Source organism: Malaclemys terrapin, chromosome 21 (assembly GCF_027887155.1).
Source record: "Malaclemys terrapin pileata isolate rMalTer1 chromosome 21, rMalTer1.hap1, whole genome shotgun sequence".
NCBI lineage: Eukaryota > Metazoa > Chordata > Testudines > Emydidae > Malaclemys > Malaclemys terrapin.
The window spans coordinates 7,904,407-8,043,869 of record NC_071525.1 but is presented as its reverse complement, the minus strand read 5'-3'; the positions used below and the strand labels follow the sequence as shown (position 1 = coordinate 8,043,869).

The window sequence follows — 139,463 nt, the reverse complement described above, 5'->3', positions numbered from 1 at the left end:
GTACTGTTTGCCTGATTCTGCGCTAGGCTGCCAGAGGAAGGATGGACTAGTGGATAAGATGTTGGACTGGGATTCAGGAGACTGGGGATCAATTCTTCCCCCTGCCACAGACTTCCTGGGTGATCTTGGGCAAATCACTTGATCTGACAGCTGTAAAGCGGAGATTGTCATCCTTCCCTTGGCAGACTGTAGACTTGGTGGGGTGGGGGAATGTCTCTCCCTGTACACGCACGGCCCCTGATCTCAGCGCTGGCCTCCAGGGGTTATTGTAACATTAATAATAATAATCCTGACTGCAAAAGGATTGGGCTGGCTGGCCCTTTAAGCAGGGCACTGCCTGGCAGTTACCCCTCAGCCTTGCCCAGGATCTAGCCACCGAAGGGCAAGGAGTAGTCCCGGCTAGGTGCAATGGAGTTAGAGTGACTGACCCCAGTTGTGGAGGACTCAGTCTAAGGGAAGAGACTACAGAGAAGGCAGGGGGAGTCTCCTATAGGAAGGAGAACCCCCAGGGAGCATGGTAGGGCCCTGAGATGGGAGCTCCCTGGTCTTTGGGGGCCCTGACGGGAAGCTGGCAGTGAGGGAATCCTGCTGCGGAAGAAGAAAGTTACGAGATGCTCCCCAAGGCCAGGAAGCAGATGACTTCAGTGACACCTGAGAGGGCAGAAAAACTATTAGTTTGAGCATTTGATTTGGCCTTTCAGTTGCACTTTTTGTTACCAAAGAAGGGGACTCAACTTTATGTGATTCGGCCAGAGGGCCAAGCCATGGGAAACCAGGTGACAGGCAGTCAGCCAGCAGGACCCCTTGCAGCATCGCACCCTACCACGAGGGCGCTACGGGGGCACAACAGGCCCTTAGCTAAGACAGGACCCAGATCAAGTCAGAGTCTTGTGTGTTGAGACTAGACTTGATTTATGATTTTCTTAATGCACTGAACATATTTTTCACTTTTCCCTGAACATGTTTCCATTGAATCGCATCAATAAAAAAAAAAAAAAAAAAAAAGGGGCCAACTCGTCTGCTTGGAGCCCATGGACTTTGCTGGGGATCTGGCCCTAATAACGACCTTGAGAGAGCTTTTTGAAAAGGACTTTTCCCTGCAAACATCCCGTGGGGAATTGTATTTATTACTCTCATGAATCACTCTAGCTAATTAGCTATATAATGCATTGTGGTAGCGTCTAGGAGCCCCAGGCACTGACCAGCAAGCCATGGCGCTAGGCGCTGTACAAACCCAGGGCTTGTAAGCCAGCCCCTACCCCCAAAGAGCTGCGACTCCAGATATTTTTGTCAAGGAATAATAAATTGCAGGCATGTGCCCGAGCCAAAGGATTCCAAAGAAAACACAGAATAAAATAACAATGGGATTACTGTCCATGTAAACGCCCCTCTGCAGATTCAAAGCACGCTATAAATTACTGACCCAAGGGTAAATATCAGCACCTGGATTTTCCAGGTGTGGAAACGGAAGCATAATGAGGTGTGATATTGTTTGCTATTATTTGTATTACAGCATTGCCTAGCGATCAGGTGCCTGTTATGCTGGTCCCTTCGCAGACACAGAGTGGCCGAGATCAAGGGCCCCCTTGGGCCAGGCGCTGCACAGACACAGAGCGAGACAGTCCCTGCCCCCGAGAACTCACAGTCTTAACAGGCAAGTGGTGTGACTGTCCTTCTTGTACAGCGGAGGAACAGAGGTACCGACAAATCAAGTGCTATTTACCCTTTCCTGCAATCCAAGAACCAGGGCTCACCCAATGACGTTAATAGGCAGCAGGTTTAATGCAAACAAGAGGAAGTACTTTTGCACACAACGCACAGTTAACCTGCGGAACTCATTGCCAGGGGAGGTTGTGATGGCCAAAGATATAACTGCATTCAAAAAAGAACTAGATAACTTCCTGGAGGATCAGTCCATTAATGGCCATGAGGCAAGATGGTCAGGGAGGTAACCCCATCCTCTGGGGTGACCCGAAACTGCCAGAAGCTAGGAGGGGGAAGACGGGGTGGCTCACTCCATTAGTGCCCCCTGTTCTGTTCACTCTTTTTGGTACTGGCCACAGTCAGAGACAGGACACTGGGCCAGATGGACCATTGTGCTGACCCCGTAGGGCAGCTCTTACGTACTTAAATGACAGGGAGTCAATGCAGAGCCAGGGAGTGAACCCAGATCCCCCGAGTCCCAGCCCAGAGCATTAGCCATAGGACCATCTTTTGTCCTTCTCCAGCCAAGGCTGCACATGGATAACGATCCTGTCCCGATATTGATAAACTTAGCCAACATTTTCAGGCACTTAAAGGTAGCCCCCTGCTATCCTGCCCGGAGCCGCACTCCAGTACCTCAGTAAGGGGCCCGGTCCAGCTATTCCTGTTAACTTCCAGGGGAGCACGTGAGGCTGAAAATCAGGCCATGAACCCGGGGGTCTAAACACGGCCTGGCTTTTGGCACCGAGCTTGAAAATATTGGCTTGAGATCCCAAAGCATTTTCCAGACGGCGCCTGCAAGCGCCAGGAGCAGGCTAGAGAGAAGGGGAGTCCTTTCCATCCCTCTCACACACACAAATATATCCACGTGGGTTCCTTCTTTCTCCACTGACATTAGCTACCCCGGTAACACTGAACAGCCACCCAAGGCCAGGACAAAGCGTCCCGGAGTTTCGCCTCTGCTCTGTCTCACTGATAAGTCACTTTAGCACCAGCTGGCTACCTGCACCGAAACCCCACGTCTCCCAAGATGGATCGGCTGCTGCTATTTCTGGAGGTTGGCAAAGCCAGCGGGGGAAGTGGTGGAAGCCACGTTGCTCGAGTCATTTCCAGGCAGCCCGGACAGAGCCCTGGAGACTTGACAATCCCACGCTGACCCTACTGGGGCTTTCCAGGCTCCTGGGCTTGAACGAAACCCATCGGGGTTTCCCCACGGATTTGGCCCAGTCGGCTCGGCCTCGGCTCTCCAGCCCCACAAAATTAAAACCAGCCACTCTGAGGGCCCTTCCCCAGGCCTGGCGTTTGCAGCAAACCCTGGGATGCTGAAAGGGATGTCAAATTCCCTGCCAGCTGGAAGCCAGGGAGGTCACACCCCTGAGTTTGGATCGCCGAGTTATGGAGATCCGGGGTCCCGGCACAGTCTCAGTGCAGGACGTTGGCTCCCAATTTCTCCTCCACCCCCTATTTCAGTAGGTGTATTAATGCAATGCTGGGGCACCAATGGAGATCAAGGCCCCACTGTGCCAGGCTCTGCACCCACACAGACGGTCCCTGCCCCAGAGAGCCCCCTGTCTGAATAGGCAAGCCAGGCAAAGCAGGGGCTGTTACCCAGATGGGGAACTGAGGCCCAGACAGGGACAAAGACTCATCCAAGGGCACCCAGCAAGTCCTGGCGTTGTGTCCTAGCCCCGGGGCCATCCTCCCAGGCCCCATGGCATCACTAGCTTTGGTAACCCCCAGTCCCTGCTCCTCACCCAGGCTTGGGGGTCCCCTCGCTGCCACCTTCCGTGTTCTCAAACACAAGCCCCACTCAAAAGTGGTTCCTGAGCCCTAGGCTTGTGGGGAGCCCCTAGGGACCCCACTCTCTGGGAATGAGGTTTAGTATCACGTGATGACCCACCCACAGCCCTCCAGAGCTGCAGGCAGGTGCTGCTGCAACCAGAGCTGAAGTCTCAAGGCTGCAACGTTCCTCTGCAGGCGGGGGCACAGAGAGGGACCAGGAACATCACCCCCCCAGGCCATGAATGCACCAAGTGGGGTGCAAGGCCAGGCTCAGGGCAGACACTAACTGAACCCATCTAGTGTTTCAGGTGGGAGCTGGGTACCCCAAGATGCCTGAGCAACCAGGGATTTTCCAAAGCGCCCCGGCACATTTCCAGGGAGCCTCCAGCCAGAAGGGAAACATACACTCGGCGCATAGTATCCTATGCAAATGATCATGTTGCATATGCTAATGAGGTCTAGCTACTCTAGGGCCCTTTGCAGATGCCTGTGGAGAGTGGCCATGCTGGGGACGGGAGCGGGTGTCGGGGAAACCCAGCTAACTAGAAGACGCGACCCCACGCTATGGGGAGCTGGCAGTGGTGTCAGAGCCTCTCCCTTGCCTGACACTGGTGATTCAGCCCCGTCTTGGCATCTCTGACACCCAGGTGCCCTCTGTGTTTGTAGGGTGTCTCCTTGGGGACCTTCCCCCTGCAGGGGTGGGGACTCCCCCATCCTGAGGGGAAGGCGGCTGATCCCAAGGGTGGCCCTGCCAGGCTCACTGACCCCTCCCTGGGTGTCAGAGTGCCACCTCCCTCAGTCTAATCCTATCAATGCTCCCCACCCCCTCTCACAGAGGTGTGGAAGAGGGGCTCACTCCAGGGACCGTCTCTTTAATGGGGCACTCCCTCAGCAGCGGCCCCTCGGCCTAGCATCATTGGAGCTCCCAGGGCTGACGCTGTTTGGGCACCCATCCCCCAGATCGCGGTCTGCCCTCTGGGCGCTTAGACAGCGTGGATACAACATAGCAACCGGTTCTGGAAATCTGCAGGGCATCCAAACAGCTGCTTATGCCAGCCCAAGCCTTCAGAAACATTGGCCTCCGTGACTTGCCCCCAGCTCAGCCGGCAGAGGTGGGAACAGAACTCAGGAGTCCTGACTCTCAGTCCCCTGCTCTAACCACTAGCCCCCAACAGCGAGTTGACAACAGAACCCAGGAATCCTGAGTCCCAGGCCTCTTCTCTAACCAGCAGGCCACACTCCCACCCACAGCCAAGAAGAGAACCCAGGAGTCCTGATCCCCAGTCCTTCCTGTTCCAACAGTGAGTGGGCACAGGGCTGGGGGTGGGAAGTTTCATTAAGAGGATTTAGCCCGTTTATTTTCTCAAAGTTCATCTCGCCTCAGCGCACTCTGCATTATTAACAAAACTATCAGTAAAATGTCACCACGTCCTGTGCTCAGAACTTCCTTCCCCAAACCGTGCGAAATCCATTTGCCCGTCCTGGCGCTCTGTCCAGAATACAAACGAGGTTCTCCGCCCATTACCTCGGAAATTAAATTCACTGGGTGTTATTCTGCCCCGTGCGCCTTTGGGTGTCTCGCTCTTTGATGGATGGAAACTGAACACAGAACTGTGTCTCCCAAAAACGAATGCCAAATCGAATCCCTAGGGAGTAAATCTCCCCACCCTTCCGCTGCAAGAAACACAAACGTCTCGCCTTAACCTTGCAAGCCGGCAAGCTTTATCCAGACAGAGAGCCCACTGGGGGAAGGGACTGGCTCTCGTTATGTGTCTGTGCAGTGCCTGGCACAATGGGGCCCTGAGCTGAGCCGAGCCTCTGGGTGCTACCGTCACACACCTCCCAATGCATCCTACCCCTCCATCCCAGCAACCATCCTAGAATTCTCTCGCAGACCAGCATAACCTGCAGCAGCTGCTCGAGGACGTTCGCAAATGAGCAATACTCGGTTAGTCCTTTGAGTCGTGCCAATGGCATCGGTGCACTTGTCTTTCAACACCTTGCTTGCCGCTCCTCGCCATCTGCATTAAAACGCCTCCATTTCCCCCAAAGTTGCTGTTCTTATGGTTTTCCTCAGCCCCGGTTTTGTAAAGGGATTGCTCCATGCACAAGACACATGCTGCTTTATTCAGCTACCGGGGGTGGGTGGCAGACACAAGGGAGGGGTGGGGCATGGCTCCAGCCCATAATACTCCGAGTAACCCAGGTAACCCATCGATGACTACTTTACTACACTGGCCCTCCTAGAAACTGCCCTATAGTAGTGTGACCCACGGAGCATGTGGGTAAGGGCTAGAGAGGGGCCAGCTGGAATTACAGAGCTGCAGCAAGGGAGGGGCGGTGCGAAAACTCTCAATTCTTTGTTAGCCCCGCCCCCGGCCCCGCCCACTTATCAGTTTCATCGGGGAGCTGTGGCTTGCCCATGTCGATTGGACGCTCTTTGGGGCAGGGGCTGGGTCTCGCTATGCTTTTGTACAGGATGGGCCTGTGGCCAAGGCCTTGGTTTTAAAGTGCCACCAGGCCTGGGTGAGAGGTTTTGTGTGTGGACGGGACGGGGTTAGGGACAGCACCTGTGTGAACTTTGCAGTGAAGACAGACCTCTAAGACTGTGAGCTCTCGGGGGCAGGGACAGTTTCTTACTCTGTGTCTGGGCAGCACCCGGCACAGTGGGGCCCTGATCTCGGGCAGTGCCTGCAGATACAACCATAATACACAGAAGAAATAAGGCCCCCAGCTGGCTGAAGTTAACACAATACACACGGTAAATAACAACGGCAGCTCTAATGCACCAGGTTTAAGATTCCCCTGGAAGCAGCTGACAATAAAGCAGGAGATGGGGGAGTTACTAGCCCGATATTCTTTCATTACCTTTGAACTGAATTAGCCCTGGGGAAAGGCGCTGGACTGAGAGCAGGGGCGAGTCAAGTCCTCTTGATTCGCAGGTTGGGGGCCAGGCAATGTTCCGCTCCCCCCGCCCCACACCATGCGCAGCAGCCATGCTCCCCCTGGTGGAGGAAATGTACAGTACCATGCCGAGGGCACATGGGGGGCAGGATACCCAGGTGGGGTGAAATTTTGGGTGAAATCCCCATTCTGCACAGCCCACTGGGGAACACACGTCCCCTTCTGAGCTGGTCCACAGAGGACAGGAGATCTCCAGCTGTAGCCACCCCCGGTGTGTCACGCTGTTATGCCCCCCAAGGCCCGGGCACCGCCCTGTGCCCAGTGTGCGTTTCACTCTGAGCATTAACTTAAGCCTGGCTGTTGGATCCGGCGCATTGCTGCCCTTCCAGCGTGTTGTGCGGCTGATGCAGCGTGTGAGGATCTTTGGACCCAGTGGCAGCATCCGAGCAAGTGTCTGCAGTGCCCCCATGACTGTCCTGCCTCAGAACAGATATGTGCATTTCGGGCTGGGGGGCGGGGGTATGATATATCACTCTACTCGCCCGGACTGGGCACTCAAAGCACTTTGCAATCATTCATTCCACTTCCCCAGCTCCTCGGAGAGGCAGGGAAGGATTAGCTCCATTTTTCAAAGGAGGGAAACCGAGGCAAAGAGTGGGGCAGGGACTTGGCTCCAAAGTAAGTCAGTAATGGACTGCAGGAGTCCTGGCTCCCAGTCCAGTGGTCTCACCACTAACCCACACTTCCTTCCTAGAGCTGGGAAAGCCACTGAGGAGTACTGAATCTCATCCCTGCGGCTCTAGCCGCCAGAGTATAATCCCTCAAAGAACTGGGAACAGAACCCAGGAGTCCTGACTCCCAATCCCCAGCTCTAGCCACTAGATGACACCCCAGTGCCCAATGCTGCCCGTTTGTGGCCCTCTCGCCACCGGCCATGATTCTTCCCACGCGGGGGTCCCTGGCACCAAGGAGAGGCCTGCGCCCCATTGGTGATGGAGCTGACAAGCTCACCCCGAGCAGGGCCTGCTGGCTGCACAGAGCGACTTGCTGCAGAGCTGGCATGTGCTCCCAGAGAGAAGGGCTGAGAAAAGTGGGTCAGAAAGTGCCTGATGGTCTAAAAGAGGAAACAGCTGCTGTAGCCAGGAGTGGCTTAGAACGGGAGTGGGGTCAGTGGCGGGGCAGTGCTCAGCTGGGACTAGGGCCACAGGAGTTACCAGCCAGGGGCTGCAGCTCCCACTGCTGTCCGGAGAGCAGGATGCACCTGAGCCCCTCAGAGAAAGGGTCCTCCCAGAGCTGGGGGTAGAACCCAGGTGTCCTGCCTCCCATCCCCCACCCCACTCTACCCCTAGACCTCACTCCCCTCCCACAGCTGGGGGTAGAACCCAGGTGTCCTGCCTCCCATCCTCCACCCCACTCTACCCCTAGACCTCACTCCCCTCCCACAGCTGGGGGTAGAACCCAGGTGTCCTGCCTCCCATCCCCCACCCCACTCTACCCCTAGACCTCACACCCCTCCCAGAGCTGGGGGTAGAACCCAGGTGTCCTGCCTGCCTCCCATCCTCCACCCCACTCTACCCCTAGACCTCACTCCCCTCCCAGAGCTAGGGGTAGAACCCAGGTGTTCTGCCTCCCATCCCCCACCCCACTCTACCCCTAGACCTCACTCCCCTCCCACAGCTGGGGGTAGAACCCAGGTGTCCTGCCTCCCATCCCCTACCCCACTTTACCCCTAGACCTCACTCCCCTCCTACAGCTGGGGACAGAACTCAGGTGTCCTGCCTCCCATCCCCCACCCCACTCTACCCCTAGACCTCACTCCCCTCCTACAGCTGGGGACAGAACCCAGGTGTCCTGCCTCCCATCCCCCACCCCACTCTACCCCTAGACCTCACTCCCCTCCCACAGCTGGGGACAGAACCCAGGTGTCCTGCCTCCCATCCCTTATGTCCAGATGGATTTGGCCCCTGACTCCAATGCCATTAGCCTGACACGAGAACTCCTACACCAGGCCGGGTTCGGTGCAGTGCACTGTTACCTGAGGCACCCTGGGATTGGGCCGAGCTGGCAGTTGTGCCAGGCTTCGTGCGATATTAGGGGAGCTGGCAAAGAGCTCAGCAAAACCGTGGTGGCCGGGGGTGGGGTGTCTCTCCTGCATTCCCGGGGTGATGGAGAGAGAGAGCAAGTGGGCTGGTTACCCAGGGCTCATGGAGGGAGGGAAGAAGAAAGAAAGAAAAAACGGTGATGATAAACAGAGAAAGAAAAAAGCACAGGGAAAGATAGAAGGAACTAGAGAAAGAGAAACAGCTCAAAGGAGAGAAAGACAAGCCGAGAACTACAGAAAGCCAAGGCGATGGCGAGAGAAACAGCGACAAGGAAAGATTATAATAAGCAGTGGAGCTGGGCAAACATTTTCCATCAAAAACCATTTGTGGGGGGTGGAAAGTGGCTTTTTGACAAAAAGAAAAATTTCCCCCAAACGCTTTTGCTCAGCGAAAATTTTCCGGCTTTCGTCAAACATGCCGAATATTTTGAAACGGAAGCGACTGGAAAATGTCAGGTGCTGAAAACTGGGGAACAATAGTGGAGGTTTTTCCCTGCCCCCAACAAAATACCCCTCCCCCCAAATTTAGACAGAAAAGGAAGGATTTTCATTGCTGTTGAAATTTTCCAGGTAGTGGGGGAAGCATTTCCTGCCCCACTCGAAGAACAAGAGAGAGAGAGAGAGAGAGAAAGGAGAAAACAGGGGAAGGGAGGGATACAAAAGGGGTGAAGAACTCGGAAGACAAAGGACGTTGTCTGTTTCATCCTTTCTCCCCAGATTTGGGACCCCGCGAACAGCCCTGGCAAACATTACAGATTGTGCTTAGAGCCCCTCTGGTTCTGAGGGGGGCACATTATCCCCATGGGGAGACACTTTTGAACAAAGGGGGAGCGGCATCCACCCCCCCCAAAGCTCTCTAGCTGCCGCCTTAATTGGTGAGGATTTTAAATTGCAAACTCCTGGGCATTCATTCCACACCTTGGAGGGCTCCGGAGTCCCTTGGGGTCACCATCTGTCTGCTTCAGCCGGGATGGAGAGGACGGGCTGCTCAGTGGGGGGGCTCTCCTTTTATCCCAGCTCCGGGCCTGCTCCCGGCAGGGGGATGGGGGAAGGGAACCCAAAGCGCCCTGCTCTGCCAAGACAGCTGGCCAGCATCCCACTCACCCCTTCACCAAGGGACGGAGAAGGGCCACAGGGCACAGAAACCAGCTGGCGTGTGGTGAAGTTGGGGGCACGTGGGCAGCTGACAGATTGACCCTGGCATGAGAATATTATAATCAATGCAGCTGCATGTGGGGGTAGCAAGGAGAGGGCCCGCCTACCCAGCCCCACTTGGAGGGTAAAGGGGAATCTCTGTTAGCTATTGGGAGTAGAGGGCCTATAACCCACGGGTGACCAGTTCCGATCCCACGCAGTAGACATCCCTTAGACGGAAGTTGCTATATGCTCGGTAGTAGTGGGATAGCAGGCAAAGGCTGTGAATGGCTGAAGACAGAAAGGACCACTGGGCTGGGGGAGAAGGGTAAGAGCAGATCCTACACTGCTGGGGTCATCACCGAAAGGGGAACAGCGGCTCAGACATGACCATAAGAGGAGCTATATAAAAACCAGATAGATGGAGCAAGGGGTGGGAATGGGGCTAGACAGAGGGGTGTACATGGGAATGGATGGCTAGAGGGGCGTGCATGGGAATGGATGGATACAGGGGTTTGAACGGGGTTAGACAGAGGGGTGCATAGGGGGATGGATGGATGGATAGATAGATAGCTGCCCTTTTCTTGTGTTGTGGGTGGCTCTGTCTTCCCTCTCCATATCCCCAGTGCAGTTCGGTGCCCTGGCTGGGAAGGCGCTGGGGAGTTATGCTGGATTCCGTCTTCTCTATGGTGGGGAATGAGCACCCATATCTCCCCTGCACCCCGCATTACCACACGTGGTTTGTGGCAGGGTAAACTGCAACCCTTCCACCCCAGAGGTAGCTGCATTTTAGTGCTGGGTGAGCCATTCCCTGTGTAAACCATGTATAGAACGCTGCCACTGGAAAATGCAAACCGGCCTCCTACGGTGTCGTTTGGGTACATTCCTCTTCTGCACGTCAGCTTAAAATTTATCCGGGCTACAGTGCCTGGCACAACAGGACGCTGCTCTGTGACCAGGGCTCAACAATGCTACTGCACCACAGACAGTAAATAATAATAATAAAGCCTGAAGCGCGAGTGCTCAGAGCGCCTCGGGACGCCGCGGTGGCTCAACTGAGCTGGAGTCTCGAATCCAAATGACTAGGTGAAGAAATTCTTTTCCCTGCCGTTTGCTCCGTGCCGGAGTCTCTTCTCTCCCGCCCTCCCTCGTTAGTTCTTTGCTAATTAAAACCTACCCAGCTGCTTGCTTAAAGATCTGGATCTAAAAACAGCTGACTGAAATCAGTACCTCTCTTCGGTTCTCACCAGGCGCCCTTCACTAATACCAGAGCACTTCACAACCTCGAATGGTGTTAGCCTCGTACACTCTTGTGCGGCAGGGCAGCACTATGAGCCCCACGACAAATGGGGAAACTGAGGCACAGAGTGATTACATTTTCAGAAGCTACTCAGGATACAACACCCCCGCAGCAGCGAGGCTCAGCCCAGGTCAACTCACTCGGGCTCACAGAGCCTGAAAATAGTGATGTAGCTGTTTGGCCTCGGGCTGGAGCCTGGGCTTTGAGACTCTCCCCCTTGCCAGGTCTCGGAGCCCAGGCTCCAGCTTGAGTGTCTGCATGGCTATTTTTAACCCCGAGTCAATTGACCTGCGCTCTGAGACTCACAGCCGTGGGACTTTTCTGTGGTGTAGATGTGCCCTAAGTGTCTTAGGAGTCAACTGTTTACTCTGCACACTAGGCCCGGGTCTGTGGGACCTGGGGGTTGAGGCCTTGGTGTTTCACAGACCTTTTGATTCAGGTCTGCGGCTCCAGCTGCAAAATGACAGGGCTCGGACCCGACTCGCAGCGGGACTTGGGCTCTGACCCCACCCCAGCAGGGGCCTAGGACCCGGGCCCCACAAGCACTTGCGGATGGAAACTGTGCCTGGACTGAGCACAGTCTGCCAATACAGCCCCGCTCGCCAGCCTGGATATGGGGTGGGTTTGTCCACCCTATTAGGGATGCAGTCATGCCACTGGCCGAGGCGCTGGTGAGACCTCGTCTGGAATCCTGGCTCCAGCTCTGGGTGCCCGGGTCCTTTCCGGGGCAGGTGCAGGGAAGGGCTACGGGGATGATCAGAGAACGAAGGGCCGCTCTCGCGCGAGCTTGGCTGAGTGAGGAGCTGATGGCCGGCTAAACGCACATAAACAGGGAATCCCCAGGACAGGAGAGGAGCCGTTGAAGTTAAAGGACAGTGTCGGCCCAAGAACAAATGGGGATAAACCGGCCAACAGCCAACTGAGGCTGGAAATTAAAAGCAGGTTTCTAACCTTGTGAGGAGGCAGGGTCCAGACCAGCCTCCCAGAAGCAGTGGGGGGCACACAGTCTAGTTTGAAGATGGAGCTCGATCAGTTTGTGGACAGAAGCCTATGATGGGGTTGCCGGCAGTAGCAGGGACAGGACCCGATGACCCAGGCCTATGTTCCTAATAACCATGGGGCTTCTCCCTGCCCCAGCAACTGCTCCCGGGTCACTAACTCACTTCTCCCCACCCTCTGAGACTGCTCAGCGGGCACAACCGCGGGAGGCAGTTGAGGGAAGCGTCTCTGCCCGGGCAGACAGCAGAAGGGTCCGGAGCAAAGCCGTGAAACCCGCAGACGCGGAGCGGCCCCTTTGCCCGTTTGGTGCCACCGCCTGCCGATGCAGTCTCCATGCATGGCGAGTGGGTACAATGCCGCCTCCTGCTGGAGGGAATTGGTGTTTGTGAGCTGGTTTGGCAGGCTCAAGATATGCGCAGGGATCGGGCTGTTTGGTGTCTGTTACGCTGCCTGCTCTGGGCTTGATCCACAGAGACCGGGAGCTTGCAACAGCTCTTGGCTGGGGGGGGCGCTGGCTGGCGAGGGTCATGCACTCCGCACTGGCATGCCAGCGTCCAGTCCCTGCTGCTGGCCAAGAGGCCCACCCACTATATGCAGGAATGAGTCACGTGCAGGCCAGGAGGGACCCAGCAGGGTGACGGTGAGAGCAAAGCCCGAGTGGGGGCTGGCGCCCAGTCACGCAGGATAGGAGCTAGCTCAGAGCATGAGGTGTTGGGCTAGATCCCGCAGTGGCCAGGGCATTAGACGTGCCGAAAAAGGGAGAGTTACTAGCGGCTTTCTGCAAAGAATTCCTACCTCCGCCTCGCCTGGGTCTTGGACGCTTCAGAGGAGAAAAGACCTGGTTTTCATGGGCCGCGTTTACTTCTTTTTAAATGGGCTGTTACGTTTCAAGCCAGCGCGGAGCAGCGGCAGGAGTGTGACATCACCAGCAACCCAGTCACTCATCACAGAGCTGATGGGTAGGAGGGAATAAGGTTTAATGGTTAGAGTGGGGGAGGGGGAGCCAGGACTCCTGGGTTCTATTTCTTGCTGTGGGAGGGAGTGTGGTCTCGGGGTTATAGAAGATGGGTCTAATCAGAAAAGGGGGGGGGAAACTGAGGCACGGGGAAGGGAAGTGACTTGCCCTGATTCCCAGGCCCGCCCTTAGCTACTGGACCACACTGCCTCTCTGGTGAAGCAATGCCAGTCCAGGGATTGTCTCACTAAGCCCAGGAGAGCAGCTAGGGTGACCAGATAGCAAATGTGAAAAATCGGGACAAGGGGTGGGGGGTAATTGGTGCCTATGTAAGAAAAAGCCCCAAATATCAGGACTGTCCCTATAAAATCAGGACATCTGGTCACCCTAAGAGCAGCTCCCGAGCAAGTCTGTAGGATCCTCTGTCCCCGTTCCCTGACCTCAGGTGCCCTCAGCAGCTGCTGCTCCACGCTCCTGGCTGCTGATCCCCAGTGAGGGCGGGTGCAGCTGGGAGCCCCCTGCAGTCCGTGCCGACAGCACGGCATTGTCCCTGCACAGTGATCTGTGCCCCGCTCTTCCTCCCCCCGCCCCCACTCGAGAGCCGGAGCAGGGGGGGGTGAAATGCCACCAGGCGAGAGGGGGGCAAGTGTCCCGTACGAAGAACCCCAGAGCTCTTTGTCCTCCCTGGGCTGGCAGATCGAGTCCCAGGCAGCCCAGCCACATGGCCGGAGCACAGGACTCAGCCCATGAGATCACAGAGCCCCATGGGCCTTGTGAGGGGCATCACCCTTAGTTGCTAGCAGACCCCCTGGCCTTGGGGCTACTGCCCAGCAGGGCATGACGCTGGGATTTCCATCTGTCCCTTGCTCTCCGCAGCTCTCTGTTCCCTTCCACAGCCTCCTCCCCAGCCCTCTGGATGCCCCCTCGAGGGCAGGACCCATTGGGCTCTTGCTGGAGACAGAGCACGAGCTGGCATCCTCGGATCACCAAGGCCGGACCCCGCTCCCAGCAAATGGAAGATCCTGGCATAGTGGGGGAGGAAGGTGCCCAGGGGGAGCAGAGGACGGGAAGGGGAGCAGGGAAGGAATATGGAAATGCGAAGAGGATGAGAAAAGCCCGTCCAAGCCCGTGCACCGGTCGCGTGACTCCGGATCCAGAGCAGCTCACCAGACACTCAGGTACTCGACGAGCGCCTCCCTCAGTCGGATACCCTGACGCAGCGCCGGCAGGTCCCAGAGGAGCTCTGTTTCGACTCTGCTTTAATTGTTCTAATGAAGCTGAAATATAAAGAAACCAAGAGAATGGAAGTTGTCCGCTCCCCCTCCCCTGCCAGGATGCTCCCGCACCGGGCAGCAAAAACTGCATCCCAAGAGCCAAAAAACACAGAGCGGGTCGGCATCTCCCCCAGGCCGGCAGCAGAGATCTCAGGACCAGCCCTTGGCCCCCACAGCACAGCAGGCTGCACCCTGGGGTCTTTTGGAGTGCTGGGGGCTCCCTGATTGACAGCCCTAGAGATGGGGCTCACGTCTGGGCTGGGGCAAAAACAGGTGCCGTGTCAGCAGGGGGCCCTCTCGCCAGAGCAGGCCAGGAAAGGGGGGGGGCAAAACCAGTCAGAGCAGGAGGGAGTTGTCCGCTCCCCCCCCTTCTCTTACCCGCAAGTGGTGTCAGTTCCCCCCAGTTGGAGGCAAGAGGGCTCCAGTCTCTGGGGCCCAGGGATCTTCAGCTAGGCCTGGCAAAAAGGCAGCTGTCTGGGAGGAGCTGAGAGCCATTCACCTCATTGCCTCTAGGCCACTGAGCCTCACTAGGGACTGCGACCTGCAGGGGAGAGGCTCTTCCCTTTCCCGCTCCCCAGGGGCTGGGTCTGTGGCACTCCCATGAAGTTTGGCTCCCTCTGGGGTGGGGCATGGATCTGGGGAGGGCACGGCCCATGGCAGAGCAATATGCACCCAGATCAATCTAGCTAGGTATGGGCATGGCCCTGACCCCCCAGCACCTCCTACACCCCACTGGGGTTTGCCCTTTCCCACCCGGGCAGGACGATCCCCCGACCGAGGCAGAGGGCGGATGAAGTGACCTGCCCAAGGTCACACAGGAAGGCTGTGGCAGAGCTGGGTGTTGACCCTAAGCCGCCCACGTCCCAGACTGCAGGGGAAAGCAGGAGCGGCCCCAAGGAAACCAGGGGCATTACGCTGCTGAGTGGCGGGAGGCATGGGCTCGTAGGGCCAGATTTTCAAGAGCGCTCGGCGCTCAGCAGGCGGAGAGCTCCTGCAAGCCCAGACCACGTCACCCTGCCCTGCTTTGTGATCACACTGGGGCCACAGCCTCCCTCTCCATACTCCACCCTGGGAAGGCAGAGAGCCTTCTCTCCCCACAGCTTTTGCTCTCGGTCTCAGACAGGCCTGGGCGGGGATTCATTGGCAGGGCTAGTGGCCTAGTGGCTAGAGCACTGCACTGGGACTCAGGAGACCTTGGGCAAGTCCCTGCCCCGTGCCTCAGTTTCCCCATCTACTTTGTAAAATGATTCGAGCTCGATGGATAAAAAGCACTAGATAGGATGAACCTTAAGGAAACTGGTTTTTTTTAGGGGGGGGGCTGTAACTCAGGGATGCCTTGATGAAATGACCCCAAATTTGGCACATGGGGGCCCCCTGGCACATGGGGGCCCTACCCCAGCGCAGAGCCATCTCCACCCGCTGCACTGCCACCACCGGAGCCCCTGCCACAGGGGGTGTGCTGGGATGGGCGGGTGGGGGCATGGCTGGGGCAGATCTGGTCTACGTTCCTGCAAAGCTCTATTGGGGGTCAGAGCAACAGGGGTGCATCTTAGGGTTTTGGGAGGGGGCACATGGGCTCCTGCAGTTGTTTAAAAGGAGCCCCAGACAGCCAGCCTCCGTCCAGCCACAACACCAGACTGATTCTCTCATTGACCTTAGCAGAGCCCGTGCAGATTTCCATCGACTACAACCATGACCCAGAGCTGGGCTGCGGGTGCACCATTGTCCCTCATTTCTCTAGCAGTTTCTTTTTGAAAAATGGGGGGGAGGGGGAGGGAATTGCTCCCCAGCTGTTCATACGTCCCCTCTGCTATTGTCTCCGGGCGGCTGAAGGTCGTCGTCACACAAGATCTCAGCCGGCATGTAATCTTGGTAAAAGTATTGACTAGCTGAGCACCTGACCTTTCCAGGGAGCTATTTTGGGCATTCTTGTTTTACATCTTTCTTTCTTTTAATTAGAACCTCGTCAGACAGACCTTGGGAGAGAGAAAAAAATAGTTTTCACTTTAAAGAAAAACTCCCTTTAGGTGGCATTGGTGGAATGAGCAAAACCGTCTAAAACAGCAGCAAAACTCACTCCCGGGTTGGGTCTAGCCCACTCCCAGGTTGGGTCTTTCTACTCACAGTTCTGGGAGTTTTCCTTGAAAGACCCGAGGGCTTTATTCATTGCCGACAGCATCTTCAACTGATGCAGCACCATCTCCCAATGAGGCAGCATCTTCCATCCCCACAGATGCCAACGGGCTGTACCAATGTGATCTTTTTGCACACAAGTACCTCAAGAGGAATTTTTCCCTCAGTAGGGAAGGGCACCCACTTCTGGGGGGCAAAAGGAAACAGTTGTCACAACCAGGACATGGGCAGTCTGACCTAGCAGGTAGGTCCAGGAGTCAGAGCAGGGATAAGGCATAGTGGTTGGTACAGGAGCTGGAGCCAGGGGCAAAGCCAGAGTCAGAGACCAAGAGTCTGGAATCAGGAGTCAAGCCAGGGGTCAGAGCAGGGTTTGTTGCAGCAACAGCTTCCTAGAGCTTCTTCCATGCTTAAATAGTGGGCCTGGACCAATCAGAGGTCCCAGGGAGTGTGCTGCCAATCAGGTGTTTGTGGGCGGCTCTTCCTGTGGTGCTTAGTCCCCCAGGATTTACCATGCATGGATCACCGCTCCATCCCTGCACAGCTGGGTTCTGGGCCTCCGGATTCTTACACCAGCTGTTTAACAATGCATTTGACACTGTCAGCGCTGAGATAGTGCTGTCTTCTCTGAGAGAGATGGCAGGGGGGCCAGGGTTATGAGCTAAAATGTTCTGAGTCCTTCCTGGAGGGACACACCCAGAGAATAGTGATGGGATGCTGCACCTCCACCACTAGTTCCCTCTCCTGTAGAGCTCCACAAGGACCAGTTCTCTCTCCAGTCCTATTCTAAACACCGCCACTGGGTGAACTGGTCAGACGACATGGACCCCTGTGCCAGCAATATGAAGATGACACATAGCCCTACCTAGCCTTCTCCGCGTGCTACCACAAAGAACATCTGGCTGATGCTGAATGTGAGTAAGACAGAGGTGATGCTGGTGGAAGTATTTTGAAAGGTTCGCACCATGGCACAGTCTCCTTTGGTTGAAGGTTCATGCCCAATGGGTCAACTCACTCTAGGAATTCCTTGGATTCCTTGCTGAGCTCTCACATAGCACTTTCCAGGCCCTTCCTACCATCTATGGTCCATGAGGAGACTCCATCCCAAGTTATTCAGGCCTACATCACCTTTCGGCTGGACCACAACAATGCAATAGATCTGGGGATGAAGGCTTCTGCGCTCAGGGAACTCCAGCTAGTTCCAAACATGACAGTGGGTCTCCTCGGCACCACAGCAGCACTCTCTACGCTGGCTTCCCACAAAATAGCGAATCCAGTTCAAGGTCTCGGGCCTTATCTTCAAAGTGCTCCATGGCTGAGGCCCAGCGTATCTCAGAGTCTAAAGCTCTGGGGCGAAGACCGTGGTTGATGACTTCCCCTGACATAGTGGAGCTCTGTACACAAGGATAAAGCTCATGTTTGGGAGTGGGGACTCCTGGGTTCTAACCCCTGCTCTAGGAGGAGAGTGGTTAGAGCGGGAGAGAGGGATCAAGTGTGGAACTCCCACTTTCACCGGAGCCAAGCAGGGGGTCAGGAAATAGACAAGCACATTTTGTTACCAAGTTAAAAACATCCTTTTACAATTAAAAAAAAAGAAGCATCTGCCACCTCAGAAGGTGCCTAGGTTTTGCTAGCCCACATCCCAGATTGTAGCGCCAGAGCACTCAGTTCTGCCAGCTCCCACGGTCCAGTGGAAAGGGGAAACAGTCTTTACCCGGCAATGCAAATAGGAAGGAAGTCTCTTGGGAGGTGAAGGGCTGTCTTGCAGATGGGCGCCCACTGCTGGTCGCTCCATGGATCCAAAAGCAACGGCCGCCTGGGAGAAGCCAGGAAAACAGCTGTTGAGCCCTTGGATCTAATGCAGCAGTATTGGGATGCAGCCAGCACAAGATGTTCGAAAAACTTTCTCAGAAGCACGTGCTCTTTTGTGCACCACTGCCCTCTACTGGATGGAATCAGAACTACGCAACTGAGTGTCATAGGGCCTCTACTGCTAACAGCTAATAGAGACTCTCCCTTAAGTCAAGGGGCTTTTGGAGAAGGAAGATTTGAGTTCTGTCCTTGCCGTTGAGCCATGCTGTGCAGCACAGCAATACCTGTGATGCTCCTGAGTAGTCATGAATTTGTTACATTGCAATCAGAGGGCAGGGGCCTGCAGATTTGGGGCAATTTAGCTGGATGATAAAACTTATGGTCTGGATCAGGTCCTCAACTTAATACCACAGCATGTGAATAGTCCTTTTTGTTCCTGGATCTTAAAGTATCATTAACCCCATTTTATAGACGGGGACACTGAGGCACAAACACATGTGACTTGACTGCAGTCACATAGCACATCAGTGGCAGAGACAGAAAAAGAACTCAGGAATCCTGACCCTCTGTAATTCTGCGGTAACTACTGGATCACACTCCTTCTCACTGCCCAGAATCAAATCCCCCATGTCGTCTCTCACAGTTAACTGCTCTTACCACTTGACCACACTCCCCACACCAGTGCCAAGAGTAGAACCCACTTCCCCTGCACTAGCCCATGCTCCTTTCTAGAGCCCAGAAGAGGACCCAGGAGTCCTGACTCCCAGCCCTATGCTAAACCCACAACACCACAGCTGCTCCCATGCCACATTCAGGATGACCCCCTACTCTTTGTGCAATTCCCCCCTCCCCTTTATAGAACCATACAATCATAGAAGATCAGGGTTGGAAGGGACCTCAGGAGGTCATCTAGTCCAACCCCCTGCTCAAAGCAGGACCAATTCCCAACTAAATCATCCCAGCCAGGGCTTTGTCAAGCCTGACCTTAAAAACCTCTAAGGAAGGAGATTCCACCACCTCCCTAGGTAACCCATTCCAGTGCTTCACCACCCTCCTAGTGAAAAAGTTTTTCCTAATATCCAACCTAAACCTCCCCCACTGCAACTTGAGACCATTACTCCTTGTTCTGTCATCTGCCACCACTGAGAACAGCCGAGCTCCATCCTCTTTGGAACCCCCTTTCAGGTAGTTGAAAGCAGCTATCAAATCCCCCCTCATTCTTCTCATTCTTATAAACGCAGGCCTGTCAGCTGTTCACCCAACAGTCCCTTGCAGACAGGCAGCTGGATCTCACGGAGAACTCCACGTTTTCCCCGTGAAATGCTCGAGTCTTAACCTTTCCATGTCCCTGATTTTGCCTGAAGTACCTTTTGTCATTCTCCCCACTCTGACATTTTGAAGAGACACGTGGTGCAGAAAGCTATTTATAAAATGGGCCGGCTGAGCAGTGGGATCTGATTGGACCAGGAGGGCTGAGAGCCATGGAGGGACCCAGCTGTCAGCTCATGGGTCAGGGACTCTCTAACCAGATTTTCCTCATTTGATATGAAAACAACCCCCCCAAGTGCTCCCCCCCTCGAATCTCTGCTATAGGCACCAGTGCAGTGCAAGTACAGACTGCTCCTCAAACAGTTTAGGATCAACCGATTTTCACCCTTGTTACACTTCATATAGTAACGAGGAGTTTTGTTCTGGGGTTAGAGCAGGGACTGGGCATGAGGACTCCCGGGGTCTAGTCCCAGCTCCAGAGGGGAGTGTGGTTTAGTGGTTAGCGCCAGGCAGTAGAAAGCAGGACTCCTGCGGTCTAATTCCACCCGTAGAAGGGAGTGTGATTAAAGCAAATCTAGACTCCTGGGTTCTAGTTCCACCTGTGGACGGGAGTGTGGTTTAGTGGTTAAAGCAGCCCTGATTTTCACAAGTCTGTCCAGGGCATGATGACATTGCATCAGGCTGTGACATCATCACAATGACACCAGCTGGGATCAGAGGGATGGCAGATCCCAGTGCAGGGGGCGAGCTCAGCTGCTCACCTCCCCGGTGCATAGACCGGGGTAGCCTGGGATAGGGCTTTCTCTCTCAGCTGACGAATCTATCTAAAGTCCTTATCTGACCCCCGTTACTGGCGTATCTGATCCCAGGTCTTGGCCAGTGTTCTAACCACTGGTCCATCTGTCCCCTCTACCCATACACGTAAGGGGCAGTGGACTATACAGACCGCTTGGTTTCTTCATTTAGAGATGTACAGATCTTTCGTAACAGAACTGGGAAACCCCGGCAAGCCTCGCCTAGGTTTGTCCTTTGCTACAGACCCCCAAACCTGGACCAGGTTTGCAGAGCTGAGCCAGCCTGGGGGAGAAACCAAATCAAGTTCCTTTTCTCCTGCTTTTGATCTGAGCCAAACCCTTCCGTCCCAGCTTCCCTGTGTTAGCAGTCCAACCAGATCTCTCTCTTTTGCAATGGCCCTGTAGTGGGCTGAACCAAAAACCCGGCTCCACCCATATCCAAGTACTCAGCAGAGAAGACACTGCTACTGGAAATCTGAATGCAAATCTTGCACCTTGATTCCACACGTGTCATCCTGACACTCATCCAAACTCTATGATGTCTCGCTCTAAATGTGGGGGTCTGAAGCAACTCAGAGCAAGTCTCCAACCCCCAGCATGAAACTAAACCCAAAGCAAAGTTCATCCTGGGATCTTCTGGTTGGCCTCAGCTCTGGCAGCTCATAAGTTCCAATGTAAACCTGTCCCTTTGTCCTAATGGTGTCAGACCAGTCCTAACTTCCCTGACAGCCCATAAAATATTTCCTCTCCCAACAAGTTGCCCCCAGTAAATTATGAGCCCTGACATGCAATTACATTTTAATTTATCTATCTATATAAAAATCCCTTTATGGGGATCTTTAATACTCAGATGTGCACATTAAATCTTTAAGCAAAACAGTTTGAGCTGAACAACAGGCTTTTCAAAATCCCGTCCCAGCAGCGGGGTCTGAGCCTGAAGTCGGTCAAAGATGGGCAGAGTCAGCACAAACTGTCCCGTGTCGATCAGTTTGCCAACAGGGCGGCCAGTGGCTGTAATCTCGGTTTAGCCTTAGCTGCTTTAGCTCCTTACGGACAGACGCAGAGCAAAGTGCCTGGCTTTGGGGCTGGGTGGACGTGGGCCAAGGAGATATCGGCGCCATTTACTCCAGTGCAGAGTGTCCATGTCGCACGCAGCTTGAATGGTGTAAGAAACACAAATGCGACGATGGATCGGGCCCTTGCTGGCTGGGTTGGCGCCTTACCCATTTTACACTGGTGCAACTACATTCATCCTCCGTCACGCCACACCTGCTTTTCTTACCCTCTTCTCCCCTGCCCTGGCCCTGCACTCTCTTCCCTTTTCAGCCCAGGGAACTGATCCCCTCTGAACTAAACCCACCCAGACTAGAAAGATCATGGCACTAACACACCATCTGCTGCCCGTGCACTGGTCGCTCGGCTGGTGTGTTCCATCCCTCCCCCCACCCCATGCTGGCTGGTCTAGTTAGGTTGTAACTGGGGGCCGGGACTATGTACTGCTCTGTCTGTACAGCACCTTCCACACTGGGGTCCCATGCTCGTTTGGCCCTTTGGCACCACCCTAATAAATGTGATTGATAATAATACATTGGCCTCAATGGAGCTACTCCTGATTTACCCCAGCGGGAGCTGAGAATCAGAGCCTAGTGGGATGTATCCACAAGACACAAGCTGGGCAAAGTCCCCACCCGACCCGTCTACCTTAGCCCTAAAGGTGGAAGGGGAGTCTCCCCACTCTATTACTCCCCTGCTCAGACGTCTACCAAGGCTCCAATGAATGATGGGGACATTTGTCATTGGGAACTTTACCATGACCCCACAAACTCATCACTATTAGAACCCGCAGCCCTTCCTTCCCCTCATCCTTGAGAGCAGACATAGGCCCAGCAATAGATAGAGATCTATTTCTTTTTCCTTCCTGCCATGGCATGGGAACACCTTGCCAAGAAAAGCAGCAGGCTTTGGGAGCAGATGCCTCCTCTTTTCTCTTAGCTCTTTGCAGCATAATCCACAGGAAGGCAGGAATCGGTAAGTGTCGGGGGCAGAAACAGACTGCTGGTTGCCTGGTTTTTTAAATATAATCAGCAGCGCCCATGGTTCTGGAGTTCACGATGCTACACAGTTCCACAGAGGGCCTTGTGGTAGGGCAGATGCTCATTCGGTCATAGGGCAGATACATGGCTGGCTTATTGTTTGAGACAGAGTCCGTTTTTATGCTTATGTAACTGCATCCTTTTCAAGTGGAAATGATAACTGGAAATGGAGTCTAGTGGTTAAAGCAGGGGACTGGGATTCGGGACTCCTGGGCTTTTTTCCTGACTCTGCCACTGAGTCACTGCATGACCTTGGGCAAGTCACTTAATTGTTGTTCTTTGTATTACGGTAGCACTAGAGGCCCTAATCAGGGATCAGCACCCCATTGTTCAAGGCACTGTACACACCATTGAGAAGGTGGCCCTTGCCCCACTTGTCTTTGTGTAAGACAAGAGACAGCAGATAGAACTAGATGAGGGTGCACAAGCTCTCTCTGCCTCAGTTTCCTCATCTGTAGACTGAGAGTATTAACACTCCAAGTATTAATTAATGTTTGCAAAGTGCTTTAAGATTCTGAAATATAAGCTAGATGTTCCAAAGGCTATTATTATAATTAGAAGTGCTAAGTAAGAATGGTACCTTCCTTTTGTTCGTCAGAGTACCATATGGCTCTTCAAGTTAAGTCTCCCAGCTTTACAACTCATCAAAATGGTCAATTCTACATCCTAACTGCAGGATCTTCATCAGTGCCTGTGATGCAAGAGGCAAAAGGACCCCAAAGGTTTTCTGGAGCCAATGGAGGGACCATCTGTGGGGTCTCCACAAGTTAAGAAGGCAAAATCTATGTGGAATTTACCCAGATGATTAAAGCAGAACACTCACATATGGTTTCTTGCAGAACTGCTTTGCCGATTATAACCAGTCTTTAAAGGAATCCAACCTCATTTGCTTTAAAGCTTCAGGGATGTTCTGTGCTGGAGACGCAGCCCAGGGGGAAAACAGACAAGCCCGGCTTTATACCACCTTAGTGCTGACTGTATTCCAAGCCGTCGCTGCCATAAACTGGAGCTTTCTCGGGGCTGCTCTAGATTTACAAAGGCCTCTTCAGAGCTGCCTATTGGCTGGGCTACCGCCTAGCCTCTCCATAGGCACACCAAGGGCTACAGCTACCATACTGCCAAACCCATGTGTCTAAAAATCACGTCTGGCCCCTAAAAACCATGAGATTGGCTTCAAAATCACGAGATCCTCAAAATAATATATTTAGATTCTTTTTCTTTGTTTTCTGAGCCTTCGGGGTCATATTTTCAAGCTTTTCTCTGCACCCACCCTACTTTGGCGGGGAGGGGAGCAGAGACTCTCATTTAATCACATGGCATCTTTATCACCAAATATCACAAGACTAGCAGTAAAATCACGAGAGCTGGCAATGCGAACTCCTTCTTCCTCCTCCCAATCCCTATCCATACCCCCCACATCCCCTACGCTGGGGTTTGGGGACAGTATACGGGTGCATATCCAGCTTTTCCCTGATGCTTTGAAGTTTATTTATGCTCCTATATGCCCCCGGAGTATCACAGGAGAGCCCATCAGAACTGGCCCTAACATTTTTCAACCTCCGTGTGTGTAAATTAACATCTAGAAGATTAAGAAGTTACATGCAGTCCGTTCTGTGTCTGCTTATTTAGATCACGTGGGACGGCAGTGCTTTCCCCTCCCATTCCTTTCACAAGGAATAATGAGATAGAGCAGAGCCAAATTAGACAAAAATCCTTCACCTGGAGATAAGCTTGGCTTAGCCATCTCTGATTTAGGCTTAGTTTTCACTCCGCCTACCATCTGTGCTTAGAGAAAACAGACACGCAGCGTTTAAAAAGGCAGCCTTACTTCATTAAAGCACTAATTTGTGGCTCTCCTGCTTGCTGAGAAAAGCTTGAAAACGTGACCCGTGCACTGAAAAATATAAATCAGAACGAAAAAGAAAAGCGCCCTCCCCAAATTTTATTTTTTCCAATCTCACAATTATTGGTGTCCCTGGGGTTGTTCATACTGGAAAGGCCTGAGTCAGCCCCCAATTTGGGTTTTGTAATCCAAGCCAATCTTGGCGCCAATCAAAAAGTTTCCATGGTTAGAATGATTTGTTTTCAAGTTCTGATGGAAATTGATATTTGAAAAATAAAACCCACACAAATAAATATAGCTTGGTGGCCTGATGAATCCAAAAATCATGATCGCGCCTTAAAAAAAACAATAGATTTTCTTTAAAATCTCATGATTTTTAAGACACAGACGAGTTGTGGGTTCTGTTTATTTGCCTCCTGGTTTCTGAGACTTTAGGGAGCATTTGGGTCACGTTTTTTACTTTTTCTCTGCAACCTCATGGGTGAAAAATATACTTTTCCCTCTTTAAGCAGAAGGAGAGATTCTTGGGCATTCCCATGACTCCAAGAGCTGGGGTTTTCAAAACACAACAAGACCCACACTAAATATCATGAGAGTTGGCCCCGGCGATATCCCCACAATGGTTTGTAGCCTGGGGCTAGCGCATGAGAACCAGAGGGCGTAATTGGCCCGTGACTGCGCATAGACAGGCAGGCTAATTTCATGGGCCAAGTGCCATTTTCAGTCCCGTCATCACTGGGGTGGGTGGCATCCGTGCTGGGTTGGGGGGGTTCTGCCCTCCATCTGGGCATGATTTTGGGGAGGGGGGTTTGCCCCCAGTTCTGAGGTGAGGCCGGAGTAAATTCCTCCCCTGCTGCTGGGGAAGGGGAGGCCCCGGCCTGCGGCCCCACTCCAGGGCTGGAGGGAGGATCAGGATTCAGAACAAGGCTGGGCCTGCTGGAGCCTGGAGCGGTCCCCATAGCAACCCCAGCAGCTTGCCTGAGCAAACGAAATGGCTGATGTGGCCTCCGGCTTGGAGGGCCTGGATCTGGGGGCCCTGAGCCCAGAGCAGCAGGCACAGCTCATGGAGTTCAAGGTGTGTGTATGGGGGAGCTGGGGCACCCCCTTAAAGTGAGGGGAGGGGGCTGGGTCCAAGAGAAACACCTCCCCCCAAATAATGGGGCAATCCCACCCTAAAACAGGAGGGGGTGGAGAAAGGTTCCCCTCTCCCCCGTCCCTCTCCCAAAAGGAGGGCTGCTCCCCCCAAAACTTTTCAGTCTGGGAGGCATTCCTCCTCCTCCTCTTCTTCCCTCCCAAAAAATTAGGGTGCAGGCCTGAGGCAGCTCCAGGACCCCTTAACTGAGGATGTTAAGGGTTAGTTCTACAACCCTATGTCGCCCCTCCAGTAAGGGGGGAGCGGTGCTGCTGGTCACCGCTAGGGGAAGATTGGATTTCTTACCCGATCATTTTGTTTAAGCTGATTTATGGGCTGTCTTGACCGTATTAGGGCTATTGGCAAGACATCGGTGGCATGAGCGAGGCATGGGGAGGGGGGCACAGAGTTTGATCGAGTCCTTGATGTCCAGTCCCAGAATCTGTGTTTCCTAAGAAACTTGTTTTTTGTCAAAAATGCAGATTCAGCCACCCTGCAATGTGTTATGAATTGGTGTCGGGTTTGCGGAATTGTTTTAGTCGAAAAACCTTGGAAAAAAAGTCCAAAAATAATCAAAATGGTTTGATTTTTTTTTTTTTTTTTAGTTCAAAACAACTGTTTGTTTCCAAGTTTCCTTTCATGCTATTAACAATCAAAAGTGTTTAAAAATGCTCAGAATCAAATCAAAATGTTTCATTTCGACTTGAAAGAAACGTTTCATTGGACTCAAAATATTTTTTTCTTTGCTATGCCGAAAAAGTTTTGAAAAAAAGCTCATTTTCACTTTGACTCAAAATAAATGTTTTCTGATTTTTTGGAGTCGCCAGCCAAGTGAAAAACCCCATTATCTGCACAGCTCTAGTTACGTTGAGCTGGAATGGTCTCAAGGATAGATCACAGATTCCTGGATTTAAAGCTATGAGCCGGAGGGCTGGCAATCCAATTTACTGATAAACAACCAGAAAACCCTGTTGAAGTGCTTTTGACCCTACCCAGCCAGCGCACATTTTGCATTTGCACATAAACTGTAGCTGCTCCGTTTTGCCATCTGCAGCGTCAACGTATTTAGGATTTCAAAAGATGTTTGATCAGTCGTTAGCGCGTTTCAGTCTTTCCTCCAATTTAGGGAGAATATTCTCATCAAGGTGATAATTACTTACTCAGCTTCCCCAGGGCCTGATTTAGATTAAACCTTAGATCTAGAAGGATGTCAGTGAATAAAATCTAATACGTTTATTAGAGCATACACTGCAAAGTCAGGAAAGCTGGGTTTTATGCCCAGTTCTGCTACCTTTCTGGGCCTCTCTGTCACCCTCAGAATTTGTCTGTCAGGATTCCTGGGTTCTATTCCTGGCTCTACCACTGGTGCCTAGTGAAAGAGGTGACCTTTCTGTGCCTCAGTTTCTCCATCAATGTAATGGGCATACATAATATTGATTTACAGGATCATCCCTTACAGGGGGAATGGTGAGGATTACCTAGCATCTGCATAGCACTTTGAAGATGCAGAAGGCCACGTAAATGCTATGTATCACTGCTGCTTCAGCAAAGCACCTTTGGCCTAATGAAACCGGGTTACTGCCAGTTCAGAGCTGTATCCTTTAAACATATCTTTGCTGTTGTGTTTCTGCTCAAGCTCTTCAGGGCCGGGACTGTTTCTAGTATATACAACACCTAGCACAGCACGACACCGATCTCAGCTAGGGACTCTAAGCACAAAAATAAGAAGCAGATATTAACTAGAAAATAATTGTTATGAAGCACAGCAAGTGCTCTGAAAAGCTGTGGTGCTGTATAGATCGGCAAAATTAACTTTTATCTTAGACCACTAGAGAAAACCTTTTCATGCAAAAAAACAGTGATCCTTGTTCAGTCTGACAGTTTGCCAAAGGGGACCCCAGTGAGAAACCTGTCCGTTTGTTTAGTCCTTGCAGGGATGAGAGATTTGTTGCAAGGATTATTTATGAAACGGGACTGTCTTAGAGTCCATTGCAAAATGCTTTCCTTACACCCCACTTTGTAAGCCCAAATGTAGCACACGCCGTTCGTTTTCTGGGAGGGCAGTAGGCCTGGTTCTTTGATTAACACTGACCCAAATCAGGTGTAACTCCGCTGAAGTCATGTCATGAAGTCATGAAGTCATCAGGTGTAATGCTGAGAGAAGAATCAGGCCTGGGTCTAGTGATTAGAGCTGGATCAAGCAAGAATGTACTGTCAGCAAGAGCAGCGTAAATCTGAACTAAGTCACTTTGGATTTACACCACTGTAACCAACTGCCCAATTCTCAGTCACACTGGTCTACTTCCACCGCAGAGCAGAGAGTACAGTCTTGTATCTGACTCTGGGTGTCAGGATTCCTGGGTTCTATTCCTGGCTCTGCCACTGGTGCCTAGTAGAAGAGATGACCTTTCTGTGCCTCAGTTTCTCCATCAATGTAATGGGCATAAATAATATTGATTTACAGGATCATCCCTTACAGGGGGAATTTGGAGGATTACCTAACATGTGCATAGCACTTCGGAGACGCAGAGGGCTACGTAAATGCTATGTATCATTACTGCTTCAGCAAGGCACCGTAGGACTAATGAACCGGGGTTACTTCCAGTTCAGAGCTGCATCCCTTAAACATACCTTTGCTGTTGTGTTTCTGCTCCCAGATTAACACTCGCATTGCCAATGAGAAGTACCTGAGGTCTCACAAAGAAGTTGAGCTGCTGCTATCAGGATTTCTGAGGTAATTTCATCTTCCCAACAACACAGACACTTGCTACTACAGTAATTGGAGTCTTGAAAATTTACCTCCAACACCAGATATGCAGCTATTGGCTCAGTTGCCTCACCGGGCTTCAGTTTCCCCTCCTCAGGAGATGGTCTTCCCCAGTCTGATTTAGTCCTCTGGCCAAGTCAAAAGTCTTCCCCTTCCAGGACAAACAGAAAGCAGCCCTCTCCCCGGCTCACAGGCTCTCGGTTCCCTTTGCCCTCCCTGGGCTCAGGGCCTCTGCTTGGGTCACAGAGGTTTTCACAGTCCCTTTGCCCTGGATGAATCTTTCCCCTCTTGCTCAGAGGAGGAACACAGTCCATATGGTCACCCTCTGCCATCCCTGGGCTTAGCACCCTCAGCATAGGGCTTTCTACACCACCCAGGGGCCCATGCTCCCCCGCTGCTGCAGGATTTAGCCCCAACCACTCAAGCAGTCTGCCCTCAACTCAGCATTGTCCTGCTGACTCAGTGGCTTGGCAGCTGAGACCCAGCCCAGCCCTGGAGGACTCCCCGCTCCCAGCTGTGGCTCTCTTCAGAGCTCTCTCCCTTGATATGCTGTTTCCACCTTCCCAGCATGCCTCACTCACACTCAGTCACATGCTCCCTGGACTACAAGTCCCATGGTCTGGGAGGGAGTGAAACACGGGTGTAAGCTGGGCCTGAGCTCCCTTTAAAAGACCAGACCCTGACGTGACCAATTAGCCAGAGATGAGATGATCCAGTGAATAGCTCCCCCCACTTCCCAGCATGGAACAGCTTGTAGTGAGCAAGTGCACTGTAACCCCCAGGCATCTATTCTGACCCCCATTCCATGCAGCTGACCCAGCGGGATTTTATCAGGGAGAATCAGAGCTATTTGTGGAAGCTGTCAACAGCTTTAAACTCATCCATTCCCAGCAGGAATTTGCAATTGCTAGCACAGGCCCCCTTCTCCCATGCTGGATGGATTTTCCGGGGGTTCTACTGGCATGCAAGAGGTGCAGTGGAGGAGGGCTAGCTCAGTGGTTTGAGCATTGGCCTGCTAAATCTAGGGTTGTGAGCTCAATCCTTGAGGGGCCCACTTAGGAATCTGGGGCAAAAATCAGTACTTGGTCCTGCTAGTGAAGGCAGGGGGCTGGACTTGATGACCTTTCAGGGTCCCTTCCAGCTCTATGAGAAAGGTACAGTGTGCTGTCTGGGGGAGGAGGAAACCGATTAACCAGAAGCTAGCCCTTAGTGTGTATATGTGGAGGGCAGTTCGTAAGAGGAAATATCACTGCAAGGGAGAAGGAAAAGGAGAGTTGAGAATGACATTGTAAGGCTGGGGGCCACCAGATGGCACCGCTGCACCTAGTCTTACAAGTTCTTTGTCTGTGCTGGCGAGCAATGTTCAGTTTCTGAAGAAATGCTGCGTTGTTAGTTTTATAATGTTCCACTCTTTGGGGGTGCTCTTGCAAGCAGCTGGGGCATTTGCTTTCTGCCTTAATCCCAGTTCTTGGGGCAGAGTTCCTCCCTGGGAACCAGGCCTTGGTATCGTGGCTGAAATTTCCTGACAGGAGGTATTGCCTGCATGCTCTTGGCGACCCTCTCTGTTCCAGGCCTGGTGTATAAAGTGTAAATAAACCAGATTGTACTAAGATTATACCCCACTCTGTATCACTGATTTCTTCTCCTATGGAAAAGCAATACTGCAGGACCCCACTATCTGCTACTTCTTGGCAGGGGTGTGAACGTAGGCCAGGATAGAACCCCACGGTCTCACCTGGACTAAAGGGAAGGAGGGTTATTAGGGAGATAGCTCGCAAAGGCACTGAGCACTTGCAGTTCACGTTGATTTCAGCGGCAGTTGGGGGTGCTCAGCTGTCCTGAAAATTGGGTCTGAAAGCTTCTACCCAGACACTAGAGATGGAAAAATCTTGGTAGGGCCCATCTACTTCCTGTTGATGCTTGATTATTTCCTCTAGGCTAGGACATTTTCTTTTCAGGATGTATCTTCTCCAGTTTAATTTCAAATATCCCAAGTGATGGGGCGTCTAATACCCCGGCCTTGGCAGACTATTCCATAGCTTAATACACTTCACCGAAGGGTTTTTGCCCCTCTTTTCTTAATTTCATCCTGTTTCTCTGTTATACCCCTATGGTCCTAAATAATTCCCTCTTGCTGCTTCGTGCACGTATGATTAAAGATTCTTGTAGCTCTCTGGTCTTAGCAGGGAAATCCCAAGTAGCATAAGGGAGTGTGGACACCCCAAGAACCAAATGGCATGGAGATGGGTGTTCCTAAGTGGGAAGGGGAGAGGCTCCTTTTTTCCCCACTCCAGTCATGGGCCAGATCCTTAGCTGGTTTAAACTGGCATCGCTCCACTGCCCTCACTGCAGCTATGTTGATTTACCCTGATGTATTATGGATACTGTGTGCCTGGTTGTCTTCGCACGTTGTGACGAACTGGGACTGTTCTTGCTGGGGTGTGGGAATGCTGACAGGGGAGTGTGACTAGGATGGTCTGCATCGGAGGATGGGAGTCGGCCCGAGGGAACATACCTGAGCTTGTAACATGAGAACCCAGGAGGGGATTGGAGGTCAGGTGACTCCGGGGCCCGGGAAACTGAACAAAGGCTGGGGGAGGGGTGGCTGAAAGGAGAGTGCTGGAGGCAGGCTGGAGAGATGGCTGGGAGGCAGAGATGGCTCTGACCCCCCAAAGGGGGGTGGGCTGGCATGCCCTGGGACCCCAAGCTGGACCTAACTGAGGGGGGCCCTGTTGTCTGTGCCTGCAAGACCTGTCTTGGACTGTATTCCTGTCATCCAAATAAACCTTCTGCTTTACTGGCTGGCTGAGAGTCATGGTGAATCGCAGGAAGCCGGGGGTGCAGGGCCCTGAGTCCCCCAATACTCCGTGACACACGTACCCTACTGTAGCTCAGGAGTAACTCCATCAAAGCCAACAGAAATACTCCAGCGTGAGGCCAAAACTGGGCCTTTCCCTGCAGAGGTACCCAACCGAATGGCAGGAGCATAGGTGAATGCAGATCGCAGTCCATCATACCAATATCTAATTGCTTTCAATAGGATTTCAGGTTACAAAATGCTTGGGACATTATCCCGGGATAGTATTTAACCACGATGAAATGTTTGCAGTTTTATTTCAGGTGAAATGTATGTTTTCTCCCCCATTTGTTACTAATTATCTTATCGATTCCCAATGCAGGGCTGTGTAATTCAGTGAGGAAGCTTTAATTGTGATAAATATTCCTTAGCTTTGTGCCAGTCTAAATTGTTGTTGGGTTTTATAAATATAAAATTCCCTAAAATTGAAGGCAAACATACATTAAATGTTTCTCCTCAGTAACTAATTGGCTTATTGATTCCCAATATAAAAGTGTAATTTACCAATTCGTCTTCTGCATCTTCAGACAGGACTAACATAATAAGCCACCACAAGAGCAATCAGTAAAACTCGGTTTAAAGTCTATTTCTCCCCCTTTTTCCCCAGAGAAATTATGCTGAGAAGACCAGAGAATATCCCTGAGTTTGCAGCAGGTAAAACCATTATTTTAATCCTGTTAGACATGAAAAGCAAGACCTGTTAGTATTATTATCATCTTCAGAAGTATTGAGGCAACAGTCTAGAGAAAGTGAGCCAGATTCTGTCTAGCTTACCCCAGTGTAAATCCAGTACAACCCCACTGAAGCAAGGGTTGAATTGGAAGGGGGAAAAAAGGAGGGTGGAGCTATTCCAAGCTCCACCCACAAAATAAGCTCCGCCTCTGTGAGTTGCCAAAGTGGGACACGGCTTACGGTAGGTAGTGTGTGCATTCAAAATATGATCATTTTGCAGCTTGGCACTCCTGGGGATCCCACAGACTCTGCTCCTTCTTGACTGGCAGGGAAAATATAATGGGTGGCATCCCATGGGTTGGGGCCGGAGGGGCCAATATGTAAGGGCTCAATAAACGGGACCCCATGAGGGGAATGTGTTTTCGTTACCTGTGGACTGTGAGTTATTAAGGGGCGCTGAAGAGGGGAGAAACTGGGAGCAGGGCACTGCAGAGTTACCTCTGGTCAAGAGGGGGCGCTTGGTCAGTGGCCACCCCACTACAGCCTTGCTATTTCTACTGCACGGGTTTCCAGGTGCGGCCTGCGGCCATTGCAGATGTTTGGAATGAGCCCGTTCATGGACCACTGGGGCCTCCAATGATTTACTGTTCTCCAAAAGTTCTGGATCTGTTGCGCTGGGACGGGGGTCTAGATGCCAGGGGCTGGCATATGCTGGCACCCCCGCTGAGGTTTCCCTCAAGCCGCTAAGGAAGAGTTTGGTTAGAAACTGGATCTTGGGCTGGTTAGAGTCACTAAAGGAAGGTTTAGACTCTAAGAGGAAGATTGGTGGCAAAGTGCACACCAGTCTCACTCCACAACCTTAACTCTGCCCCCTCCTCCCCCCCCCCGGAGCTGGCAAGAGCCCCTGGAGATGAACTGTCAGTATGACTCAGCCACGGCCGCTCTATAATAAACAGTCATGAGCAATGAGTAAGTAAAGATGCCATTTACACTGGTACTTGCATTTAGGCACTGTGGCCTACTGACTAGGGCACTGGACTGGGGCTCACCAGACCTGTGTTCTATTCCCATCTGCCGCTGGCCAGCTGGGTGACCTTGGGCAAGTCACTTCCTCTCTCTGGGCCTCAGTTTCCCCTTTTTACAGATGGGGATAATGATACGGCCCTCCTTGGCAAAGCACTTTGAGAGCTGCAGCTGAAAACTGCTGGAGAAGAGCTCGGGCTGATGACGATGTAGTTGACGTGGCGTGGTGTGTCGCTCAGCTCTGTGTTCTGTCATTCGTCTGCATACACAACTGCCTTCGCCGTGTTACGGGGACGGATTCACTGATTGATTCCAATGGGCGCTAGGCACCTAAACTACCTTTGTGAATCTGGGCCCTGAGTGTATTTCCTGGCTTTCGTGGTGCATTTGATGTTCTGGGAGGCTACAAGGCATTGGAGGTCAACCTGAAATGGTGTTAATAATATTTTGGGCAGCAAATTTACCATATAGACCTGTCTATCGAGCACGGACATGTGAGGAATAAGATGGAGATGTGCCTTATCGGTCTATCACCATCCATCCCCAGCCGTCTATCATCTGTCCAGCCACCTTTCGGGTTTATCTATCACCATTGCATGGAGGCACCGAATGAAACAAAAGATGCCTTAGACCAATATTTCTTTTCACCTTTCTCTGTCATTTCAGAACATTTTACGGATCCGGAGCTTCCAATGAAGACGCAGAAAAAACTAGCGGAAAAAGCAAACCAGGTGAATTGAGAGAGACGTGACCCACTCTTTCCTTGCTGAAGCAGGATAGAAATTTAGGAGATTTTTTTTTTGGACGATTTTTAGATTTATCCTCCAGCTTCTCTGGAATGTGTTTATTTTTATTTTGAAAGCTTTGCAATATGGCTAATAATTCTCAGTTGTATAGTGTCCTCTGGAGGCAGAGAGAGAGATTGCACCACCTTTGTTGCTGGTGCTGTTTCATGCTTTACAGCTGTATGTTCTGACGGCATCATTAAAATAGATCTGCTGGGCAACCCTGTTCTATTCATGGACGATTTCCTTTCCCTACTCTGGCTTCTCTCCTTGGCAAAGGAAATGTACAAAGACAGGAGGCAGATCTCATGGCAGGAGGGTTGCTGTTTATTGGGCAGATTTTCCCGCACTATTTGCAGTGGTCATAGTGATGGGAATGAGGTACCAGCTAGCTTCTCACACGGGTCTCCATCAGTCACTCTCGCACCTGCCCTTCATCCTCCACCCTTTTTCTGTCTTTGCCAGAAAATACATTCCTTTGGGCTTGATCCTGTGAGGTCTGAGGCTCTCTCTCAGGGAGCAGCTGAGCACCAGAGGTAGTGTTGAGAGGGTAGGACTCTGGGAGTCAGGAGATCTGAGTTCTAATCCTGGCTGTTGCTCTGTCACCGATTTGCTGGATGACCTTTGGTAAGTCACTTCCTTTCCCTGTGCTTCTGTTTCCTCTCTTACCTTTTGTCTATCTTGTCTATTTAGACTGTAAGATCATCGGAGAAGCAACTATCTTTTACTCTGCCTCTGTGCAGCACCCGGCCCAACAGGGCCCTGATCTCGGTCACTCTGCGTCCGTGCGGCGTCTGGCCCGATGGGGTCCCAAGCTCGGTCACTCTGCGTCCGTGTGGCGTCCAGCCCGATGGGGCCCCGAGCTCGGTCGCTCTGATCCATGCGGCATCTGACATGACAGGCTCCTCGATCTTGGTTGGGAGCTCTGTGTGCTACAGTAACTTCCAGGGGAGTTGAGGGCACTTTGCTAGATCAGGCCCTCTTCTTGGCACTGCTAACGTAGCTCTGAGATAGCCAGAGTCATTGCCTCTGAATGGTGCTCTTCTGCCTTATAATTTAAGGTTTGTTCTCCCCATTGCAAACTTCTCATTCTGTTTCTATGTCAAATCAGCAGCCCAAAGTCCCGGTACCTGGAGCCCAGTGAAACCCTGGCTCCCAGAAACTCAGGAAGTAGAAGAGACCGTAGGTCAGTGAAGCATGCAGATGGGTATAATCCACTGACCATGAGCCTCCTTCCCTCTTGTCCTTACTTCCCTTTGCGTCATAGTCCTGGTTTGGACGTGCATGGAGAGGAGAACTGTTCTGAGCAGATCAGAGGAGCCTGGTGTACAACTGGAGCAAAAGGAAAACCAGGCCCCCACCTTCTCTTCTCAATGAGGTCAGATGCACGAAGTAGCCCCTGGCTGCTAGTCCCTTTAAGGCCAGTTCCAAACCTGTTGGGGTGTTTCCATTGGACCAGCCCTGGCTGCCTGTGAAACCGTACCATGTGGCATGTGGCTTTTGCAGCACTTAAGGGAAAAATAATTGACCACATACAGAAACTCTGCTGCAGCCTTTACAATGGAGTTTCCAAGCAAAGCTGTCCCTTCGCCAGCCAGGACCCACCTCTCTCGTTATGCTGGGAGTAACCTTGACGCCACCCGGATGCCAACCTTGTGATAATTGATGGAACGTCTCCCGCAAAGGAAGAGCATGCTCGTGAATATTCAGGCCGTCCTCCTCTAAAATCCCATTGGAAAAGGGACTTAATGACTTTTTTGGCACCTCTTCCAGCTTTTCTCTTCAAGTCAACCGCTCCCATTAGCCTCCTTGTGCACTGTGCGTGTTCCCCTCTGTTACGTGCCAGGGCTTCCTGTTCTTTTAGGAGGCCGGCTGATTGTTCCGGCCCCAGAAAAGGAAACCTGCTAATTGCAATGACAAGAAAAATCGTTTCGAGCTGGGAGGTGGGGGTGGTGTGGTGTTGGGAGGTGGAGAAACCCGGGCCGGAGTGATCCCATCAGAGCACTTGGCTAGGTGGGTTGGCTCAGACAGCCGCGGTAACGCCCAAGACAAAGAATGTTACCTGCCAGGATGTGACATTAGGAGGATGAAATGGAAACAGCTCTTCCAATAGTGCCAACCTCTGGCATTCAAAGATGAAGAGTCAGGCCCTCCCTAGCCTGGGCACAGCTCTGCAGGTGGTGTCGCCCGTCTGCCAGCGTCGCTTGCTTCACTTGGGGGTGGGGTGGAATGAACTATACCGGTGAAGTGCTCCTAGCCTGGCAAGGTGTCCCTCAGCAATGTCTGTCTGTCCCTGTGCCTCACCCCGCACCTGCTTCTACCTTCCATCAAGAGGGGCTGAGGCAAATGTAATAGAGAAGGAAGCGTTGTTCCTGGGGGGAGACAGCAAAGGGGTAGAAGTAAAGTGGGGGGGAACAGAGGAGGGGCAAGAATAGGAGTGAAGGGCAGGCAGGGAAAGGGGAGAGGGACTCTCTCAAATATGGGGGGTTTCTGGACTCAGGGCGAGGGCCCATCTCTCGGCAGGGGGGTAATTAAACGAGGCCTGCTTGGCAGGAATTAGGGGGGTTGTCTCAGGGTGGAATCCTGGCCTATGTCCCGAGCACAGAGAGCAGCAGACAAACCCAGGGTGCTGTGTGCACAGGCTGGGGACAGAAAGTCCTGCGGAGCCAAGCTGTTCACTGAACAGTCAGATCATGGTTCCTGGGGATTTCAGGGCTCGTAGAATCATAGAATCATAGAATATCAGAGTTGGAAGGGACCTCAAGAGGTCATCTAGTCCAACCCCCTGCTCAAAGCAGGACCAATTCCCAGCTAAATCATCCCAGCCAGGGCTTTGTCAAGCCGGGCCTTAAAAACCTCCAAGGAAGGAGACTCCACCACCTCCCTAGGTAACGCATTCCAGTGTTTCACCACCCTCCTAGTGAAATAGTTTTTCCTGATATCCAACCTGGACCTCCCCCACTGCAGCTTGAGACCATTGCTCCTTGTTCTGTCATCTGCCACCACTGAGAACAGCCGAGCTCCATCCTCTTTGGAACCCCCCTTCAGGTAGTTGAAGGCTGCTATCAAATCCCCCCTCATTCTTCTCTTCTGGAGACTAAACAATCCCAGTTCTCTCAGCCTCTCCTCATAAGTCATGTGCTCCAGACCCCTAATCATTTTTGTTGCCCTCCGCTGGACTCTTTCCAATTTTTCCACATCCTTCTTGTAGTGTGGGGACCAAAACTGGACACAGTATTCCAGATGAGGCCTCACCAATGTCGAATAAAGGGGAACGATCACGTTCCTCGATCTGCTGGCAATGCCCCTACTTATACAGCCCAAAATGCCATTAGCCTTCTTGGCAACAAGAGCACACTGTTGACTCATATCCAGCTTCTCGTCCACTGTGACCCCTAGGTCCTTTTCAGCAGAACTGCTACCTAGCCATTCGGTCCCTAGTCTGTAGCAGTGCATGGGATTCTTCCGTCCTAAGTGCAGGACTCTGCACTTGTCCTTGTTGAACCTCATCAGGTTTTTTTCTGCCCAATCCTCTAATTTGTCTAGGTCCCTCTGTATCCGATCCCTACCCTCTAGTGTATCTACCACGCCTCCTAGTTTAGTGTCATCTGCAAACTTGCTGAGAGTGCAGTCCACACCATCCTCCAGATCATTAATAAAGATATTAAACAAAACCGGCCCCAGGACCGACCCTTGGGGCACTCCACTTGAAACCGGCTGCCAACTAGACATGGAGCCATTGATCACTACCCGTTGAGCCCGACGATCTAGCCAGCTTTCTATCCACCTTACAGTCCATTCATCCAGCCCATACTTCTTTAACTTGGTGGCAAGAATACTGTGGGAGACAGTATCAAAAGCTTTGCTAAAGTCAAGAAATAACACATCCACTGCTTTCCCCTCATCCACAGAGCCAGTTATCTCATCATAGAAGGCAATTAGGTTAGTCAGGCACGACTTCCCCTTCGTGAATCCATGCTGACTGTTCCTGATCACTTTCCTCTCCTCTAAATGTTTCATAATTGATTCCTTGAGGACCTGCTCCATGATTTTTCCAGGGACTGAGGTGAGGCTGACTGGCCTGTAGTTCCCCGGATCCTCCTCCTTCCCTTTTTTAAAGATGGGCACTACATTCGCCTTTTTCCAGTCATCTGGGACCTCCCCCGATCGCCATGAGTTTTCAAAAATAATGGCTAATGGCTCTGCAATCTCACCCGCCAACTCCTTTAGCACCCTCGGATGCAGCGCATCCGGCCCCATGGACTTGTGCACGTCCAGTTTTTCTAAATAGTCCCGAACCACTTCATTCTCCACAGAGGGTTGGCCACCTTCTCCCCATGCTGTACTGCCCAGTGCAGCAATCTGGGAGCTGACCTTGTGCGTGAAGACAGAGGCAAAAAAATCATTGAGTACATTAGCTTTTTCCACATCCTTGGTCACTAGGTTGCCTCCCTCATTCAGTAAGGGGCCCACACTTTCCTTGATTTTCTTCTTGTTGCTAACATACCTGAAGAAACCCTTCTTGTTACTCTTAACATCTCTTGCTAACTGCAACTCCAAGTGTGATTTGGCCTTCCTGATTTCACTCCTGCACGCCTGAGCAATATTTTTATACTCCTCCCTGGTCATTTGTCCAATCTTCCACTCCTTATAAGCCTCTTTTTTGCGTTTAAGATCAGCAAGGATTACACTGTTTAGCCAAGCTGGTCGCCTGCCATATTTACTATTCTTTCTACACATCGGGATGGTTTGTTCCTGCAACCTCAATAAGGATTCTTTAAAATACAGCCAGCTCTCCTGGACCCCTTTGCCCTTCATGTTATTCTCCCAGGGGATCCTGCCCATCTGTTCCCTGAGGGAGTCAAAGTCTGCTTTTCTGAAGTCCAGGGTCCGTATTCTGCTGCTCTCCTTTCTTCCTTGTGTCAGGATCCTGAACTCGACCATCTCATGGTCACTGCCTCCCAGGTTCCCATCCACTTTTGCTTCCCCTACTAGTTCTTCCCTGTTTGTGAGCAGCAGGTCAAGAAAAGCTTTGCCCCTAGTTGGTTCCTCCAGCACTTGCACCAGGAAATTGTCCCCTACACTTTCCAAAAATTTCCTGGATTGCCTGTGCACCGCTGTATTGCTCTCCCAGCAGATATCAGGGTGATTAAAGTCTCCCATGAGAACCAGGGCCTGTGATCTAGCAACTTCTGCTAGTTGCCAGAAGAAAGCCTCGTCCACCTCGTCCCCCTGGTCTGGTGGTCTATAGCAGACTCCAACCACGACATCACCCTTGTTGCTCACACTTCTCAACTTTATCCAGAGACTCTCAGGTTTTTCTGCAGTATCATACCGGAGCTCTGAGCAGTCATACTCCTCTCTTACATACAACGCAACTCCCCCACCTTTTCTGCCCTGCCTGTCCTTCCTGAACAGTTTATATCCATCCATGACAGTACTCCAGTCATGTGAGTTATCCCACCAAGTCTCTGTTATTCCAATCACATCATAGTTCCCTGACTGTGCCAGGACTTCCAGTTCTCCCTGCTTGTTTCCCAGGCTTCTTGCATTTGTGTATAGGCACTTAAGATAACTCAACTATCGTCCCTCTTTCTCAGCATGAGACAGGAGTCCTCCCCTGTTGCGCTCTCCTGCTTGTGCTTCCTCCCAGGATCCCATTTCCCCACTTACCTCAGGGCTTTGGTCTCCTTCCCCCGGTGAACCTAGTTTAAAGCCCTCCTCACTAGGTTAGCCAGCCTGCTGGCGAAGATGCTCTTCCCTCTCTTCGTTAGGTGGAGCCCGTCTCTGCCTAGCACTCCTTCTTCTTGGAAGACCATCCCATGGTCGAAGAATCCAAAGCCTTCTCTCCGACACCACCTGCGTAGCCATTCGTTGACTTCCACGATTTGACGGTCTCTACCCCGGCCTTTTCCTTGCACAGGGAGGATGGACGAGAACACCACTTGCGCCTCAAACTCCTTTATCCTTCTTCCCAGAGCCACGTAGTCTGCAGTGATCCGCTCAAGGTCATTCTTGGCAGTATCATTGGTGCCCACGTGGAGAAGCAGGAAGGGGTAGCGATCCGAGGGCTTGATGAGTCTCGGCAGTCTCTCCGTCACATCGTGTATCCTAGCTCCTGGCAAGCAGCAGACCTCTCGGTTTTCCCGGTCAGGGCGGCAGATAGATGACTCAGTCCCCCTGAGGAGGGAGTACCCCCTGGACAGTGATTCGTGGTTGAGGAAGAAGCTTGAGAACCCGGCCCCCTCAAGGATCAAAATCCAGATGGCAAATTGGAAGAACCCCAGTTTAAAAGAGAGAGAGAGAGAGAGAGAGAGAGCGAAATCCCCATAATTTTTAAGGCACTCTCATGATTTCAGGGGGGTGGGGTGGGGGGATTTGTGAATTCTTTCACCTCTCGGGTTTAACAGCACTGCATGCAGGGCTGGGACAGTCTCTCACTCGGTGTCTGTGCCACACCCAGCGTGATGGGGCCCTGAACTTGGCTGCATCCTCTATACAGATAGAAATAAATTATAGTCACGCGTAAGAGGAGGCCTCGAAAACACAGACTCTCCTTTGTAAACCTCTTTATTATTATGGTATTATGGTAGGGCTTCGGAGCCCTAGTATAGACCAGGACCCCACTGTGCTGGGTGTTGTACATTAGGTGGATTACGGTAGTATCTAGGAGCCCGAGCCATGGACCAGGACCCCATGGTGTTAGGTGCTGTATGTTCTCTATTAGGTGTATTATGTAGCGCCCAGGCGCCCCGGTGACGGACCGGGCCGTACACAGTCCCTGCCCGCTAAGCTCTGCGAGCTGTGGATGAAACGCACAACGCGAGAGCCAAGCTTTCATTATTAATGACTATTTACTAATGACTGACGGTTCGCTCATCAGCTCCTTGCGAAATTCAGCCAATTGCCACTTCGAGGATTTGAAAGCAGGCCAGTGGGGGTGTACGTGCATGCATGTGTGTGTGTGTGAGGGGGGAATCAAAGCAAACTCTGTGGCTAGACTCTCTGCTATTACATTGATCAAACCCTGACATCTCCTGCCCATTAAAAGCAGCTCCCTTTGCCGGCAGAAAGCACGGGGGCAGCTGCACGGCCCGATAAAAGAAAAGCCCATTCGTTTCGGGCTGCTCAGCAGCGGGGATTCGATCGCACCCCCCGTTGGGCCATTTGTTAAGGAAAGATCCAGCAAACGCAGGTCCGGGGACTCCAGTTTATGCCCTGCCACAGCTGCGCTGCGCAGCCCCTTTGGATTTCCACTTTCAAGTCCCTCAGACACACCAGGGAGCTGAGAAACAACCTTGGCCAAGCAGGAGTTGGCTGCTCCGCTCCATCCCGTCCCCAGGGTGATATACACCTGCTTGGACTCACGCCTGCGTCCTGCTCTGGAAGGCACCTGCTCTCCCTCCTGTGATCAGTGACAAACGGCAGGGAGCGACGAGCAGGGGGCTGGAGGGGACCGTTTCCAAGAGGGGTTGAACCTTTTGGGCTTGAAAGAGCAGTGACGGGGAGCGGGAGGAGTCTATGGCTATTTGAGGGTATAAGCATCAAGCAGAGAGAACAATAAAGAGGCTGGAACTAGGAGGAATGGGATGAAGTTAACAAGCCACTGGCAAATCTGTGGCATCTCCCAGCGCCTGCCCTTCCAACCCAACTGCCTTTTGCCACTGACTCACCTTTCCGCAGCGTTCCCTCTGCTCTGCGCCGCCCCGAGCCTGCAAGCTGCTCCACCCAGGCCTGGACAGGGTCCCGTTGGCCTCAGCAGGGCTCAGCACAGGCACACGATCTTGGCCTCTCTGCTGAGAAGTGGATTGTCGGGCAGATTGCTGTGGTGGGGACACTTATTTGCTAGAGGAACTAGGCTGAGACCCACCAAAACTCATCTCAGAGGCCAGCGAAGGGACCAGTCCCATCACTGAGGTAACACAACATGCCTGTGCAACAGGCACAATACTGTGTCTGTGCTCTCAGGGACAACACCCCCCCGAAGCTTTGCCTAGGATTTGACACACACAGACAAGTCAATCTCAGAGACACACTCAGACGTCTGATTCACCCACAGAGACACAACACACAACACGCACAGACAACACAGAAACCCGCCTATAGAGACACAACTCATACACATCCCGCTCTTGCATTTCCATAATCACTTTGACTTCAGCTTTGCCATTCCTGGCTAGTTTTGCATTTGCTTTATGACTCTTCATTCGCATGTGACTCGGTTCCATTTCGTCTCGACGCCGCCAGCCCAGTTGCCGACTCATAAAAAACGTTGCGTTCCAGCCACATCACCCGAGGCTGGCTATTTCAAACAATTTATTGGGCCCCATATAAAATTTAAAGAGCCCATATATTGTGCAGATTGCCGACAAAATGTAATTTAATCTTATGCCACACGCTGGTAGCATCCAGCCCAATCCATTTCTTTCCCGACACGGGACCGTATATAACTTGTGAGTTTCAATAATATTCAGGATGGATTCTGAAGGGGAAAGTTAACAGGACTCATCTGCCTATGCACCTCCCCTGATTCAGATGCAGTCGTACAGCGCCTAGGGTCCTGGCCTGGCTGGCCTCCAGTCACCACCGCCATAGACATGCTCAGTAACAATGACCTCTTGGATGGAATATCCTGGGAGACTGAATCAGCCACCTCGGGATTTACAAACAGGATTGGCTACTGTGTAAAAAGGATTGCAATAGGCCACTAGTGGATTCATCAGCCTCTCAGCTAAATCAGCCCCTAGACCAGGGGTCGGCAACCTACGGCACGCGTGCCAAAGGTGGCATGCGAGCCGATTTTTGATGGCATGCGGCGGCGCTCAGCCCGCCACCGCTCTGGGGTTTCCGCCGCTGGCTCCTGCCAGCCAGGGTCCCACCGCCGGTCTCACTCAGCGCCCACTGCTGGCCTGGGTGAAGGAACCCCGGGCTGGCAGTGGGCTGAGACCCCGGCTGGCAGGAGCTGGCGGCCAAAACCCCAGAGTGGCGGCAGGGTGAGCCGCTCAGCACGCCGTTCCCGCTGCTGGCCCCTTACCAGCTGGGGTCCCGCCGCCGGCCCCACTTAGCGCCTGCTGCTGGCCTGGGTGAAGGAACCCCAGGCTGGCAGCGGCCTGAGACCCCGGCTCGCATTTTTCCTCCCTTGGTATCCTGCTGTCAATTGAATTGTCTCGTTAGACTGACTTCACACTTGGTAAGGCAATTCACATCTTTTCATGTATTTATACCTGCTCCTGTATTTTCCACTCCATGCATCCGATGAAGTGGGTTCTAGCCCACGAAAGCTTTTGCCCAAATAAATTTGTTAGTCTCTAAGGTGCCACAAGGACTCCTCTGAGGGGCATGGATCAGTGCTGGGTGTTAGCCAACGCTCACTTGCTATGGTAGCTTTAGGAATGTATCTCTAAGGCACGTAAGACAGAGGGATGCCAGGGCTGGACATCTCCATTTATATACCATTCATTGTGTTCTCATTTCAGCTAACCTCTCCCTGATTTCTGCACCCACATGCCCAAGTCCTCCTCCATTCTCTCCCCAAAGAGATTCTCTAATCCCTCATCTAACAGATTCCCTATTAGCCCCTCCCCAATTGCCAGGAGATCCTTCAAAGGACCCTATCACCGGGGGTGATCCCTAATCCCCAGATCCTTGCCCTCTCCCACAGTAAATCCCTGGTCCCCCTCCCTCAATGGCTCCTCACCACTTGATCCAGTAGATCTCCAGCACGTCCTGGCTAAATTCCAACATGGGTGAGGACATTCTGCCCCCCTTACATTCCACCTGCGCTTTCCCTGGGCTACAGCGGCCTACGTTTTCACCAAGCCCTAGTGATTTTAGGGGATACCTTGAAGGAGTCGGATTTTCAGAAAGGGCCAAGCGCCCACCCTCAGAAAACAAGACCCCTTTGAGATGACTTGAGGTGAGCAGCCCCCCAAAAAAGAAGCCTCCCAAATCTCATCTCACTTTTGAAAATACAAGCCACGGGTATTTCACTTCCTGTCCTCAAAACATGTGGTTATGGGCTGTGAAACTGCTGTGTGCTCCCCAAAAGTGGCTGCATTTTGATGACTGGCCAAACAATCCTGTTTGTACAGCAGTTTGTTAAGTGCTTTGGGATCCTTCCGGCAAAATGCGCTAGAGAGCTCTTAGAGCTCTTACGTGGAGAGGGTGATCCTACCTGTTCTCCAGCCTCCATCTCTAGGTTATCCCTTTCTTTGCGCCTCCTTTTAAAGACAGTCTGCTGGAGCAGGCTGCTACGGCAGCAGCAGAGGGAAGTGTCTTCTTTCACTTTTCCGCCTTGCAGTGAACTATTTAAAGGAGGAGCCGGGCTTTTCTGATTGGTTGCTGGCCTGCGTTGCAAAGCATCATGGAAGCGGGTGGGTTATAATCGCCTGGCGGTGGCTAGGGAAGAAGCTCTGGATGGCAGTGCCAGGTACTAGACAGCTACAAAGGGAGAGGTGGATTGAAGTCAAGGGGCCCAACCCAGGCAGAGCGTGGGGCTTCTCACCACCCGGCCGGCGGAGTCTGACCCCCAAAGCTGGCGACATGCAGGGGCTCAATGTTATTCCGTGTTACTTGCGAGAGACGTGAAACGCAGAGGGGAAGCGGGTTGCTGAAGTGGGACGAGAACCCCAGCGTGCTCCTACTGGCACTCTCTAGCCAGAGGCCTCCATGCTGTTTAAGGGTGGGTGCATGAGGCTAGCATGGCCTTGGTTTGCCAGGCTGAAAGCAGCTGCCTGGGCAATGCCAGAGAACAGGGGCTGGTGTTTCTGCAAATCAAGCTCTCTGGGCACCCTGAGCTGCAGGACACAGCGATCACCTCCCTGTGGCTGTTCGCAGAGATGATGGCGCACTTGGTAGATCTCAACAGGCCCCAGCCTGCACTGGGAGGTCAGAAGGGTCTTTCCCAATGCCGGGCTCCCCCTTAGCTGCAGAAGGGGCAGCACATTGTACAGTGAGTGGCTCTTTGGGCCAGTATTTCAGAGGGGAGAGAAGGCCTGAGCCCTGCTTGGGACACTGCATCCTCCCAGCGCCCCGGAGCATGGCTCCCGGGGAAGGGCCCAGGCTGACTGTCCATCCCGAGGACTTTGCACACGCTATTGGGTCTTTTAAACTCGGGCTTCACGGGATTTTGACCAGCACCTTCAGCTTTAGAACCTGCCTCTCTCCCTCAGAGGTGGAACTGCATGTGACCAGCCTCTCCTGGAGGCAGAGAGCTGGCGCAGGGATGGATTTAACCCCCTCAGTAAGAGCAGGGAACCCCGAACAGGGGCACGAGGTAGCTCTGGTAGGCTCCAGCCAGCAACGAGGACTCAGACTAGCCCAGCAAGGGGGCTACAGGGAATAGGGGAGGATGCCCTGGTGGGATCATGTTGCTTTGGATGGGTTTGCAACTGGCCCCTGGAACGGGCTCAGCCCTGGCAGACATGGTGTCAGAAGCTGAAGATGGGGGGTGTGGGCCACTAGAGGAAGCAGTCCCCACATGGAAATTCCCTTCCCCTGCCCCTTTGATCAGGGACCAAACCAGCTGGGGTCCCCCAGTCACACTAGAGGCAGGGCATTTAAGTCTCTGCCCACGCTGCCCTGAGGGCAACTAGCAGAAAGGAGCTTTGGCACAGAGGACCCTGACTGGGCTACGCCCCAAGGAAGGGTTGGCAGGACTGAATCTTTGGTTTCCCTGCTTCCAGCACTGTAGCTGCTGCATTAAAGCCCTGCTCTGCCACCGTGAGAGCAGCTGACAACGAGCAACACAGTGGTTCTTTGGCTCTGGGGTATTAGCCCCATTCACCCATGAAGTAGCTGCAGGGGGCAGAGGGGAAGGGTGCCGGGTGTGGGTGTGTCCCTCCCTCCTTCTGTTGGGATGCCTGCAGCAGGGAGGGTGGCGAAAGGGAGCTGAGAGTCTCGTTCCTGCAATAAGGTAACTTCCTGTAGGGGACACTCCATCTTCCATTTCCTCTCCCCCCATCCGGCTGGACTGGAATCAGCACCAGCACTATCGGGCATCAGGCTGCACATCTGGGAACAGACCATTTGGTGCTTTTCTACTGATCAGGTGAGTCACTGGTGGCTGCTTCTCCCCGTGCTCTCCCCTCCGCTCCCCATAGGGCATTTGGCCTCCAGCTGCCCCAATTCCGAGGTGTTGTCTGACCGAACCCGCCAGCAGCAAGACACAGCCGATTCACACTGCCAGTGGCTTGGACACAGGAGCCTTTTATTAGTAGCTGTGAGTGTTCTGGTGTCCTGCTTTGACTGGCAGCAACGTACTGCACGTTGGGTGCTTTCCTGGTCCTGTGCAGAGAGCCCCACCTGGGAGGGATGGAGGGTCCCTTTGTGGTTGCAACAAGAATCTCCCCCAAACACCACAGAGTTTAAATGAAGCTTGCTAACTGCTCCCAGCAGAGAGGGGCCAGCTGGGGCCTGGCTGCCCTTCTCAGCTGGTAGGGTGAAGGGTCCAGGTTCCACAGCAGGGGGATTCCCCCAACAGTCCAACCTTCCGAGGAGAACTCCCCAGGACAGAGCAGAGGGGCCTTTACTCCTCCGATGCCGCCTTTGCCGCCTGCTGGGCCAGCCAGTATTTGTAGCGCTTGGTCTTTGGCCTCATGAAGTTCACCACAGACATCGGCACCCTGACGGTGTCCAACCCATTCACCTGCAACACATAAGCCCAGGACGGAGACACAGGTTAGGGCCCCAGAGAATGAGCCGGCCCCGTGCTTCCAGGTTAACTGAATGCAAAGGGCTAGAAAGTGGCTGGGCCCCTGCGGAGCCCTCCACAGCAGGTTGTTTCTGTTGGTCGCTGGCTAAGGGTTTCTCAGGCAGGAAACACTCCCTAGGCCTGAGGTCAGAGAGCACGCCCAGACATAGGTTCACCAATGCCTCGCGGAGAGGGGAAGACGTTTAGAGTTGCTTCAAATCTAGCTGAACGAGTGATCTCACCTTTAAAACCCTTCGTGGGCTTGCTACAGCTGACCTGACAAACTGTGCCTCTGACTCCCCCCTCGCCCCCCAGGTCTTCTGTTCCTGCACGGTTGGTACCAGGGCCTTCACCTCTGCCGCTCCCCTCTGAAATCTCCTGTATCCCCCCAGTTCCATTTCAAATCTCGGCTTGCGACATCAGCTCCTTTCTCCCTGGTCTCTCTCTCCCTCTCAGCGTTGGGCCATTCTGTTCCCTATTCTTTTGGGGTTACATCATGTAGAGAAGATACTGGTACATTACAGGCCCGTAGCTTGCTGAGCTGCAGTAACCAACATGGAAATGTAGCACGTACGCACACACCATCGGGAATTCAATATAGCAAATTAAGCAGGAGGCGATGCAAATTGGAACAGCTGTAAATGACACCAATTCGGCACTCGTCCTGCACGTCTCAGAGCTGGCTCTCCTCCCCAAAGTGGGCAGGAAGGAAAAAAGATGAGTAGAAATGCAGCAGGCGAAAAATCTCTTCTGCCTTGGACCCTGTGTTTTACAAAGCGCCTCCTGGGTGGGTGGGAGAGATCTTAAAAACCTGCCTCCTCTCTACTGTGGGCATGCCGGCACATCTCACGAGAGTAGGGGTTTGGCTGCGGCTTGGCCAAAGTTCTCCTGCCCCCTGCCTTGCAGAGGGGCTGTCTACTCAGCTGGTACTCCGCCCCCCCAGAGGGGGTTGCGTTTCCGTGGGTATCTAGTTTCTAAAGCACTCTGGAGTGTGTCAGGTGGTGCAGATGTGGGATGCAGCAGTAACATCGTGCCTGAGGATCTCAAAGCAGGCTCGGTCGGCAACAAAGCCACCCCGCCACCCAAGAGGCAGACAAGTATTTTCCCCATGTCACAGAGGGGGAAACTGAGGCACTGAACAGGGAAGTGACTTGCCCAAAGACACCAGCGAGCCGGTGGCCAGAGCTGAGATCAGAATTTGTGTCCCGATTCCCATTTCCCTGGCTCTAGCCAGCAGCCCTTGCCGTCTTCCAAACACAATGTGAAAGCTGACAGGGAGGGTAGGGACTAGGAAGGTGGAGCTGTTTGTAGCTAAGTGACCTTCAAACAAAAGCAGCTGCCCCCTTTCCAAAGACACGTGCACTTACCGTCACTTCACACCAGTATTCGCCCCATCTCGTGATGGGCTCCTCGGGCAGCTTCAACGCATGCGGCGCCACGAAGACATTAAGCTGAAAGAACCAGCACCACGACTTAGCCCCAGGGTGTTCATTCCAACCCAACGCCAGCAGCTGTCCCTCTAGTCTAACCACAAACGGTGGCCTGTGGGTGTTCAACAAGGCGGTCTGCCGCTATAAGGGCAGCAGGGGTCGGGGGCCAGCTAGTCCTGCGCGGCCCCTTTAAGAACAGGTGTTTGGAAGTGGCTCACCAGCCCCAGCTGGGAACAGGGGGCCAGGTGACTGATTGATGTGACTGTCTGCTGGGGAGGGTAAAGGGGGGCTCCTAGTGCAGGCGGGGGAAGCCTGGAAACAGGAGGGCTGGACAGGGAGGATCTGCTGCAATAGATGCCCGAGTGTTGGTGAGTTGGGAGGCCTGGAGATGGCAGGGACCTGCAGGGAGTAGACAGGCTCCCGCAGATGTCCTCCGGCTTAACACTAGGACTGGCTCGGCCTTGTAAATCCTAACCCCAGCCAAGAGCCGTCTAGCGAGAACGCGGAGGCCTTGGCCTCACCCTAGATTTCTGGTCTATCCCGATTAGCCTGTTATGATAAATTCACGAGCCTCCACTCAAGCCGCTCACTGAATCCCAACCTACAGCGAGCCAGCTTTGCTGTCTGGGATTAACACTCTCAGCATCCCAGGGGCGGAGCTAAATTAGCCACCTCCCCCCACCCTCAGTCCGCACGCAAGCCTGAATCACAGTCAGACCACGAACGTTTTTCAGGAAGTGGCGGGCGACGATCTCGTTGTTCAACTCCCACTTCACGTTGTTCTTCATCCCCACCTCCAGATGGCAGGTCCTCAGGAACTGGACGGTCTAGGGAAGGGCAGGAGGATGACAGATGAGTGTAAGGAATGGCCGGGTCTCAGTTTAATTTCTAGCGGACAGGTGTCTGCATCACGAAGCTACTGCAGTAACAGAACCCAAGACTGCATGGCCCACGGAGAATGAACTCCCCACTCACGGCTGCAGGAGGGTCCCAGAAGGTCAGGATTAAGTCACACTAGCAGGACGGGGGGGTGGAGGGTGGGAGTTTACCCAGTTGTCACCCACACTACAAAGATTCATGGAATGAACAGCTCTTCATTGTCCAGCGTCATGAAGCCAGCACTGACTGAATGGCTTTGTTCGACGAGCTAGCCCGGGGTAGAGATGTTTCAGTGTCACTGATGCAGAACAGGTCTGGTAAACTCTCTTGCCAAGATCATGTGAAGAGATGGATACCACTGGTTGACTGAGGCTTCATTATAACTCCGATTCAAAACTGGACTGAACTTAGCTACCTCACTCTCCCTTTAAAGGGATGATAGTATCACTCATTTAGAGAATGCCACAGGTATGGAATGGAAGTTTAGATAAAGACAAGCTCTTTCCCCCTGCAGGCTCACAGTCTATGTATTTTTCTTTTCTTTTTAGGAGGAAAAAGCTATATGAACAAACGTCCCTGGAATGGTGTCTTTCTATGTGGGGATATCACTAATCAGATTAACACGCCAGGAGTTTCAGTTTTGTTGGGTGGGATTCTCCCCACATTTCACTGGAATTGCACCGCTGTTTCACGAACATTCATAGGTCTTCCCACCCCCCTCAACAACCTTTTACTCACCTTTTCACCACTCTGGGTTTGAAGTCTCTCCAGCTTCCCTTCAGCACGCAGCTATGAGAAATAAGATTGGGGGGAAAAGTGAGACGAACACACAGTTAACAATGTCCCCCAGTTTATCTCTGCATAGTCCAAGATTTGGGGTTACTTTTGGGGCTCTCAATTCAAAATGCCTTAGTGTCAGCCATGTCCCCATTCTGGGTATTTTGGGATAGGACGTCTCCGGTGTGCTATAAAATTGAGTCACAACTCATTAATTCCCATTTCACTAGCCAGCAAATCCAGCAATTGTCAAAAGCCCCAGTTCTCACCCCACTTTGCAACAAAGCTTTAATAGCAGTGCTCCTTTTTGGCTTTGTATGGTAGATTTACCAGTGTATTCAGTGTTACATCATTGAAATTAGACAGCACTTGTCAAAGCAGGTGAAGAAGGGACTTTTGGCAATGCAGAATCCTTGATTGTGAATTACCGGTAATCCCTAGGAGCCCCGATCATGGACCAGCAGCCTATTGTACTAGGGGGATGTCTTTTTAAAAAGTTGAATTTGTTAAATTACCTGTTACTTTGCAATTCATAATGGGTCTCCTGGTCATTAGCAAGGTTATATTAACTGAAAGGCATTTTACACACCATTCATTTTATAGGGGATATAGAAACAATTGACTTTACTCAGCTTTAATACAGCTTTAACATTGCTAGCAAGATTTCAGCAGTCTATTTCTAATAAAACAATCAGCAATTCAAATCCCAGTAATGTGTGCACATGCGCGCACACACACAATTTACTAAAAAAAGTTTAATCAACTCATTTAAAAACAAAACAAAATTACTCTCTTGGTTTACAATCTCCTGATTGCAAATCTCACATAGGATAAAAATAATAATCACAAAGCCCCAAGTGAGCAGCAGTTTCATTCTGAGGCTGCACTACCTAGATGTTTTGCTGAAGACACTAAACTTTCAGGGCTTGGTATATTTCCCCCAACAAAATCACAGGTTAACTGTGTGAGCCAAATCCTAGCTTTTGGGAGATTGCATGCTGCTCCCGCTGAATCCAGTGAGAATCTCAAATTGCTCATGGCAGAATTCTGCATATTAGGACAGCAGAGAGCATGATGTGGGCTGGAAAGGCAATTCCCTCCTCCAACTCACTTTCATTTCCTCCTCAAACATTTTTTTGTTCTCTGGAGAGGCGTAAACTGCGAGTCCCTCGAGGAGGAGCTTGTTACGAGCCAGAGATTTCTTCACTGAGACAACATCACCACGGCTTCCCAAATCTGTGAATGAGGCACATGGGGCACAATATGACATCTCTGGCTAACCCAGCACACAGATCATTAGAGAGCTTTTATAGTTACACAGCACATGGCTCCCAAGAAGGATGCCAGAGCACTTCGAACACAGGAAAAGGAAATGGCATTTCAAAGAGAGTTTGGAAAACAGGGCCTAAAAAGCAGAAATGTTTTGACAGAGGCATGAGAGATGACTGAGCGCTGTATGGGGACTATCAGCTGCTTCATTATACCATGCTTCATATTCAGAACATATGAGCATGTATGTGTGTACACACTCATAATTGGAGTTAGGTTATTATGGCGAAGGAAAAGCTCTGAACAACAATATCTAAAAATAACTAATAGCATTTACAAATAAAACCAAAGGACATCAAGTTGAGTGGTTGCTCTTGTGTAGTGGTTAAAGCAGAGGACTGGGAGTTAGAACTTCTGGGTCTGGGCCTGAGATCTGAGGGCAGGCTTTAGCACCAGCACAATACTAATTACTTCTATAATTCCTTTATTCCTAAACTCCAAAACCACTCTGTTTTAACAGGTAAAACCCCACACCCAACAATCCCTTCTGCTTTGTAGTGCAGTGATCTCCCCATTTTACTGCTAGGGACATAGAGGCAGAGCTGGGAACGGAGTCCTGGTTCACATCTCTGCTCTAACCATTAGATAACACTGAGCTCATAACAGATCGGTGAAAATCAGGAAAGAAATACAGACTCCTACGACCGATACCCAGCACCACCTCAGCTCTTCAGTCTGGAAAGCAAATGCCCCCAATGGGAACCTACTGTTCACGGACTGAGTGAGGATCACCTCCAGCTCCCCCTTGGGCTGGTTCTTGGTGTCTTCCACCAGCCTGTAGACGCGGTGCCTCCTGGGGTGCAGGCGAGGCGGGGACCCTTCTTTACTCAGCGGGACCTTCCACCAGCGCTCCACCACCACTGTGCCCTGCCCAGAGAAACCGATCAGCCTGGGCAGTGACCGCCCGCAAATACCCGCCCCCGGGCCGGGAAAGACCAGCCCCGGAGAGACCAGCCCGGGGCTTGACCCCCTCCCCCCCCGAGAGACCAGCCCGGGGCTTGACACCCCCTCCCCCCCCCCGAGAGACCAGCCCGGGGCTTGACAACCCCTCCCCCCCCCCCGAGAGACCAGCCCGGGGCTTGACAACCCCTCCCCCCCCCCCGAGAGACCAGCCCGGGGCTTGACACCCCCTCCCCCCCCCCCCCGAGAGACCAGCCCGGGGCTTGACACCCCCTCCCCCCCCCCCCCGAGAGACCAGCCCGGGGCTTGACACCCCCTCCCCCCCCCCCCCGAGAGACCAGCCCGGGGCTTGACACCCCCTCCCCCCCCCCCCCGAGAGACCAGCCCGGGGCTTGACACCCCCTCCCCCCCCCCCCCGAGAGACCAGCCCGGGGCTTGACACCCCCTCCCCCCCCCCCCCGAGAGACCAGCCCGGGGCTTGACACCCCCTCCCCCCCCCCCCCGAGAGACCAGCCCGGGGCTTGACACCCCCTCCCCCCCCCCCCCGAGAGACCAGCCCGGGGCTTGACACCCCCTCCCCCCCCCCCCCCCGAGAGACCAGCCCGGGGCTTGACACCCCCTCCCCCCCCCCCCGAGAGACCAGCCCGGGGCTTGACACCCCCTTCCCCCCCCCCCCCGAGAGACCAGCCCGGGGCTTGACACCCCCTCCCCCCCCCCCCGAGAGACCAGCCCGGGGCTTGACACCCCCTCCCCCCCCCCCCCGAGAGACCAGCCCGGGCGCGCCCCCCCAGCCCGGCCCCTCACCCGGCTGAGCGACAGGCCCAGCCCCCGGCTCGGCGCCCCCCGCCGCTCCCCCGCGAGCCCCCGCAGCAGGAGGCCGCAGCCCCGCCCCGCTCCCAGCCTCAGCATCCTCCGCCGGGGCCGCCTGCGACCGCCCAGGGGAAAGGCCCCGGCCGCGCCGGCCCGGAGGAAGGACCCCGAGCCGGGGCTGCCCGCAGCGCGCCTGACGCGCCTCCTCCCCCCGCAGCGCCTCGTTCCCGCCTTATAGACCGACCCCTGCTGCCCCCCAGCACTGCCCGAGAGACCCCCTCCCCCATGGAACCCTCCCCCACTGCCCCCCCACCGGGACCCCCTCCCCCCCTGAACCCCCACCCACCTGCCCCCCACCGGGACCCCCTCCCCCACTGAACCTCCACTTAACTGCCCCCCACCGGGAACCCCTCCCCCACTGAACCCCCACCGGGAACCCCTCCCCCACTGAACCCCGACCCACCTGCCCCCCCACCGGGACCCCCTCCCCCACTGAACCTCCACTTAACTGCCCCCCACCGGGAACCCCTCCCCCACTGAACCCCCACCGGGACCCCCTCCCCCCCTGAACCCCCACCCACCTGCCCCCCACCGGGAACCCCTCCCCCACTGAACCCCCACCGGGAACCCCTCCCCCCCTGAACTCCCACCCACCTGCCCCCCCACTGGGACCCCCTCCCCCACTGAACTCCCACCCACCTGCCCCCCCACTGGGACCCCCTCCCCCACTGAACCCCACCTACCTGCCCCCCCACTGGGACCCCCTCCCCACCTGAACCTCCACTTAACTGCCACCCCACTGGGACCCCCACCCCCCTGAACCTCCACTTACCTGCCCCCCCACTGGGACCCCCACCCCCCTGAACCTCCACTTTACCTGCCCCCACACCGGGACCCCCTCCCCCACTGAACCTCCACTTACCTGCCCCCCCACTGGGACCCCCATCCCCCTGAACCTCCACTTACCTGCCCCCCCCACCGGGACCCCCTCCCCCCTGAACCTCCACTTACCTGCCCCCCCACTGGGACCCCCACCCCCCTGAACCTTCACTTACCTGCTCCCCACCGGGATCCCCTCCCCCATTGAACCCTCCCCCATTGAACCCCCACCGGGACCCCGTCCCCCCCTGAACTCCCACCTACCTGCCCCCCCACTGGGACCCCCTCCCCCCCAAACCTCCACTTACCTGCCCCCCCACTGGGACCCCCACCCCCCTGAACCTCCACTTACCTGCCCCCCCACCGGGACCCTCTCCTCCACTGAACCCCCACCTACCTGCCCCCCACCGGGATCCCCTCCCCCACTGAACTCCCACCCACCTGCCCCCCCACTGGTACCCCCTTCCCCCCTGAACCTCCACCTACCTGCCCCCCCACTGGGACCCCCTCCCCCCCTGAACCTCCACCTACCTGCCCCCCCACCGGGACCCCCTCCCCCACTGAACCCCCACCTACCTGCCCCGCACTGGGACCCCCTCCCCCCCTGAACCCCCACCTACCTGCCCCCCCCCACTGGGACCCCCTCCCCCCTTGAACCTCCACTTACCTGCCCCCCCACCGGGACCCCTCCCCCATTGAACCCTCTCCCACTGAACCCCCACCAGAACCCCCACTGAATCCCCACCTACCTGCCCCCCACCGGGATCCCCTCCCCCACTGAACTCCCACCCACCTGCCCCCCCCACTGGGACCCCCTCCCCTCACTGTATCCCCACCACATGTACACCAGGAACCTCCCATCCCCTAACCCTCACTGTACCCCCACCTTTCTGCTACCCTCAGGGATCCCCTTCCCCTTTTGTTGTACTCCCACCCCCTGTACACCAGGAACCCCCTAACTCCCACTGTACCCCCGCCTGCCTGCTCCCCTCAGGGATCCCCACCCCCCTCCTGCTATACCTCTGCCTGTCTGCTCCCACAGGGACCCTCATCCTCCTAACACATTGTACCTCCACTTCCCTGCCCCCTAGGAGCCCCCATACCCTAACCTCCCACTGTAACCCATTTCCCTGCTTCCCCAGGAACCCCTTAACCCCCTACTGTATCTCCAACTCTGTGCCTCCAGGGAACCCCATCCTCCTAACCCCCCACTATAACCACACTCCCCTGCCTCCCACAGGGACCCCCCCATCCCCTAATATCCCCATTCTACCCCTACTTTCCAGGCCTCATCCCCCCATCCCCATCTTAGCTAGAGACTCCCTCCCCGAAATCCCTGCTCCTCTAAGGGAACCCTTCCCCTGCTGGTCCCCTCAAGAACCTCTTCCCCCCACCACTGCCTTACTTCCTCCGAGTCTCCTTCCCGCTGCTCCCCCCAACTCTCTCCCAGTGCCCTTCAGGGACCCACCAACTCATTCTAGGGATCCCCATGCTTTCCCCCCTTTGGGACCCACCCACTGTCCATGGTTTGTGCCCCCCAAAGCATCAGTGGGGTTCCAAGCATTGGAAGGGTGCCCAGTAGGTGCGGGGGGCAATTCCCAGGAGCCCCTGTGCCTATGGTCATGGGACTGCCATCTAATTCCCAGGAGCCCTCATGGCCATGGTCACAGAAATTCCCATGGCCCCTGTGCTCACGTCTGTGCCCACTCACCCCCATCACTGAACTGTGGCCACTTATTCTCAGGTGTCCCCATTTCCATGTTCAAAAGGGGGGTCCCCCAATTGCTAGAAGCCCCCTGGACAAATATATGAGTGCAGTTGTATGATGGAGTTGCTTGTGGTGGTGGGGGAGGCAGGGCTCAGCAGCTCTGGGGCTCACTTCCGGTTTATCGCCTATGTTTCTACAGCTCATGCTTCAGGGTTTCAGCTGGCCACCAGCAGGGGTCAGGAAGGGATTTGCTGCCCCCGTGTATTCTGAGGGTTGGTTAGGTTGTTTTAATCTCCTTCCTCTTAAGCATCAGGGATGGCCACTGCTGGAGATGGGCTGTGCTCTGAGGGGGCACCAAGCATCTCTCATAGGTGCCTGGCTGGCGCTTCTTGCTCACACGCTCAGGGCCTAACTGATCACCAGAGGTGGGGCCAGGAAGGAATCTGCCTCCCAGCTGAGATGGGTAGGGAGCTTGGCGGGAGTGAGGTGGGTTTTTGCCATTCTTTCTGGTGTGGGATTATCACTTGCTGGGATGATCTGGGTATTTCTCACAGCATCAATTCCCTGCCATGGCGGGGGCCTCGGGCACTGGTGGCAGAGACCAGTGTAGGCTCTCGTGGACTGATATACTTTGGTCTCATTTGGGGCGTTGGGTTTAGTATGTGGGGCCTGTGCGAGCCGGGTGGTCAGATAGGATGAGCTGGTGGTCCCATCTGGCCTCAAACTATCTGAGTCTTTGACTCCCCAAACCCAAGGGGATGTGCCCTGTTGGCACAGTGCTGCAGAGAGAAAAGGACCCACCCTAGGGCCTAGCAGGGTGGGGGCTACACAGAGACCCCACAGTGGGAGCCAGGGTTTAGAGAGGCCCCCAACCATCATAATCTCCATCGTTTAAATCAATATGGACCCTGCAGTTTGGGGAATTAAGAGGGAACATGATGGATGCCAGGGACTGAGGGACACCCCCCCCCCAAACTACAGCTCTGTCCCCCTTAGATCAGGGTATTGGAAGGCTGGCCATACACTGGCAACATCCCACACTTATGCCCAGGAGGAAATAACCTAGGTGTGGCCCTGGGGTGTGCGGCCTGGCCGGGCATGTCACAATGATGCCCTCCCCATGGGGGAATGTCACAATGGCTGGGTCATAAAGCACTTGGCTACTTGAACTGGGGCCCTGGGGCTCAGGGGCTCACTTTGCCACGGGTAGGCACTGCCTGAAGAAACGTCGCTGCTCCGGGACCACACCTATCTGTTTTCCCTTTCTTATACTGAGAGAGGGAGGAAACGGAACTACTTATACCCCATCTGCTCCCCCTTTGCGTATTACTATTACTACTACCGCTATCGCCTCATCTACAGGCGGAGGATGGTGCCTTCCCACGGGAGGTGAGTGGCTTTTTCCACCCCCTCTATCGAAGATTAACAGGGGACTCTCGCTTTCCTTCTGTTTGGCACTGGGGGAAAAAAAATCAAACCCAAAGGGGCTTATGTTGGTAAAAATGTCTGGAAAGGGGAGAAGTCCCCATTTTCCAGAGCCGGGGGCCAGCCTGTAACTTGTTGAGCGTTGTCTTCGGAGCTTTGAGAATGATTCATCCTTCAAAAAACCAACAGGGGGTGTATATCCGAGGTCTTAAGGCCAAGATTTTACTGCATTATAAGCTCTGTGGGGCAGGGACTGGCTTTTGTTCTGTATTTGTACAGCCCCTAGCACAACTGGGTCCCGGTGCGTGACCACACCACAAATCAACCATCGGGTTTTCAAAAGCAACTGGTGATTTTAGGAGCCCAATTTCGGACCCCTTAGAAAGGCCTGGTTTTCAGAAGGAGGGGGGCTCAGCATCTTCTGAAATCAGCCCCCCCAAATGTCTCTGTATATGGTTGAAGTGGGGAGGGTGAAACACCCCTCCACACACACACGACATACTATTCAGTAGTCACAGATTTTACTCTTAATGGGGGTGTTTTGCATTTGTTAATAAAGCTCCTAACTGCAAGCCAGAGTTAGTTCCCAACAGAAAGGCGATGAACAGGACAGTCTGTCCACCGGTTAAACTGGCCTCGTGGAAAAGATTGGCCCCTCTGGGCTGTTTCCTGCAGGTCAAGTCAAGCTGGGAATCATTTACAGTATTTAGCATCAAAATACCTTCTCCAGCTGTGTTGATTTGATTCCTCAGGGCCTACGGCTCTCCGAGGCAACACCAATCAGTCAACTGTCCTTTAAAGCAGGCCGCATGCTTGGTGCCAGAGTCTGATGCTTGTAACAATGCGGGTGGTAGCATCTGCCTTCACTGCGGCTAATTTACAGAGTAAAAGACTGTTTGGCATGATAAGGGATCAGGAACTGAGGCATTTATAATGGATGTTCCCTCGTAGGAGCAATTTGTTACAGACCTGGGATGAAATCTTGGCCCCCATTGAAGTCAAGGCCAAAACTCCCCTTGACTTGCAAATGGGCCAGGATTTCATCCCTGCTGTCCTTCTCTCTCTTGTTCTCTGGTCCTCCCAGTATCACCATGACTGAGCGCGAGAGCCTGACCCTCAGACCTCGCTACTGCCTCCAATGTTCCTGAGTCCTTGGGAGGCGGCCCAGCCAGCAGAGGGGCTAACCAGGGGGACCTGAAAGAGTTGTACAAGGTAGGAAACCTCCGGCCGCCTGGCTGAGTCAAGGGTGAATTCAGGGGATCGTTCCGTAGCTACTGATTGTGTCTAAGGAGATGAGAACATAAGAACGGCCAGACTGGGTCAGACCAAAGGTCCATCCAGCCCGGTATCCTGTCTACCGACAATGGCCAGTGCCAGATGCCCCAGAGGGGGTGAACCTAACAGCTAATGATCACGTGATCTCTCTCCTGCCATCCATCTCCACCCTCTGACAAACAGAGGCTAGGGACACCATTCCTTACCCATCCTGGCTAATAGCCATTAATGGACTTAACCTTCATGAATTTATCCAGTTCTCTTTTAAACCCTGTTATAGGCCTAGCCTTCACAACCTCCTCAGGCAAGGAGTTCCACAGGTTGACTGTGCGCTGTGTGAAGAAGAACATCCTTTTATTTGTTTTAAACCCGCTGCCCATTAATTTTATTTGGTGGCCCCTAGTTCTTCTATTATGGGAACAAGTAAATAACTTTTCCTTATTCACTTTCTCCACACCACTCATGATTTTATATACCTCTGTCATATCCCCCCTTAGTCTCCTCTTTTCCAAGCTGAAAAGTCCTAGCCTCTTTAATCTCTCCTCATATGGGACCCATTCTAAACCCCTAATCATTTTAGTTGCCCTTCTCTGAACCTTTTCTAATGCCAGTATATCTTTTCTGAGATGAGGAGACCACATCTGTACGCAGAATTCAAGATGTGGGGGTACCATGGATTTATATAAGGGCAAGAAGATATTTTCCATCTTATTCTCTATCCCTCTTTGAATGATTCCTAACATCCTGTTTGCTTTTTTGACCGCCGCGGCACACTGTGTGGACGTCTTCAGAGAAGGATTGGGGTGGCCCGTTTATGCCTAGAGAGGAGGGTGATGGGCCCAGGGGAACTGGAGGGGCAGCAATCATTAACGTTTGCCCTGTGAACAAGAAACGGTTTCAGATTCTTCAGGTGGGAAATGGTGTAGGGAGGAAGTTGCCTTGTGTGATGCTGGCTTCCTGCCTGTAAATCCCAGGGCTTCTTGGTTAGATCCTAGTCTAGGCTCCCCGGCGCCTGGAGCACATGGGCAGGGCTTCGGGCTGGGAGTTCCCATTCAGTAGGATCTGGGTGTAGAGCGAGATCCCCTTGGCAGACCCCAGCGTTAACAGGTGTTGGCTCTCAGCCAGTCAGCGCGCCTGGTAACGGGGGCTTCGCTGCTTCCTTGCAGGCTGGGAACCTGACAGTGTTTGCTGGCGACCTTCTGCTCCCTGGTCTCCCCGTCCAGCTGGACTTCCATTTCCAACTCGGTCCCCACAGCTCCGCTCACTGGCACGGATTCCTGACCGACGGCAAGCTTTTCCTGGACACGCCCCGCGGCGCCCTGGATCAAAACAACCGCGAAAGGTAAGGAGCCTGGCCCAGGATGAGAGAGGGGATTTCCCGCTTCCTTTGTCTGGAGGCCACAGGGAAAAGCAGCCCCAACCCTCCTGCTTTGGACCCTGCTTCCCCGAGACACTTGCGATCTAGGGTAACTCCAGTTTCATCTGCAAACCCACCGAAGAGCCTGGAAGCATTCAGTGCTGCCCTCAGGGCAGCACAGGGTTAGCCCCTCTGGTGCATGCTGCTGGCTGGTCCTTTATTCCATCTAGGGGTCACTTCTTTCTAAGCGCTGGGATATTTAAGACATCCAGGATCCCAGGGCCTATGTCTCCTGAACCACGTTATAGTTATCCCTTGACCATCTTTCTGCAGCTGTAAATCACCCCCAACCTTGTGACATTAGGTGGCTGGCAGGAAAACGGCAGCAGCTCCCCCCCCCCCCCCCCTGCAGTGTCCAAGGTCATAGATAATTACTGCTGACCCTCCACTCCCCATTGTGTGCTCACTGGGGCTGTGCCTTCAAGCTGCCTAAGCCAGGGGAAGGGCTGGCTGAGTGACCCGTGTAACTCTTCTTAGCCATAACAGTTGTGCCAACTTCTAAATGAGCCCCCCTTAAATGAATCCAACTCCTAGGTCCTCTTCAGTCTTGGAAATGTCCTAGAAGCTTGAAACTCCTCTGATGTTTGTCTCTTTCCAGCTGACCAAACTGGGTTTTATACAGCTGCCGCTTGTGGTTGTGTTTTAATTCCCAAGTGCCACCAAATCACAGTCCTACAGAACTAGACCAACCCATCCCGTATCAATCAAATCCATAGCGAGGGGCTAGAATTTTCACAGCCTCCCCACCTCCCCCTGGATTTTAATGGGAGAGGAGCACCTCACTCCTTTGAAACTCCCCCCCCGGGGTTATTTCTCAGCTTGTTCGAACACAGGAGTGTGTTCCTTTCTAGCCTGACTGCGACGCTGGAATACGTGGAGGAACAGACCGCCGTGAACCTCGTGTTTGTGAACTTCCAGCCGGCTCGCAGGGATCGCGGTAAGGGGCCCTCCGGGCTGGCGAACCCTGACCCGGAGAGTGATCGCCTTTCATGTACAGACAAGTGCAAGTTGCTTCTGCTATGTTTTTGATACTTAATGTACAGTGACCGAGTTTCTACTGGAATCTTTTTTTTTTCTTGCTAGCTTAGGGCAGTGGTTCTCGAACTTTTGTACGGGTGACCCCTTTCCCATAGCAGGCCTCTGAGTGCAACCCCCCTTATAAATTAAAAACACTTTTTTATATATTTAACACCATTATAAATGCTGGAGGCAAAGCGGGGTTTGGGGTGGAGGTTGACAGCTCGCGACCCCCCATGAAATAACCTTGTGACCCCCTGAGGGGTCCTGACCCCCAGTTTGAGACCCCGTGGCTTAGTGACTTCTGTTAACGGGAGCAGAGGCTGCTCTCTGTCCAGCATACAGCTTGTCCAGTAATGGCTATTATGTACCCTGAATGTGGAATGCACAGAGACCAGCAGTCAAAGGAGCCATCTTTCTCCTGACTTTTCTGTATGTAAGAACAGACAGTGCATGTCCAGTGGGAACCCGCATTTTAAAACAAAGAACACTATTTTGCCATACTCTGTTATAATAGGGACTGCAGTATTTTGAGCCATTACTACAATATTTGTAGGTAAGAGAAGCTATTTGACTTTTACAATTGAAAGACTAAGGCCCTGGTCTGACTTCAACCACGCAGCCAGGGTTTTTCAATGGAAGTTGACTGCCCGACTTTATGCATTAGAACTACTTCCTGTAGCGCCCCATCCTTTCTGCCCTCATCCCACTGTAACCTCAGTGTCTAGTATCTCTAGAGGAACGCGAGCATTGGGGTTAAGGATCCCAAGTGGAGGTCAGAACCGCTGGTTTTAATAATGGTGACCCTTCCTCTTCTGTCCCCCAGGAGCCCTGTTGCGAGCATTCAGCTACTTGGGCTTTGAGGTTGTCAGACCAGATCATCCCTCGCTGCCGCCCTGGCAGGACGTCATCTTCATGGTTTACCCGCTGGAGCGAGACTGCTGCCCGGAGCTGGAATGAGAGTTCCCGAAGCCGGGCATTCTGCAAAGACAGGATGAGATGGGTGGGGGACGGCTTAGCTCCCACTTAACTTGGGCCTGGAACTGGCAGGATCGGGCAGAGGCTTTGAGTTGATGTGTGTAACTGAGCGTGTCCCCATGAGCATCATTAAACGGGCGTGAAAGCACAGGTGTGGTGTCTGGTTGGGGGAAGGGCTTTGACACTCACTGCAGAATGCACGGGGGGGCAGGGAGGAAAGAGAGACTCAACCTTGCAGGTTCTGACTCTCCGTTGAGGTCAACAGCTGTTCCTGAGACCCTGATCAACTGCCCCACTACCTGCCTCCAGTCTGACTTGGCAGGATCAGCTCCAGAGCTGAACAGAGTCCCCCTGTGCAATCAGTGCTTGGCCTTGTGACCTGGACTGAGGCCCCAACTGATTTCACAGCATGGGATATGACACCACTACCCCTTGCCTCAGGCACCCAAAACTCACCGCTCAATCTCCATGCCCTTGTGCCACTCCCAGTTTAAAGCCCTAACCTGGGCGACTTCTGCAGGACAGGCTGCCGGCAGACAGCTACTGGCTGGTTATAGCATCGTCCACCCAAGGCTCCTGCCGCTCAGGGAGAGAGCTGGCCGAGGGAAGCGAGGCCCTATGTTCGGCACCATTTCTCAGTCTGTCACGCGATCGCTTTAGAAAACCGGCACCTGCTCCATTAAAAAAATTCCAGGGACCCTGCTAGACCCTGAGGGGCAGAGCCCCCGAGCTGTTTGGGAAAACTGGAACAAACCTCATTTCCTGGCTCCAGGGGTGAAGGGATGAGCCCAGCGAGGCCTGTGGGAGGGGAGTGGACTCGCTCTGACTATATGGGGGAGGTAGTGATGGCAGGGTTAGGGTCAGCAGGCCCCTCCCCCCCAGCCAGCCTTTCCCCCCCGAGCTGGGCACCTCCAGCCAGCAGCCCCCAGGGGCCTCAATTTGCACTTGGCGCTGGCTAACCCAGAGCTTGACCCCCATGAACGGCAAAGTCCCTGAGCCACTAATTATGCATCATCAGCCCCATTCTACAACATGGTGCAAGAAGCACAAGGAGGAATCGGACTAACATGGTCTCAGAGTGAGAGGTAAGGTGGGCAACAGACCCCTGGCAGCCTGCAGCCCAGCTCTAAGCCCCCCACGCACCCCCGGCCCCCCAAGGACTGGGCTGACTCACAGGAAAAAACTCTCAACAGAACTTTTATTTAATAAAGAAACCAAGGGCCGAGGCATACAGCTCTCCCAAACCTTATTTGATCTCCCCGTGCCCACTCCCAAAAACGGGGTTGGGGTGAAAACACATCCAGCTGAAAGACTGCAGCCACCAGCTGGCAGAAAATGCCCATCTTCACAAGAGGGCAGCCTCCGCCGACGTGCAACGACAGACCTCCGAAGCCACCTCATAAAGCTTTGGCCAATTCCCACAGACAGGAGCTTTGACGGAGCCAGCTAGGTACTCTCCAGCGGTCAGCGGGCTAAACACACTTTGCCCAGACTTCTCCTTTACGCAGCAACGGAGACAGCAAGAGGCAGAGATCTGCAAAAGCCCCCGGTGCTGGCTTAACTCCGCTCCCGTCATCACCAAGGGGAAGAGCAGTAAGTCCATGCAGAGTGCTCCAGCAACCGCCCCCTTCCGAACTCTCTACTCATGCTAGATGCTGGGGCAGTTCTGCACGAAGCAGATCCAGCCACAAAAAGGGACCAGCTCGGTCTGCGTTTATTGAAACGAAAATGCAGCTCCAACGTTTGCAGCCTAAGAGGATTCTCTCTCCTTTTTAAACATAACTTTTTATTTTAGTAAAGCAAGTGCTGTCAAAGCTGGGGGTGGCACTGGGGGAAGGGGGGCATCACAACCGTCCTCCGGCCCCGTTTCTGCAGCAGAAAAAGCCCATCCAGTCACGTCACCAGAGCGCCAGTGTCTCCCTCGCCCCTGCAGCGGGAAGGACGGCAGAGCGGAGTCTTTGGTGCAGGCGCCTTGCGCCAAGATTTAAACCAAAACCGAAGTCAGCCTTGACTCACAACAGAGCAAGCGCAACCCAGCCGAATGGCCCGCAGGAGAGCGAGTGGGGACCTCCCACCAGTCAGGGGAAGGAGGGGCTCAGCTGTTCAGAAGGAAGTGGGGACCAGGGGGCTTGATCCTGCTCTCATTACACCAGCGGCTATAGAGAAACCCAAATGCAGTCAGTGCCGTTACTTTGGTTCTACACCAGGACAGCCCAGCAGCTGTCAACTGGGGATAGAAGGGGACTGCAGGACAGCTACCCCCGGAATACCTGTATTCCGCAGACCGTGATCCCTTGGGAGTGCCACAGAACCACACAGCTGGAACCCTGGCGTCTGACTCGACAGATGCTGGCAGTTAGCTCCAGAATCTCTAGAATCAGCACCCTCCAAATGCAACGAAAACACCCACTCCCCATCCCAGTCCCCCACATCCCAGAGAGCCCCCAAGGCAGTCCCACAACAGCCGGCATCAGGTCCCTGCTGCAGGGAGCCAGCAACGTGCACTCGATGCGGTGCAGCCCCCGCCCCAAACACACATGCTCACAGACGAGGTTACGATGCAAACCCGTCGTTTCTGGACCCGGAGAAAGGGGATGGGTCCCCAATGGCCGTGGTCTCTCCTTCCACTTTCCCGCAGTATTTTATTCCCCCGCCCCCGTCGGGGAGTCCTCATGGTCGTCTCAATCCAGGCACCAACCTCCTAGGGACCAAAGGGAAGGCAAGAAAGCAGAGGCACTGAGTGGTGCAGGGAGCGGCAGCTGTTTGCTTAAACTAGCAGCCTGGAGTGGGTGTATGACAGCCTCTGACTGGAGCTAGTGCCACTCCTTAACCTGCCCACAGGGGTCGCTATTGAGCAGCGTCCCCTCGCTCTCGGGGCAGCCATGCTGGCAAACGCAAAGCACGGCAGTGCAGACGAGACCTCCCCCCGCCACATGTACAAGAGGGCGTTCGCTGGGCCCTTCCTCTGCCCTGAAAGCAGGATCTCGGGGACAGCCGGGGGCCCAGGACCACCCCAGCTAGACTGAAACTTACGCACCCCCCTCCGCGACGCCTCAGGCTCGCTGCCGCTCGGGGAAGGGGTCACAGCGAATCGTCTTCGACCAGAAGAACGTCGTCGCCACTTCCAGACATAGACGCGGCTTCTGCACAGAAGAGGAGAGGCAGTGGGTAGAACAGGTGCAGCATCAGGACTCCCCGGCGCCGGCCTGCCACCAAGAGCCACGTCACCGTGCAGCCGGGAGTCTGGGCCCCCTTCTCTGGGGACAGGCCGCAGAGAGACGACCTGCTCTGCTCGGGAAGAGCCGTAACCAGTGTCCAGCTGCTCCCTGGTGCAAGGAAGGCCCAGCTCTCCCCACTCGTGCGCCTCCGTGCACTGAGAAACAAGAGTCATGCCGCAGCTGACACCAAGAGCCCCTGTGCATCCATTTCACGCCCCCTTCGCCTGGCTCTGCAGAGCGGGTGATCCGGGCCGCAGTGACACACAGTGGGCAGGTTCAGATCTCAATTACACCCGGCTCAAGCCGGAGAACCCGTCACCAGCAGGGGGGTGCTCCGGATTGACACCAGGAGGAACGAGAGCAGGCCTGAGCCCAGCGATGCAGGGGCGCCCGACACAGCACTGAGCACTTGCCCGGGGCCTGCTCCGCACTGAAAGTTAAGAGGCATCGCTAAGGATCGAGGCTCTCGCCAGGGGCTGTCCCTCGGGGGAGGAGCAGATGTTGCCAGTTGGTGGAGATCGCCAGTAGCCAAACGATGGTAAGGCGGCAAACGGCGCAGCACCCATGGGTTGCGGCTGCCCCCTTGCAAGCAGGGAGAGCGCATGGGACACTCCTGCATCTCAGGGCTGCCAGTGCAGCGTCAATCTGTACTCCTTGTGCTTCTGACACCCCAGACCACAGTGCGGTGCCCAGGCTACCCATCCATGGTGCCCTCTGTACCTCTCCTCCGGGCCCTCAGTCCCCCTTCCTCCTCTCCCTCGCTGTCAGAGGAGCGGATGAGGACGGGGCTTTGGAGGGAATCGCCGGCAGAGCCCGAGCCGCTGCAGAAGACCGAGGAGTTGGACCACTCTTCTGAAGTGGAGAGGTAATAGAAGTAGCCGCGGGGGGAGTAGCAGCTGCTGTCCCCAGAGGCCAGGGTGGTAGGGAAGCTGGCGTTTGAGGTGCTGGAGCCTTTGCCTGAGAGGGAGATGGGAGAGGCCTCTCCCGAGCAGGCTGCGGGATGCGGGCAATCAGCAGGACTGGACGTCCATGTGGCATCTGCTGCATGGCTCCCGGTGGCCCGCAGAGACCCCCCAGCCTCCGACGCCCCCTCGCTGCTGCAGCCCCCTGAGCCATTCTGCTTCTCACCGCCAGCTGGCAAGGCGAGAGCCTCGGAGTCCCCCAGAGGGCAGGAGGGAGCCGAGATCCGTAGGGACCAGAGTGTGGGCATGACAGTCTTCTGGGAGGGTGGTTCTGTGGGCTCGGTGTCACTTCGGAGCTGCTCAATGGAGTCATCTACCAAGCCAAAGGCACATATTACATAGGGGGCTGGGCCGCGCTCTCTCCTCTGTGTCTTCAGCACATGGACACAAGCTCCTCCCCACCGCCCCCGGTGTCTCTTCTGTCCCATTGTGCCATCTGGCCACTGCTGGCGCAAGAACCTTCTCCTCTGCAGCTACCGCTGTCTGAAACAGCCTCCCCTCTATTTCTGCTCTTCACCTTTCCCCACTTATCTCCTCCTGGCCTCCTCACCGCCTGGTCCAACCCTACAGGGGATTTCTTGAACCTTTCTGTCCCAACTCTCCTCCCCATCACAGCTGGAAGTAAGTTTTCTCCTTTGCCTAACGGATTATTTAACCCCTGCAAAGCGTTGGAGGGATACACTTTGTATCTCATGAGGACGGAGGCTGTCTATTTCCCAAATGTTCATCCAAACCAGCAAGTGACCCGTGCCCCATGCTGCAGAGGAAGACGCAGAGACCCTGGGGGATTTTCCAGTCTGACCTGGGGGGAAATTCCTTCACGCCCCAAATATGGCAATCAGTTAGACCCGTAGTGTGTTGGCAAGACCCACCAGCCAGACACCAGGGAACAAGTTCTCTGTAGTAACTCAGAGCCCTCCCCACCCAGGGTCCCACACTGGAGATATTTGCTAATAAGAATTGTGGGTAGGCCGTCATCATCCCATCCCCTCCATAACTTGTCATGCTCAGTCTTACGCACACAGCCGCTTTCAAAGAGTCAAGTCTGACTGAAACGACATTCCCAGCCTTCTCACTAGATCCCAGACAACAGAGAGGGAAGCCTGGTTTTGGTTCCCATCCATCGGCAGGATTAGCCCTACAGTATGTTCCTTCTCTTGTGCTAGGAGCAGTGGAGCTTTCAACAGCCCGCTCCATCCAGCGCTCGGAATACGGGAATTAGCACCAGTTATTAAACACTGGAAGGATTTGCAAAAAATCTCTATTTTCATTACCCCATTTTCTTTTTGCCTTTCAGGCAGCTTGGGGGCAGTTATTACATGTATTACAACAGCACCTTGAGGCCACAGCTGAGATCAGGGTTCTATCGGGCTAGGTGCTGCACAGTCATGAGACAGTCGGAGTAGACAAAGGCAGGAGAGGGGCGGGAAACTCAGGCATAGAAGTGAATTGCCCAAGGCCACAGAGCAGATCAGTGGCAGAGCCAGGAATAGAAACTAGATTCCTAGGTCGTCATCCAGTGCTCTACCCACTAGGTCACACTGCCTGTAAAGTTGACCAGCCAGTTTCTAATTCGCATGCATCTGGCACAGTGTTCTCTTCGGGCTACGAACTGCAGAGGAATTAGTAAATACCTCTCCCATCCTCACCCACGGAAGTGTATTTTAAAAGGAACTATGTGAATATAGTCCAATTCATGCTGAATTTCCTGAAAAATCCTTGAAACAAAATGTAAGTGCCGGGCCTGAAACGGTCGGTTCTGTTTTTCCCCTAGAATAAAGAGGCTCAATTTTTTTGCCCCATTCATGTGATGGAGGTGGAGAATCAGGTCTCAGACAAAGGAGAAAAAAACCTTAATTCCCTCTGGTATCTTGGGGGTGGGGGAGAGGAATCAATCAGGAGAGGTGGCACATGGAGGAGAGCCAGAGGCTTAGCTATTGATGTGATGTGGAAGATGCCCAGACACTACAGTGATGGGCAGCAAGATCCAACCCTAAGGCAGATGGATTCGGTTGGAGCAGCCGCCCCCAGGAAGGGAAGGTTGCTTCAGCCGATCACAGCAGCGTACCTGAAAGGCTGACGCAGGTCTCTGACAGGAGGCTCTCGAGGGAGGTCCCTGCAGCATTCCCCTGAGCAAGAGAGAGAGGCAACATTAATCCGTTACTGCACCCGCGAACAAACACCTCCACAGAACCGACCAGGGCCCGTCGAGGGGAGAGGAAACCAGCCCCTAGGCAGAGATCTTCAGCGGCAGATAGAGCCGTAGCTAGCGATGAAGCTTTCACAACAGTAGGGGGTGATATGTTGCTCCACATGGAGCGAGACGGGTTTAATTAAGACGTGGGCCTCTGCATTTGAAAAACACGGACGCGGTTTTACAGCAACTCTCTCGGGGGGCGTCCGTCTATCAGCTCAGGGCAATCAGACTCAGCAATTAGCTAGCCTTGGAACAAGGAGTGGGACACGTGGGGTAGGTGAACAGCGCAGCTGGAGGTGCGACTCCCGGCTCAGGGAGATGGACTCGCACTAGCTTAGCTCAAGCTAACACGCTCCTAACAGTGGCAGAGCTGTGGCGGGCACAGGCAGCAACTCGGACTGGCTGCCTGACTGCAATCCCGCCTGAGACCCTGGGCACGAACTCGGGCAGCTGGCCCATGCAGCTGCAGCCATGTTGTTATCTTGATCAAAGCTAGCGCGGGCATGTCAGCCGGAGCTGGAAACTACACCTCCAGCTGCAGGCGTGCCCGCGATGCCACAGCCGTGTGTGTCGGGGCAGCCTGAGAGCAGAGGGCACCTAGAGCCCCTCCCCTCCGCCCGGCACGCATCACTTCCTCAGGCTCCTTTTCCTACAGGAAGAGAATGGGCTCATTAGAGCTGCTTGCCAATGGTGGTTCCGGCCCCCTGTTTAGTTCCTTACACAATTCCCCAGCCATTGGGAAGGGTTTGCAGCCTTTGGAGCCCAGCCTGATGGAAAATGGCACAGCCCTGGGGGTTTGGAGAGAGGCCGCAGACCGGAGAGGAGAGGACATCAAAATTTCAGCCAGAAATAAACGAGCTACGCCAACAGTTGTTCTAACGCTGGCCTCTGGATAAACTCCAGCCTCTCCTGATGGCTTCCCAGCACTTCCACGGGGCTAGTGATTGACTAACCAGCATCTTCTGGAACGCCTCGGCCGTGGCCTCCTTCCCCAGGTGGGGGGCGCCGTCCCCCGCAGCATCGGCCTCCTCTTGCGGACACCGCACAGCATGACCCAGCCGGACCAGCTCCTCCCCTATATCGAGGCTCTGAAGGGGAAACAGGAAGGGGCAGAGAGTTGCAGGCTGACGACGGCACAAGGGGAAGAGACTCTAAGGGGGTGCCAGAGAGGAAGCAGCACTGGTGGTTTGGGGAACGATACAGATTGGGAGGAGAGAGAGAGAGAGAGAGAGAGAGACGGGCGTTTGACTGAATCCTGATCTCAATATATGCAGAGACGAGCCCACTCCGGGCTCACCAGGCTCTGGCTGCCAGCGGCCGCACCAAGGGGAGTGGAGATGCAGAAACGTGCTGCTCTACAGACCCCTTGTCAGCAAGCGCTGCGTTCGTAAGGGAAGCCCGCAGCCTGCCAGACAACCCGGCCTCCAGCGCTCACCTGTCCGTGGCTGGTGTCGTACAGCTGGATGTGCGGCCAGGTACAGACCCCAGACTGGACGTAACTGGAAATCTTCGCCAGCAGGGGCTTCCACTCGGCACAACATGTGAGGTGATCGAACTCGTCCAGGGCGTCCTCTTCCCACTGCTCCCCTGTGGCGAGAGACTGAGTAGCAGAGGCTGCGTTTGACTCCCCGGGACACAGAGAGAGAACCCCACGGAGCTAAGTGCAGGCGGGTCTGGAAATGGGAGATTTCAGCATCAACCAGCCACTTGGCAACCATCGAGAGCCGCCTCTCCCTGGGCGCTGCCCGAGCCCAGCTGGGCTACCCTGCCGGCAGCCCAGTTGGTTACCTTGCAGGGATGTGTCACAACCGAGAACACCTCGCCCATGGCTTCGCCACTCACCCGCAGGGGCGATCCCAGCAAGGCTGCACTCGATGGCCTGAAAGGGCAGACTCAGGAAGTCGCTCCTAGCAGAAAGGGAGGGGAGGAACCATTGTGAACAGCGATACGACCCCAGCACCCGGAGGCCCCCGCAGCTGGTGAAATCGGTCAGGTCTGTCCTGCTAAGCCGCATCTCTCTGGGTTAGCGGGGATCTGCACATGTTAGCACGAGATCCCTGCGGTGTCACTGCACACATCCTTGTCCTTCACATGCAAGGAGTTCCACACCCTGGACAGTCGTTAGCTCGGCCATTCAACCCCCTTGAGATAGGGGCTCTCCCCATTTTACAGAAACCGAGGTGCAGAGCGAGCCAGGAGGCTTCCCCGGAATCCCACAGCAAATCAGCGGCAGGAATGGGACCCAGGAGTCCTGCTCCACACCCCCAGCCCTAGCCTACGCTCTCCCTCTTCACCGCCCTCCCCGCTGCACGTACCGCAAGGCTCGCAGTGCCTCTAGCGGGGCTTCCCCGTTATCCCCGAAGTCGACATAATACAGATCCAAGTTGCCGTTCTCCAGGGTGCCCAGGACTCGGGCCCGGTACCAGGCGCCGTGATCGGCATACGGGGCAGCCACGATGTCGCCTACCCGGACGTTGGGGAATTCGGGCTGGTGAGACAAGAAGGAGGGGCAGGGAGTCACACGCGCAGCTTCTCGGGGCTAGAACGGCAAGCAATGCAGGTTCAAGCAGCAGGGGAGGAAGAGAATGATTAACCCCTCTTCGGCTAGCGGGCCGGGGGCGGGGACACATCATTCCATTCAGCTGCGGCAGGTTTACCCAGTCGTCACGTCACGCCACGGCAAACACTCACCGACTGGCTGCTGCTCCCGTAGTACTGGGACATCTCGCCGGTCAGCTTGTCGAGCTGCAGGCTGCGGGAGCCGACAATCTGGATCCAGAAGTGACTGGGGTTCTCCGAGGCCGAGACGTAAACCTCCAGGTGTTCATCCGCGTGGAAGCTGAAGTCGGGGCTGGGGACTGAGAGGGGCACTCAACAGTGAGCAAGAGGGGAAGGGGAGGCCCAGGGCGACCCAGAGTGGGAGGCAGAGGGTACAAGCCTAAGTGTGGGCTGCTGATCCAGACGGAGGGACAAGGGTCTTGGGGTGGGTGGGGGGAGACAACAGTTCACTGCATGCGAGAAGCTTTGAGGAGAGACTCGCAGGTAGATCTGCAGGCACCCCGCTGTTCTCCACTCAGCTCGCCGGAGAGGAGTGGCACACCGCAACCCCGCTCAGAGCAGGTGTGTGGAGAACAAAGTGGGAGCAGCCATCTAAGATACCTTCCATCCTGGCAGCACGGCAAAGGTGCCCCTGTGAGGAAGGGTCTTGGTGCCCTAAGGACACGGATAGAGCGGCACATGGTCCCACTGGGCAGGTCGGCTGCTGTGAGTCAGGGTCGTGGTGCAAGGGAGAGGGCGAGCCCCAGGGACCCAAGCCCTGGGCAATCCACAGACTGACGCTACATGACATGCTACTATAAGGTGGGTGCATAACTGGCTGGATAACCGCATTCAGAGAGTTCTTATTAATGGTTCCCAATCCTGCTGGAAAGGCATAACGAGTGGGGTTCCGCAGGGGTCTGTTTTGGGACCGGCTCTGTTCAATATCTTCATTAACGACTTAGATATTGACATAGAAAGTCCGCTTATTAAGTTTGCAGATGATACCAAACTGGGAGGGATTGCAACTGCTTTGGAGGACAGGGTCATAATTCAAAATGATCTGGACAAATTGGAGAAATGGTCTGAGGTAAACAGGGTGAAGTTTAACAAAGACAAATGCAAAGTGGGAAGAGAAAAGGTAGGAAGAAAAAAAATCAGTTTCACACATACAGAATGGGAAGAGACTGTCTAGGAAGGAGTACGGCAGAAAGGGATCTAGGGGTTATAGTGGACCACAAGCTAAATATGAATCAGTGTGATGCTGTTGCAAAAAAAGCAAACATGATTCTGGGATGTATTAACAGGTGTGTTGTGAGCAAGACATGAGAAGTCATTCTTCTGCTCTACTCTGGTTAGGCCTCAGCTGGAGTAGTGTGTCCAGTTCTGGGCACCACATTTCAAGAAAGATGTGGAGAAATTGGAAAGGGTCCAGAGAAGAGCAACAAGAATGATTAAAGGTCTTGAGAACGTGACCTATGAAGGAAGGCTGAAAGAATTGGGTTTGTTTAGTTTGGAAAAGAGAAGACTGAGAGGGGACATGATAGCAGTTTTCAGGTATCTAAAAGGGTGTCATAAGGAGGAGGGAGAAAACTTGTTCACCTTAGCCTCTAAGGATAGAGCAAGAAGCAATGGGCTTAAAACTGCAGCAAGGGAGGTCTAGGTTGGACATTAGGAAAAAGTTCCTAACAGTCAGGGTGGTTAAACACTGGAATAAATTGCCTAGGGAGGTTGTGGAATCTCCATCTCTGGAGATATTTAAGAGTAGGTTAGATAAATGTCTATCAGGGATGGTCTAGACAGTATTTGGTCCTGCCATGCGGGCAGGGGACTGGACTCGATGACTTCGAGGTCCCTTCCAGTCCTAGAATCTATGAATCTATGCAACCCCAACCCTTTTCTCTTTACAGCTGCTTTTCTCCAGGAGAACACCCTTTGCAGACACCTAACCCCCCCTGAACAGACAGGGAAACCGAGGCACAGAGCAGGGAGGGCTCTGCTCCGAGACCAGCAAGTCAATCGAAGAGCCAGGAAGAGAACCCAGGAGTCCTAGGTCTCAGTGGCCAGCCCATGCCCCAGCACCCCCAGTGGCCGTACGCCACACACCCTCCGTTTGAGCCAGCCCTGGAGAAAACCGCTCCACTCACCCTCGAACATGGGCACTGCCGGGCTGGGCTCCATCACCGGCTCCTCCAGGGACTCGCTCTCGGCTCTGAGCTCCTGTGGTTGGTCCAGGACTTCTGCGGCCAGCCGGCCTCCATCCCCTGCCCCTTGCAGAGGGCTCGCCAGCTGGCAGAGGGCCTCGCCATTGGAGCGCGGCAGCTCCCCCTGCTGCCCGGGATCCTCTCTCCTCACGCCCAAGGGCTGCTTGCGCAGGCACCGGGCCGCCGCCGACAGGGCCAGTTTCTTTCGAAACGCGTCGTCCTCCGAAAGCTTTTCCAGGATCAGTTGCTTTGGGAGAGGAAGGGGGAGAAGGGTGTTTGGTTCAGCGCCGTCAGCTCACGCGGAAGGAGACCCTGTCACAGGGTAACCCACACACACGGCGCTCCTCTGTGGCCAAGCTTCACAGTACGGGCAAGTCCTGCCTCAGTTTCCCTTTCATCCACTCCAACCTAGTTCTTCCCCTCCTTCCTAGGGGTCTCTGCACAAGCCTTTCTGCAGCTTGGCAGCGTTCTCCCCCTCTAGCCCATCCTGAGAGCTCGTTGCCAGCAGCTCCCAGCTAAGTTGCCTTTTCTTAAAGCAGACCAGGAGGCAGCTGACCAGTCTCAGGCGCACTGGACCCCACTCCCTCTTAAAGGGGGCAAGTCACCCCAGACCCACCTTGGCAGCAGTCACCTCCTTGCGGGTCCCCGAGAGGCTGATGAGCCGGGTCAGACACAGGGCGTTGTCCGTCTCCTTCTCACAGACCACTCTGGCCCCCGAGCTGCGGCAGATGGCTCGCACCGTCTCGCCACCTCTGCCTGAGAGGGGCAGCGAGAAGTAGGTTACTCTCTCGTCAGCAGCAGCAGAGGAACTAGAGAACCCAGCCGAAGAAACGGCTCGCAGGGGAATGCCCACTTCCCCCACTCCAGTCATTTTTTTTGTGACCAGAACACAAGCGCCTCCAGAAATTTGGGTTTTGGCTGCTCCGTGCCAGGGAGATGATTTTAGCGAAGGACGAATGGCTGCTGGCGGCCAGATGCTGCAGCGATGGGCACCACCATAAGAACTTAGACAGATCCAGCTGCGATTTTGGAAGGTGCTGGCTCCCGCTCGGCCCATGTCTACCCTGCAATCAAAGCCCCACGGCAGCGCGTCTCAGAGCCACCCCTCCAGTTCCAGCCCAAGCCTCAGCGTCCACCCTGCTGTTTTTAGCTCTGTAGCCCTGAGCCCGCGTCAGCTGACCCCAGCTCTGAGATTCGCGGCCACGGGTTTTTCATTGCAGCCTACAGGTACAACTAGCTAGTAACCAGCGTTCCAGCACCGCACTTGGGGTACAGGGCCGGCCTTCGGGTGTGATGCAAACTCCAGGGCCTGATCTCTCGTGCTTTGTGAAAGAGGCAAGGAGCTAAGCCCCATTTTGCTGGCTAAGTTCTGATTGAGGCAACCACAGCCGGGCTTCCTATATTTCTGTGTTACCTTAGATACATCTCTAGCCCCCCACACCGAACTAGCCAAGCACCATGCAGCCTTTAAGGGTATTTATCCTCACAGCCCTCCTGTGAGGCACAGCACTTATTGCCACTATACAGGTGGGGAAACTGAGGCACGGAGACGAAGTGACTGGCACATGGTCACACAGGAAGTCAGTGGAGGAGAAGGGACTTGAACCCAGATCTCTCACAGCCCAAGCCAGTTTCCAGCTGGTCAGGGCACAGTCTCCTTCCCCTCAAGTGTCTCCATTGGACAGAAGCAGTGTTCTACCCCAGAGAGGTCAGTCCTGTGGCCGGCAATTCACCCTAGCTTTATAATACAGGCTTCCAAAGTACACCAGGATCAAAGGTGCAAAATAAAGGTTCTTAGATTTGAGATGCTGTAGTTTGATAAACTGAGACAGCTCAGTTTTTTCTTGTCACCCTAAGGAGCCAATGAGTGGACAAGGGGGTAACTATTTAATCCCGGGCTCTGGATGCAGATTTATTGCTATGTCTCAATATTTCTCCCCAGCGCCCCTGCCCAGGAACAGCAAGTTCTGGTCAACAGACAGAAGCAGTATTTCGCAGTCGCCGTGTTTCACCACAGCTGCGGTCAGTGCTTCTGGAGCAGCTGTACAAACCAGCCCCCGGGTCATTTTTGCCCAGGCCCCTTGCATTTCTTCTGGTGGCTAATGGGAAGTGGGGGGGGCACGGTTAAGTCTCTAGACAGTTACCGATAATCCTGCCGACGGCTCTCTGCGGCACAAAGAACTGCTCCGACACGGGGGCGTTGTCCACCAGGATCTGGTGAATAGCCGCTTTCGCTCGGCACACCTGGACGGGGAAGCCACTGATCAGCAGCACCCGCTCCTCACCGGAGTCCTCCGCTTCCACATCGATGCGAGCGCCGGTCTCCTTCCTCAGCTGTGGAGACACGGGACACAGAAGTCTAGCAAGGTTCTCACGCAGAGGGGATGGTTTAGCAGCCTGAGCATCACCCTTAAAACTCAGCCCCCTTGGAAGAGTGGGTGGACCTTTAAAAGCCAAGGGATGGGCATTAAGATCCAGTGGCACATTTTATAGCAGTATTGCCCTCCCCTGGCATCTGTGCCCAAATCTTCCCCTCCCCAGGCTGCTGGGCCGGTTGCCAACCTGGCTGCAGCATCTTATACAAAGGGTTTGCAAAGATCTTTGGGATCCTCCGGGATGGAGCAAGAGGGGCTGGGGGAAGAATACACTGAAGCCAATGGTGGGGCCGGGCACAGATGCAGGACTCGCTAACCGCTGTCCACTTGCCTGTTTGATACTGGCGCCCTGCCGTCCAATGATCAATTTCACAGCCTCCTGGGGGATCTTCATCTCAATTTCAATGTCATCCTCTCCTACGAACGTCAGCCGCTCCTCTGAGCACAAGCCACAGTAGACAGGTTAAACAGGCTAACATCCACCCCCGAAAGCCATCTTCCCCACAGCCTGAAGGTGGCCAATCCCACTAGTTCAGCAGCTCCAGGACAGGAGAGAAGGGGAATCTGCAAAGCTCGAGAGCAGTGAGACATTTAACCTTTCAGTGCTAAGTCGGTTTGCATTTCCCCCAAGCACCAGGCAGGATCCGGGAAGGGATTCGGCGGAGGGTGAAAGGATTTTAGTTTCTTGCAGGGATGGTATTATAGAAAGTGCAGAGGTAATTCAGAACAGACAACGCTGCTCAGAAACAGGCCTCCTGTCCCCAGGGATCACCCCCGGATATGCTCGTTAGCATGGGAGAGGTTTATTTCTGAGCACCTGTCAACATTTGGCAGGGCTGGGGATGGGTTGGGGGCAGAAGGAGGCCAAGTAATGAATAATTCAAGCCTAAATGCAACACACCAGCTGTTAGTCACCAGGCAACAACGGCGTCCGGGCCACCCGAAGGTCATCACCACGGGGTGATGCAGACATACCTCGGCTTTCTCTGTACCTGCGGTACAAGATGTACATGACGGTTGCGCTGGCTGGGATCCCGAGGGCCAGAGCGATTTTCTGCAGGGTTGTCAGGTTGTTCCAGTAACCCTGGTCTGTTGACATCTTTCCCAGACTGATGGACCACAGCCTAAGTGGGGGAGAGAGAAATTCTCTTAGCCACAACAGCAGCCCCTCTTCTTGAGAGGATGATTGGCATGACTGGCAGTCCCAATGGGCACAGACTCCACTAGCCCTGGGCACTGCCAGACCAGGGCAAAACTGAAAACACAATTGGCACATGCCAGGACGCATTCAAGCGGCTCACAGATAGCTGCAGGCTTTAAGCCTTCTGCAGGATCGCTCTGCATCACAAATCCAATCTGTCAAGGCGTACAAGCCGTACCCGTCAGGCTGTGCTCTTCCAAACCAGGCAGCATCAAGCAGTTTGTTACAGGAAGAGGCAGGCAGGAGGGTGAAGCCGCCAGCTTGGGAATTGAAACAAGAATAAATGAAGTGCCCCCCATTGTTAAAGCTCTCCATGGATCTAGTCTCTGTCTAGTCTCCTCCTTGCAAACATCTTGCACCCAACTCCTCCCTGGTTCTCTGCACTCTCACAATGTTAGACGCAAGGGCCTTCTCCTGTGCAGCTACCTGACCTCTGGAAAAGCCTGCCTGCCTCCCTTTCCTCCCGTGCCCATGCCTCTTTACTCACCCGCTGCTGCCATCGCTTAACTCTGGCAAGGATTTGGGGACCCTGAACAAACTAAGGGTCTGATCACACACCAGTGTCCTGGGAAGTCAGTGGAGTTGTGGGTGCTCCGTACCCCAAGTTACTATATCAAAGCTTCTGAAACCTGGCGGGACTTGGGGTCCCCAGGTTCAATTCCCAGCTCTGCCACAGACGTTCTGCACGGCCTTGGGCGAGTCACTTCATCTCTCTACGCCTCCGGTCCCCATCCCCCTTCTACAGATAATAGCACTTCTCGTCCTCACGTGGGTGTGAGGAGGTGCTCAGATACAGTAACAACGGGGCCACGCAAATACCTGTGGTAGATTTTGCTCCTGGTCCTACTTTAGGAGGAAATACTTATCTGGCACCAATGGAAAGGACCCCCTACGATAAATAATGACACTTAGCATTGATCCCTTGGGGAACGGTGCTATATCTCAAACCCCTTCCCAAAGCAGGGTAACTTCTCAAACACAAACAGCCTGTTACTCAGGGGTGCTGGGCGCATACAGCAGCTCCCAACGACTTCAATAGTGGGTGGGGGGAAATGATGTCTCAAGAGATTATCTGATTTGCCCCAGGGCCATGCAGCAGAAATAGAATCCAGCAGTCCTGCCTCCCAGTGGCTGGTGGAGGATACCGACGCTGCCTCCGAAGAATCATCAACAAGTTACTGAGAGCGACCGCGAATGGGGGGGGGAAATGGAGGAGCGAGAGCAGCATTTCGAAAGCTTAACACACAGTATATGGAGACAGACTCTAGACAGCAACGAGAGAGAGAGATTTCATGTGGAAACATGCCAGCAGGGAAAGCTGTCACTTCCCATTTGGGTTCTACCCCAAGGCCACAATTCAGAGATCTGTGCTCCTGTGAAGTGCAGCGCATCAGAATGCAAGACAGGTAGCTAAGCGAGGCTCAATCGTTAGCAAAAAGGATCCTAACACTGGCGTCTGTGGTAATTAAGTTCTCAGTTTGCATGACAGCCCAGCTAGAACATCACTTACGCTTTGGAACAGACTGTAACGGGGGAGAGGGATTGATATTTACACCCACGTCACCACAGATCACATGCTCCTTGCGAAGCAGGGTGGTAGCGAGAGCTACTCTGAAGGGGATAAGCCAGGGCCTGGCGGCAGCATCGCAACATGCGTAGCGCACGGGACTAGAAGCCAGGAGAGCTCGTTTCTTATTCCGGCTCTGCCACTGACTTACCATGCGACCTCTGGCAAGTCACTTCCCCTCCCATCATGCATCTGCCTTGTCCAGTTAGACTAAATTCCTCAGGGGCAGGGGCTGTGTGTGTCTGTGCACCGCCCAGTTTAATGGGGCTCTGATCCCGGCACCTACTATAATGCAAATAATAAATAACAGCCTCACTGGCTTGTCTTGTTTATTACAGAGGGTTCAATGGGAGAAGAGTAAGAAACTCCAAAACCCAGTTGTGACAGAGCTGGCAATTTCCTGCAATATCCCCGGACGCCATTATTGTATTAAATGCATGTATTATTGGGGGCTGGGATTGTCTGTTACTGCTCTAGAGGGAAATGTGACAGATGGGAGACCTGGGAATTCAAGAGACTCTACTGAAAATGTGCCAACAAGTATGGACTTTTGGGACAACAAGTGGATTTCCTGGGGAATCCCGAGGGAGGGGTTAATGCAAATTCCCCAACTCCCAGATATGCAAAAACCCAGCTTTTTGAAGCTATGCCCTGAGGAGAGGGTCACTGTCTATTTATTACCTGTTACAGAGGGCCAAGATCCAAGACCCAAGCTGTATAAAGAAACAGCTGATCTGCCCAGTCTCTGCCCTGGATCGAAGATGGATGAACTTGTAAGCATGGGGAAAACCTAGTTGCGGGTTCTGAAGAAGAGACACCTACCAGAGCTGTAGGACGGAGTTGGGGGTGACCTCTGGTTAGCTTTTTAGCATGTCAGTTCTTTTATTGTTTTTACATATTTTCTCTGTAATGCTTTTACCTTCAGAATAAATGTACAGTACTTCAGAGGAGCTGTGTGGTAACTTGTAATGGTTGGCGACACAACAGTCTTAGCCCGAGAGAGAAAGCAGAGAGTCTGGCTTGCTGGGGATAGCACAGTGTTGGCAGAGAACTGTGCAGAAATCCCGCATCAGGAGCGGCGAGACACAGGTCTCCCCCCCCCACAAAAGGTGACAGCTGGGAGCCAGAAGCCTAAAGCGGGTGCCCCTGCTGTGCCAAGGAGGGGGAATACAGGTGCAGTTGCCCTGAACTGTGACATATCAATGGCAGAACAGTAAGGAACCCAGTTGTTTCCCCCAATAGCAGAGAAACGGAAGCACAAGTCTTTTGTATGCAAGTAACACTGCTATTGGTAGGAGAGAAAGGATAGCCCAGCGATCTGGGATGTATTTCCTACTCTGCCACAGGCTCCCTGTGTGACCTGGGCAAGTCACTTAGTCTCTTTGGGCCTCATTTCACCATCTGGTCAGCGGGATGACCTAACCCCCCAGGGACCTGTGAGGAGAAATACATTTAAAAGATTGTGAGGAGCTCTGATGCTAGGGACATTACTTAAGACAGCCTGACAACTAACACTCTGAAGATGTCGCTGCAGTTGCTGGAAGACCTTTGCTAGCACCGAGCCAGTCTATAAGTTATCTTTAATGATGGTTTTTCACTACATGATGGGATTGTTTTGATCAGTTCACTTTGGAAAAAATTAAAATACAGATCTGGCAGGTAAAATTTAATCCGAGTCACTGGACCTGGCATTAAGCCTAGTGGAATAAAGGCAGCTGGCAGGCCAAGCAGTTTGTGGCATCAGGTTCTCTCCACAGCACAGCTCAGCTGTTGAGCAAACCTGCACAAGGAGGAGTAGAAATGTGTGCGCCCGACAGTCACGGGAACCGCCACTAGGGATCAGGCACAAGGTCCAGCTAATCTGGTCCCTTGGTTTCCACCACCTGCTCTCAGGAAGACGTGAGCAGAGACTTAAGCATGGGCAAAAGCGTTTTGAGTGTTGGCATTTTATATTTTGTTTTTAATCAGAGCTAAACTTCTGAAATCAGACACCCCCTATTCTACTGCCCTTAATGCCAACACCCCAGATCCACAGTCACCCCCTTCCATGCCAACACACCCACCCCACATTCCACCCCGCTCCATCAGCATATCTAACCCCCAGGCCACTCACCTCTGTGCTGTTACATCGAACGCACTAGAGCCACCCCAGCCCACCATGCCACGCACCTCAGCTCCACACACCATGCAGCCAGTGTGCCTAAGCCAACCCCACCCCACTCATGCCCTACTTCGCCATGCCACAGCCCTGCCAGGCTGCTGCTGTGCCAGGCCAGGCTTCCCCAAGGACACCCCATAATACAGCTCCCTAAACACCCCCACTATTCTACCCCCCACATCCCTCAGCTACCCCCAAGCAAGCCCCCCTGGATGGCCTGGACTCAGCTGCTCTGGTCTCCCCTCATCACCATCCCACCTTCCCCCCCACCACACGAGGTTCCCCCAGAACCTACCCCCCTCACTGTCCCAGGACCCAGGTTCACCCCCACTCCCGATCTCTCCCCTCTCACACCCCAGGTCTCCCCACTCCATGCCAGGACCCACATTCCCTTGGCCCCTGCAGCCCCCACTCCACCCCCTGCCACTCCATCATCCCATGCCAGCCCCACCCCCTCGACCCCTACAACCCCCACATCATCCCATGCCAACCCCAACCCTTTGGCCCCTGCAACCCCATGCCAGCCCCCCCCAGCCCCTCCAACTCCCACATCATCCCATGCCACCCCCACACCTTTGGCCCCTGCAGCCCCATGCCAGCCCCACCCCCTCGGCCCCTACAACCCCCACATCATCCCATGCCAACCCCACCCCTTTGGCCTCTGCAGCCCCATGCCAGCCCCACTCCCTCCAACTCCTACATCATCCCATGCCAGCCACCCCCAGCCCTTTGGCCCCTGCAACCCCATGCCAGCCTCACCCCCTCGGCCCCTACAACCCCCACATCATCCCATGCCAACCCCACCCCTTTGGCCTCTGCAGCCTCATCCTGCCCCATGCCAGCCCCACCCCCTCGGCCCCTACAAGCCCCCGCCCCGTGCCAGCCCCCTGCAACCTCCCGCCAGCCCCACCCACCCCCCTTGGCCCCTGCAACCTCATCCCGCCCCGTGCCAGCCCCCTGCAACCCCGTGCCAGCCCCACCCCTTGGCCCCTGCAACCCCCCGCCCCGTGCCCCGTGCCAGCCCCACCTGTCTCAGCCGCTCCGCCGTCGTAGTCACCGGCTCCGCTCCCCAGCCCCGCCTGCCTGGGCAGCTCGCACACGCCCGCGCGCCCGCCGCAGCAAATCACAGGGCCGCGCCTCGGTTCTGAACCAATCGCTACACGGGGGGCCGGGCGAGCCACACCGCCGCTGCTCCCCCCAAGGCCAATCAGCTCCCACGCCTTCTAACCAATGGGAGGCTAGGTTAGCGGGGCCTCCCAGCCAATAAGAGAGAGGTATGGGGAGAGCGGGCCCCGCCCCTCACCTTGAACTGAGGGCGGGTCAATTCTGAGAAGGCCCATGATGCACTGGGTGGGGAGGGGGCAGCAGCAGCATTCTGAGAGTTCCCATGATGCTCTGGGAGGGGGGGAGGCAGCACTCTGAGAAGCCCCATGATGCATTGGGGGCAGCATGCTGAGAGGTCCCATGATGCACTGGGTGGGGAGGGGGTAGCAACACTCTGAGGGTTCCCATGATGCTCTGGGAGGGGGGAGGCAGCACTCTGAGAAGCCCCATGATGCATTGGGGGCAGCATGCTGAGAGGTCCCATGATGCACTGGGTGGGGAGGGGGTAGCAACACTCTGAGGGTTCCCATGATGCTCTGGGAGGGGGGAGGCAGCACTCTGAGAAGCCCCATGATTTGGGCCCTACCAAATTCATGGACATGAAAAGTGCCACAGACCTTGAAATCTGGTCTCCCGCCCGGGGAAATCTGATCTTTTGTGTGCTTTTACCCTGTACTGTTCAGATTTCACAGGGGAGACCAGCATTTCTCAAATGGGGGGGTCCTAACCCAAAGGGGAGTTGCAGGGAGGTCACAAGGTTATTTGGGGGGGGGGGTGTTGCTGTATTGCTACCCTTACTTCTGCGCTGCCTTCAGAGCTGGGTAGCCAGAGAGCGGCTTGGAAGGCACCGCCCTGCCAACAGCAGCGCAGAAGTAAGGGTCGCAATACCATCTTTCCAGCTACCCAGCTCTGAAGGCAAAGCCAGCACCAGCACACAAGGGTAGCAGTACTGCAATCCTCCCTACCTTGTGACCCCCCCCCACCCACCCCCACACCATCTTTTGGGGTCAGGACCCCAACAATTACAACACTGAAATTTCATATTTAAATGTCATAAATTTCATGATTTCAGCTTTTAAAAATCCCATGACCGTGAAATTGACCACAATGGATCATGAATTTGGTAGGGCTCTACCCATGATGCACTGGGGTGGGGGCAGCATACTGAGAGGTCCCTTGATGCACCAGGATTTGGGAGGCAGCACTCTGAGAAGCCCCGTGATGCACTGGGAGGGGGCAGCAGACTGAGAAGTCTCATGGCCATGGTGCACTGCAGGGCAGCCCCAGTAGTTACGTGATAGCGGCAGGTGCGTGGTAAGTGCCACCGCTCTGTGGCAGCCTGATACCATGTCACAACAAAGCCACTGTGATGTCATGACATGCCAAGGCAAGTCATGACATAAGCAATGACCAAACTGTCAGCCCTTCCTTATCTCCCTCCATGCTTTCCCATCTCCCCTCTATAGTCACCTGCCCCTCAATTTCCCTCCCTTTTACATACCCCTGCTTAGCCTCCCTCCCACACCCCCATGTAAGAAGCTCCTTGATACACATGACTCTCCCCCTCCCCCCAGGGGCCTGGTGCATCACTTGGAGCATCCCCGACCCCAGCCCTCCCAGGCTAGCTCCAACAGGAGGCCAGCTTTGGGACTTTCTCACTAAGCAGTGCAGCTTACTTTTGAGTTCGCCAGTTTAATCTTTGCTCCTCATTCCCCTTTGCCTCCCCCACCCACGGCTGCTTCATCAACCAATGTCTCTGTTGAGCAGGGGAAATCCTGTGCAATAAATGCTACCAACCTGTCAGGGAAATGCAGAGGAAAGCCCTTGTATTTTCCCAAGGCAGCTGGCAGAGAGGTAAATCATTGTGGGGCAGGGGCGGGACTGGGGAAGACCCGGCTGGTGGCTCCTATCCTGCACCGGCAGCTTCTAGTCCTGCTGGGCTGGGGAGGATGGGACTTCCTCTTCCCCTGCACAGCATCCAGAGCCCCACCCCCAGATTTCTCCCCCAGCTGTAGGAAGCTCTGCAAACTCCCCACCCCCCATGCTTCCCGCATCCATCGCTCCTCAGCTGCACGGGGAGGGATCACTGTACAGGGAGCTGCTCCTGGATCCGCCCAGCCCCTGTGCATCCAGACCCCCTCATGCCCTGACCCTCCTGCCGAGCCTCACCCCTTCACACTCAGAACCCCCCCCAACGAGCCCTGCCCCTGGACCACACCAACGAGCCACCCACACCCAGATCCCCACCCTCCTGAGCCCCAACCAGCTGCACCTGAATCCCCACCCCATTGATCCCCAGTTCCCAAGCATCTGGGCCCCCCCACTGAGCTCCCCATACCCAGCCCCCCCACCGAGCTCTATCCCCCCCACACCCAGCCCTCCCGCTGAGCCCCAACCACCTTCATATGGACCCCCTTGCAGAGTCCCATTACAATTGTACCTAGAACCCCCCAACAAGCCCCTGTGCATCCAGATCCCCCCCTGCACCCATATCACCCACTGAGCCACCCGCACCCAGAATACCCCACACAGAACCCTCTCAACCTATACCTGGACCCCCTCCTGCCCCCAATGAGTCCCTCCACACTTAGATCCTGCCTGCCCACACCTGGTGCACCTGGCACAGAGGGGCAGGGCCCTGGGGTGTTTCTGGGGCAGGCCTGCTCCTTGTGCGGCGTCAGGGTTGGGTGCAGCCTCACCGCTGAGTCAGTGTCCCGGGGGGGCATGGAGGAGCTGCACAGTGGGCTGTGCTCCCCAATGCTATGCAGGAGCCTCCACATTTATTTGACAAATACAATTTGCAGATTTTTTAAATATTGTGCGCAGAATTTTTATTTTTTTTTGGCGCAGAATGCCCTCAGGAGTACCATGTGGACACTCTCAGGTCTTCTTTATTTTGGAATAGAGAATCCACATGGGGAGCTACATTAGACTAGTTATTCCCTATAGCTATGCCAGTCAATTTCCCTGTGTAGACAAACCCCAAATTCCAAATGCTCCATTGCATACAGTTCTACCTCCCTGCCACTTACAGGGAACAGTCCAGTGCTCGAGCAGGTCAGTCTATTGAGTTTAACCAAGAGAAGGTTATGGGGTAATTTGACCCCAGTTTATTTAAAGTACCTACAAGGGGAACAATGGATACGGGGCTCTTCAACCGGGCAGAGAAAGGTATAATATGACCCAATAGCTGTGAAGCTAGGCCCATTCAGACCGGAAATCAGGCACAAATTTTTAATGGTGAAGGAACCATTGGAACAACTTCCTTACGGTTGTAGCAGATTCTCCATCCCTGGCAATATTAAATCAAACTGGATGTTTTTCTAAAAAAAATCTAGTTCAAACAGGAATGAATTCAGTGAAGTCCTATGGCCTGTGGGCACACGAGCTGATCACGGGAGTCCCTTCTGCCTTTGTAATCCATGTAACCTCTTCCATTAGAAACCAACGAGCCAGGAAAGGATCCTTTAGGACAGTGGTTTTCAAACTTTTTTTCTGGGGACCCAGTTGAAGAAAATTGTTGATGCCCGCGACCCAACAGAGCTGGGGATGAGGGGTTTAGAGTGTGGGAGGGGTTCAGGGCAGAGGGCTGGGGTTCAGGGTGTGAGAGGGGGCTCTGAGCTCGGGCAGGGGTGCAGGAGGGGGTCAGGGCTCTGGGCTGGGGGTGCAGGCTCTGGGGTGGGACCGGGGATGAGGGGTTTGGGGTGCAGGAGGGGGCTGCAGGTTTGGGGGGGACTCAGGGGTGGGGCAGGGGATTGGGGCGTGGGCTTACCTCGGGCGGCTCCTGATCAGCGGCGCAGCTGGGGTGCTAAGGCAGGCTTCCTGCCTGTCCTTGCACCGTGGACCACACTGTGCCCCAGAAGCGACCAGTAGCAGGTCCGGCTCCTAGGCGGAGGTGCACAAGCAGCTCCGTGCAGCTCTAGCTTGCAGGCACCGCCCCCCCCAGTTCTCGCCCACAGGCACCACCCTCCCAGCTCTCGCCCACAGGCACCGCCCCCCCAGCTGCTGCTAAGGGGTGATCTCCACTTGGGCGAGGCATGAGATCTCAGAGAATGAGCCTGCTGCAAAGGAACATTCCAAGTCTCTGGCCCATGTTAGGGATTTCCAAATAACCCGAGGGCACGTGGCTGAAAGCGAGATGCAGGAGAGAATACAGATGGCAATTGACATTTCCAGAGCACCTATCATGGCAAAGCACTTTACAGATTATACGGGTCACTAGTTCATCGACTGCTAAACTGCAGCCACCTCTGCTGTCAAACACGGCAGCTGTTTAACAGCACACAACATCCTCCGGTGGAACTGCAGGGGGAGTTAATGCAGGAAGAATGTAACCACCCACGTAGGAACTTAGCCAGGACATTGGGGTTACTACCCTTACTCGTGCTAACAATGCCATTGGGATGGTCAATGGCCATAGGAGGTCAAGGCCTTCGTTTGAAGCCTGTGATGTCCCCCTATTCCACATTGGCTGCAGTAGTTACTCAGAGTCGAGAACACCACATAGTGAGTCACCAAACCCAATTCCTGAAACATCTGGGTTTCCTGGAAGCTTACACCCCCAAGTACCAACTGCCCCTAACCCAGGGCCGGCGCTTCCACTAGGCGACCCTAGGCGGTCGCCTAGGGCGGCAGGATTTGGGGGACGGCCTCGGCGGCAATTTGGCGGCGGGGGGTCCTTCCGCTCCGCGTCTTCGGGGCGCTTCGGCGGCAGGTCCCGGAGCGAGTGAAGGACCCGCCGCCGAAGCGCCCCGAAGACGCGGAGCGGAAGGACCCCCGCCGCCGAATGCTCTGAGGAGGAGCGCTGCCGCCTAGGGTGGCAAAAACCCTGGCGCCGCTCCTCCCCTAACCTTACATAGTGCCAAAAGGCCAGCAGCCAAACCTTACATAGCTCCTCCCCTAACCTTACATAGTGCCAAAAGGCAGTAGCATCCAGGGATTTGAATGCTCCAGCTCCGCTCTGGCACCAATAGTGACTGCTACAGCTCCGGGCAAAAACCTGCAGCTCCACTGCTCCGCGCTCCAGCTCTGGGCTCCACTCCAAAGCCCTGGTAGCATCTTTCTCACACAGTGATGATGGGCTGCCATACACCATAGGGCCATATCATTAGAGAGAGAGAGAGATTCCGCCATCAGACACTTAGCGTTTGACGATTGCACGCATTTATTCCATTCCCCAGCACGCGTTACACTTTCTTTCGACTCAGAAGAGTGCGGAACATAGGTTGTTTTTTTGTAGGGGCGGGGGTCACATGTTACAATGGGGAGGAACACCGACATATTCAGATCGCTACACAGCAAAGCGGGAGGAGCGGAAGCATATGCCGTGGGAGGGAGCCGAACAACATTTACTGCTCTGTTTCTTTCAAAAGGAAAGGGCAGAGGATTGTTTACTAAGAAGCAGCTAACAGTAGCTTCTCGTCGCTTTTTGCATTCCTCCAGCGACGGAAATTCTATACTATCAAACGGGAAAGGGAAAAAGATGAACTTGTGTTTTTCCAATGTACAGCGCCCAACCTGGTGCAAACATGAAACTACCAACATCGTCAAACGCAAACATGCAAAAATCAGCTCAGGCCCCTAAAAAAATCACGAGATTGTTTAAAAAAAAACCAATAACTGGCATTAGTCTCATTTGTCTTCTGGGTTTTGAATCTTCAGGGGTTGCGTTTTCAAGCTTTTCTGCACTAGAAACCTATCTTTTTTTTAAACGACAGCTGAGATTCTCTTGCAATCACAGGACTCCAGGAGGTGGAGCTTTAAGGAAAACACCAGATATGACAATGGCAACACTGGGACTTCCTGCGATCACGCTCCAAGAAACTCATTCAGGTTTCCTATCTGAATATTAATATAAACCTCTTCCTTAACAGGCCCCCACTCCATCTTGCTGGGAGACACTTGCTCCATGAGGCCAGTTTTACATCCACTCTTCAGCATCATCGTGGGGTAATAAGGGAAACAGACAGCACAGAGCCAAAAAGTGGAGTGGGGCTGGGCATCAGTAACATGGACCTCCATGCATCTAAAGAAGTGAGGTTTTTTTACCCACGAAAGCTTATGCCCAAATAAATCTGTTAGTCTTTAAGGTGCTTTAATGTCCCCATAATGGGACATTCTTCTGCTCACACACACCGCCTGGAGCATATGGGTAGTGGCTGCCAGTCATTGTAATTTACAACCCACACATCTCTCTCTACACATGCTTATCTTCCTAGGCAGTGAAATCCTTCCCAGCCAATCTAAGGGCAGATCTAGAACGGCAGGTGAGGTTATCTGGGGACTAGAGTGGGATTCGGAGACTCCCAATACACCATCCCACGTTCCCATCACTTTAAAGTAATATGCAGCACCTCTGTTGTGCTTTTCAAACATTATCTCATGACAACCCTGTGACGTTCGGCACTATCATTCGCCCCATGTCACAGATGGGAAACTGAGGCACGGTGTCGCACAGCGACTCGGTGACAGAAGTGCCTGGGGACTAGCTTTATGCTCAGTAGACAATACCTCTTTAATGATACCAAATAAATGCCCAGAGCTGATAAATACAAGCAAAGGGAGTTACTCTAACATCCTACCTGTTTGGCTGGGTTTTTTTTAAACTACATGGGCCCTTAGCTACATTCATACAGCTGCTGACTACAGCCAGTTTAGGGACTGGGAGATTTTTTTCCTCATACTTTTTTTTTTTTTTTTTTGCAAAAACTTTCATATCTATTTTATACAAAGATAAAAACAATTATTTTGCTGAAAATCCAGAGAAGGAAGCAGCTGGATTCTGGCCGATGTGCCAGATGTGGACAGCTGTTTTGGCACTCAGCAGAGCCGCTAACCTGCTGAAAGGGGGACTTTGGTTTCTGGCTCAGAATCACCAGAATTTTACACAAACCAGGGGTCATGCACTGAAATTAACAGGCAGCAGGTTTAAAACAAACATAAGGAAGCACGTCTTCACACAACATACAGTTAACTTGTGGAACTCTCCGCCAGGGGATGTTGTGAAGGCCAAAAGTATAACTGGGAGTGGGTTCAAAAAAGAATGAGATAAGTTCTTGGCAGATAGGTCCATCCGTGGCTATTAGCTAAGATGGTCTGGAACACAACCCCATGTTCGGGGTGTCCCTAAACCACTGACTTCCAGAAGCTGGGACTGGATGACAGGGGATGGATCACTCAATAAATTGCCCTGCTCTGTTCAATCTCTCTGAAGCATCTGGCCCTGGCCACTGTCGGAAGACAGGATACTGGGCTAGATGGTCTGACCCAGTAGGGCCGTTCTTATGTTCTTTGCTTTTTTAGGTTTGCTTGCAAATTTAGCCAATGCAGTTTAACGTTCAGGGCACTGGCTTGGTCAGTATCCTCTGGACACAGAAGGCGGAGAAAGGTGACATGATTAACTCTTTCCGTCCCATTGCACACAAGCACCCAAAGCACTGGTGGGAAACGAGCAATGGTGCAAGATTGAAAGCCAGTTTCGAATCGCTCTCTCCCGGTCTCTGGGCCAGATTCTGATCCCCGTGACAGCCGTGTCAGACAGGAGTCATTCTCAGGAGGGAAAGGCAAAGCTTCCCCAAGCCAATGGCTCATTGGGCTGACACAGTTAAGGCACATCACTTTCACAGCCAACGGGACACAAGGGATGGATGTGGACCCTGGCTGCCCTAATCTGACGGAGCAGGTACCCATTTCGCAGTGGTGAGATCATCCTAGCATGGGATCAAGCAAGACTCATCCCACAACCTTCAAGCTGGTAGGACAGCAACTTCACCACTCAGCTCCCGCACCTCTTCCTGTGAGTGCCATCCAGATTTACACAGGTCTGAATGAGCTCAGCTACTAACTTTCCCTCCCTCCCTTTTCCTTTTCGATCGGAAATCCCCTCTCGCTGGAAGCCCTTCTCCATCTGTCCCTTTCCAGCGCAGTTGCTTAGAGTGGTGGATTTGAGCCAGTCGTGCCGAATGAAACCTTAGATCCCGCCCACGGCCACCAGTTTGTTGTACAGCAGCCTCTGCATGGCGCCGATTGAAACCGCTGCAAGAGGGTAGCTGAAGAAGACAATTGCTTGAAGGCGGATCTGGAAGCGCCAAGTCAACGCAGTGACTCTGCATTTACCCCAGTGAAAGCTCAGAGTGTGAGCGTCTGGATGATCACTCTCCCTTCCCTTGAAAACACAGGCCAGGCTGGTAATCAGGGTAACTGCACAAGAGACCGCAGAGAGAACAGACTGAATCATGACTCCGAACGGGTCAGACTTGGGAGTTTTCCCTTTAAACAACATGGATGCTAAAAGGATTTAGCACCTAGCAGCTGCAGTTGGAAGAGACCCACTCATGCATCGTCTTTCCCCCAGCAGCACCTGGGAAGGATTGGTCCTTAAAGAAGCATTAGAAAGCCACATCATGGAAACCAGCAAACTCCTATCGCCCAGCTGCCTTGGAGCAAGCAAACTCCCAGTCTGGACCAGTGCCCATCAGACAAGCTGGATGCTAAACTGGGATCAGCATGGCAGCGGGCGTACTGGCCCACTGAGCAGCAAAATAAATAGTCCATTTACCCTCTTTGCCTCTACTTTAACTATCCCTCTCCCCGGCTCTGCCAAGTTTAGTCGTGCCTTACATTTTGGGAAGGAGGCTCCTGGGTTATCGATGGCTAGCAAAACCCCCACTGTAACGGCTGTGTTTGCTGATGGGACGCCCAAATTGGAGCGTTAGGAGGAGTCCCCTGGAATTTTGTTCCTAGAGCGTCGCCTGTTCTGTTTGGGGTTTAAAGGGAGAATCTTCAGGAGGGAGGGTTACAAGAAGAAAAAGAAAGAGGTTTTGTTGGCAGTGTAATGAGATCGCCGCTTGGATGGCAGAGTCTAGAGCAAGAGGATCGTGATGACAAGGAATAAAACACCAGCGGCCACTGTCACGGAGAGCTGTGGGATGCAGGCCGTGTTGAGCGTGAGTTTATAGGCAGTAATCTCCTCTAGGTAGCCGTCCTCCGTGGCTGTGCATTTGAACAGCCCCTGGTCCATGGGGGTGTTCTCCCCAAAGCGCAGTGTGCAGGAGTGCCCGTCCATGGCACAGGGATACTGCTTGCTGCCGTCCTTGACCCAGGTGTAGATGGCGTGGTGGGAGCGCAGAGGACACGGGAGGTAGATGTAGCTGGTTGGGTCCACACTCACCTTTTTCAGGGCTTCCTGCGCTACTTGTTCTTTGAACAGAGGGATCGGGGGTTAGACCAGAGCAATCGTAAAGGAAAAGGTGGTGGGGGAGAGGAGACAGAACAGGGGAAAGAATGAGAGATCCATCGTTTGGAGGCACAAAATCCCAACCAAATGCAGCCCCAGCCTCTGCGCACACGGACACCCTGGGCCTCGAAGCGAAAAGCCCACGATCCGCTCTATGTAGAACCCCATCCAAGGATCTCAACGTGCTGTGTGTCTCCCAGCACTGCACCACAGAGGTGAATGTGATGTTGGCCATTTTTTTTTTTTTTTTTTTTTTTGCAGACAGGGAAGCCAATGCTCTGGCTGAAGGACTTGGCAGGAGAACCCAGGAGTCCCAGTTTCCCTCTTCTGGGCAGGAGGGGGGAATTAGCAGCAGTGCTCAGCACACTGGCTGCAGGCCGGGGGCTGAACTCTGCTGACAATCTGGCTCTGGGGGTCGCAGTGGCAGCTGCTGGGAACTTTGGAAAATTCAGCCCTTATTTAGGTGCCTGTGGGTATGTCTACACTGCAGTCCGGGGATGTGATTCCAGATTGTGTGGACATACCTGAGCCAGTTTCAATCTAGCTCTCTTGGCTCCAGGAGGACACCGTGGCCGCATGCACAAACTGTACAAGCCCACCCCCTGGGTAACTGCTCGCAGGACTAGCCCACACTGGAGCGCCGGCTATCACAGCTTCACTGCTTTGATACCTGAGCTAGCTAAATTAAAGCTAGGTCGGGTCCATCCACTCGAGCGGCCGTCACTCGCACCCCAGGATTGCAGTCTAGACATGCCCTAAAGGGGACCTGAACTCTTTGGGAAAATCTAATCCCAGTTGGGAGTGATGAGCACGTGCAAATCTGGCCCGGAGCCATTCTGAAAATTCGACGCTGCCCCCTGGCCCAGGGCTGGGAAGAGAACCCAGGAGACCTGGCTCCCGGCTCCCCCTGCTCCAACCATTCTACCATTCCGCACCGTATTACTGGGGTGTTTGAACCATTACCACAGACTCTCTCCTCACGGCAGCTAGCACAACCCTGGATTTATGGCACGGTCTCGACCAAACCATTTTCCTGCCGTACCTTGGTCTCGGCTTTTGAAGCTGGAAATGCACCAATTCAAATGGAGGGGGGAGGCACTTTGCCAGCAACTGGGTCCTCACGCAGCTTAGCAGTGGGGAAAGAGTAACATTAGGCTCTCGCTAAGGCACTAGAGTTTTGGGGCCGTCTCCCTCCACTGCCCCAGCGCTGAGGCCTGCTGGTAGTGAGAGCGGGCATGCTAAATCCCTGGCACTTGAATGGCCTTGCCGGCTAACCGGTGCAGAGTAGGAAAATCCCATTGCTGCAGCTGCAACGGGAGACTGGAGGCAGCCAGGTCTAGCTCAGACAAGGCCTCGCAGTCCTGAGAGACGCCGCTTGTTTTTTTTCCATGCCCACGGGGGCAACTGCGAGATTCCCTCGGGCAGATGGGCCTTTTGTCATCTGCTTTTCAGGGAGGGACTCCTCCACGGGTTCCGCCAAGGCCGAGGCACCTACCTGCAGCACCTTCACACACGTCCTCGGCCTCTGGGTCCAAGCTCTGCAGGAAGTTGCTGCAAGGAAAGGCAGAGAGAGGGGAAATCATTCAGGAGGGTGGCAAGGGACCCGTGACGGCCGCATCCTCATCCAGGGGATTGAGAAGGGACTGTCATTTTAACAAGGGCCAATGCCCCCCAGGAAGGCACAGCTTCCCCCCTCCCGCCCCCAAGCTGACTGCCGGAAGCTCACTCTTGCAACACAGAAATCAGGAGCTAGCGCTACATACAAGAGCTTACGGTGAGTTGTGGGGATCTAGCCAGACCTCCTGCTAGGATACAGGATTCTCCTTCATTCTGGGTCCTATTGTGCAGCACTGCCGGGCCCTGTTCTAGTTCTCTTGCTGTAGCCCAGAGGTGGCTGCATTTCTTATTTACCCTGCACGATGGATGACTATATAAATAGAAGTTATTATCCTTTCACAAAAAGGGTCGGCTTTCTCTAGCAAAAGTCATTTGTTTGTTGAAACACTGAACTAGCTCAATTTGGATATATTGCTGCAATGCAGGGCCTCCTGGGAGATGTAGGTTGATTGTTTCATGTCCCCATTCTCCTCTATAGACGGAGCTCCCCAGCTAGTCTACCATGATGCACCACGGCGAAAAACTCCCATGATGCACTGCCTCTCCAAAAGGCAGGACCAAGGTGCATCATGGGAGTTGTAGCCCAGCTGTGGCGCACAGCCTAGGGAGGAGAATGGGAGCTTGAGGCGCATGAACTACAACTCCCGTGAGGCACCATGGTAGCATTTCTGAATTTTTCATTATTTGAATTTTTGCCATAGGAAAAAAATCTCATTTCCTGACCAACTCTACAGCCAAGCCATTCCCCTGCCATAGCCTTTGTCTATGTTCATAGTATGGGAGGTGCCCTAAAGTTGTGTTCCAAAAATGTGAACGAGAAGAAATTATACAGATGGGCAAACTGAGGCACGGGGAAGTGATTTGGCTAAGGTTATATAGCGAATCAGTTGCATAGCTAGGAATAGAACCCAGGTGTCCTAGCTCCCAGCCTCATGCTCTAACTAGTAAACATCTCTCTCTCCCACAGCTGGGAATAGAACCCAGGCATCCTGAGATCTCCCTGTGTGACAGATGCTCTAACCAATAGTCCATGCTGCCTTCATATTACTGTGTGTATGTTTACAGCTCCTTTCATTTCCTCCCTCTCTCCCCAACTTGACAAGACCATTGAATGGATGGCGGATTGGGAGCAAAGCATTCCGCCTTTAAGCCCGAGCACACCTGGCAGTGTCATTTGCCTCTCGGGAGATGGCCGAGCATTTTTTGCTGTCTGGATCCCATCCGCAGTACGGGTCCTTGGCGAGGACACACTTCCAGCAGGTCTCCCTGTACTGCCCGCAGTCTGCCAGTGGCAGGCGCGTCACCTCGAACTCAGTGGTTACATAGAGGTGCCCCTGCCAAGGAGGGGCCGGGTTAGTCAAAGGTTCAAATAAGCAAGAGAGGAGGCTGCATGCTCTGGAACTGACAGGTACGATGCAAACTGGGGCCAATCCCTTTCCAAGCAGAAGCACTTGCAAAATTCCCATTGAAATCTCCACTGGCAGCAGGATTATGCCCGTAATGGACTTCACAAGCAAAAGCACTTGTTGGGGGTGGGGGTCTGTCTTAGAAACAGGTGTTATGTTCACGGCATACACACTGAGACGTTAGACAAAACCAAATACTCTTGCTGGAAGGTTGCAGCATAACGCGACCTTCCTGCTTAGAATCCAGAACCCTGACACATAAGAACCCCAAAGCAGTGAGAGACAAAGCAGGCTGCTCCCTAAAACAGCGAGGCACAACCCACTCCGCCTTACTCAAGGCTGCCTCTCTGCAGACTAACTGCTGCTAGACCCAGCCTGCCAGCAGGACCAAGAAAACCCCGTAGCATTTAGAGAGACAGCTTGCAATATGCCACAGCCCCCAGTGTTAAATACAGAGCATAGATAGAGAGGGGGAAGGGCGCTTACTGTGGAGGCATCCAGGGCCATCCCAGAGATGGGCGCGTCTCTCTGGAAAGGGCTCAGCTCGGCGATGATGACCGTCTGCCCTCCACTCTGCAGGACTTTGTGGATCTTCCCTTTATCTGCAGCGGCCAGAGACACGGGGAACTCAGAGGAAGGAGCCCGGCCCCCTCAAAGGCGATGGGAGCTTGGCCAGGGTTTCACCTGCAGACAGCCAGAGGCCTCTCTGCATGCCCAGGACAGGCAGGGTCTGAGCAGGGACAGGGCTAGTTGCCTTCCATGGGCCTGCCCCTATGCCCCAGCTCTGCCCTGGAGGGACCCACTGGAGGGGAGCGCCATCTCCGGGGCCCAGGCAAGCCCTTGGCCTTTGCTGGGGCTGCCCAGAAAGGGGTCAACGTGCTGCCTGTGGTGCTCCCGGGTTTGTGATATGGACACCTGGGTTTCCCTGCCCCCCAGCTCATATCACAAGAGCCAGCAAGCAGCCGTCAGACCAGAACGGCACAAAGCCATCCCCAGCCGGCGCTAGAGTCGAACTGGCGACCTGGAGGCGAGCCAAGCCCTGAGCCAGCTGTGTCCTGGCCTACACTTCACCTCACAGGGCCAGCACAAGCGCCGTCGGGTAGAAGAGACTCTCCTGGGGGAGGAATCACCAAGGTCAGTGTCTGCTCAGCAACGACCAGGCCCTCCAAGGAGGCACAGACCCCACCTGACCCGTGGCTGGCATGGGGCGGATGCAGCACGTATCTCGCCCTGGGATCTTCAGCTGCCTGACTTCTTGGGGGAGTGGGGGCTAGTGCTTAGAGCAGGCAGCTGGGAGTCAAGACTCCTGAGTCCTGGCTCTGGAAGGGAAGTGGGATCTAGTGGTTAGAGCAGGAGGGCTGGGAATTCCTGGGTGCTGTTCTTGGCTCTACTGTGTGGCCTTGGCCACTTTGCATCCCCACACTGACAAAACCTAAGCACCCAGACGTGGATCCACAAAGGCTGAGTCCCAGAGGGAACTTCCCCAGCTCCCGCCACACCTACCCGTCCCAAGGTAGAGGACAGTGCGAGAATTGTTGCTGGCGTCCAGGACCCTGTCAGCCACCACCTTGGTGTAGGTGTCATTAGTCTGTAGCACGTACAGGGGGCGCTGCCCCTCGGGGTAGATGACGGTCTCGATCTCGGGGTAATCTTTGACGATGCTGAGGACAGCTTTGGAGGGGGCGCTGGGGGAATTGTAGGGGACACACTATGGAAAGAACGGAAAAGGAAGGAGGGTAACAAAGAGGGAGGCCAAGTTCTGCACAGACAGACCCTCAGGCTCCTCCAGTGATGTCTACGAGGAGCCACCCAATGCAGAGCTCATTCTGGGCATTATCCAGCAGAGGGTCAAAGAGAGTTAGGCACCTAACTCCTACTAGAATCAATGGGAGTGTGACACATGGCCAGAAAGGGTTAAGCAGCTCTCAGGCTAAATGACCCAGAGTCAACCTACAGAGACATGTTAGAAAAGTATGTAAATGGTGATTAGGGCCATTCTGTGTTAGATAGACTAGAACTTTGAAATGCAAACCTGTCTTGTTAGAAAACTAGAGGTAATTCCAATTGTGTGTGTTGACTTATATCTTTTTTTAGATGTTAGCCCTGTAAACAGACAGTTTCTGTCTATTATTATAGCTATTGATTCAGAGATCAAAAGGGAATATTAACATTTATGAGTAATGTTCTCATGTTGCAGTTGGGAGGTTTAGACTGGATATTAGGAAACACTATTTCCCTAGGAGGGTGGTGAAGCACTGGAATGGGTTCCCTAGGGAGGTGGTGGAATCTCCTTCTTTAGAGGTTTTTAAGGTCAGGGACACATTGGAAAGTTGGCGCCTGTAGCTCCAGCCCTGGAGTCGGTGCCTATACAAGGAGCCGCACATTAACCTCTGAAGAGCCGCATGTGGCCAGCCCTGATTTAGATGAATTTTGGGTGAAATAATGTCATTGTCTCTATGTCTCTTTAAAGTTTGTGGTAAACTGTATATGAACTGCTTAATGGATAAATTATCTAATGTTAATCCAGGTAGTTGATTACTGGTGATGTTTAGGAAACAGCAGGTTACATCAAAAGCCTATTGTTCACCCAGGACTGTATGGTCAAGAGGCTGCTAGAAAACTGTATAAAAGGCTCTTGGGATCCGATCCTTTCATGTCAGATCTGCTTGATGCTTTATGCAGGGGAAACTTGAGTCATAAGACGGAGATCTCCAGTCTCATCTGGACCACCCTGAATACGAACATTGGACTATAACCTCTGGACTAATTCTGAAAGAACTCTTTGCAACTACAAAACTCACCCTCTCTACTGTGAACCTGATCTCAGAACTGTACTCATGTCTGGATGTATACTGATCTTTTAACCATACTCTCTCTATTTTTTAATACATTTTAGTTTCGTTAATAAGAATTGGCTGTGAGCGTGTATTTGGGTAAGATCTGAAATATTCATTAAGCTGAGAGGTAATGGGTCAGATCCTTTGGGATTAGTAGAACTTTCTTCTGTGGTGAATAAGATGTTCAGTAATCCTCATCATATTTGATTTGGGTGGCTGGGTGGATTGCTTTAAGGGAACTGAGTTTTGGCGTCTGGGTAACCAGTAAGGTATTCTAGAAGCTGATTTGAGGCTAGCTTGGTGGATCTAAGTACTGGAATGACCACCAGCTTTGGGGACTGTCTGCCCCATTCTTTGCTGTTTGCCCTAATTAAGTAACCGCAGTGTGGCTCCCCTGGGACCCCGTCACAGGGATTTAGACACCAAAATACCTTTGAGGATCTGGACCTAAGTGCTTGCTATGGGAGCTGAGCGAAATTTTTCGGACAACACTTTTTCTAACAAAAAAAAAATCAAAATGCAGGATCGGCTCAATTGAAACATTTTGTGAATTCGTGTTGGTTTCGGCAAATTGTTCTGGGTTGAAAAAAAAACCCTAACAATTTTTTCAAAAAATGTCTCAATTCAAACCGACTTTTTGGTTTGAAATTCCCTTTAATTTCGCTTTTAAAAAAGGAGGCAAAAGTCCCAAAGTGACAGGAAACTTTGTTCGCCCCAAAATGAAAATTTTTGACGTGCCAATTATTTTTTTTAATTTCAATTTTGGGTTGCCCCAAATGATTCTTCCCCCAATTTTCCGGACTTGCCAGTGAACTGAAAAATGTGTTATTCACCCAGCTCTTGTGTCCATGAGATTGCAACGGTCTCTGTGCTAATCCGTCCTCCCTAAATGCTTCCCTGTTCATGTGCACCTGCCCCCTTCAGGCACCCACATGGGACTCAAGGGGACCAGGTTCCATCCCTAACTTTGCCACTGATCTGCTGGGTGACCTTGGGCCAGTCCCATCCCCTTCCCAGTCCTCCCTCCAGAGCACTGCACGGCAGCTACTAACCCTCTCCCTGCTCACAGGTTCAGCTTGCTCTCAAAGATGTGACAGGGCCCAGGCGTCTGGTGCTAGGGGGTCCCGTGGAGAAGGCGCTGGCAGAGTGGAGGAGAGACTGCAGCTGTGAGGTGCTGAGGGCAGCAGGAGGTGAGGGGAAGAGATGGCTGGTTTTCGATTGGAGGGATGGGGGGCTGTGGGCAGAGGGATGAGTGGGGTTGGTCCTGTGGAGATAATTTGTTGTTTACAAAGGAGGAAGAGCTCTGGGTTGCGGCCGCATTTTATTTGCAAGCGTTTAAAGGGGTGCTCAGTGCTTGGCCTGGACCCCTCCCGCCTAACTTCATGCAGCTCCCAGAAAGCAGAAGGGCAAAGCGAAATGACCCCGCGGCCACTTGCAGACCCCTGTGACTGAGATCGGGCCCTTTGCGGCTGCTGACTGCCCCGGATAGCTCTCTGGTAATTCCCTGCAAGCCACAGAAGCTCAGAGTCCCCACCGCACCTCCGTTCGCTGTCAGAAACGGGGATCCCTTCGTTACTCCTGGGGAGCTGTTTTGGGACGCGAACCCCACCCCGTGCGGGCCTCACCGTGCCAGGTCGGTGCGCTGGCAGGACGCTGGTGTAACCCTTGAGCTTGGAGGTTTTGAAGGCACGGGTCACCTTGTCCATGGAGTAGGCACACACGGCAGTCGTGCCCCTGCAGGGGGAAAACACTCCCTTCAGGCTTTGGCGACTGGCAAGGCAGAGCCGGTTACCGCTAGCGCTGGGCGCTTTGTGCTAGGACCTGAGCTCTGAGGCCCACCCAATGGAAATGACTGGCAGGTGCGGCAGACCCGAGCTGGAGTCGAATGGGGGAGCCAGCGCTGAGTTATTTGGGGGAGGGGGGTGGAGAAGGAGACTGGCCAGGGAGCTCGGACACCTTGTCATTGTCTTCCGCCTTTTTGCCCAATGGATGTCCTGCCTGTCTAAGCAGCTTAGGGTGACCAGACAGCAAGTGTGAAAAATTGGGACGGGGATGGGGGGGTAATAGGAGCCTATACAGTAACTCCTCACTTAAAGTCGTCCCGGTTAACGTTGTTTTGTTGTTATGTTGCTGATCACTTAGGGAACATGCTCGTTTAAAGTTGCGCAATGCTCCCTTCTAACATCGTTTGGCAGCCGCCTGCTTTGTCCACTGCTTGCAGGAAGAGCAGCCTGTTGCCGCTAGCTGGTGGGGGCTTGGAACCAGGGTGGACCGGCAGCCCCCCATCAGCTCCCCCATCAGCACCTGCAGTCTCAGCAAGCTGATCTAATTAACAAGGCAGTGTACTTAAAGGGGAAATGCGCATCTCTCTCTCACACACACAGTGTGTGTCTCTGTCTCTGTCTGCGATGCTCTCTCCCCTCCCTCCATTCCTGCTGCCTTGTAGACTGTCCCTATAAAATCTGGACATCTGGTCACCCTAAAGCAGCTCCAGGCTGGGCAACTTCCTGGCCTATTCTTCACAGGCATAGTTTGGGGATGGAGCTGGGGAAGGGGGGGGTATTGCTCCCCCAAACTGCAAGTCTGGGGCAGGCACGGAATTTCCCCCCCTACGCTTGGCCCCATTGGCCTGACTGGAGCTGCCCCCAACCCCCATATGTAGACATCAAACTATGCCAATGTTATTCCCCCGGTCATGGGGTGAGGTTCTGGCGAAGGGGCACTGTGATTCCCATCTGTCTCATGAGACATACTCCATGGAAGAGGGACAACAGGGTGGGCGAGAGCCCCTCCCCCCATGGCCCTGCCTCCTCCCTGCACCCCTAGGCAATGTTCTGCCCCCATCATCAGCCGTGGGGCAAGGAGTCTGTATGACTCCAGCCTGCAGCCTGGTCCCAGCCCTGCCCGGCTCCGGCCGCGGCCCCCGCTCACCAGGCGCTGGCGAAGATCCCGTATAGCATCCCTTGGCGCCTCTTCTCCTCGCCCAGGACCACGGCGTCGCGCAGCTGGTTGAAGCGCTGGGGATGGGTGGGGCCGCCGCACACCAGCCTGGCCTGGAGGAACGTGGTCCAGAAATCGACCAGGAGGCTCTTCCCACCTTCATCCACCTGAGCAGGGTGGGGGAGGAAAAATCCCAGAGCTCTTCAGGCCTAAAGCACGGACGTTCCACCACAACCCCCGCCCCTCACTCCCCGCCACCAGATCCACGCGTGGCCTGAACCACGTTGGCCAAAGTGCGCAGCCCCGGCCTGTTCTAACAGCTAGAGTTGTTATACCTACACAGATGTGGCTCACACACACGGCTCACGAAACTGGTCCTTTTAGCTCCAGCTACACCAGCTCATGCTGCCAGGGCCTGCTGCTGACTCTGTGACATCACCCTCGCAGCCATACCAGGCCTGAGAATGGAGCTCTAGCCGAGACATTTGCCTTTCACTGCCAGCTCTCGGCCCGCGGGGTCTCCGTACCTTACACACGCGGCCCAGCCGGGCTTTGACCGGCTCTTCATCCAGCCCCGCTGTCTTGTTGACTTCGTTGTAGAAGAAGTAGATTTCATCCAGGTGGGACTCCTTTTCCGGCACCAAGGCGGCAGTGACGAACTCTGCCTCTGCCGGAGGAAAGGGGGACGGGGTGAGAAAAGAGATCAAAGTGAGTAAAGAAACCTGGCTTGAGCCGTGTGTGTGCCAGCACCACCACTAATTCCTTGGTCGATTGGCCAAGTCAAGATATGGGCATGGAGAGGGTCATGCGTGTCGCCAACCCCAGGCCCCTCAAAACAATGAGACTGGCTTTAAAATCATGAGGTTGACAAAAATAAATAAATGTGGAGTTCTGGTTATTCTGAGCCTTTAGGAATCACATTGTCCAGCTTTTCTCTGCAACCAGGAGAGCTAAATCATTTATATTGTAAAGCAAGCTGAGATTCTCTTGCAACGCCAGGACTGGATGAGCTGGGGCTTTAAGAAGGACTTTAACTACTGTGCAGCTTGCAAGACGGTTGTGTGAGTTGGCTCTGCTGGATTGCATCTGTTTCATAGAATAATAGTGATCATCCCTAGCTCTCCCCAAAGGAGGTCAGTCTCATTATCCCCATTTCACAGATGGGGAAACTGAGGCACGGGAAGGGACTTGCCCAAGGTCACCCAGCAGCAGAACCAGGAACAGAATCTAGGTCTCCGGTTCCCCACTCCAGTGCTCTATCCCCTAGGCCATGTTTTGGTTTGGGAATCAGAGCTACTACTGGCAGAGAATCTGTGTCCTCTCTGCAGTGAGGGGCAGTGTGCCCATCCCTGCCATGCCAGCTTTTTCTGGATGCCATCTGCCATGCTTGCAAATATGTCTTTGAACCTTCTTCCTATTACCTTTCCAGCCTAGATTGCGAGAGCTGAAGGGTCTGAAATGCCAACCTGTGGAACTCCCTGCTGCAGGGGTTCAGCGAGGCAAAGCCTGTGGGGGCTGGACAGTTCTATGGCCAATATAACACAGAGCTCTTTCAGCTGAGACTGGGGTAACGGAGTTTGATGCTAAAGGGAACCAGATGATCACTCCAGCGGGATGGAGTGGCATACAACCTCCGGCCCGTGCAAGGTTTGACCCAGTGCGTTGCCTTGGGGCGAGATCCGCCTTCCTCTGCAGCATCAGGGACTGGCCACTGCTGGAGGTGACGGATCTTTGGGGAAAGCGTTGGGCCCAGCCTGGCTGCTCTGACTGGTCAATAGGAAAAGCCTCTCTTACTGGCGAGCCATTTGTCTTCTGTCCTCAGCAGCTTCCTTGGGCCGTAGCTTCTCTGGATGGTGCTTCTGTCCCGGGACAATGCCGAGTACAGGCTGCCCTCTGCAATATTAACCCAAGACAAAACAGGATGGGTGTTCTCCATGGGGCGGGGGAGGAGCCCCCGCCCCCTCCCCACCTTCTGGGGGAAGCCCCACCAGCCTCCTGTGGAGAATGCCAATGTCCACTTTCAAGACAACAGAGGACCCTGCTCTACGGGCAGCAAAGAACAAAGCTTGTTCTTCATGGCCAGCCCCAGTTCACACTGGGAGACAGGGGTAGAGGAGGGCTTCCAATTGCCTGCTCTAACCACTAGCCCACATTCCCTCCCAGAGCTGGGAACAGAACCCAGAGTCCAGGCTCCCCATCACCTCTCAGCAGAGTTCCAAAGCTCATCTGGGCTGAGATGGGATCTCCTCCAAAGAAGGAAACTCCTTTATTGGCACTAGTCCTGCTCCCAACCTCCCCTGTCTGCTGGACCTTCCCATGGGGCTGGCTCGTCTGGGGCTATCACAGGCTGCGGTGGGGAAGCCCACTGCCCGGGTCCAGTGCCACCTCCCTCTCCAACACCGCTGCTCTGGGACTTGGGATCCAAGCAGAGAACACACCCAAGGCGAGGCCCGGGGGGACCCTAGGTGGCTCTCCTCCCGCCACGTTCTATCTGGGGATGGAAAGAGGCGGATCTCCTTACCCACGGCGATGGCTGCAGCCGGCTGAGACGGTGAGGCCGGGGCGAGGCTCTCCCCGCTGATGGCAAGGGCTTGGCCCCGTTTGTCCTGCTGCAGCGTTCTGTCATTGGTCTGGGGCGGGAAGGGGGGGTTAAACCCAAGCCAACAGTTTTAATTGTTTCTATAGATCTTCTTACCCAAGAAGCTTCACAGACCTCAGCCCAACTGGCTTCTTGCAGTTTGACATGCCTCTGATTCTAGTCTCCCCACGAGGCAGTGCCCATCTTACACACAGGGGGACACAGGAGTCCACTGCGGAGCTGGGAATAGAACCCAGGAGTCCTGGCACCCAACTCCCCCCTGATTCAACCCCTACGCCCCACTCCACTCCCAGAACTGGGAATGGAACCGCGTCCTTAAGAGATGCCATAGAAGAATGAGCCCAGATTTGACAGGTCACAGGGCAATATGACAGACCCGGGGATGGAAATGTCCCAGTCCAGTTACGAGTGAGGTGACTGGTACCCCCTACGCCCATGGGCCATTCTCTATGCATTTCCCCCAGCCGCCCATGCTCACCAGGAACCAGCATTTGGGGGACCCCGCGTTGGTGCCGCAGACGATGATGGAGCTGCTGTTCAGCTTCTGAATCACCCGGATGAAGTTGTCACACTCGGCCTGTGGGAGAACCAGCCCCGACGCACAGCGGTTAGTGCTCATTGCACGGACCCGGCGTTAATAGCAGGAACAGACCCAGCCCGCAGCCTTTCACTGAGCAGGTAGATCTGAGATGGCCCCTGTGTGTGATTATATACCCACGATAGAGCCGCCCTGGGTGACGGAGCCAGGGCACAGCTGGGATAGAACCCACGAGTTCTGATTCCCTGGCCTCTGCTCCCACCACTGGACCCCACTCCACTCCCACAGCTGGGAACAGAACCCAGGAGTCCTGCCTCCCGGCCCCCTCTTTGCTCTACCCACTAGACCCCACCACCCCCATGCAACAGCTGCAATGCTGTCTGTGCTGTGGGTAGCGGGACACTCCCAGGAAATGGAGAAACGGTGGCGGTGAAGGAAGCTCAAAGCAACTGCCCAGCTCCTTGGAGCTGAACCCTGGCGCGGTGAAGGGACCACCAGCCCTGCCCAGAGCAGAGGCCAGGGGTCCCTCCATGCTCAGCACCGTGGGGGGGTCTCTAAGCCCCGTTAGCCATCTCTGGGGGGCTCAACATGCGGCTGGGGGTGTCGGTCGCTCACAGCTCAGGCCCGTCCCTCGCCAGGGTCCCCTCTCACCTGCACCGCCCCAGGCTTGCTCCTGCAGTTCTTCTCCACCTTCTCGTCGGCCTGCAGGGGAACCTGGGAGGCAGATGGGGAACAAAGATGATCAGACCTTGATCTGCACCCCACCCCTGGCCACAGGTGGAAAGGCCCAGTGGGGTAGCCCTCAAGGGGATGGTGCTTCTGATCAGCCACAGGAGGGGTCCCGCAGGCCTCTGACCCTGGCCGTACCCCATCTTCCCACAGACCTCGTGGCCCAGCCCCAAGGGGGGATGTGGCATTAACCCTGTATTTATCGAGGCCTCTTGTGCTCCCAGGGGGACCCGCTGCAAATGGAGATGGCCCCAGATCTCTCTTGCCCTGCGGTCTTACGAGAGAAAAGCCCTGCTGTGGGATGGCAGGTGGCCGTCCCGTGGGTACCTGGCCAGCCGGCAGGTGGCCCCTGAGCCCGGCAAGTGAGATCAAAGGGGCTCTCCTTTCGAAGCCCAGCCCGGTCTCGGCTGGTAACTGCCTTCCCCAGGCTGAGCTGATGGCCCAAGGAGAGGAAACTCGCCCGTAGGATCTGATGGAGCCTGTCCTTGCTGGGTGTCTCTTCTTTGTGCCCGAGCCGGTCTTCTCTGGAAGCTGCCGGATCTCTTCGCTGGCTTGTCTGGGTTCTCCAGCTGAGGCTGGCTGACCATACATCATCATTGCAGGCTGGGTGGGGGTGGGGGGTGGGGGGTTTGGCAGGGGTCAGGATAAACCCAATGCGGAGCTAGAGACCCCTACACACCCCACCTCTTACCTGGGTCTGGTTGACCTCCGACTCCTTATATGTCAAGATGCGCAGTGCTCCCCTGCCCCCAACGTACAGCTGCTCAGATCCGGCGTCATGGAAGAGGACTGTGGCCTTCTCCCCATTCTCGAAGCTCAGCACAGGAGAGTCTGGGGGCGGAAGTGGGGGGCAGGACGGGAAAGGAGGGGATGACGTTTGCTGAAGGCTGAAATCCAGACTCTACCCCCTGCCTGTCCTTCCCACCGCCAAACCAGCTGGTTTCTTTCCTCTCTAAGGCAAATATGTTGCGATCAGCCCGTTTACAGGTGGGGAAACTGAGGCACCCAGGAGGGCCATAGTTGGGGACCGACAGTGGGCAAGCTGCAGTGGTGGGAAGAGAACCCGGCTCGCAGCACAGTTCACTAGACCGCACAGCTTCTCTTGTGGTCGACGGACTCTCCTTGAGGCAACTCGTCAGAGCCCATTCTGATGCTCAGTCTCTCTTTCCGGACACTCGGTGCCAAAACTGGATGGCGGCTTCTTTGTAGTGTGGACACTAGAGACTGGACTGAGACCTGCCAAACTCATCCCTTGCCTAATGAAGGCTTAAAGAGACACCCTCGGTTCCTGCGACCGGAGCAGAGGGAAAAGCTAGCTCCGGCCGGCCTAATCCACATGTTACGAACGCAGGGGGCACTGGTGGACAAGCACACCGCTCTAGTGCGGTGTGCCCACAGTAGCTGATCCAGGCGCCTACACGCCCTGCTCTGTAACTGGGATGGTGCCAGGTGCTGTACAAGCCAATGCAGAAAGCTGGTCCCTGCCCTCCCCTTGGCACAGCTGATCATGCAGCAGGGAGTCCCATTATGTTTTCACTAGAGTAGTGATCATGGGATGGGCGTGCAGTAGTGACAGGCATTTAGGAGTTTCTGATTCTGGTACTAAGGATCGGGGAGAGGGGGGCATCATGCCGCACCCACACCAGGGATGGGGAGTGGCTGTTGGCTGGGCATCAGGCTCCGGAGGGTTAAATCATCTCTGGCTCTGGCAAGGAGCGCACCCCTACCAGCAGCAAAAATTCTCCTCCCCCATCAGTGGGTGGGGGCTGCAGGCATTGAGCGAGAGAGAGCAGACTTGGGGGCCCAATCCTGCCCCGTGCTGAGCTCAGGGGAGCGGGCCCTGCCTCTGATTCCGACAGACAGCCTCCCACCTCCTCTGATATGGGAGGATTTGGAGGAAACTGGGGGGAAATTGATTCTTAGGTCCCATCACTGGCAACTCCTTTAAAATGCCTTCCTACTAAGGGATTGCCTCTCAGGCTAGCCCAGGGGGTCCAGTAATGGACCCCCTTTTACCTCCATTGCCTCCCATGCCCTACCACTTACATGTCACTACCAAAGCAACGGATCTTCCTTCCCTCCCAGTGCCTCTTTCAGGGCAAACATTTTCAGCCCCGCCCTGCACCAGGCACCCCCTTGGGTTTTTTGCTGCCAAGCAAAGACAGGCTTTGATTTCCCACCGGAGCAATGGGCAGAGCTGGACCGGGCCAGGGTTTGTGCAATGTGGCTTTTTCGTTCTCTGTGCGTCGAGCGGCAAAGGGGAAAAAAAAGACCCCACTCTGCTCCGGGAAACCGCAGAGCCATCAGAAAACTGCAGCTACTGCATTACTCAGACGTTGTTTTTCTCCCCCTGGCAAGCCACCAGCACTTCACAATGGCTTTTTCATTAGGGAGGTTCAGACGGGATTGTGCTGAGGAATTGGTCTCCTGGAAGAGGCTATTTTGGAGAGGAAAGCATGGATCATACTGCAGCTGGAGGCGCTTATCTGCATTGCAGAGGGTGCAGGGACTAGTCTATAACATCCCTAGTCCATCTTTCAGTAACAGAGGCACCCGCTGGCTCTTTAAACAGCTAGGCGTTAACCCTCAGCCTGTCAGTTTTGAATCAGATGGGAAGTGACTCCAAATGAAATCACTGATCAGGCTGCAGTTGTAACACCTGTCAGACCAACCGTCCAGATTGCAACTGGCAGCCAAAAAATAAATAAAAGTGTTCTTCTTGTCATCTCTTTAATCAAATCAAATCAATGTGTGGAGCGGTCTTTAAGTAGAATATTCCCCCAACAAAACTCCCCTCCCGACCTCAAAAACTGCTTTCTAAACCCACCATGCCGTCCGCCTTTTGCTCCCCATTAAACAATCCCACCTTTCATTTCCCATGGTCAAATCCACAGGAGGCCGATAGGAAATTATCCCCCATGTCATACAAGCCAAGTCAAGGAAACAGCGAAAACAACATGAAATGAAACATACCAAGTGGATCAGGCATATGGCACCAGCAGAAGCATCAGATCTTATCTCACCTTTAAGGGTAAACTTCAGTCTTGGTATCTTTTGGGCTGAACAGAACGCTGACAGGAGGAATAAACAGAGAGATCTCATATTTGTGCCCATGCAAGCGTCTCCGGAGAGAATTTTCTTTCTGATGTTAACTCTGCAAGAGCTGGCGCGGTGCTGTCTGTCTGGTTCCGCTCCTTGGGCTCTCTCTGGCGGGGTGTTCTGCAGTTTCGCATTTTATACCTGCTGTCCTGAGCCAGGAGATGTAACGTCAGCATAACTTCCTTCAAAGGGGAGGAGGGGGAATAACCCCCTCCGAGCTCCACAAAATGGAGCTCCACAAAACAGCTTCAGCAAGAAATTGCTCTTGTGGGGGAGGATGGGAAAATCACAGGGTGCCGGAGCGAGATGCAGCGTGGTTTTAAAGGCCACCCATTTGGGGGTTGCTCATCAGGAAGAGGGCACGCCCTGCCCCTGGGATTTCCTAGCCCAAGCATCAGCCCTGCACTGGAGGCACAGACGCCAGGCTCTGCATTTTGTCCTGGTTTCAGCGTGAAGCCTCGTTTAGTGCAGAAAGGCTACCTACCCTTGAGCCCAATCAGTGCCCCCCTTCTCCCACCGCTGAGCACGATCACTTGAGGCCGGAAGGTCGGTCCCCGGCATATATCTTCCACGAGGACTCCAGGAGGGTTGCCCAGTAAATGATGCTCTCCGGAATAGGGGAGCTCTGAAGCTGGCAGGAGCTGGTGCTAACCCAGGCACTGGGTGTCGTAAAGCCGAGGAGGGACTTTAGTTCCCCTAGTTAAAAGGCTACTGCCACAGGAACAGGTTGCCATGGTGATGGGCGCAGTGCTAGACAGAAGGGGCCTGGTTCTTGGCTACACCAGGGGCTCTGGTGAGTCATACAAGGGGCTGAAATTGCCCCCCCCCCCCCCCCCGCAAGACTCTCTCCTGTGCAGGGGACCTTTCTGGAGCTGAGATTAGCCTCTGCACCTGCCTTACGCCCAGCCCCTGCTTCCATGGGGAGTAGAGCGTAGAATAGAGCGGCCTCGGGGCTGCTCTAACTGGCCCTGAGGCTGAGGCAGGGCCTTGCACAGCTCCAGAATACTGGGAGCAGAAAGGTGGCTTCAAGGCAAAGCCAGCCTTAACCACACCTACTGTATGCAACACCCAGGAGTGTGGGGGTAACACTGGATTTGTCTCTCCCCCGAGTGCAGGAACAGAGGCAGGCCCATGGCATTAAAGCCATTTAAAATCTGGGCATACACACAGCGGCGGGGTTACAAGCACTCCTCCCGCTGTGTGACTGCTGCCTTCCCCAGGTGTCGCGACCCAGCCTCCTGCTCTGGGGCCAGAACCAAACGTGGCCTCAGCTGCTGGGACTTAAAGGACCGACCACCTGGTTGGCGAGCAAAATCGGGCAAGGGTCTACGTGAGCCCAACTGTGCCCGCAAACCCGACTCTAAAACCAGGCCCGGGACCTTTGCTCGTGTCCGGTTTATCTGCTCCACTGATGGCACAAGGAGGCCAAGTGCAAAACCTCCAAACGGCCACTCAGGTTTGGACACCTCCATTTTTTAGGGCCCAGTTTGAGATGCCCAGGGCCTGCTTTTCAGAGACGTGGCTCTCCTGGCCGTCAGCTGGATTTGTGGGTCACCACGTCTTTGAAGATCAGGCTCTAGATGTCTCGGATTGGGTTGAAGATGTCAGCTGTGGGAGTCAGTTGGGGACTAGAACTGCCAACATCCGAGCCTCGCCTGCCAACCTCTCCACAGGTCGCTGCTCGGAGTCTCATTTTGGGTTAGACCAGCTTTGCAAACGATGCCGCCCCCAGCGTGGCGCTCTTTATCTTTGCACTTTCCCAAAGGGTTATTCCTGCTGGGCCTTCCCCATGACAACGGAGCATGGAGCGAAGCCATGAAGATGTTGCATTCTGAATGCCCGAGTGAGCCCTAGACACACAAGATGAGGATAAGAACATACTGGGTCAGACCAATGGCCCATCTAGCCAGTATCCTGTCTTTTGACAGTGGCCAGGTGCCAGATGCTTCAGGGGGAATGAACAGAACAGGGCAATTTTTGTGATCCATCCCCTGTTGTCCAGTCCCAATTTCTGGCAGTCAGAGGCTAGGAACACCCAGCGCATGGGATGGCGTCCCTGACCATCTTGGCTAATAGCCATTCATGGTCCTCTCCTTCAGGAACTTTCCTTTTTTGAACCTAGTTATACTTTTGGCCTTCACAACATCCCCTGGCAGTGAGTTCCACAGGTTGACTGTGAAGACTTGTGTTCTGTGAAGAATACCGTACACTTGTTTTAAATCTGTTGCCTATTAATTTTGGCGGGTGACCCTGGTTCTTGTGTTCTGTGAAGGGGTAACTAACATGGCCCTATTCACTTTCTCCGCAGCGGTCATGATGTTATGGACCTCTATCCTCTCCCCCCTTAGTCGCCTCTTTTCCAAGCTGAACAGTCCCCGTCTTTTCAATCTCCCCTCGTACGGAGGCTGTTCCATACTCTAATCATTTTCATTGCCTTTCTCTGTACCTTTCCAGACAGCATTTCAGCTTCTCCAACTCCTTGGCGATGCTCCCCGATCTGGGTTGGTTCTGTTGGAAGTGACTCCGGGTTCGAATGCTTTCCCAGCCTGACTTCTGCATTTTCAGCAGCATTAGACTGAATAAGCTCCTCCCCCCACCCATCCCCAACCACTATGTCTCATGTCAGTGCCTGTACCTCTCCCCTTAGCCACAGGGGGGCTGAAAGTGCTTGAGTCCGTATATTAGACAGACTTCTCAGGTGCTGACATGCAGCTGCCTCTGGGGTGGAGCACAGCAGCCATTTTAAACGTGTTATTGAACTGGAGCAAAGGGGGAATTTAGGGAGCCGGGTGACAGCCCCAGGAATGGGCCTGTCATGGGTTATATCCCTCCACCCCCTCCATGAGGAAAGGGTGGGCATGGTTCCTGCCAGAGTCCAGCCCTGCTGCTCAGGGCATCTGCCCCCCCTTCCCGTAATCCAACCACAAAGAGTCAGGGGGCTTCCCCAGCATGCCAAGGCCAAGCCCCAGACAAGAACCAGTCCCCCCGAGGGCCTGGGCAGTCAAGACTTTCAAGCAGGTTCCCCAAGCAGAAACCCCTTCTTCCCTGGGCTCCTGTCCCCCGCTCCTCCAGGCACCCCCCCAAACTGAGACCGGATCCTCCCTTCGAAGCCCCACCCATCTCCAGGCTGGACAAGCACCGCAGGGTCAGGGCCCCTGGCGCCCAGCGGGACTCTCATTTCTTCCCGCCTGGCCTGGGGAGTTGACCCAGCTCGGGAGAGCTCTTCAGGGCTTTAGCTATTATAAATCTACAGCGGCTCCCGCGCTTTTTTTGCTGCATTCTGGAAGGCAGGGCAGCAAGTCAGGCTGAGCGTCCCGTCCGCACTGCTGGCTAGTGGTTAGCGCAGGGGTAGGCAACCTATGGCACGCGTGCCAAAGGCGGCATGCGAGCTGATTTTCAGCGGCGCTCACACTGCCCGGGTCCTGGCCACCGGTGCGGGGGGCTCTGCATTTTAATTTAATTTTAAATGAAGCTTCTTAAACATGTTAAAAACCTTATTTACTTTACATACAACACTAGTTTAGTTCTATATTATAGACTTATAGAAAGAGACCTTCTAAAAACGTTAAAATGTATGACTGGCACGCGAAACCTTACATTAGAGTGAATAAATGAAGACTCGGCACACCACTTCTGAAAGGTTGCCAACCCCTGGGTTAGCGCATGGGGAAGGGGCACCAGGACTCCTGGGTTCTAATCCCAGCTCCGTGAGGGGAGAGGTCTTCTTAGTGGTTGGGGGTGGGTTGGGAGCTAGGCGCGCTGGGCTTTATTCTCAGCTCTAGGAGGGGAGGAGAGTGGTTAAAACATGGGGGTGAGGAGTCAGGACTCTTGGGTTCTCTTCCCAGCTCTGGGAAGGGAGCTGAGACCAAGGACTCCTGGGTTCTCTTCCCAGCTCTGGGATGGGAGTGGGGGCTAGTGGTTAGAGCACGGGGGCTGGGACCAAGGACTCCTGGGGGCTATTCCCAGCTCTGGGAGGGGCGTGGGGGCTAGTGGTTAGAGCACGGGGGCTGGGACCAAGGACTCCGGGGGGCTATTCCCAGATCTGGGAGGGGCGTGGGGGCTAGGGGTTAGAGCACGGGGGCTGGGACCAAGGACTCCTGCGCACTATTCCCAGCTCTGGGAGGGGAGTGGGGTTACAGCAAGGGGCGGGAATGGGAGCTGGGATTCCCACCCCCATCACTGACTCATGGTACAATCCGTAGCTAGTCCATTCCTCACCCTGCTTTGATTTCTGGGCAACCGGCACCTGGCTCGGGAATTGGTCAGTGTTTAAACCCTGGGCAGCAGCATCTCTTCTGCTGACACAGTCTGCGCCCTTCCCACGCGGCTGACTCTCTCCCCCCCCCACCCTGATTTCTTCTCTAAGCCCAGCCCAGCCTCCCTCAGCTATTTACCTTTTATTCCCAGCAGCCTGGGCCGTTTGTGACCATGGGCTCCCTCGTCTGCCCGCCTGCGCACCCTGCACTTATGAGAGATTGTGTTTCGCAGAGTCAGGCAATTCAACGGGTGTCCTGGAACCTCTCTTCCAAATCGCTGCTTGTGTCTTGGATTTAGGCTGCGGCTTCCTCGTTTCATTTGCACTGATTTGTCCTGCCTGGCTGTAACGCGGGGACAGAAAAGGCCTGGGAAGAATCAAGAATAACAAACCCTAAAATCCCTCCAGCCCCTTGTCAGCCCAGAGCTTCCGAACATTTTGCTCACAATGAGGCCTGGAGGAACGAGACCCACCTACCTCCTGTTGTACCGACAGGGAAACTGAGGCCTGTGGAGTGGTCCAAGGTCACAAATCACATGGCAGTGTTGGAAAGAGAACCCCGGCGTCCTGGCCAGGGACTGAGCAGCAAAGTTTGTAACTGTTTGTCAGGAAGCCCGTGGGGCGGGGGGAGCAGAGAGAAGAAACGATTGACCCTTTGCTTGATAGCGCGAATTGTGCTTTGCTGAGATGCATGTAAAACCTTTTCCCATCGCATGGTGCAGAGAATAACACACGGACTCAATGGCATCGTCAACGCATTTTCAGCGAGCGAATTAATATATCTGTTAAAACTGGCTCGCCGAGTCTTTGGCTGTAGTGGAAATAGGTGATGGCCCAGCTCCTGGTCCAGCTGTCTGGGGCGGCCGGACCTCCTTTCCCATTAGAACAGGGGTGGGCAAACTACGGCCCGTGGCCGGATCCGGCCCGTCAGGGCTTTGGATCCGGCCTGCGGGATTGTCAGCCCTGTGGTGCAGCAGGGCTAATACAGGCTCCCTGCCTGCTCTGGCCCCGCGCCGCTCCTGGAAGCGACCGGCACCACGTCCCTGCGATCCCTGGAGCAGGGGGGACCCTGAGCCCGTCCTGCACCCTGCACCCCCTCCCCTGAGCCCCCTTCTGCACCCCACAACCCTTCTGTACCCAACCTCCTGTCTGAAGCCCCCTCCTGCACCCCACAACCATTCTGCACCCCAACCCCCTGCCCTAAGCCCCCTCCTGAACCTTGCCCCCCGCCCTGAGCCCCTGCTGCACCCCACACCCCTCCTGCACCCCAACCCCCTGCCCTGAGCCCCCTGCCGCACCCCTTACTGCACCCCAACCCCCTGCCCTGAGCCCCTTCTGCACCCTACACCCCCTGGCCTGAGCCCCCTCCCCCGATTCTCCTCCCACACTCTGCACTGCCTCCTCCACCCCAAGCCCCTGCTCTGAGCTCCCTCCTGCACCTCAACCCCTTGCCCTGAGCCCCTTCCTGCACCCACACCCCCTCCCAGACCCCGCACTCCCTTCTGCCCCCCCACCCCCTGCCCCAGCCCTACATTCATGGCCCTGCATGCAATTTCCGCCCCCCCCCAGATGTGCCCAGTGCTGCATTAGAAGGACGCCAAGTCTTCAGAGGGGTTTGAAATTCCCAGCCAGTGTGAATGGAGGTTGCTCAAGAGCCCCAGAGCCTCGGCTGGCGGGTAGAGACGCTGATGAGTTTCGCTGCTTTACGCCAGCTAACGGCTGGCACAATAGACTGTAAAGGGTATTTGTTTCCTTGTCTGGCTCTACCCGACTGTTGGCTTTTGCCGTATACGTCGACTGGAAGCTTTTTGGGGCCGGGGCATCGCCTTTTTTGGGCTGCGTTTGCACAGGGCCTAGCACGCTGGGGTCCCGGTCTCGAATAGTGCTCCTAGAGCACTGGAGTGGGACTTGGGAGACGGGGGTGCTATTCCTTGGGCATCTCACGGCCCTGCCCCGTGCCTCAGTTTCCCCAGCTTTAAAATGAAAATAATGACACGGACCTGCTTCATAAAGCACTCTGCGCTCTCCTGATGACAAGCACTGGATATAATCATTAACAACATTTCTGGAGTTGGTTCTTTTTTAAACTAGGGATTCGAATCAGGTCTGTGGCGCCACAGGAAATTATTACACCCCCTATTTCTATTTCTCCTCTCTCATCTGTGTGCTAGATTTCAGGGCCAATCTCTCTTTCACCCTAGAAGTGCTTTCGAAGTAGCGATTCCCTAGCTGTGCCGGACTGCCACTGAGGTAGGCAGTGAGAGCCAAAAGGTAAAATCTAATCCCGGCAAGCAAAGTCCGTCATGCTTACCCACTACCTGTGCGTCTCCTGCTCTGGTACCTGTCAGGTCTCTTGTGCTTTAGGTGAGATTCCCATGCAGGGATCCAGCGCTTGCTTCCCAGCTGTGGGGGGTGTCCTCATCCACCTTTGTGCCTCTCTTCTCTTAGCGCTTTTCAAAGACAATATTGTCTAGTGGTTGGAGCAGGGCCCTGGGAGCCAGATTTCCCGGGGTCCAGTCTGGTCTGGGAGGAGGGTGGACTAGTGGTTTGCGGGTGGGGAGGACGAATGGGAGCTGGGCCAGCTGGGTTCTATTCCTGGCTGTGGGGGACAGTGGTGGGAACAGGGGACCAGTGCAGGACAAGGGTGCAGGATTCCTGGCTCCTCTTCCCAGCTCTTGCTGTGTAAACGTGGGCAACTCGCGTCCCTGCTCTGTGCCTCAGTTTCCCCACCTGTGAAATGTGACCTACCCCCCAGGTTGCAGTGCGAGAACTTAGACTTATAAGCACCCTGGGATCCTCAGCTATAAGATACCTTATAAGGGCACCCTTTGATTGGTCAGCTATACCTTCCACCTGCAGCGATTGTAGAATTCCCCAGCTCTAGGGATTTTTTTGCTTCCACTTGGTGCATGTGAAAGACACTTGGAGAACCAACAAAAGCCCCCTGATGAGCTCCACTGGAGGATCCATGCCCCAGGGGTTGGCACACATCCTAGAGCAGACTGGCTAGCTCAGTGGTTTGAGCATGGGCCTGCTAAACCCAGGGTTGTGAGTTCAATCCTTGAGGGGGCCATTTAGGGATCTGGGGTAAAAAACTATCTGGGGATTGGTTCTGCTTTGAGAAGGGGGTTGGACTAGATGACCTCCTGAGGTCCCTTACAACCCTGATCGTCTATGATTATTGGCTCACAATAAATACTGCTGAGAGTGTGGGTAATACACAACAACCAGATAGGAGCTGTCTTCGGTGGCCTAATGGGGAGGGGAGGGGGCTGGAGGGGAAGTCTGTGGAGACCGGGAGTCTGGTCTAGCTCCACCACTGACCTGCTCTATGAGCTCAAGCATGACCTGGACTCTCCGTGCCTCAGTTTCCCCATGTATACCTGGTGGATAATGAGCCATCCTTGGAAATTGAATTGAGAGTCCTGGTTGGAGTTTCAATGGAGCCCAATGGGCTTTGGCAGTCTGCCCAACGCCTCGGACAATCCCAGCTGGCAAGCCCCCGCCCCCTCCCTGGGAAAGCTATCGGCATCACCAGCAGCTCCGTTCCCAGAGAGAGTATGGCGAGACGGCGCGTGCTGAAACGGACAAGGCTGGTGGGGGAAAATCGGTTACCCTGTCGACAGGCAGGCCCTCGAAAACCCCAGCCTGATCTGCCAGCGTCCGCTGGGAAACAGCCAGCCACCTGCTCCAGCCGCTGCTGGCCCCAGTGCGTGTGGAGCCACCCCGGGGTGACTTTGTGACTTTGGGGCCTGGTTTTCAGTGGGCTTCGGATCAGGGCCCGATCCAGGCAAAGGCATGAACTGATGCTGGTGGAGAAAGCTGGAAAAAGTCCTGCTGCCCGGAGGACTGGGGTGAGACTCTCCCCACGCAGCCATGCCATGGACCAGCAGAGGAGGGTGGCAGCGGCGAGCCAGCTGGGGAGCAGGGCTGTGGCAAGATCCAAAAGAGTGGGGGAGGCCACAGCCTGCTTCTTGCAGTGACGGTTGGGTCGGTGTATCCTGCACTCCCTCCTGTGAGAGCCAAGGCCTCCTCCTGCTCCAGGGAAATGCTGGGAACAATGCAGGCCCCGTGGGAATCAGCCCGGTTGTTCCTGGGCTGGGAATGGCTGCTACAGCATATTGTGGGGCAGGGAGGAGGAAGGAAAGTCAGGACTCCTGGGTTCAATTCCCAGCTCTGGGAGGGGAGCTCTGTGCCTCAGTTTCCCCCCTCGCAGGGGGAATGTGGGGAGGGTTAACACCTCTGATGAGCCTTGAGCTCCTGAGAGAGGGCCCAGAACAGTCGTCACAATGGCGCACTCCGTGTCTGACCACCCTGTCCCCAGTCCAAGGGCTCGTGGATTTGGGCCTGGCAAAGAGAGAGAATCCAGCGGGGAATTTCAAGCTGGAGGATGAGGGCTGTTTGCAGACATGTCCAGTGAGCCAAGCTGGCCTTCATCCCCGGTGTGGGGAGCATGTGAGAGGGGGAGCTGGAGTGCTCGGGGCTGTGGCTATTCTCTGCGTTGTATGCCCCTGCAGGGAAGCAGTGTATGTTAGAACAGCCCTGAGGCTGCTCTAACTGACCCCAGGGATCGGGCAAGGCACAGTTCCAGGATACAGAGAGCAAAAAGATGGCTTAAAGCTCAGAGCTACCATTGTGCCTCCTCTCTCCGCTCCCGGCCTTTCATCCCTGTCCCTGGTGCGGGAACAGAGTAACTGAGAATCATGGTCAGAGAACTCCTACTGTGTGTAGGCACCCAGGCCTAGGAGTCAATTTCCCCCTTAGACAATTAGCCTCCCACCCAAGCACACAAGTGACAGAATTCTCTTGGGATGAAATTAGGAACCTACAGGGCTAAATTCATACCTCGGCCAAGCTGGTATAAAATGCAGGGGACAAAATCCCCCAGGGGACCCCAGCCATGCTCCAACTTCTCCAAGGAAGTAGCGAAAAAATGCAGTTGAGAAAAATGACTTGGAAGCTTCATGCATTTCACAAGCCAGGAGCAGCGTGATGGACCAAGCCCATGGCTTTTGGCTTGAGAGCTGGGCTACAAGTAGGAGAAAGGGACTGTGTGCGTACAGCACCTAGCACTGGGGCTGGGGGGCTACAGGGCTCCTTCTTCAGGACGCACATTGCTAATGCAAAGCACCTGGCTAGTCGTAGGCAGGAGGGATCAGACCTGAGCTCTCTGCTAAAATAGATCCCGTTAGCACAAGTCCAGGAGCTGACCCATCAACCTCGCTGTGTGGCCAATGCCACCCCTAAAGGGAGCCCGACCGTCACCCCGAGCGAACGTGGCTTCCAGCGTCATGCCCAGTAACTTGCCACAAAAATATCGTCCGCGCCTGAAATTCCTTTGCCCCCTGGATTCCCGGAGCGGTTTCTGTTTACCGCACCAAGGAGGGAAAGCGATTTGGGACAGACAGACCATAAACGTCCCCGGGCTCGGACTTGGGCGCTGCTTGCCCAAGGACGGATGCTCTCGCCCCGGCGGCTGGACAGCGACAGCGCTCCCAGCCCGGCTTTAGCTCCTACGAGCCAATATCTTTGGCAATGAGTCCAACAAAACGCAGGGAAAAGGAACGGAAGTTCAATTTCTGCGTCTCCAAGTCATCCCTGGTTCCCTAGGCTGGGAGGCCAGGTCTGGAGTTGCAGGGAAGCCACCCGGCAAAGTTAGTGGGGAAAATAAGTTATTGCCCAGCCATCGTGTGTCTTGGGGAGGGTTGTCTAGTGCAGGGGTTCTCAGGACAAAATTTTTGGTAGCCTCAGAGTGTGGCCACCAACAGGGAGTCGGAGGGGCTGCTATATTCCTCCTCCCAGTCACAGCCCAAGAGGCCGTGGCCACAAGAAAAGCCCCTGGTGGCCTCAGGCAGCCACAGTGGCCGCATTTGAGAAACAGACGCTGGTGGTTAGAGCAGAGATGCACGTCAGGATTCCTGGAGGCTGCATGGTCTAGTCTATTCCCAGCTCTGCTGTGTGAGCTCAAGGCAAATCGTGTCCCCTCTCTGTGCCTCAGTTTCCCCAATTAGGTGTTAATACTAGTGGCACTCACAGTGGTCTAAGTTCTGAGAAGCTGTCAGAAACCAGCCAGAGCCACACGCTCTGGCACATTCCTGTATAGTGACAAAGTGATTATTTAGGTCCCAGCTCTGCCTTGGTGGCTTGTTCGTAGTGTTGTAGCATAAAGAGCAAAGGCCACGCCGCCGCCCCGCTTTGTGCCTCAGTTTCCCCATCTGCAGCACGGGGATCGTGCTATTTACCTGCGTCCCAGGGTTGGTCTGAGGTGTAACCCCGTAATGACTGTGACGGGCTTTGAGCTCTTTGGTTTGCGGTTGCTATAGAAGTGCGGAGTGTTATTTATTGCTCTCAATGATCTGGTTAAGCGTTAGACAAGACTTTCAACCACAGTGGTTTTAATAGATTGCCTTGAGCAGCACGCTTGGTTTTTGCCTGACATGAATAATTCACTGCAGATTGAGAGGTTGTAAAAGGGACCGGGGGGAGGGGAAAGATGAGCATTGTGTCTCCCCTCTGGGAGCCCATTAAGGATCTGGGTGATTTCAGGGACAAAGATGACTCCAGGCCTGGCAAAGATGCTTCCAATTTTTAACCCTTCCCCGGTTTACCACCATCATTTTATAGCAGAACTGCCCAAACCCCTGAAAAATTACCCCGCTTAGACCATCTTATTATTTTCTGCCATGGTGTGAGAGCTGTTCCACTCCAGGGGAAGGAGTCATGATCTTACGACATTCCCCAAGGTCCTTCCTTCTCTACCTCGCTCCGTTAGGACACGTCCTCTCTCCACAGCTGTGGGACATTTATGTTTTCCCCCCATGCTGCCCAGCCAACACACCTCAAACCTGCCCACTTCCTGGAGTTAGGACCATGGCTCGTCCAGTTATCGAGATGTGACCGCTGCCCCCCTGGGAACTTCACCACACCCCAGAAGTCCCCAGTTCTCCAGCCCCTGCCAACCTAGGCAGTGTTAGAACCAGTGACCTAGAGATGAAAGGCTGCATAGTCCAGGCCCAACTCCCCATGCCACCAAGCCTCTAGCTTCTGCCTTAGCATGTAATCTTTGCACCAAACCTGCACCGGTATCTTCGCCAGGTCCCTGAGAATCGGCCAAAAAGGTCCACTATAAACGATCTCTGCTTCATGTTGACCACAAGACTCCCCGGCCCCCCGCGCTGCTACACAGGTGGAGAGTGGTGCCGGCATCGGCAGCTCACAAAGATGAACCAATTTTGTAAGTTCTCTGCATTTTTCGTTTCCGGGTTTACAAAGCTATGGGGGCCCGAGGCGAGAAAATGGCCCCTTCGTCACATGAGTTTCATGGCAAACTTGCCGCCGCCGCCGCTGCTGCGTGGCTTGTTCCAGGCCGCGTGGGGATAGTGAGGGACGAACTCGAAGGTGGCGTGATGCTTGACCTTCCCTTTGCTCTTGCTCCAGAAGAAGATGAAGACGAAACAGACGGCGACCGAGCTGAGGAACGGCAGGATGCCCATGGCCAAGACTCCCACCAGCGTGCCCACGTTGATGAGGGACGGCTGGAAGGCCTCCGAACTGTTGGAGAACAGGAAGGAGTCGTTGCCCAACTGGGCGGAGGGCTTGCTCACGCGCAGGTGCGCCAGCAACGTGTCGTTCCCTGCTACGTTGCTGGCAACGCAGTGGTAGGTGCCGCTGTCCTGGGCTAAGGCATAGTCAATCTCCAAGGTGCCATCTGCGAAGACCCTCATCCGCCCCTTGTGGTTGGAATCCAGGCGGATGTTATGAGGTGACACCCAGTAGACGATGGGGTGTGGATCCCCTTCGCCCTTGCAGCTCAGGGTTGCTTTGCCCCCCTCTTCCACGCTCACCTGCTGAGGCGTCTTGTCTGGGATCTTAGACTTCCTGCAGGTGAAGTGACTGGGCAGGAGGACGTCGGAGAAGTCCTTGAAGACTTTCCCTTTGACCGTCGTGGGGCTGGCGCAGGCGGGCTGCTGCCCTCCGAAGTTAAGCCTGCGTCGCCTTCGGATAATCCATAGGAGCCGGCAGTCACAGGCCAGGGGGTTCCTGTCTAACCGCAGGATCTCCAGGTTCCCCACCGAGTGGAAGACCCCTTCTTCCAAGGTCCTCAGGGCGTTGCCCGAGACATTGAGCAGCCGGAAGGAGTTGAGTCCTTGGAAGGCACTGGTGGCGATGGTGGCCAGCCTGCCTCCGGAGAGGTGGAATTCCTGAAGGCGTGAAAGGTCGCTCAGCCTCTTGCCAGGGATCTCCGAGATGGGGTTGTGGGAGAGATCCAGGTACTGGAGATAAACCAAATGCCTGAACGCCTCGTAAGGGACGGCGCTGAGGTTGCACTTGGTGATGGACAAGGAGGTCAAGTTCAGTCCCAAGAGGCTGCGGGGCTCCAGCGTCGCCAGGAAAGGCCAGCGGTTGATCTCCAGCACGTTCAAACGGTGCAGCCTCTGGAAGGAGTAGTTGTGGAGGACGCTGATGTTGAGCACCTGGAACCGGAGCTCGACCAGGTGGTGAAGCTGGGAGAGGGCGAGCTGGGGCACGCTCGTCAAGTTGCACTTCTCCAGGGTGAGCTGCTGCAGGCGGAGGAGCCCGCTGAAGGCTTGCGGTGAGATGAAGACCAGGTGGTTGTCCCCGGCCTCCAGCTTCCTAAGGTGGAACAAGTCTTTGAAGGAGTGGTCCAGGAAGATGACGATCTTGTTCTCGCTGATGTCAAGGATGGTGAGGTTAGGGAGGCCGGTGAAGATTCCAGGGGGGACGATTTTCAGCTGGTTACTCTTCAGCCTCAGGGTCATCAGCTTCTGCAGGCTGTTAAAGGCTCCGGGCTCGATGTTGGAGATGATGTTCTCGCTCAGGTCCAGCTCCTTCAAGGGCTGCAGGCGGGAGAACATGCCCTGGTGTAAGGTCCTGATCCGGTTCTTGCTCAGGTCCAGGAGCTCAGACTCTGGGGGGATCCCGCCCGGCACGGTGGTCAGGCGCCGGCGGTTGCAGAAGACAGACCTGTCCTGGGAGGAGCAGTGGCACCTGGAAGGGCAGCTCCAGCTGGATCCCGTCAGAAGGGCCTCCAGGGCAAGGAAGAACAGGGGATGCCAACAAGCCCAAGAGAAGGGGGAGTCTAGGAAAGGCCCAGCCACCATCTTACCTGCTTCCTGCAAAACAAGAACATCCCACAGTTAGAGAACTGAAGCAGATCTGCCCCTAGACAGCACCTGGCCCACGGGTGCCTTGGGAGAGCCATGCAGCAGACCCATCTATCTAAGGGCCAGACAGCACAGCGTCACGAACCTAATACCAGTGGGGGGCTGGCTCTTTGTTCTTTCCCTTGGTGTCCACCACCATGGCATCTGGCCAGGGCAAGTCACTGTGCTATCTCCCAAGGACCAAATCTGTGCCCCAATTTGCCTCCCCATCTGCCCGTCTGGTAGCGGGAGAGGGTCAGCGTTTGACTCTCTCTCCCTGCAGGGGTGCTCCTAAGGCACAATTCCTCCACAGCGCCTGAGACGGTTGCAATCCGTTGACCTCAGAACACTTAAAGGAGGAGAGTCCCTCGTGGGCCCAGGAGGAGAAAGGGGCTTGTCCAAGGTCACGCAGCACATCAGTGGCAGAGCCGGGACTAGAACCCGGGTTCCTGAGTCGCTGTCCAGCCTTCCACCCGCTGAGTCACACCACGGCTGATAAAACCTTTGCCTTCTGGAGAACGTTGGCTAACCGGCAGCAGAGCTGGCACTATCCATGGGCTTGAAATGTCTCTCCGTGACTGACACGCACACCCAAGGCTGTATTTTATTTTCACCCTCTTCATGTTGGCATTTCAGGTGAAGGACAATGGATCTCGCTCAGCGCTGAAATTCAGTGGCCCTGGGATATGATGTATTATTTTCAAAGCAGAGGACGATGCCAGGAACTTTCCCAGCATTTATTAAAATGCAAGCCCCCCCCTCTAACGAACGCCCAAGGGGTAGAAAACCGTGTTCTCCACAGCTGCCGTTTGACAAGTTGGGAAGGCTTCAGAGCATCACTTCCTGCAGGGCTGGTGGGTGAGGCTATGAATCCGTGACTTCCAGAGACCTCTGTGACTTCAGCCCATGGCAGTCAGGAGTTGCAGGGTCCCCGCTTCCCGTAGCGGCGGGGGCCCACTGGAGCTCCGAGCCGCAGCAGGGGTACCCCGCAGCTCCCACCTTCTGCGGGTGGGGAGGGGAGGGGGACCCTGCAATTCTGAGCCCGGGTGACGGAGGATCCTGGAGCGCCGAGCCAGGGCCCCCGCAGCTGTCCAGCCACCGGGGGCAGTGTGGGGACCCCGCAGCTCCCCATTTTGTCAGGCATATTTTTAGTCAAAGTCACAGGCAGGTCACGGGCTTCCGTGAATTTTTCTTTCTTGCTCGTGACTTTGACTAAAAATATCTGTGACAAAAGCTTCGCCTTACTGATGGGTTTTATCCACTGTTGTGTTGCACCAAACACCTTGAAGGTGTCACTGACGGGCCCCGGCGTTGGTAAAGAGGCCACCGGCATCCATCCTCGTCACTTGCTGCAAGATGCCTTTTGATGGTACGGAGCCGTATCAGTCGGATCCCAGAGCGGGAGCTGTCCCCAGGGACCAGTGATCCAGCTTCTTTCATTTTTGGCCAAGGCTACACGGGATCTGGTCGGGCAAGTGAGTGACCCGAGACTGAGTCCCAGCGGGGAGGGCCGGGGAACTGGGCTGGAACGTCTGCCCAAGCTGGACGTTGCCCCAGCTGCTGCCACGGAGACGCCCCCGGGGACTAGAGTCGTTGCTAGTCTGTGCCTGGATCTGGCGGGAATGAAACGTGCTTTTCCCAGACGGGCGTGGAAAACCCTGCCCCTCGCTCGGACGTGGCTGCGGTCGTGTGGCCCTTGACCAGGAGCACCGTTGCTCCTGCGGGAATGCAGAAATAACCCCTCAAGTGGACCAGGGCCCCATCTAGTGTTTGCCACAGGGAGGTGCAACAAACCCTGTAGCTGCCCCCGCCCCTTCCCCCACAAAGGGTTGGCATTAAGCCCTGAACAAGGGGTTTATATCCCCAGTATTGAGAGGAATGCTCTACCCCAGCGCACACACTCCCATGGCAGGGAGTTTGGCTTCGGGGCGCGGCAAAGGGTCTTTTCCAGCGGTAGCTGGCGTGCTCCCAGCTGCAGGGTTAGGTGCCCCCAGGAACCTGTGCGAGAGCGCAGAATCAAACCCAGGCCTCTCCCGTGCCAGCCCGGTATGTCAGACACACGTTGCATGTGATTTCCCAGGGACGGGCGGCTTTCATCATTCAATTCCAACCCGCCTTTCCAGCCAACCATCCGGTGTCCGCCCGGACGACACACTTGCCTGTAATCATGACCCTGGCGGGGTGTCTGTGTGCACGGCCCGCTCAGATCGCGGCAAAGAGATTCCGGTTCGACTTCCCCGTTTCCCCAGGGCTTCCACCGGCCACGTTGTCCTTCTCGCAGGTCATGGCCCGCTGCGGAGAGAGAACAGAAATAGTCGATGACTCATCACCCCTCCCGGGAGACACCCATCAGTAAGAACCAGCTGCAAGGGAACCAGCTGGTTCTGTAGGACGGGGACAAAGATACGCTTGGGTCCCTGTGAGTGCTTGTCACTTGCACCCCGTGAGGCTGAGCCCCTGGAAACAAAATGGGCAGAGATCTGACGCTGCAGCCTTAAAACCCCCCAGGCTTTAAGGGCTGCTTCCATAGCCACAAGCAGGAGGATGCATTGCAGAAACACCGCTATCAGAGCGGCAGCATGGCCCAGTGGTTAGGGCCCAAGCCTAGGAGATGTGGATTCATCTCCCTGCTCTGCCACAGACTTCCTGCATGACCTTGCACAAGTCACTTAGCCTCTGTGCCCCCTCTGTACACAGGGATAACAGTACTACTTGTCTCTTCCCCCCAGTTCTCCAAGTGTGTTACAAAGGAGGTCAGGATCATTATCCCCACTGTACAGAGGGGGAAACCGAGGCATGGAGAGGGTCAGGGACTTCCCCACGGTCCCCAAGTGGCAGAGCTGAGACTCAAACCCAGGTCTCCTGAGTCCCAATCCAGTGCTCTAGCCCCAGAAACACCCTGTCTTGCCCTGTGATCAGAGAACCCAACTGAGATCTAGACCCCATTGTGCCAGGCGCTGCACTGCCACAGGGAGGGACAGTCCCTGCTGCTGGCACTCGCTATCTGAACAGACAAGACAGGCCCAGAGCAAAGGAAATGGGACTGACTGTAAGAAAACGAAAAGTTGAGGCCCACAGAGACTAAGTGACTTGTCCAAGATTACCCCTGGAATCTGTAGCGGAGCTGGGAACTGAACTCAAATCTTTTGGCTGGTCGCTCAGCGGGTTAGACACAAGACCCTGATTTCGCTCCAATGCCAGGGCATGGTGCCTCGTGCCCATTCTCTGCCCCATGGTATATTCGCCAGCTGTATCTACCACTGGCCCCCAGGAGATGATTGTGCCCCTAACCCATATCTTCATCTTCCTGGCTATTCAGTTTAGATTTACCTCTCCCTAACTTCATCCCATTACTCTTCCTCCTTCCTCCCCCTGGGCCGCTCCAACCAACCGCCTCCCTCTCCACCGATACTTCCCAGCCACTTTGCCCTCCACGAGCACCTTCCACCCCAAAGCCCGTTAGAAGTGTACCTAGAGCTACTAACAAGCAGCCTCTTCTGGGGTGGGGTACGCAGCCTTTAACAGCACGCAGCAACAGACTGGCAGGCTGGAGAGGGAGACCATCTAGAGCAGTGGTCCCCAAACTTTTCAGGGTTGCACCCCCCTTACCTCTGTCGCCCCCCCATCCCCTGAAGCCAGGGCTGGGAGCGGAGCCCCAGCTCCGGAAGGAGGGGAATGTGGACAGGGGTAAGGGGGCTGGGGCTGGGAGCAGCCTCCGTACCCCCCTAGGGGAGCGCGCCCCACAGTTTGGGAACCTCTGCTCTATAGGCAGGGCACTATTATCCAGGCTGGACGCTGGATTTTAGCACTTCTTGTCTAACACCGGTGACCGTGGGCAGGGCAATGCGGAGATGGTTGTTATGTGCCCACGCTTGTGCAAACACTGAGAGACGGTCGCATCTCCAACCCAGAGGCATGGCTTCCTCCTAGCCTGCCGGCTGGCAATTCTCTGTTTGCAGAGGCCGGGACGCTGTGGCTCGCAAGTCAGGCCAAGGAATGCAATCTCCTTTGAGTGCCCCTGTGGCATCTCGCCAGCACATGCATTAAAACGCAGATATCAAAGCAAGGGATGATTGAAAAGGGGGAGAACATTCATCGGGGCGGGGGGGTTGGGAGGACAAGAATTCATTGGAATGGGAGCCGTCGCCTTTCCCTACTCGACTAGGATGTCATTGGTGAAATAAGGTCTGGCACGCCTGGCGCTTCCCAATGTTGTCTTTCTTCACCGGCTAGAGGACGGACAGATCCTGATCTCCGTGACGCTGGTGTAAATTCAGCGTCACTCCGGCAGGGCTACTCCGGGTAGATCCTGGCACACCGGAGGAGCAGGACTGGGCTGTGGGTATAACTGAAAGGTGTCCCGTTTTCAGAGAGGAGCAAGGACTGTGCAGCTCGGCTGGAGTTTACCATCCCTCCCCAAGATGTTCTCAGAGGGCAGAGGCGGCCCCCTTTTAAAAAACACTATAAAGGCAACTTCCCGGGGCTCAATAATCCTCTACCAATCCAACTTCCACGTACAGAATCCCCTTTGCAACGGGATCCGAGTTCCACTCGATGCTGGTGAAGTCTTCCAGGCCCGGAGCAAGGACAACGCCCTCGAACTGCAGCTGCTGGAAGAGAGAGGGTCTCTCTCCTGATGTCATGGCCCAATACTCACCCATTCTGTCTGTTGAGCGCGCTTGCTGGGGCTTTATTCCGATCTAGTCTGTCCAGGCCTCACTTGTTGCGGTGTCAAGTCGAGTTTAGATTGTACACACGGCAGGAACTGGACTGTCTCTCTCCTTGCTTTTAGGATAAAGAAATATATAGATATGACAAATCAAAGATGTAGCATTGTTGTGTGCTGCCGTGTTCTACCCCAGAACAGACTGCATTTTGGTGCCAGGCAAAGTGCATTTTTATTCTTGGAAAAAACTTGAATGGTAAAGTTGCCTGAGTAAGGACTGCAGGATTTGGTCGCCGTTTGCAAAGTTCTTTTGGATCCTTCAGGGCGAAAGAAACCATGGGGAATTATTATCCGTACGGCAGCTAACTGTGGTGGCGCAGAGGAAACGGGCGATTGAGGAAGAGGAGGGGGTGAAGGCTAAGTGAGAGAGATCCTGCATCTTTTCTGAGCAATTAACTCCCAGGGTACGACAAAGCCACCTCACCCTGGAGGAATGACGCTAAAGCTACATCTGTCCTACACAGCACATGCCGACGTAGCCTCCCAGTGAATAAATGCAGCGTGCACCGACAGGGAATTTTTCCGCCAGCGTAGGAACACGACCTCTCTGACCGACATTAACTAGGCCGACCGAAGCAGTTTTCTGTGGGTATGGTTGTGTCTACACTGGGGCGGGGTGTCACCATAGCGGTGTCACTGGGCGGGGCTGATTTTTTCATATCCCTGCCCGACACAGCTATGCTGCGGCATTTCCCAAGAGAAACCGTCAGTTTCTCTCCTCCTCGTTTTGCCAATGCTGACGGGTTGAGAACAACCGATCCGGCCCCGGGATCATTTTGTGCTGACAACACAGTTTTAATTATTATTTTTTTTAAAGGCCCTTTTCAGTAAAAACACCGCCCGAGTGTCCAGGCGCAGAGCTGCCAACTCCGAAGTAGCCCCAGGAGGCAGATGGATGGTGATTAGATTCAGAGATCTGAGCCGAGGGAGATTTAATCAGGCTAATGCAGGTGTGTTGGCCAAAGAGAAAACGGGGTGGGGGGCGGGTGGGGGCAGGGACTGCAGTGCACAGGAAGAAATGTACTGGCTTAGACCCAGCGGCCCGATTCTGCCCTGGGATTCTGCAGCGGGCCAGATCCTGCCCTGGGATTCCACAACGGGCCTGATTCTGCCCCGAGATTCCGCGATGGGCCCGATTCTGCCCCGGGATTCTGCCCCGGGCCCAACTCTGCCCCGGGATTCTGCGACAGGCTGGATCCTACCCTGGGATTCTGCCACGGGCCCAATCCTGCCCTGGGATTCTGCCACAGGCCCAATCCTGTCCTGGGATTCTGCGACAGGCCCGATCCTGCCCTGGGATTCCACGACGGGCCTGATCCTGCCCTGGGATTCCATGACGGGCCCGATCCTGCCCTCCATTAGGATTTGCACCCATGTCTCTGAGCTGCCTCCTGGGTGGGGAACAGAGAGAATTTGCCCGGTAGTGGGTTTAAGCCGCACCCTAAGTATCGACGTAGGGCTGACATTCACCTGCCAGGTGGAGCCCATTCGCTGCTGGTGTTTAAAACCATAAATAAAGGCTAGAGAGCTGCTCCCTCTCTATGGACTCAGCAGCCGGTACCTGCAGGGTGAGAGTCTGGCTTGGGAGGGCTGTGTGAGGCATTCATGATACGTCTTCACTGCAGGGCTAAGTTGGGCATTGCCCTTCCCCCATCTCCTGTCCATACACAAAACCTTCTCCCCCAAGTTTGGTGCTTCCAACCCCAGGTTAGCTGGCCTGGCTGGGGCTATAAATTACAGCTCGGGTCCCCTTTCACTCGGGCTGGGACCCTGCTCACTTGGCAGTGAGGACGCAGGTTAAACCCCTCCAGTGCTGACAGCCCTCCAGAGCCTTCCCACAATTCCCCTCCGTGTGCCTAGAAGGACAGACAAGTTCTCCTCCAATTGACCAGGGAAGAGCGGCTCTGTTCAGGGCAGCACAAAGCACCATGGGATGCGCCCCCAGAAGTCCACAGGGAAATGCAGCACTAATGAGGACACAGTAACTTGGGCAGGGCTCTGCCGTGTGGCTGCTCACGCCCGGGCTAGGCTAACCCAAGTATTCAGACCCAGGATAATACTGCAGGGATCTATGGCGAAACTCTGTTTGCCTTCCCCAGGCAAGGAGCCTTCGTCAAGGGGATGGTGGAATTCATCCCCGCAATGCTGTGGTCCTATTTGTGGGCATCAGCATGGCTGGCGTGGTGCTACACCTTGGTTGTCATCTCAAGTAACGAGAGCTCTGCAAAGACCTCCTGCGCTCTGAATCAATCGAGATAACCTTTAGCTTTCAGGCATCGTACCCAGCGCTCAGGAACGGCTGGCATGCACCCATTCACCCTCCCACCACCGCTCTGAGCCCGCAGCCTTGTTCTCCAGAGTCTCCGCTTTCATTTCTTAAGAGGTCAGGCACGGCTGGGAAGAAACGCTTTGTTCACTTTTTTGGAGGTTCACCGATGGTCTGCGGGGAACTTGGGACAATGCCTCGGGGAGGTGTGAACTGCCCCGGTCGCCTCGGAGTGAACTGTGACACCGAGTGACGAGAATTTAAACGTTAGCCCTTCCATTCCTGGTGTGAGAGCAGAGGGCGGGACATAGATCAGCACCGTCTAGTGTGAGCGGCATCTCGTTTTGTGCCCCAAGTGGGTAATGTGCAGGAGGGGCCACCACTTACTTTTCCCCCCAACTTGGGAGGAGCTGAGTCCAAGGAACTTAGTGAGACGGTATCAAGCCCCATGAGCCAACCCCAGCCTGGCCGGTGGCAACACAAGCATATTTTGTGTGACTCGTGAGGGTGGAACCTATTTAGTGGGTGGAGCCTGGAAAGAGTACCGCCCCCACCCACCTGATTTTACACAGCAGCTCCAGTCATCTAATACAACTCCTGATTGTCACCTAGTAGAAAGATGCCCCTCTCCTATCCAATAACTACTCCCTGTCTGATCTAGGCTGAGCAGATGTCCTGATTTCATCAAAACGGTCCCGATTATTAGGGGCTTTGTCTTATATAGGACCCTATTAATCCCCCCCCGCCCCCCGCATTATTGCCCTCTCCCGGGTCCTGATTTTTCCCACTTGCTATCTGGTGACCCAAGTCTGATCCCATGTACACAGAGCGTTGCCTGGGGGCAGTATTCCTTAGAAGTGCTGGGGATTTATGAATGTGGCACCAACCCATAATTCTAACCTCTTGAGGAGCACGAGACTACAATCCCAGAGAAGCTGATAGATGGAGATGTTGGGGGTCCCACTGAAAACCCCACCATTGTTCAGAAAGCATGAATCAGGCCCTTAAACAAAATCAAAAGAGTGGCTTAAAAAGCATGAGTTTTTTTTTTTAAATAAATGTCTCATAGACTTTAAGGTCAGAAGGGATGTCGAATGCTTTTGATCTGCCGTCTGCTTCGTGAGCCTTTTGGGGGCAGGTGTTCAAGCTTTTCTCCCTAGTCATGGGGCTGGAAACTTGCTTTTAAAAAAAGTTGAAATAAAAGCTCCCCAAAATCACAGCTCCAGGAACTGGGGCTATCAAACATCAGAACATTGTGCAACTCACAGGAGTTAAAAAGGCTAAGTACAAGCTGCAGCCTGTATCTTAAAGGGGTAGATCATACACTCCTTCACGCAGGGGTGTTTTCCGGAGGAGCCAGAAGGTCCGGTCTTCCCCAGTTAACTAGTGTTTTGTCACTAGGGGTATTTGAATGGGAAAATAAGCAAGAAGGCAGGGAAGGGTCAGTCCTGCTCAGGTGTCAGTTCAGGATGATTCCCATCAAGTCAGTGGCGTTCTTACAGCTTTACCCCCTCGCCACCGACAGTCCCACGCAACGCGTTCACTCGGAAACAGGAGTGGCTGTTTAATGAATTCGTCAATTAATTAGATATGCTTGAATTAATTAGCATTAATGACGGAATGAGGCTAGAGTGAGGATCTGAACTCCATATCCCAGACTCTCCCACGCCTCACCCAATCACCTCGTTAACGTCCAAGGGTCTGATTTTACAGCTGGGGATCCTCACTGAACAGTGGGTCTCATTTGCCCCGTTTTACAGACATTTCAACCCAGTAAGAGTGACTTGCCTTTGATTGAAGAGCAAAGCTGGGGAAAAGAACCCAGGAATCCTGACCCTACAACCTTGCCGGCCTTGTTAAAATACCATAAGCTACATTACATCATTGGAGGACAGCTCAGCTGTACGTGTGTCTATATCACTTATAATTAGCACCACTCTGCCAGTCACTAAGTTGCCAATAGTGACTTCACAAGTTCGGGAAGGCTATTAATGTTCTTCCATTTCCCAGAACTTCGGCCACCCCTCAAATACCCGCCTCTGTCTCACACAAGAGGATCTGACGCACTGCGTCCATGCCAGCAGCTCACCCGGGCTCTGTAATCCTCCTGCCACAACGTAACGTTGTCTGAATGGTCGATCCAGTCGCAGGGTTGGAAAGCCACCCCCTGCCGGCTGGGCTTTCGAATCTGGCCAATCGGCCACTCGGGGGTGGCCCGTGCGATGTGAATGGGGCTTTGTAATTTAGTATCGGTATTGCAGCAGTAATGGCCCAGGATCGCACCGCGCTCGGGGCTGTACAAACAGAACAAAACCAGATGATACCTGCCCTGCAGAGCTTCCAGGCTGAGTCTTCATTTGCTAGTAAGGGTCTCGCGATCCTGGCTGGGGACAGTGTTTTAATGTGAGGGTTCTGGGTGTAGGCTAGAGACATGAACTGCTAATTTCAACCCCAGTGGTCGAATACACCCAAACCAGCCTCACTGGCACTGCCCTCACCTCTCAGCTGCCGTGCCTTCGGGGTAAGAAGCAGCGGACTTTCACTGATTTCCAGAAGGCACCGTGGGAGGGCAGGGGATTGGCCAGTTGGGCTAGTTGAATCATTTCATCTTGGCCACGTCTCCGCTAGCACCAAACTGGCCCAGGTGATCAGCAGAGGGGACAGGGCTGCTGCATTCGCACTGGGCTAACGGGTCCCCGAATTGTCCACCTGGGTACGGGTTCTAGAGGGGCAGCAGGTGATCTGGCAGATCAGATGAAACAAGCGCTTAACTCCAGGGTTTGAAAGGCCGAGAGGCAGGTAACTCAGGGCACCCGCCTCTCCAAAATTCACCCGGAGGCAGTTTTCCATAGAATTTAAAGCCAAAGGGCCGATTCCTCCACTCAGTTACACCAAGGTAACCTGTGCGAGCTGATCTCCATCGGCAGGGGATTGGCCCAATGTCTGTCTACAGTAGCGGCCGCCTGCCCCCTCTGACTGTTCCACTCCGACTTACAGCTACCCCCGTCCGAGGGGTTCAGGCCCCAGTGCTTCTCCATTGACATCACCCGGAGTTGCTCCCACTTGATTTCAGCAGGAGCAGGCTCCGGAACAGTTCTGTGCTCTGGGCACACCCCAGTCTCCCCTAGCCTAACCCTCTGCACCGTCAGCTCCCCTTTACCACCCCCCGAGCCAGCCCTCAGCAGCCACCGCCTCGTCCCGGTCCTGCGCCTCCTCTGACCGACCCTGTCACTGCAGTTCCAAGATGGTCGCTCATTAAGCAGGAGCAGGGATTGTTTGATCCGATAGTTCCCGCGGAGGCTAGTCGAAGGCCCTTATCTGGCCCCCTCGCTGTAGTATCTGAGCGCCTCGCTGCCTTTACTGTATTTATCCTCACGCACCCCCTGTGCGGTCGGGCGGTGCTATTATCCCCATTGTACAGGTGGGGAAACTGAGGCACAGAAGGGCTAGCTACACAAAGGGGTTTAGGCACCTAAGTCCAACATTTAGGCACCACTGGCATACGTGCCTGTAGAAGATTTGACTGGTGCGCCCCCTCGTGGCTGGGCATAGCATAGCAGCTCTTTCCTCTCTAGCACTCCCTGGCAATGGTTGCTCGAGCGCTGCAGAGGCCCCATCTCGCGACTCAGCCCGCTGGCCAGGTCATGGTTTGGGGCCACCCCTTCTGGGGGACCAGGATGCCCAAGAGAAAGATGCAACAACCTGAGGTCTGCCCCTCGGTCCTATGGGCCTCACAGCCCTTCTCTCTGGGTTTTCCGCCGTCCTTATCCCCTTCTCACGGGCCTCATGCCACCTTCCCCAGCGGCTGGTGGGGGAAGCCCGGCCCAGCTTCTAAACTGGGTTCCAAGCCAGGGACCCTGTAACCATCAGCTGAGGTCTGTCCCGTAGCCTCTGTCAGCTGGGCCTCTCCCACAGCCTCTCTAGGTTCACCCTTCTCTCTGGGCCAGAACCCACAGGGCTCCCCCCGGGAACCCGCAAAGTGCAAATTAACCCAGCTACTGCCCTCCTGGGGCTTGACCTTCGACCTGACCCTCAACCAAGCCCACTGGAAGCCCAGATCCTGGAGGGCTTGGCTTGGCCAGCTCCCCTGCGCCCTCCAAGGCCGAGAGAGGGATTGTGGAATTCCTTTCCTGCAGCTTCTTCCCCGCTCAGCCCCGTCCCCAGCCTCCAGGGAGCAGAACCGGCCTCCCAGGCCCCCATTAACCCGTTCATTGCCAGAGCGAGGGTCCCCCCTCTCCCCGCACACACAAGATTTCTGCGGTCAAGCCTGGGCAAAGATGAGTCCTGACCCCGCCCCACACGTAACGAGCCGCTCAGCCCCCGGGGTGATTTTCAAACGAGGCGATTCCCCACCTGTCTCTCTCCCCTGCGGGGCGCGATCCAGTAGGCGAGCGCTGAGCACCCCTCGCCCGAACACAAGCGACTGAGGGGCGATCAGACAATGACACGTGTGTCTCCCCCGAGCTGACAGAGGAACTCAGCTTCAAATCTCTGATTTGATCTCAAATCTCCTACATGCTAAAGGTGTATCCCTAACCACAGGGCTGTTGGGTATTCTCACACCTTCCCCCACTGATACCTCTGCTCTGCTACCTAGCTTATGCAGGTCCCCAATGCCTGGGGCTGCCTTTCCTAGGTGCCTACCTCTCCCCATGCAATGCACGGAGACGGAAGTCCCCTGTGTGAATCTCGTCCGAAGTGACTTGTTCAAGGTCACCCCAGAAGCCTGTGGCAGAGCTAGGAATTGTACCTGGTTCTCTGAAGCATAGAATATCAGGGATGGCAGGGACCTCAGGAGGTCATCTAGTCCAACCCCCTGCTCAAAGCAGGACCAATCCCCAGACAGATTTTTGCCCCCTCCCTAAATGGCCCCCTCAAGGATTGAACTCACAACCCTGGATTTAGCAGGCCAATGCTCAAACCACTGAGCTATCCCTCCCCCAAGCCCTTAGCTAGCGCCCTAACCACTAAACCATCCTTTTCATCTCCAGGAGCCCAGATCCCAGCAGAAGGAGCCAGCCGGGAAATGACCCCCTGGAAGTGGCGACCTGCAGTTTATGACAGTGCACAAGAGAGACGCGTTTCTCCCAGAAATCCAGGGACAGCACAGAGCCACCCAGGATTATTGACCGAGACGGGATTGCACATTACCGACTGCTTTAAATAGCCACCCTTGGCACAATGCTGCATTTACATCATGAAGTTTGATCGGTGCTAATTATAGCCCAAGCGAAGCAAGTTTGCTGCTTTTTATGATGCCGCTCTCCATATGACGGTTCCTGGCTTTGCTTTGAAACCAGCTCGCACCTTGTTATTTGCACACTGCCCTCAACAATCTGCGGCGGCGCCCGGAGAAACTGGCTGAACCCTTCTAAAGGGCCCCGTGGCCAAAGACTTGTAGCCCTCCCGCAGATCTCTGCCCCGTTGAAGATTTCCGGACACTAGTTACCCTCCAGCTGCCCAGGTTTTGGTCTCCCGGTGTCCCAACGCCGGGACAAGGGGATGCTCAATGAAATGAAAAGGTGATAGAAGGAAAGACCTTTTCACCCAATGTGCGACAAACCTGTGGAACTCACCGCCACAGGACGTGGCTGAAGCTAAGAACTTAGCAAGATTCCAAGAGGGACTGGACATTGATATGGATAACTAGAAGACCCAGAGTTAGCATAGTTATTGCTAACAATCCTTTGGCAGAGATATTACCCCTGGTGCTTCAGGGCTTAAGCCAATCTCTAAGGCACGTATGATAGCAGCTGGTGCTGGCCAGTGTCAGAGACAGGGTACTGGACTAGATGGCCCTACCCATCCTTACTCACGCTTTCCTCCATGAATAGTCTGGTTCGAATCAATTGGCTGAGGCTGTAGGAGATAATTGAGTTTATTTAACGCATCAGAACAGACTATCTTAACTCAACGCACCCGCCTTTCCTTCTGCACAGCTGAATTTGTGGCTGATCAAAATGTAAATGCCGGTTATTTTTAAAACCCGCCGAGCCAGACCCTCAGCTGATGTACACTGGCAAGTCAAACTCCGAAGTGAGCGGAGCCCTGCTGGTTTGCAAACATTGAGGATCTACCCCGATGTGTTAGCTTTATCATCCTCTGGATTAACACTAAAGACTTATATATTCCTCCAGCCGGCAATGCCATTTAGTTCCCCTTAAAGCTAAGAAATGTGCATTAGAAATCAGGATATTCACACACGGTCTCAGGCGTGTGCCATTACAAACAAGAAAAAGATTGATTAGCAAGAGGCTAAAGAAAAATCACACCGCTTCTCATTCTGGATGGCATTTGACTACAAGCAGTAGCACATGGATGTTTGTGAAGTCTGTGTGTTATACTGGAGCCTACAAAACAACCCATTATTTGCAGAGCTGCCGCTAAGCATTTTAACTCAGGTTGAACTTGATCACATCCTTGCCCTGGATATTAAAAACATATTGAAAAAGTGATCAGTCTGCAAACCGCCAGACAAAAACATCGACCAAGCCTCCCAGGAGAATTTAGCCAGCCCGCAGTTTGGCGACAGGCAACTGGAACCAATGTCTCCTCCCTGTTTTAAGGTAAGCCGTTGGGTGTTGGAAAAGCTAGAACGGAAAGGGCAGAATTTAAAAACCGGGCTGCACGAGTAAAATGAACCAGCTGCATTTAAGGAACAAGGTTGAATCGCTTTTCCTCATAGCAATCTGCCCCATTTCCGGATCTCAATTTCTACAAAATATTGACCCGGCTGGCATCTCTCTCCTAAGCCCGTGGAGTTCCACTCACTGATTTTTTTCCAGAAGGGATAGCTGTGAGTTCTGAGCCTGACATGCCGGTGACAGGTGGGTCCTGGGTCATGGAACAAGCTGAGTTCTGTGTTTTCTAACCCTCTCCATAATTTTCAGTGATGCTCTGACTGATACCAGAGTCTTTTTTGGTTCTCAATGGAGCTCTGCAAAGGCTCTTGCAATGCAAGTATCCCCCCCTTCCCCCCGACCCATCAGCTCCAAGCACCAATCTCCCCAAAGTCTGGGCTTTTCCAGAGAGGACACCCCCAAACCCACCCCCACGCCCTGTCACAACATCCTTCGCAGCGGCATGCTCCTGCCCCCATTCCCAAGCCAAAACCCGACCAGGAGGCAAAAGAACCGTTTTGCAAAGCGGTTGCCTTCTTCCCATTGTCGCAGCTCTGTGTGGCTCTGAATGCGGTGCCTTCGAGCCTCTGGCCATTGCTAACAGGTAGCCGAGGGCGCCCGGCAGCCTCTTACCTGGAGCCTCTGGTGCCTGCGGGAGCGAGGATGCTTCTGGGTTGCATGATGACAGTCGTCAGTGTGTGTCTTATCCCTGCTTTGCTCTGCTGCTGCCTTTCAACCACGTGGCTCTCACTTTTCCCAGGCAATGTGCCACCCCAGGCGAGCTCGCTTGTCGCATGGCTGCTGCCTGCAGGAAAGATTTCTTCACACAGCATCTCACTCAGAAATCAGCCCCCCCCCCACCCGTTCCCTATATAAATGGAAAGGTTGCCAAAAAATAGAAGGAGGGACAGGGAGGTAGGCTGCAACTTGCCTGCTGCTCTGGGGGTTGGCTGCAGCATGCATAGAGTTAATCACCTTGAAAGGGCCACTCTCATTGACTTCTGTAGCTAAGGGGGTCATCAAGGGTTCACTGGGTTACGCAGAGTATTATGGGTTGGTGGCATGCTCCACACCCCCCACCCCTTAGTTCCTGTTTGGTTAGTTGCATAAAGATTCCCCCGCCTCCTCGCCAACTCTCTGTTGTGATGCAGTTAAATAAAGCAGCAAGTTCCCTGCCTGCAGTCCTGGGAGTGGACTTATTTTTTTCCTTTTTTTGCACTTAGTGGTAGGGCGTCCAATTTTCTAAGCGCACAAAACTGAACATCCTTGCCCCACCCCCTGTCCTGCCCCTTCCCCGAGCCCCCACCCCTGCTCACTACATTCTCCCCCCCCGGTTGTTCGCTCTCCCCCACCCTCAGTCACTCGCTCATTTTCAGGGGGCTGGGGCAAAGGGTTGGGGTGTGGAATGGGGAGATGAGGGCTCTGGCTGGAGGTGCGGGCTATGGGGTGGGGCCGGGGAGGACGGGTTTAGGATGCAGGAAGGTGCTCCAGGCTGGAGCCAAGGGGTTTGGAGTGTGGGAGGGGATTGTGAGCTGGGGCAGGGTGTGGGCTCCAGGAGGGAGTTTGAGTGTGGAAGGGAGCTCAGGGCTGGGGCAGGGGCTTGGGATGTGGGAGGGGGTGCGGGCTCCAGGCGGCGCTGATCTCAGGCAGCTCCCTTCAACTCACAGAAGTGTGGCCAGGAGGCTCTGAGAGCGCTGCCCCCGTCTGCAGGTGCCGCCCCTACAGCTCCCATTGGCCGCAGTTCCCGGCCAATAGGAGATGCGGAACCGGGGCTCGGGGTGGGGGCAGCATGCACGGAGCCCCCTTGGCCATGCCTCCACCTAGGAGCCAGAGGGACATGCCGGTGACTTCCGGGAGCTGCGTGGAGCTGGATAGGGAGCCTGCCATCCCTGCACCAACCGGACTTTTAACAGTTCAGTCAGCAGTAGTGACCAGAGCCGTCAGAGTCCTTTTTCGACTGGGCATTCCGGTCAAAAACCGGACACCTGGCAACCCTACTTAGTGGTCCCTTTACCAAGTCTTCCCTGAGATCTGTGGTCCTCAGCATCTCGCAGGATCGGGCCCCAGTGAGCCAGCAATTTTTTTTTAAACCCCAAGACGGCCGATTGTCAGCCAGGGGGATTCCCTTGTAACAAAAGAGAACATGACAGTCACCTTTTCCTTGTTCCCGCTGAAGCTCTGGTGTTGCTGGCCTGGCATGAAATGCTGAGCCCCGGCACCTCTAGGCTCGGCAGTTCAGCGCCCCGGCACCTGTGGGTTTGCTGCATCAGGGATGAATGTACAAAAAATTGCTTGAGCCCCAGCACCTCATTCATAACTAATTAAGCACTGAATATCAGAGCAGCAAAAGCCTATGAACATTGCATTGACTCATGCTGCATCTGCCGGGGTAAGAAGGGAGGGATTGGAAGGGTCAAAAGCTACCAGATTGGGAATTGGTACCCAATAGAAAGGGTGACGTTAAAAATATGTGACTAATAGGATCATGATTCCGTAGGGCCATTCAGCCTAGAGTGCTTTCCGCCCAGGAATCACTTCCACGGGAATGCAGCCACCTCGGGGGTGGAACGCAGCAGCTAGCAGCGCACAGGAACGCTGTGCCATACTTCAGGACAGAGCAAGACAAGTGCCTTGGTGCTTATAGCAGCTTCATGCTAGGGACTGAAGCTATGAATGAGAAGGGACCCCCACCTGCAAACCTTTAAAACATTATAGTTAAAAATACCTTCTAGGCTGTTCTCACTCCAAAGTGGGTTTGTGTGGCAAATACTGATTCCTATTTGAGTTCCTGCACACGGAGAGGGAAAAGATGGTCTCAGGGGTGAACCAGGGGAGTAGAGCGCAGAAGACCTGGCTTCAGCCCTTTTGCTGTGCCATCGACTCACCGGATGATGCTGGGGAAGTCGCTGCATCTCGGTGCGCCGCAATTCCCCATCTGTAAAATGGGGATCATGTAAGTTTCTTCCACTGTTGACCGCAAGCTTTGGAAACGGTCTCCTATGGTATGTGTATGTACAGCACCTAGGACAACAGCGCCCTGATCTCGGTGGAGACTTAGTGACACCATAAGCTGCTCAGATACCTTGTGATAGGCACAGTATAAGAACCTGCGGCGAATAGTAATAAAAATATAGGACTAAAATGGTGCTTTTCTCCCCCTAAGACACTTCGGGACAGTTGTTTTCCTCCTTAATCTTTGATATCTCAGGGATCCATTTTCCCTGCAGAATATATCCCAGCCCTTTAGTCCTTAACGAGCACAAGGGCCTTGGACAGCGCTGAAGATGCTCAGTGCAGAGCTCACAAAGTTGGTTTGAAACCCCCGGGCTACAATGTTTCCTACCAAGAAGTCTGCAGTGTACCAAAGTGCAGAGCTGAGCGTGCAGCTGGAAGGCCGGACATGGGGTGTAAGGGGAAGGCACCACCAGGTGGCGCTGTGATGCATGGTCTTCCAAGTTCATTGTTCTTGGTGCGCAAGCAAGGTTTTAGTCTTGGGATTTGAATTTTCCAAATGGCAGGTGTTTAAAGTCTCAACTAGGATGGTGCATTAAGTTGGCTTTTGTTACGACTCCATTGCATTCACCTGTGTTGCATACATACACATAGGGGGAGTTGGTAGTGCACCCTATATTTACGTTGTCTAACGTTTTCCATTATAATGGCTTCTTGCTATGTTTTCTTTGAGAAGCTCATTGTTTGCAATACACCTTTGCTACTCAGCAGGGTGAATGACCTCAGGCCAGGGAAAAGTTGGCAGCCTGGCAAAATAACTGAACATTTTCAGGCCAGGTTCATGCAGTACGGAGATCTCCTGGGAGCTGCAGCATGGCCTTCTCTGGGGGCAGCCCATTGGGCAGGAAGCAGGCCAGCCTCCCCGGTAAACGTCTTCTCCACATCTAGCATGTGACCCCAGCTCTCCCAAGCATGAGATGAGTGCTCTAACCACTGGACCATCCTTCCTTATCAGAAATGCAATGTCTCCTACCACCCCAGCACACTCTGGCTTGATTTAAGGCAGATTTGGGAGGAAAGATGCCCCCTTCCTCCGGAGGACGCCAACACTTTGAACTGGCCGAACCTTGCTTGGCTGGTGGGATCTGGCAATATCATGCCCCTAGGCAGTGCTGCGAGGAACCCAGGGCCTGCTCCCACCCAGACTGCAGGGGCAGAGCCCAGGCCTGGCAGGGCAAAGACAGACCCACCGTTAGTCGAGAGGCCTCACTGCTCAGTGACACTGCATTAGCTCTTAGTTCCAGCGAGGGACTCTCCCGCCTATGCCATCTGCCCAGGGCTGGCTCCAGGGTTTTGGCTGCCCCAAGCAGCCAAAAAAAAAAAAAAAGCCGCGATCGCGATCTGCAGCAGCAATTCGGTGGAAGGTCCTTCGCTCCAAGCGGGAGTGAGGGACCATCTGCCGAATTGCCGCCGAATAGCTGGACGTGCCACCCCTCCCCCGAGCAGCCACCCCAAGCACGTGCTTGCCAAGCTGGTGCCTGGAGCCGGCCCTGCATCTGCCTCCCTTCCCGGGTGCTGCCCACAGATCACTGGCTGCCTCTCACCCTGGTGGGGTCCCTGCCCTGGGCCTGTTTGACCCCGCTATGGTGGCAAACCAGGAAGATCTGTAGCGAGGAACTTGTGGGATGGCAGGTTGGGTCAGGGGGAAGCCTGTGGCCATCCGGATGGTGGAACAACCTGACACAAAGGGTGGGGGGGAGGCGCCCTACTGTAGCAAAGACTCTGGCTTCTGCAACGTGACTAGACAGTTCTCTAGAGTGCAGCCTGCAGCCAGGGCACTGGGGCCAGCCTGACAGATGGGTCTGATGGGCCAGTGCTCTCCAGCCCCAGCCCTTCCGACACGTGAGCAGATTGTAACTTACCCCACTATTGCTTGTTAGCTCCTCGGTGTCTGGGTGTCGTCTGCACGTGCAGCGCCTGGCGCAGCGGGGCCCCACTCTGGGCCCCCACGTGCTACAGCACCACAAACGTCACACAAAAGCCCGTGTCCTTTCGCCCCGGTCACTGAGTCCCGTCACCGCGGGGCGCCCCCTGCAGACGGCCGCTGAAGCGCTGTGCTGGTTTCCCACCCGGGGGCACCATCCTAAGGCTGTTTCTTTGGGGGTCACCAACTAAAAAGTCCCCAGAAATGTCTGAACGCAAACCAGACCCTTCTGCTCTCTCTGGGGCTGTCGTCTTCGAGGTTCAGCCTGCAGCCCCCTTTGCCGGGGCCGGTAGGGAAACCCAGCTCCCCCCTCATCGCTGGGCAATGTGGCCCTGCCCTGGAAAACTAGCTCCGCCCCTTTACCGGGGCTGCAGTTTTACCTGGGCTATGGGTCTTCTTGCTGTCCCTTTGGGTCTCCCGGTCTCTCCCGTTTAGTCAGGGTCTCTCCGGTCCCCGGCCCCGTCCCTGGTCTCAGCTGCCCTAACTCGCCATCCAGCTCTGTCCCCAGCTGCCCTGCATCAGGGCTTTAGCCTGGCTCTTTATGGGCAAGTCCCTGATTCCCCTCAGGTGCGGCTCGTTCTGTGATGAGGCTGGCTTAGCCCAGGCACCCAGTCTAAGGGGCAAACCACCGTGTTCCCCTCCACCCCACCGCTCTATTTCTGTCCAGCTGTTCCGCCTTGTTATAAACCTTGATCGGGAACTCTCTGGGGCAGCTACCTAGTGGGCACTAGTGCAAAGGGGCCCCGAGCCCGCCTGGGGAGCCCCCACCCTCGCCAGCCCCAAGCGTTTGGAAAATCCCGGTCGCGGCTTAATAATCCTGAGACTTTTAAAAGTAATCATTTGGGGGGGCTGTTCCTGTGCCTTTCAAACCTTCCTCTGCACACACAAGGGCGAGCAGCTTTGTTAAAAAAAATGAAATCTCCGGTCATCCCATGACTCTAGAAGCTGGGGCTTTAATAAAACACTCTGATGATCATGGCCACGTCTGTGCAGTGCCTAGCACAGTGTGGCTCTGATCTGTGACCGTGACTCCTAGGTTCTCGGAGATTTCATAAGAGTTTAAGGCCAGACAGGACCATTAGCCTGGCCCCTTGTGTATCACCGGCCAATAAATGTCCCTTCAAACAGCCCTATATAAGCCCCAAAATTCTAGTTACACTAAAGCATTTTGGTCCTCAGGAGACTGAAGCGTTGTGCGGCACAGGCAGAGCCCAGGAAGGGACCAAAGGGCCATCCGGACCATGCCCAAGGCCCTTGCGGTGACAGGGAACTGGCTTGGTGAGATACGCCTAGCAGGCAAACCAAGCTCCATGACCTAGAGGATGGTGAAAAACAGCCCTAGACTCGCGATAAAACCACAAGAGTTTGCAGCCCTAGGAATACCCGCAGATAAATACCTAAATAAGCAGCCGGGCTCCATTTCTTGGCAACCTAGTTTATTGAAAATAGCAGAGAAAACTGGACACTTTTCAACAACCTGTTCATTACAATGTGCATTCTGAATAATATTTTTTTTAAACCCTTGCAAGTAAACATATAACCCTGGGCGACAAACAAACACAAAATAAAATGCACCATCAGTTTAATTAAATTAAACGAAACCTAAAACCTCTTTTTTTTTTAAAAGAATGATCGCTCTATTAAAAAAAATTACAACTTTCAAATATTTACAAACCTGGCATGACAACATATTTAAATATTTAAAACAATTTTACAAAATGACAGTATTGCAGGTTAGATGTATTGGATTATTATTGGGTTTTTTTTACACTAAAAGAATGCAACCAAAAAGCAACGGTAAACTAGACCTGAATGCAAAGCGGTTAGCGGCTTGGTGAAGCAGATACCTTGGGTTGCTGGGTTAAGAGTCGGCTATGGATCAAGCTAGAAGATGGTCAGAAAGGACCTAAGGCCAGAGAGGGTCTGATTGTCTTTTACTGTGCTGGAAACAGGACTGTCCCGAGTGACGCTCTTAAAGAGGCAGATGGTTTCGAGGGTTGATCAATTTAATTCCTCTGGAATCCAGACGGAGCAAGGTTCAAAGGTGCTTAGGAAGTTGGGTGTTTGTTACAAATCTGGGGTGAACTCCCCTTAATGACCCAGGTTCTGATCTCGCTTACTCCCGTT

General features: G+C 54.3%; 6 protein-coding genes across 9 annotated transcripts; 2 read left to right on the top strand and 4 right to left on the bottom strand.

The window, feature by feature from the left end:
• Nucleotides 1–25,043: 25,043 nt before the first annotated feature.
• RIIAD1 (regulatory subunit of type II PKA R-subunit domain containing 1) lies at nt 25,044–33,551 on the top strand. The gene is made up of 4 exons (XM_054011036.1): nt 25,044–25,169; nt 27,884–27,960; nt 31,458–31,504; nt 33,212–33,551. The coding sequence occupies exons 1-4, from the start codon at nt 25,086–25,088 to the stop codon at nt 33,283–33,285; spliced, it is 282 nt and encodes a 93-aa protein (XP_053867011.1). The 5' UTR covers nt 25,044–25,085; the 3' UTR covers nt 33,286–33,551.
• An 11,966-nt stretch (nt 33,552–45,517) lies between these two features.
• On the bottom strand, nt 45,518–52,250 carry MRPL9 (mitochondrial ribosomal protein L9). Its single transcript, XM_054011208.1, has 7 exons — nt 52,141–52,250; nt 51,144–51,303; nt 50,219–50,343; nt 49,069–49,119; nt 48,177–48,278; nt 47,389–47,472; nt 45,518–45,976 (listed from the first exon to the last, which is right to left on the bottom strand). Exons 1-7 carry the CDS (start codon nt 52,243–52,245, stop codon nt 45,857–45,859), a joined length of 747 nt encoding a protein of 248 aa, XP_053867183.1. The 5' UTR covers nt 52,246–52,250; the 3' UTR covers nt 45,518–45,856.
• A 4,369-nt stretch (nt 52,251–56,619) lies between these two features.
• Nucleotides 56,620–60,993, top strand: OAZ3 (ornithine decarboxylase antizyme 3). The gene is given in 5 exon segments (XM_054011071.1): nt 56,620–57,303; nt 57,305–57,370; nt 58,600–58,775; nt 59,702–59,787; nt 60,694–60,993. Coding segments are annotated over 5 exon segments (633 nt in total). The 5' UTR covers nt 56,620–57,132; the 3' UTR covers nt 60,828–60,993.
• Nucleotides 60,994–62,026: 1,033 nt separating this feature from the next.
• On the bottom strand, nt 62,027–80,342 carry TDRKH (tudor and KH domain containing). 4 transcript variants are annotated; one of them, XM_054011394.1, is made up of 15 exons: nt 79,221–79,287; nt 75,315–75,463; nt 74,671–74,777; nt 74,109–74,298; nt 72,581–72,720; nt 71,908–72,211; nt 69,914–70,080; nt 69,538–69,710; nt 69,065–69,129; nt 68,658–68,809; nt 68,176–68,310; nt 67,094–67,154; nt 64,784–65,338; nt 63,883–63,988; nt 62,027–63,546 (listed from the first exon to the last, which is right to left on the bottom strand). In XM_054011394.1, exons 1-14 carry the CDS (start codon nt 79,265–79,267, stop codon nt 63,927–63,929), a joined length of 2,307 nt encoding a protein of 768 aa, XP_053867369.1. In that variant the 5' UTR covers nt 79,268–79,287; the 3' UTR covers nt 62,027–63,546; nt 63,883–63,926. The 4 variants fall into 4 exon arrangements, with proteins under 4 accessions (XP_053867369.1, XP_053867368.1, XP_053867367.1 ...); XM_054011393.1 differs by lacking the exon at nt 64,784–65,338 and having other exon boundaries at nt 63,879–63,988; nt 79,221–79,282; XM_054011392.1 differs by lacking the exon at nt 64,784–65,338 and having other exon boundaries at nt 79,221–79,281.
• A 5,173-nt stretch (nt 80,343–85,515) lies between these two features.
• On the bottom strand, nt 85,516–105,524 carry LOC128827500 (semaphorin-7A-like). Its single transcript, XM_054011415.1, has 14 exons — nt 105,294–105,524; nt 102,962–103,101; nt 102,193–102,255; nt 101,482–101,580; nt 100,926–101,034; nt 100,199–100,297; nt 98,932–99,071; nt 98,396–98,571; nt 97,090–97,198; nt 94,131–94,335; nt 93,114–93,229; nt 92,383–92,555; nt 91,100–91,155; nt 85,516–89,567 (listed from the first exon to the last, which is right to left on the bottom strand). The coding sequence occupies exons 1-14, from the start codon at nt 105,382–105,384 to the stop codon at nt 89,230–89,232; spliced, it is 1,914 nt and encodes a 637-aa protein (XP_053867390.1). The 5' UTR covers nt 105,385–105,524; the 3' UTR covers nt 85,516–89,229.
• Nucleotides 105,525–116,008: 10,484 nt separating this feature from the next.
• LINGO4 (leucine rich repeat and Ig domain containing 4) lies at nt 116,009–118,746 on the bottom strand. The gene has a single exon (XM_054010961.1). It carries the CDS (start codon nt 118,744–118,746, stop codon nt 116,932–116,934), a length of 1,815 nt encoding a protein of 604 aa, XP_053866936.1. The 3' UTR covers nt 116,009–116,931.
• Between the last annotated feature and the right edge of the window lie 20,717 nt (nt 118,747–139,463).

Coding starts and splice junctions, on each gene's coding strand:
- RIIAD1 (XM_054011036.1), top strand. CDS start 25,086: ATGGCTGATGTGGCCTCCGGCTTGGAGGGCCTGGATCTGGGGGCCCTG. Junction 25,170..27,883: donor CACAGCTCATGGAGTTCAAG/GTGTGTGTATGG, acceptor TTCTGCTCCCAG/ATTAACACTCGCATTGCCAA. Junction 27,961..31,457: donor CTGCTATCAGGATTTCTGAG/GTAATTTCATCT, acceptor CTTTTTCCCCAG/AGAAATTATGCTGAGAAGAC.
- MRPL9 (XM_054011208.1), bottom strand. CDS start 52,245: ATGCTGAGGCTGGGAGCGGGGCGGGGCTGCGGCCTCCTGCTGCGGGGG. Junction 47,473..48,176: donor CCCGCCACTTCCTGAAAAAC/GTTCGTGGTCTG, acceptor TGGTTCTTTCAG/CTTAATGTCTTCGTGGCGCC. Junction 45,977..47,388: donor AATACTGGTGTGAAGTGACG/GTAAGTGCACGT, acceptor TATGTGTTGCAG/GTGAATGGGTTGGACACCGT.
- TDRKH (XM_054011394.1), bottom strand. CDS start 79,267: ATGGTGGGCTGGGGTGGCTCTAGTGCGTTCGATGTAACAGCACAGAG. Junction 72,212..72,580: donor AGGAGGTGACTGCTGCCAAG/GTGGGTCTGGGG, acceptor CCTCTCCCAAAG/CAACTGATCCTGGAAAAGCT. Junction 69,130..69,537: donor GAGGCACTGCGAGCCTTGCG/GTACGTGCAGCG, acceptor CCTTTCTGCTAG/GAGCGACTTCCTGAGTCTGC.
- LOC128827500 (XM_054011415.1), bottom strand. CDS start 105,384: ATGGGCACAAATATGAGATCTCTCTGTTTATTCCTCCTGTCAGCGTTC. Junction 101,035..101,481: donor CCCCCAAATGCTGGTTCCTG/GTGAGCATGGGC, acceptor TTCCCGCCCCAG/ACCAATGACAGAACGCTGCA. Junction 89,568..91,099: donor CGTGTGTGAAGGTGCTGCAG/GTAGGTGCCTCG, acceptor CTCTGTTCAAAG/AACAAGTAGCGCAGGAAGCC.
- LINGO4 (XM_054010961.1), bottom strand. CDS start 118,746: ATGGTGGCTGGGCCTTTCCTAGACTCCCCCTTCTCTTGGGCTTGTTGG.